The sequence below is a fragment of the Seriola aureovittata genome, chromosome 7, assembly GCF_021018895.1.
Source record: "Seriola aureovittata isolate HTS-2021-v1 ecotype China chromosome 7, ASM2101889v1, whole genome shotgun sequence".
In the NCBI taxonomy this organism is placed as follows: domain Eukaryota; kingdom Metazoa; phylum Chordata; class Actinopteri; order Carangiformes; family Carangidae; genus Seriola; species Seriola aureovittata.
The window spans coordinates 9,834,792-9,974,391 of NC_079370.1; the positions used below are offsets into that span (position 1 = coordinate 9,834,792).

The window sequence follows — 139,600 nt, forward strand, 5'->3', positions numbered from 1 at the left end:
CAACTGTGCGATTCTAACCAACCCCAAAACACAAGCAGCACCCCTGTTCCTAATGTGTCCAACAGTCTTTTTCTAAGGGTGTGATGCACAATCAGAATTTTAAAACTAACCCAGTCCCCAACAATCACTACCAGCATCTCAAACCAAATCACAAATTACACACACGTTGACAAAGGCGGTGAAGAGGCGCGCTGCCTATCATGTCAGCCGCCACTAATGATGTGGTGGCCGGGTTCTTAAACGCTTTTCCTCTGAATGCTTGAACGGCTACAGCTGTGGTGAGGACTCAGGATCATTGTCGCACCAATAGGAGAAACCGGCCGTGGAGTTGGAGGCTCCTCCTCTCTGCTTCGACCAATCCCGTCACGGAGTCCGCGCAGCCTTATTAGCATACAGACAAAACGCACTGTAAGAAGCAGGTGACTGCGCTGCGCTCATTTGGACGTATTTTTTTATGTCATGCTGAAAGTTGAACAAGAAAGAGCTGAACTGATGACACAATTACGGACGATTGCCCCGCTAGAGCAGAACATTAAAAGTATTCGAAAATTCCTGGAGAAATTTTGAATGCGCCTGCTGCTTGGTGCGTGTACTTCACTCTTCACGTTTCAACCTTTACAAAGGACGTTACTTCCAGTTTCATTCATGCTGTTGAGACTCATCCTGACACTGACCTCAGTCACTGCAGGTGTCCCTCAAAAAGCCTTTTGAAGCTGTCACAACTGGCCAAAATAACCTCACAGATTGTTTCAAACCCAGATTTGTCCCCACAACCATAGCAAGACATGTATGCACACATGTACATGTCCTAACAGAAGTTGATCTGCAATAAAGCTATACCACTATATCCCCATATACACTGAAAAAAACGACTTTTTGGTGCAGTAAAATCTATTAGTGTAACTGTCATAATTTCTACATTGTAATTTTAAGATTCAGTGAGAACTAGAAATTTTCAAGTAAAACTATGTATTTTATTCACGTAATGAATGAATTGTGTGGGGAGAGTAAGTTTTATTATGGTTTTCCTCATATTATTTAAATGTTTAATAGTCACTGCACATAAACCTAGATATACTAAGTAAATTTTAATCTAATATTGTATAGTGTGTGTTTGAATCCCGCACATGCGTATTGCGCACCGTTCGTGTCCGCCAAATCACACACACTTGGAGGAGGACGGTTGGAGCTGTTGCACGGCTGAGTCATCTCAAGCGTAAGTTATTGTCTTTCTGTTTAAAATTTGTGATAATATCTGGGTCCGTGTGTATTTTGATAGTTTGACGCGTTACTGTTCATAAGTTAATTTAATGTTAACGTAACGCCATATCGGGCCGGGGCAAGACTGACGGTAAACAGGAGAGCCGCGTTTTTTCGGGACAAAAAGCACTAACGTTATTTTTTGAAGCACTAACGTTACAACGTTTCTCAACTGGTGGTTATATTTAGGTGTTTATGACCTACTTGGAGCAGAACATGGTCGCGTCTGCAAAACTTTTGACAGTAACGTTATAGCCACAGACCGAAGGTGACTGAAGCTGCCCGCTGCGAGCGAGTGAGAGACTGACAGTCTGAGAGATAAGTCTGTAAGGAAAAATAAAAACTTCCTGAAATAGGTTTTAAACACATATTTACGGACTGAATCGTCTCACACAGAGGTTATAAGAGCATCAACCTGCAGATACAAAGAGACAACGCACACGGCTAGCAGCTAACGTTAGTTAGCATGGCTAGCATAGCCATATTATGCTGTGTATAGCCCATAAAGCACATGAATAGGATGTAACCGCGGTGTTTCTGTTTTAACGGCAGCGTGCTGGGCAGGTGAGGAATGCGTTTCCAGCGTTTGTGTACTCTGAAAGATGTCTCATCAGAGTAGTGTGAGTACAGGCAGAGACGTCCTAAGGATTTTGGTACAGGCCAGCGGGGAAGTTGAGAGGGGGGACAAACGGGGTTCGGCATGGTACAGATCAACTGGGCCTAGTGTGAGTGCAGCTTAGCTTTGCTTGCTAATACTACATGCATATTTGGATGAGACCATCTCTAAATGGTAAATGGCCTACATTTGTATAGCGCTTTTCTGTTATTTGCCGAACAGTCCAACATTAGTCTCATTTAGGCAAGTTCAAAACTATGTATGCATGATATGTTATTTTCCCCTGTCGTCACTGTGTAATGTAATATTAAATTGTGGCTGAATGTTTTAGATCATTATTTTAATATCACAAATTGTCTGTTCTTTTTCAGGGTGAGCCAATACAGTGGACAGTTGAGGTCTAGGGAGGACAGATTCACAGGTCAACACTGGTGTCATCAGGGAGAAACAGTAGACCTAGGCCACGAGATGGTGCCAGGATGTGGCAGTACTGCCAAAGCTTGCACGCTGCTTATGGGGCTGATTTATGCCCTGAACCTTGCATACCCCCCAACACTGCGCTACACTTTTGAGGTGTTTCAGAAACTTTTCCTGGAACTGGATGGGAGTAAGCTGTCCCCAAAAGTGCACGCTTTAAAGTTGAAGTTGCTGTCTTAAATGCTATCGCACTGGCAAGGACAATCTCGGCTGCTGGTACACCCCAACTCACATCTCCATCTTTCAAATGACTGCCTACACCCTAATGGAGAAATACTGAGAATTATCACCTTGTTTTAAAGTTCAATTTCATCTTGGCTAATCCGTGTAGGAAGTTGTCTGCCTGAAATATTTTCCATTTTGTGTCAGCTAAGGCATGTGTTAAATGCGGAGAAAGGGTAAAGGAAAAGTAGAAATGTTAATACTTAAAGCTGTTGATCATTTTTAATCGATTCAGTTGATTTGAGTACATTAAGGTTTTAATGGCATACTTAAAGTGCACTAGTTCATTGCTGGCTTGAATGTTGAAATTACACTGTTTCAGAGGGTTGTATGGTCTTAATTGAATATTTGAAAAGCATCTTTCCAGATGATGTTGATTTGTTAAATGTTAGTAAAATAAACATTTAATTGTATGGTATTTTAGTTGTGTGGTTTGTGATAAATATATACTAAATGCATAGAGCAAATTGTTAGACGTATGTAATATTTATCAAAAGAAAATTAGCAACAATTACATAATTATATTGAGTAATTGAATAACATAATACAATCAAATAATTGAAAATGTCAAAGAAAAAATAAAATAAAATTTACGTATTTTCTTCATAACAGTAAATACTACAGATATATAAGATTTACTTACATTTTTTAGGTAAATAATGTTCCTGTCTATGAAAAAATCAAATAAACCTTACTTAAATAGTTTAAATAAATGTAACATAAAAACATTGATGTAATTAAATAAGATTTACTTAATATTTTCACAAATGTAAAGTTTAGTTTTAGGTAAAATTTACTTGATACTGGCAAGTGAGTTTCACTTGATATTGCAGCATTAAAATTTACTTAAAACATTTGAGTGCAAATTGTTACGATATATTTTTTAAGTAAATCTTACGAGTTATTTTTTTCAGTGTAGACTAGAATAGCTTGTAAGAACCTTTATGATATACCTTACCAGTTACCTTTTTGAGACTTATTTTGAAAGCAATATGTGAGGCTACATGGGAGAGTGGTCTCAGACTTTTGGCCACCACTGTATATAAACTAACCCTATACTGAGAGGTGTTCCTAATTTTTTGTCCAAATAGATTCAAACAGTCAGCAAATACTGAACATTATAATTCTCATGAAGGAGGATTTACTGAAAGGCCTGTTCCATTATACTGCATTAGTTTCATCCAGGTTCACCTAATACATATATATGAATTCAAATTAAAAACCAAGGAGACTACAAATGCTAAAACAAATCAGCCCTTTATTTAAAGTTTACCCAATATACAGCAACGCTTAATAAAATGCATTCCTTTGAACAGAATGGTAATGGGGTTAATGGGGCAGAAATAAGTGACTGCAGATTGCCTTAAAAGGTCCGATTCAAAAAACCTCAGAACTTTACGAATTGTGGGCCGTTTACCTGACTTGGAGGCAACGCGGACAAACTCCGTAAAATTAATGTGCCTCTAGCAAGTTGCATTGGCTGCTCTTCCTGCTAAAATCAATATAGGCATGTTTTATTATATCCGCTTGCTCCTAGCGGGCGCAGCTTCTACATTGAACGCAAGGCAAAAGAAAGTGTGATCCGCCCCGCCGGGATACACAGTGTCTTGGATCAACCGCAATGTAAACAAAGGGGGAGTGCAAACTTTCATAACCTTATCTTTGGGTCCCACAGTTTTCACGACCCCAGCTAAACGTTGTGATTTAGGGGATGTCATATACGTGTTGTTTCCAAGAATATGGAGGGTGCTCCCTATAAAATTGCATTAACGATTTACGGTCTGTTAAAAGCAGCAGTGGAAGCAGTACTCAGATCTTCTGTAAAAGTAGTCATGCATTCAAAACGTTAATAAAGTAGCACCAATCTAAGTTTACCAAAAGTGAAAGTATTCATTACACAATAATATAATAACTGGTATATTTCGTATTAATACTTCTTCTTCTTCTTCCTTCATCACTTCATCTGTAAAGGAACTAGTAGGTAATTAAGTAAATTAACTTAATTACATTTCATCCACCGATTAAAAGCCATCAAACTAATATTGATCATCTCCTGATCCCAAAGTTGCCACACAATTACGGTTGCAAGAAACTGCTCACTATAGTTTAGACAGTGAAACAATTAAAAAATAAGCTAAGCTAATTTCATAGCTGCAAGACCAACTAGCTTTTCTAAGAAAAGGAAAAATGTTTACTGTAAAGGGGAAAAAATAACAATCTATAATTTTAAACTGATTCATGGAGCAGAAATTGACTAAATAAATCCCCAATTACTTTTTTTTTTTTTTTTTTTTACCTGAGCCCCCATTCCAAAGTTATCCAGCTAAGAGCTTGTTTCAAAGACATTCCTATCTTTGAAACAAAAAAGCTATTTAATATGTCAGTAATCTTTTGAATCTACTATTATTAGCATTTTTATTCAAGCACATTCTCCTGTTCTCAGTTTCTGGTGATATTCGGTCATCCTTGCTATGGGCCTTCAACACTAGTGCACAGATACTTCAAATAATTTGGCGACTCCCAGTGACTCAACACAGTAGCATTACACACAGTGTCCATGCATTCATCAAATAATTTATTAATTTTTTACAGATAATACAGCATTGATCAGTGGCAAAAAACATCCCATTATCTGCATGTCATATAGAACTCTGCCTTATATCATGTCCTTAAGCGTCTGTTATGATAGTGTCTTAAACAGCCAGTCTAGAGCTACTCTGGAAAAAAAAATCATACAGGACTTGGGATAGTTCTGTAAAAGTTCCATGCAATAACAAACTGTGTGATAATAAGTTAAAACAGTCATCTGAGTCAAGAGGGTTACAGAAAGTTCATATAAATAATTATTTACAAATATGAGTTTTCTCGTCAACACATTCATAAAAAAAAAAATCTAGTAGTACACTGTATACAGCTTCTATAATTACCATATTAGATCAAGACTAGCTTATTTACAATCTTCTCAAAAGAGCTCAGCGACATTTCGCCACGTGACCAGAAAGATGGTGAGAGCGAGCAAACCTGCGGAGACAGTTGGGGCAGGAATATGGCTTCTCCCCTGTGTGAGTTAACATGTGAGTTTTCAAATGGCCTGACAAGCGAAAACTTTTTCCACATTCTTGACATGTGTAGGGACGCAGGTTAGTGTGACTCCTCCTGTGTTTGCCAAGATCGCCAGAGGAAGTGTAACATCGGTGGCAGTCTGGACATTCAAAGGGCTTTTCCCCAGAGTGTATCCGCTTATGCTTCACCAGGTCACCAGATTGAGTGAAACTCTTGTCGCATTCAGTGCATTTGTAGGGTCTTTCACCAGTGTGGGTGCGTTGGTGGTTTCGCAAATGTGCAAGGCGAATGAACCTATTTCCACAGACTGTGCAGTGGTAAGGTCTTTCTCCTGTGTGTGTTCGCAGGTGTATTTTCAAAGCCCCGAGATCTCCGATCTTCAGCCCACAGTCCCCACACTGGTGAGCTTTCTCATTGGTGTGGAGTTTGGTGTGAACCCTCAGATTTCTCTGGGTGTTAAAGTTCTTCCCACACACATTGCAGTGGAAGGGTCTCTCACTAGAATGTGTCCTCAGGTGCAGATCAAGGCTTGACTTGAATCCAAACTCCTTTCCACATTCGGAGCAAGAATATTCCTTCTTGCCAGAGTGTGTCGTTAAGTGGCACTTGAGGTGATGTGATCTTAAAAAGGCTTTCCCGCACACCTGGCATTTGTACGGCTTCTCCCCTGTGTGTATTTTCATGTGTTGCCGCCAACCACTGCGCTCCACGAACCTCCTGCCACAATCTTTGCAGACAAACGGCCGGTCACCTGTGTGTGTGCGCATGTGATCCTCCAAGCTTTGAGGAGTACGCACCTTCTTGCCACATTCTGGACACTGCACACCAGTGTCCAGACAGATTGGCTTATCCTCAGGTTCTGTGTTATCTGGTTCATGACACAAATGTGGCCCTTGACCCCAGGTAGCTTTGAAACTCTTCCCACAGTCAGCACAGCTGAGATGCCCTCCTGTGGTAACCACAGACATGTTGTGCCAGCGCTGACAGTGATTCTTAAGATTCTTCAGGTACTGGAAGCTGCGTGCACAGGTTGGGCAGGGGTGGAGCCTGCGAGGAGGGGCAGAAGGATGGGCTTCATGTACATGGACCCTAAGGTGTACTTTAGAGTTAAAGGTGCTGCTGCAGATAGTGCAAGTGTGTTTAGGAATGAGGTTTAGTGTGCGGCTTGAGAGGCATTTTTTCAGTTTTGCAAGATACTGTTTCTGGTGGACCCACTTGACATGCTTCTCCAAGAAGTCCAAGTCAGTAAAGGAGACAGTGCAGTGAGGACATGGAAAGAACTTGGACGATGACTCTAAGTAGGAGAGAAATACACACACAGAGAGTAGACAAGATTTAAAAAAAGGAAGCAGTTATGATTTTACCCTTCCCTGTTGTATTGTCAAATTAGAATGTACTGACTGACAATTGTGAGAAACAAAGTAAAGCTATTGTAGATGCTAGACATGAACTTTTTTAAGGCTGAGATTTTGCTATTCTCTTACTATCTATCTTACTACTATTCTTAACATATCATCAAACACTGACATGTATTTAAGTAAGAAGGTAAATACAAATGCAAAGTAGCAAATTGTTCAAACATGCCTTTCTTAAGATAAAACATACTAGATTAACCCTTGATTGTTTATCAAATAAACAATTTTGACACTTCCAGTCATGACAAAGTAATTAAAAACTGATGAAAATGCAAAACAATATTCTTTGTATAAATGTTTTTAAGCTGAAATTGGCTACATATGCCAAAGTATTAGTGCAACCAAAAAAGAACATGTAAAAAAAAAAAAAAAAAAAAAAAGGAAAAAATATTATTGTGTATTTTTTCAGAAACCGGCTCCTACCTGTGCAGACCTCCTCTCCCTCCCCATAATCTTCCTGGGTGTCTGCCTCCTCTTCACTGTCTCTATCCTCTTTGATCCACGACTCTGACTCCTCCTTGACAGCAGTTTGAGTGAATTCATATTCTGGCTGATGGCCAGAGTCACACTCATCCTTTATGTGCACCCGTTGATGGTGAACATCTGACCTGGATGTCACATTGTCAGGCTTAGTGTCTGGACAGCTTGATGCGTCTTCATTATACTCCCCGCAGATCTCCTGTGCATGTGGTTCCTCCTTGATGTGGATGCTAAGACCATCTCCGTTAGTGTAAACTTCACGGGAGCCTTCCTCAGCCTCACCATCCAGCTCCAATTCATCTTCAGTTTTAACTGCACCCACATCGTGTTGCCTCTCCCTTCTCTTTGCTTCGTTTAGCAAAGACTTCTTCTTGGCAGATTTCATCTTCATCTCGTCACCATTAGGATTTCGTCTCTTTAGTTTGCTCTGGTTTAGAGTAACACATTAATGAGGTGAATATCTTAGAAGGCAAAGACGTCTATATTAAAGGCAGTTTAAGCAACACTAAAACAGACACAAGCCATAATCGCTATGGAGACATTTCGTTAATCTTTATCTAACGTTAGCATCATAGCTAAGCCATTCTAACGGCGACATTAGCCTAGCAGCAGTACTAGCAACACTGTGGATCATTTAATGCAGTTACTTTGCAGCTAGGCAGCTGTCAGCGTCCTTCAGTTTTTGTCTGCTTTAAAGAAAAGACTTACCGTTTTTTAACGACACGATTCAGCCAGAGCTGCGTTTACATATTTAAGCCATCGTCTACAAACTGGCTGCATTCGTGTGTAGTGATAATAATACAGGAAGAACACCGCACTTCCTCAGATTCTGGCCAACCAGCTCACATCAGTCATGTTCAGGTTACAGCCCACAGTGCAATTAAAGTGACAGGAGCAAAAAGCTTCAGTCAAACCTACGTTACACTGTCAGGCAATCATTCATATTTTAATTCATATCAACATTTAAACGAATCACCCCCAAGATTCTTAGGGCCCGAGATGATTAATATGTCTTGTTTTGTTTGTGCCACAGTCCAAAATCAATTGACTAATACTTTTATATATAATACTTATATAAAATATTTTTCCTCATGTTATTGGGAATAGCGGAATTGAGAGCTGTTTTATTTTTATTTGATTTTAAATTATATGGAAGTGGCTGAGATCTTTCCATAAGCTAGGGTTCCAGTTTCTGTAATGTGAGGATCTGCTGCTTTTCCTTTTTATTATTCTAATAATTGTAATTTATTTCTAGTAATTTTGAGGTTTTGGACTGTTGGTTGGACAAAACAAGCAGTGCAAAGGTGTCACTTTGACATTTACTTATCTATTACTATTTTTATATTGGTTTTATTTCAGTATATTTTTTATCATGTTTATCTATCATATACATCACTGTAATTACACACAAATACACTCTGCAAATACATTTGAGATTTTTCTAAAAATGGTAGTGATATTGTGTTTAAAAACATTTTAATTATCCAATTATCACAAATGAAATGTTAACATTGTGGCAGCATCTTTTGTGTTCACATCCCAGTTGAAAACATCTTGGTAGGTCCCAAGATGATCTTTTCTCCTGTACAAAACACACACACACACACACATCTTGTTCCACAGACTTTATTTCATCCGACTCGGGACAGAGAATCTTAACACAATCTTCTGTACAACACTGTTCCCTTCTTTGAAAACAAACAAACAAACAAAAAACAAACAAACACAATAAATGTTATGTACAAAAATAAAGTATATTAAAAAAAAAAAACATACACAAAGATACAAGACAAACAAAACAGTATTAATGCTTATTTGTGGAGGGCTGCTATAAATAGTGACAATATTCCATTGAGCTTTAGTTTGCTTCACTATGCTGAGTATTCAGTTCAAAACAAAACCTCCCATGATTTTTTTTCATTTGATAAGAAGCCAGTAGCACCACTCTGAGGTCATCCATGACACTATGTGCCATCGGAGGCTGGACGACATCCACTCTTAGTGTTTCACATGAATAATGGGGCTCATTGCCTCCATGCAGTGCAAAAAGGAAAACAAATAGAAAACAAAAATTCTCATGTCAACACCAGCCAGTGAACAAGTCATTCTGTCTCATTATTCTGTCTCATTGCAAATAAAAATGCTGTCAAGTCTTTCCAAAATCTCTCACCAGGAGAACTTTCTAACAACTCTTTCCATTACCATTGTAACATTTTTCATATTGTATTTTTCTTTTTCTTTTTTTTACCACATCCAAAGTTTTTGATCAAATTGTAGCAATGATTGGCCAATACAGTCATCTAAGCAAGCAAGTTGCCTGAAGAAGAGAAAAAAAACAGTCCAGTAAAACTAGCAAAAGACCTACATACATTTCATGTCAAAAAGTAATCAAATGTTTTCATGGACGAGTTTGGTTGTTGTTAAATTAATATAGTGTCAGGAACTCAAAACTAATATTGAAAACATTATCCTTCATATTTTTTTTACAAAAACAATTTGTGAGACAAAATGTAAAATATGTCATTGTTATTATGTCCTTCAGGAGCTACACCACACATTAACACATGTAACAAGTGTAAGCCAGTTGACTCACAGACAAGGCAAGAAGTGAAGGCAGATGAGCAGAAAAACAAATAACAATGTAACATAGCAGGTGAATGAATATGCAAAAACATACCCAGGAGTCTGTTTAACATAAACATAATAGCTTACAAGCCTGCCATGTTTTGAGTTACAATTATAAATCACTCATATCGACTATGATATAAAAAACATCTTGCAAGCAACTTTGACTTTTTTTATCCTGCGCTGAGCTGACAATCAAAATCTTGCACATTATGCTGAACCAATTTAAACAGTCTTTTGTTCTCAATGGCAATTTTGATTGTCACTTTTTGGGGGTATAAAGCACATGTTGGTTCCAAAGTGAGCGGATGTCTTTCTTAACACCTCTGTTGGTCAATGAGAAGACTTTGAACAGTCCAGCTTCAGTCTTTGTATGGGACTGACTGTAGAGTGTGCTCATACCTCTTTAGTGATCACAGACAGGATGCAACACTGTTTTCTTGATACATAAAGCAGTTGTAGTGCATTCTAGAGACAGCTGGCTTGGTCATGTGAAGCACTGAAATACAGTATAGCAATACATAATACAATAAAAGACACTTAATAATTCATTATACAGTGTATGTACAACTCTGTTCAAAATGCTCTTGTTAACTGACTCTGACATAACTCTTTCTTTTGGACTTTGTCTTTGCCTTGCGGCTATGTTTCTTTCAAAAAATTAATTTATTATATATCAAACAATTTACAGACTTAACCCATTTCTTTTATCCCTGTCTTATTTCATTTATATCTTTTGTTTGTTTCCCTACATAGCCATAGTGGTCAGGTGCTGATGCCCTAGCAGCCCCTTCCGCCCTGCTCCCGCCCCTGGGTGCCCCCCTCCACTGCCATGGCCACAGTATTCTTGCAAGTTCTGACGCAAAGTAACCAGTGCAGAGCCCAGACAGGCACGATTTGGAGCCAAGACACCCCCAGGGAGCTGGAAGAGAACAGTGGCCACCCCAGCCATGCCATCATCTGTGGGCTCCAGGGTGATGGGCCCCACCTTAAAGGTGGAATAGGAAAAACCCATGAGCTGAGAGAGGAACGGGTCAGAGCGGCAAAAATGCTGGTAGCCGCTGTATGTGGATGGATGGTGATGATGTGAGGCTGGAGTGCCAGCAGTGGTGCTGGCATAGTGGTGGGTGTTCAGGTAGTGCAGCGGCAGGTGCTGGCCACTATTGCCCCCTCCGCCCAGGGTGAGGTGATGGTGGTGGTGGGCTGTGGGACCGGAACCCGGGTCATGTTTGTAGGAGACAGCTCCTGCCCTGCCCCTCTGGCCCACCACCACTCCTCCTAACTTGCTTGTGCGGGCATGAGCAAGCGATACAGTGCTGCCCCCCACCCCTCCACCAGCTGAGGGCAGGTAGATGAGCTGAGGCTCCTCTGGCTCAAGGTATATAGTGAGTTTAGCAAAGGGTCTTGACGCCATCTTGGTCATCTCCTGAATATGGCGCCGCTGCTCCCGACGAAAGTCCAGGAACTGCTTAACCTTCCACAAGAGGACACAAACAGACAGGAAGAGGAAAAAGCAGGAGAAGAAAACAGAGAAGAAGACAAAAAGATCGATGTGGGCTTGGTCCTGTCGCAGAAACAGCAGACCTTGGGACTCTCCCTGTCTCTCGCCAGTTCCCACACCTCTCAGAGCGATGTAGAAACGGCTGGATTTCAGGGAATGCACCTCATGGGGGAAAGTGATGACTACACGATCTCGAACAGCATGGACAATCAGCACTGTCTGTGGTTTCCACACAGTGATGTAGGTGATGAGTCCCTCAGCCCGCTCCTCCCTAATTTCTCTATCAGCTCCTGGAGGTTTTGCTTGCAGCTGCAGTGGGTTGTGGGAGAGCACGGGGCCCCCAAGACTGGATGAAGCATTGGCAAACACCTTAATAGGGGACGGAGGTGAATCCTTATCTACCCCAGTTGCTGTCCCCCGGGTTACCGATTCCTCCTCAATCTTAATGGTGTGAATCCCCGAGTACCGATCCACATCCACAATGAAGGTGTCATGAGAGTTGGACACATACACCTCCACCTCACCAAAGGTAACATCAATGGTGACCCGAATGTCAACATTGGTGAACTTTGGCTGGGCTGCAAAGAACACTGTGCGCCCCTTGGGCAGGTTGCGAATGGTGGGATGATGGAAGCAGTTGGTCTGGGATGTCGGGTCAAAGCAGCACTCAGTATCCACGTTGAACTGACGGTAGCACTGACGCCCATTCACCGGTGTGCCATTGAAGGAGTCTTTGCACTTGGCACACTAAATGGAAGAGCAAAAGAAATACAATTTGAGCAAAATCCTGTAATGAATAGAACATGGTCACCTGTTTTTTTCTCTGTTTTAATTACTGATTTAATCAACGCAGATAAAGAAAAAAGTAAAAAATATTGTGACATTCTTCTGCTATATAAGAAATCATTTCTAACGTGTGCATACCTGTTGCCTGTAGCAGTCTTTCCGGTCACTCTGAGGGCTGCTCAGACAGGACGAGGTCTCTGTGTTGTTTTGGCAGGGGCAACCTGTGCCATCATGTTCATTACATGTGTCTGCATGGCCATTGCACTGACACCTGCAATGAAGAGGAAAAAGTTCAAACACATGAGTAGAAATCCAAACAGTAAAGAGGAGAACATCCAAATACTACAAAAGGAGAGAATCTGAACATTGAAAAGGAGAAATTGTTACTTGACAAAAGACGCTCTTTTGAAGTTACTTGCCAACTACTTTATGGGCGACGGCCATATTGACTCTTTGGTCAACCCCAAAAACTCGAACACCACAAAACTTCCTGTTTCTGCCTCTCAACACATTATGACATGTACACTCTTATGCAGGCAGCTATTTTGGCAACTGAATAAAATGCAAACAGTGTGGAGATATTAGTTGTACCTATAATTAATATCTGGAACTGAACAAAAATCTAAGTACTTGAAGACGAGAATCTCCAAACAGTAAAGAGGAGAAAGTGTGTTGCTTCTGAAAATATTAAGCATTGATTTTTTTTTATTTATCTAATTTATAGCCATGAGGAGATTTCCATCTCATTACTAGCATATTTTCTGCTGTAAGACAAGACAGAAAAAACTGCCTTTGATGACACGGTAAATTAAAAGAAGAATCGATATTTAGTAGTACAACATGCACTAAGCATTGTATGTTGATGTAGATTAGATCTGATAGGCCTGGTATTGTGTGTACCAAAATAATGGCAATTGTGGACACTGCCAAAACACACAGTATGAAGACCTTTTTAAAAAAAAAAAAAAAAAAAAAAAACATTTTAAAACCTAAGGTTATTATATATAACATGTTTTGTCACAGTATGGGAATCCATTGACACATGAATAGCAAATGTAACTCACTTGTCACACTTCCCCTGCAGCAGGAAGTAGCCACTGAGGCAGCTGTCACATTTGTCCCCCACACTGTTATTCTGGCAGTTCACACACATGGCATTCTCTTCTGTTGGACCCTCAGACACCCAGTCCTGAATCTGATGAAGAGAAAAAGAGATAGACTCTGAAACTTAAAAAGGAGTTAAAATAAAGGCAGTGCTCAAGATAGAAAAAAAAAAACCTACGCATGCTCACTTGTGTATTTGCTGTTACTTAGAATCCAAATAATGGCCATGATTATTTCAGACACTTACTTTGTTGGGGTCCAGAGAGAAGAGCCGAGGGTTTTCAAGGGCCTTCTTATGTTCATCCCGGGACAGGCAGACAGCACTGTTTCCCCTGCAAAACTCTCGACAGGGACGACAAGTGCCGCCCCCCTTGGCAGAGCCCACGAACAGTGGCTTACACTTCTCACAGTGCTTACCCTAGAATTGGGGAAAGGAGAAATTAATACATACAAATGAATATGGAGAAAACTTTGCTCACAGTGTGTGGATGTGTATTACTATAAGCACTTACTATGGTGTTATTGTGGCACTCAAGACAAACATCTGGTTTGTTGACACCAGCACAGTTGCTGTGTTTGTTGCAGCTGCACTGAGAGGAGCAGTTATCCCCAACAAAGCCAAAGTGACACTGACAAACTCCTGGGGACACACATGTCCCATTCACACAGCCTTGTGCACAAACTGGCTCACACTGACCAGAAACACTGAAAAGAACAAAAACAAGAGGCGATTCGGGTAAAGTTGTCCAGTTACAATGAGAAGCCATAAAGTATTTTTTAACTATCCTATCCTATATACTATGTATTCAGGGCTCCTGATCTCACCTGCTGAGTATGTAACCCTGTTTGCAGGTGCAGTGGTATCCCTGGGGTAGGTCGTGGCAGTCCTGGGTGCTGTTGCAGTGGTGATGGCCATTAGCACACTCATCCTCCTCTGGACAGTGGAGAAAAGACCAGCTGCTGTTTCTCAGGGGGCAAACACCCTCACTCACCCCTGGGAGACATAAATGGAGGAAGGTGAGTGAGAATAACATTCAGCGTGAGTGAATCAGCTGAAAAAATATTACTCACCATCCAGTCCTCCTTGCAGGCAGCGTCCAGCTCCATTGCCCCCGCGAGTGGCACACCAGCCACACTGAGGCCTGGCAATGCACTGGGAGCACTGGGTGAGCTGGGAGCACTGGGGAGAGCAAGAGTCCCCCCCAGTAAGCAGACGACCACACTGACCTGCCTCACATCGCAGTGGCACGAAAGATGGGCTCATACACTGCAAGAGGGGGAGAGAGGTTAGCAGCATACGAACATGCTTTAAAAAAAATAACACACAAAATCCTCTGTAAAGATCAAGCACGGCAGTAATACCTGCTGCAGTGCCATGCTCCACACACAATGCTGCCAGCCCCCATCAGAGCCTCTCGAGCCCAGACAGAGGCTGCAGTTCTGGAGACTGTGACAAGGTGGAGGGCACGGCAGAGGGGGAGAAGACTCCACCTGCATGGGTGAGACATTGAGCAGGGCGTAGCTGAAACACGTCCAGTCATAGGTTGGGTTCACACTCAGGATGCGCCTCGTCTCCCCTGGAGAAATCACAACACAGACAACGTGTTTTAGAGCAACACTTCATGAAAATACTCTAAATCTCAGCGGTAACCTAGAGGGATATTTTATTTGAGGAGCACAATTATCTTCAAATTAATAATTAATCCATATCCTACTAGGTTTGGTGATCATGATTACAGAATCTTATCTATTTTCAGCTATGGACTGAAAATTGAAGAAAGCCACTATTGCCTGCACCTGTGCGTTTGAACTGGCGAGTCCACATGCATTTTCCAGAAGCAGTACACTTGGGGCAGTCAGAAGCCTCACAGCTGGTCTCAGTGCAGTTGCTGGACAGAAAGATCTCTCTCTGGTTGATCCGACAGTCATGTTCAGATGTGCAGCTAACAGAGCTGCTGATACAGGCCCCCTCTGGACAGTTTGTGCACCACTTACACTGAAGAGCAGGCTAAAAAAAAACAAACAAAAAAAAGATTTTAGTTGACAGACTGTCTCTATTTGAGCTAGTGATGGTGGTTGCATAGGTGTGTTGTATGTTACCTGTGATGGACTTGAGAACGTCTTAGGGTGTCGGGCCAGGCATTCACTGCAGGTCTTCAGTCTGCGACACTGGTCTGGCTGACGAGGGGTTGGGGAACAGGGAGACTGGCCAGTGAAACACCCCATTCTGATGGAGTGGGACAGAGTGTATAAGGTTGAATGCATTCTTACATTTACATTGCATTTTTGGATGCACATAACTTCAAACTCAAAACAGGGGGCTATTTATCTACTGATTTGCCTTCAGCCAAATAAGTTACCTCTCAGCAGTATCAGAAGAAGCACAGCTTCCCCGACACCATACGCAGCTGCCTGTGGTGGTGTTGCAGGCCTCTGGTGTGGGCAGCAGGGCGCAAGGGTCCGAGGGCACAGTCAGGGTTAGGAGTCTGCCTAGTGTGACACCATTGAAGCCTCCTGACAGGAAGAGACGGCCACCCCAGCTTGTCATGGCAAGAGACACTGAACGATTTACTGGATCGCCTACAGCTGAGACTGAAGGAAAGAGATGAAAGGTGATTACATTATGGTATGGTAAATTATGATTTGACCATAACTGAAGCTGCAGGAAGATGTCAAGATGGTCACCTGGTTGTATCCAGGTGTTACAGTTTATTTGATACAGAGACACTGAGTTACTGTAGTCTTCTGCTTCCGTCCTTCCCCCGACAATGACCATGGTGTCTTTGATCAGAGCTGCAGCATGGAAGAAACGGGACAGGGGCTGCGGAGCAAAGAAATGATACAGCAAGAATAAATAAGTTATCTTTATTCACTGAACTGGACTAGACTGGACGGGACTGGTGATGTGGTCAGTTTCTTACCTTATTACCCTGCGAGGGGACCAGCAGAGACCAGGTGAGGTTGGGGTAGTATAGACTGTAGAGCTCGCCTGAGGGCTCCACTGTCTCCACATGAAAGCGGTAGCCTCCAAAAACATAGATGGCATCAGTCTGCTCATGGTAGACTGCCGAGTGGCCATATAAACCTGATTGAAGAAAAAAAAAAGTCAGTTTGCTATATCTCTGTTTGTGTTGTATATTTTTAGACATTTTCAAAATGTAATCCTGAATTTCTGTGCGAGGTAGACTAATAAATTAACTATTATGTTATGGAGTGAATCAAAAACTATATTACAACCCTTAAAAAACAAAAGGCCTCAAAAACCTGTAGGTGGTGTGCCAGTGTGTGGGGAAATGGTCCAGTTCCCAGAATAAGGGCTGAATTCCAGTAGATGATGGTTGAAGCCATTCTCTGGAGAGTAACCTCCGATCAACAGCACAGAGTCTCGACGTACAGTTAGAGTGTGGCCTGCCACGGCAGGCAGCACTGAGCTCTGTCAGAGGAAGAAGAAAATGTAATTTGTAAGAGGTAGAAAAAGGAGATTTGAGATCTTCCAGATATTTTGTATTTCCACTTTTAATCCAATTCTAACCTTGTGTTCTCTCCAGACTAAACTGCTGAGATTGAGACTCCAGGTATCCATGGCAACACCATTTTGAGTGACACCGCCCACCACCAACATGAAGTTGTGAGTGGCAGCGTGGCCTCCAGTGCCAGACTCATGACTGGTCAGCAGTGCAGAGGCATGGTGATAGCGAGGGCTAGGAGTCGAGCCTTCTTCCACAGAGCTTGTCAACATTTGGGTCCAACGATGCTCCAACACAGAGTATCTAAAATAAGCAGGGATTAAATGCATTATTATACACATAAAGACAGTACATGTCCTATACACATACAGTACAATAAACCTTAAAGGTTTAATGACATTAATGCTACTCAGAATAGTCTCAGGTTACGTGCCCTTACCTGTAGACATTTCCCAGAATGCCCTCTGACAGAGACAGTCCTCCATACATCCAGAGATTGCCCTGTGGTCCAGATACCAGAGAGTGGCCCATCCTGTGGAGGAACCTGTGCGCCTGGTTCTGTGGAGCAACAGTACATATGAATGTGTTTTTGTGGGTGTGAAATTCATGAATTGAGCAACATTAAAACATTTTCTTTTCCCATTTATGTTATGTTGTGCCCCTACCTTTGTCAGTTGTGTGTCCAGCAGTGTTTCCCAGAGTAGACTGTTGGAGTCGCGAGGAACAGAGCAGTCTGAGCCAGCCCAGCTGTCTGAGCACACACACAGCCCCAAAGACTGAGACAAATAAAAAAATGATGGTTAGCAAACAGGAAAATTTGTTCTCTCTCTTTTTTCTTTTTTCAGAATTTTAAAATTCCTGAAGCATAACCTGAATTTTTTGCATTTATAACTGAATATTATTATGACTACATTACAACAATTCAAATGGTAGAGGATATAACTACAAAAAAATATTGTGTTATGGTATTCTAATACTAATCAATAAAATTTTATAATTATACAATACAATTTTCACATTTTATTCATTCATAAACACCTTCTAGTCCCAGAAATAAATTAACCCTGTGCACAAGGAACAACTTGGAAAATAAAAGCAAATGTTAAATCCTTAATATAAATTGTCACAATACTTACTATATTACAAGCTCCTCTTCCTTCTGCTAATCCACAGTCCTGAGGGCACATGGGCCGATCACAGTGGGGTCCCCCATATCCTTGAGGGCACTGACAGAGCCCACTTTGGCACTGGGCTCCACCTGGACATATGGGTGACCCCTCTTCACCCTCATCAGAGCTCTGTTGACACCGCCGCACCCAGAAAGATGCATTAAAGCCTTGAGGTTTGCTTGAAGAGACATTGGCCTCAAAGTAGACTGAGATTACACCTGGTGGAAAAGAGAAAATACAATATTGTCAAAATGACTTAACACGATGTATGTTTTCGTGCCTACTTTAAATCAGTTATAATGAATACATAGATTAGGGTTACACTGTGAATAACGTACTTATTCGTGAATGAGTAGTTTAAGCTGTAAACCAATAATAAGTAATTTAAGTGTTTAAGTTTGAAGGATACCTGAGGTGGCCTCCACTGTGATTGGCTGAGTCCTTGTGGTACCACAAAATGCTCCAATTAGGTTATGATCTGAATGTACAACTCCATTGTTCAGAAAACGAGGAAGGCCATCAAACACATAGACATATGAGCTCTGCAAAATAAAGCATAGGTCATGTTAATGGAGACAGTTAAGGGAATACTGACATTTTATGTTTATGCTACAGCACAACTGACATATTCATTTGTTTGTACTCACTTTACAATGTGTATGGGAGTCTGGGTGTAGAGTGAGGGCTACAGGGGGACATGGTTGTCTGGGAAGACAAGGTGCCAGGTTCTCAGTCACAGACAGGACCCACAGGCAATGAGAAAGTCCTCCTTTCCCCTCTGTGCCACTTCGCCATCCCAGAGAAGAGGAGAGAGGTATGGTGGAAGATGAGGTGGAGGAGAGCAGCACAGAACGGCCCTGGCACTGGCGGTAGCACGTTCCGTTGTTCCTATTGGACAGAGAAAGGCATGATGAAAGAATGTGAAAATACAAAAAGCAACCAAAGCTATTTCTGTTTTCACATTTTGTACTTTTATCAGTATCTTACTATAATCTCCACTCCTTGATTTTGAGTTGTTTTTAATTAGTGTAGACACAAAATAAATAAAAACTGGACATTACCCTCAAAGTAAATGGTGAAGATCTCCTTACCTGGGGTCTCCGTAGTAACCAGGCAAGCAGGATTCACAGTGTGGTCCCTGAGTGTTATGGGTGCAGTAGCATTGGCCTGTCTGGTTGTGACAGTAGCCTCGGAGAGGATCGCCATGACCATTACACTCACAAGGAACACAGCCACCACCACCCGCCAGGGCAGAACCAAAGCTACCTGGACGGCAGTGCTCACAATGAGGCCCTGTGGTCCAATCTGAATGACAGAGGAAGAGGAAGAATGGCAACAAAGGAAATTTCAATCAATGCATTACCAATGCAGTTTCAGTTTTATTAATTGTGAGTAAGATTTCACTTCATAATTGTCCCAATGGGACAGTAAAGAGACCAGTTTTCTTGTCCTGGTTCAGGATTATTTAAAAAAAAAAAAAAAAAATGAATGAGACTCTTCTATTAAGATCTCACCCTGGCATTCGTCACAGATTCCTGGAGCAGTTATACAGGTGGAGTGGAAGTTGCAGCCACAGTCCACATCACATTCAACACCACTCAGAACCAGAGTGGCAGGGTCAGACGTCCAGCCCAGGGAACATTCACATTCAAACCGTGGGCTCCCGCTACATTGACCCTCACGACATTCATTGTAGCACCTATGGGAGGGGGAAATTGTGGTGGGTTTAAAAGATTTAAAAAAGCAATGCTGACGGCTAAATGGGAAAGGTGAAGAATAATTTTAGTTTAAGAGAGATGAAAAATGAATGAGCAGAGAAATACATGAAGACTCTTACGTCTGGTTGCAGTGCAATGTGCCATCCCCTGTGTACCCTCTCTCACAGTGGCACTCATAGGAGGTGGGAGTGTTGATGCAAGTGGCAAAGGGGTGACAGTTGTGGAGCCCTAGCCTGCATTCCTCGACATCGGGGCACGAGGGGTAGGACCAGATCGCATCTTGCTCTTCATCGTCCAAGTGCTCCAGCTCCATTTCCATTTCCAGCGGTCGAGGCGGAGCTGAAGTCTGCGGCTCAGGGCTAGAAGAGCAGGACAGGGAGATGTGAAGTTGGACAGGTAACCTATATCCATCTCTCCAACCATCCATTTTGCTATACCTCTAGGAGGAAGTTTTGGAGTAGTTTGCAGCCTAAAGTTGGTGATCATTCTAAGATACAGGAAGGTTTCAGAAAGCAAAATTCAGCCATCAAATATACTGAAGTATTGTATTGTGAAGACCAAGTTAAGAACCTTTTGCCCTTTCAAGCACTGGACTATGACAAATAAATTCTGAACCTTTGGGAAACACTGAACCCACAATGTTTAGAGTACATCACCTTCATAACAAAAGCCATTGTCTTATAAGAAAGTCATATGCTTACACTTTACTGTCTGTCATGCCATGACACTTTCATAAGAGATAACATACTTGGCAGCCCGTGCTTCAGCCACAGCTACACTGCAGTTATACACTGAGGGATCATCCATTCCTGCCCAGTCTCCCCTTAAACATCTGAAAAGATGGAAAAACCGAATAAGCACAAGGAAATCCCAATAAAAACAATGACTGTTAACATATCAGCAATGTGTAATTCAAATCAGTGGTGTGTTGGCATTATATGTACTTTCTCTGTACAGTCTACTTGTTTAACAATTATTATACATTTGCCATACTTACTTTCCAATTGTGGGATTGTTGTAGTCACCACACCAGCCACACTGGAATGTTCGCAGGCAGTCTGTGCATGTGTTTAAAGCTGAACATTGCTTACACTGGGGAACCGAATGAACGCTGACAGGTAAGAGAATAAATAAATGATAATATTAGATTATTGATCTGTGGTTAATTGCAACTCCCTGACTGATAAAATATGCTAAATTTCTGTCTTGAAACTTCCAATTTTAAGATTTTGTCAGTTCTTTGTCTTGTTTTAGTCTGGTAGTAATGTGAGTGTACTGCTCCAAATGTTCAGGTTGAGTTCTAAAACTAACAGGAAAGCGTATGTGCAACTGCAAATAATGATCAACTCTAAGCTAAAAATACAATAAAAGGAGTTTAGAAAATGTCCTCATTTTACCTGTCGTACCAGTCTCTGCACTCTCCATAGGGATATTTTGTGAGGTAGGCAGCAAAATAGAAGCAGGCCTGGGCTGACTCACACCATGCACACTGGCTGGAGTTAGAAAGGCACTCACCACATGTCTTTCTCCTTTGCAAGACAAAAAGATGACCAGAGAGGGGAGGACAATCAGGGTGACTTGTAGGTTCTTGTGGGAATCCTGTATGTATTGAAATTACCCATGTTAAAAATATAGTTCTTCCAACTCACTGGTTGCAGACTCTAGGGCACCCCTTTGGGTCACGTATGGATCCATCTAGTCTCCCCCGTCGACTGCACTGGTAGTCACCTTTCTTGCTGGAGTTTATCTGCCACTCGCAGTAAGGGTCCTGCAGGCCAAAGTCAGCTTTGTGTGAGTCAGAAATAGAGTAGCTCCAAATTAAGCTATATAATATCAGCAGCAAAGTGACACAAGTCAAAATATAGATAAGATGTTATCTGTGTTGTACCTGAGTACAAGCAGAGCAGTCTCTGTACTCTTCACACAAGGTGCACTGCTGGGGTGCCAACAGCAGATGGCGCTGATCTTCTTCCTTGACTTCACCTTTCTCTCCCTCAGGGCAGGGTTCAAGGTCTGGGCCATCCCGCATCAGGCAGCGGGACAAAGATGGGCACCAGCCACAAGACTGGTCGGACAGACATGCCAGACAGGACATGTACCCTGAGCAAGAACCTGAGCGGTAGGGCTCCAAGAACAGGAAGGAGATTTCCTGGAAGGAGAGCAAGTTATTGGGAAGAGAGGATATGAGGTTAAAAAAAAAAAAAAAAAAAAAAAAAAAAAGCACCAACTTAAAATTTTATTTATTTATTTTTTTTACTTTCACTACTTATGCAGACTAAACATAGTTGCTGTTAGCTGTTGTGGAGAAGCACACTGTGCCAGTACTCACACTCCCTCCAGGCAATGTTCTGTTCCAGATCAGGGCCATCTCGCTGGTCTGTCCTGAACCCGAGTTATTAAGGTATCCTTCAGCCTGCACAAGGTAATGGTTGCCCCTGGTCAGGTTAGAGAACAGTCTACTCCCATCTGCGCGGGCCAGCAGCTTCAACTCTTTCTCCTGCTGGGCTGCCCAACGACCCACCAACTCCTACTCCGATAATTAAAAGATGCATAGAGGATCAGGAAGAAAGAGAAAGTGAGTTAAGCAAAAATGTCCATACTTAATTGCTGCTAATTTAATATACCTCTGTAATTTGATTTAAAATATAACTTGTATTTGTTGAACTGCCCTTTTTGAATTAAATTAGCATTCCGGAGATGTGCATAATGTAATATTCTATTATAAGACAGTGATTTTAAATGAAAATTCATACATGATTCAATCTATTACAATAGTATTCCACAATCCATTACACTATTGGACGTGATTCATTTTTGGGGTCCAACACTTCAGCAGTAAAGTAAGGTAGATATCATTTATAGCATACACAGACCCAATCCAGGATACTGCAGATATACAGGGTGATGATTTGGAAGCCTGCCTTCCAACAGCAACAATGTCATCCCATGTGGGACTAAAATCACTAAACTGTCCAGTGAAAATTATATTATAAGACCTTGTTTACAGAAACAAATCTTATCAATACTTTCCAATTTTAGACAGGCAATTTATTTTTAAAAAAATTATTCAATTAAAAATCACAATTTGAAGTGCTGACGTGCACTTTCCCTCACCAGTTGGCTGGAGTTAGGCCCTGATGCCATTTGAGCCTCAAAGTGGAGCCTCTGGATGCGAGCCCACATGGAGACAGTCTCAGTGGGAGGAGGTGCCGGTGGGGGAGCCCCCCACAACGGGTGGATGAAGCCCCTGAACTGTAGGGCTACATCCATTTCTGTAGTGGGGCTAAGGATGATGTTGGTGCTGCGGAGGATGGAAACCTGGCGAAGGGGTGAGGAGGATGAAGGATAGAGGAGGATGGATGGAAGTGGAAACACATCAACAGAAGCACTATTCTCTACAAACTGTTCCACAAGTTTGACAAACTACTTAAAAAGGGAATCTTCTCTATGAGTGCATTGCAGAACAAACAAAGAGAAGTGAGCACTGGAGTCAACAGGTTAAAAAGCCAAGAGCACAAAGAAGGAATGAACAATAAAAGAGAAACAATTATAATTTCAAGGTGGAGAATTTCAAGTGTCAAAGCAATGTTGGAGGAAGGAAGGAGGGATAAGTATAAGCAGAGAGGGAAGTAGTTACAACCACAACTAGTACAGTTAGCACTTGAGATTCGGACTCCGTACCTTGTCAGGCTGGGAGTCGTTGCGGGGGTGCTGGAAGGTGAGCAGGTGCAGTCCTGGGACATAGTTCTCGGTGCGACAGGAGTGGAGGGAGGTTAGGAAAAGGGTACGCTCCCCCCACCAGCCGTACGCCCCTGAGATCTGGTCCACACGGCACGCACTTCGCTCTGTGAGACCGAGAGGGAGAGGTCAGCACACAAAAAACACATCTGACCTCTTAATATCTCATTATACAGCAGTTTGCTAAAGTGTACTACTGTACTGAAACAGATGTGATCTGTGACTTTTGTGTGACGTGTGTTCAGAAGGAGTAACAGCACATGACCTCACTGCACCAAAGGAAGTACGCGACTGGACAGGCAAGTCAAATCGTGGTCTGAGTAGCTTGTCCAATCTCAACTAGGTGTAGTCAGGTCCCAGTGCTCCATCTCTGAAACACGCCAAACATGAGTCTAGTCCTTCCCATGTCAACTCCCAACATCTTTTTATTTTTTCTCAGTGTGAAGCTTCTCTTCTGCCCTCCTTCCTCCCTCCCTGGGTCTCACCTGACACTGGTAGGCAGGACTCATTCTGAACACACCAGCCAAATTCACCAGGGGCACGAGCCAGAAAAGCTGGAGTGCCACTGAACACTAGACACGACTGGCAGTCAGACAGGAAGCGCGCCAGGCCCAGGCAACCAGTACTCCCACACTGTGAACACAAAACGGGGGTTACATATTGCAGTTGTAATCCTGACAGATGTTCATAAAGACACATGAAAGTGTAAAAATGTTTTGGGTATCTGATTATGTCTGAATGGATATAAATATAACATATATATAACATCATACATTTATATGCATCAGTCTAAAACAAAAGGTGTTTGTTGGTGTGGCTGTGCAGAGGGAAGTGTTACCGGATTAGTGGGTTGGTACTCCCGACAGCGGCCTTCACACCAGCTGCACTCTGGGTTCTTGAGGCACATACTTTCATCCAGTGCCTCAGCACAAACAGCGTCCTGGTAAGGCAACACACACACACAGGTATACACAATGATTTTGTTATCCCTAGTTACTCATGTTCAACACAATTATTTCTCCCCTTTCCATCAGTCTTTATACAGCTTGGGCAAATTTGCCAGTCTTCCCAATAATATGACTTCCTGTTGTCTTGTTTTGTGACATTATGATACCTTGACTCACCCTGTCACCTTGATCACTACTGACAAACAGTGGAACTTTGTAAGCCACCAGGTCTCCACGGGCAACACCACTGTAACCCCCAGCAACCAGCAGCACTCGTCCTTCCATCACTGTAGCAACATGTGAGTAACGCCCACGCACAGCATCCCCACCTTCAAAAGAAAGAAAGTTTTGTAGGTACTGTGTGTGCAGGGGTGCAAGTTATAACCGTTTATAAATGAAAACTGGGCTGTGTGTCTCCACGTGTGAGAGTTGTGACAGAAGATAAAGACTACAAGAACTCACGGATTGACCATCTCTGCCCTGCAGACACCCATTGGTGACAGCCCAGATGGTAAAAGAAGATCTCCTCATCATAGCACTTCTCCTCTTGGTAGTGAATATGTACATTCCCTCCTGAGACAGAAAGGCAGGAAGCGAGGGGGATAAATATACAAAGGCCTGCACTGCATGGATTGTGTCTGCTAATTTTGTCAATGCTCACCATAGACCACCATGTAGTTTCCAATGACAGTGGCTGTGTGGAAAGCTCTCTCTCTGGGGCCCGTTGCTGGGAAACGGGAACGGAAGGATGTCCAAAACCTCCTGTCAACGTGGAACACGTCGGTGTTGTTCACCCTCACACTAAACCTTAGAAAAATATACAGCAAGGTTACTTTTAGTATCTATAAAGATCTTGTATATTTTTTGATTCACTTGTTGAATTATTCTTAAAATGCTCTTTCCACTTATTTTAATATTTAATTAATTTCTACTTTTGCTATTCTTATCTTTTTCTGTAGTGCTTAATTTAACATGATTTTCCACCTTATCTTATCTAATACAATGCGACAGATAGTTTATATTTGACTATATGTGAATAATAATAATAATAATAATAATAAATAACACAAGAAACATTACACAACCGCAGATCCCCAAACAAAAGTAACACACAAAACTAGACAGGAAACTGTTCCACTTCCTCCTTCAAAAACAGAAATAGAAAAGGGAATCTTTTCTATGAGTGCATTGCGGAACAAACTGAGAATAAAGAGAAGTGGGTAATGTTAACACATGTCAGAGGCCTCATTTTCTCTCACTCCTCCTACTTGCTGTGTGTATCACTGTATCCAGCATACTCATACATGAAAGTGTGTCTACCTGGCAGTGGTGGGCCTATGGCCTCCGTAGACCAGCAGTGTCCTGGATGGGCTGTGGAATACCATGGAGTGGCCAGCAGTGGCCGGGGGTTTACCACCAGTAGGCTGAACTGTCTCCCACCGTCCAGAGCCACGCAGGCCGAACCGATACAGAGAAGAGGAAAACATATCCTCCTCAGTGCGACCTGGGAAATAAGAAGATTTATTTCTCAAGAGATAAATTTATGCCAATTCAAAGACAGATTGCAAGGTTACAATGTAATGTGAAACCCACCTCCAAATACATAGAGATAATCATCTACTACAGCTGCAGCGTGATTGGCCAGTTTAGGAGAGCCACGTGTATTTGAAAAGCCAAGTTGTTGCCAGTCATCATGAAGAGGCCGGTACATCCAGACATCACTGGCAAGGGAGCCGTTGGCTAGCTCTCCTCCAAAGATAACCATGTTACCCATCCACTCTACTGCTGTGTGGGAATGACGAGCCACCTGACAGCACAGGAGAGTCAAAGAATGCAGGAAAGAAAGGAATAACATTGCAATGAAAAATAATAAATGGGAGCACTTATATTCATGTTGACTATGTTTACATATACACAATTAGAACAGGTAACTGGGAGAAGTCAGGAAACAGAAGAACACATTTACTTGCACTACAATAACCTGATTACTATAAAACCTGCATCTACACACTTGGTCAGTAACTCCATTTGGCATATTTTAAGTGCATTCATCATATGAAGCTTTAAGCTATGGAGTTTTGTTGCCATGGTATCTGGAAAGACAACACAGCAAGAAGACGTTTTATGAATAATCTACTGTTCAGCTATGGAATCCAACTTTGTGATACTTGTCTATTTCAGCTTGTTTATGCCAGACTTTGTGTTACAGTATTTCTTTTAATACTTGCTACAACTAATTTCGTTTCCTTTCATCCATCTGACAAGAAATAAAGTTTCTCCAGTAGAATTCTAGCTGTGTTGACAGGTTTCAAGCAAAACAGGTTTCTTGTTTAACTGATATTTTAAAGATCGGGTTACTGCAGCAGGCTGATCAGAACCAGGTCACTTGCATGCATTGAAACACAGTAAATGAAATGCAACAGCAAGAGGAGGCTAAAACAGCGTGTGTGTGTGTGTGCGTGTGTTCACAAACCACTTACAGGAGAGTGACCATAAGACCTGCTTTCCCATTGGTTGGATGTGAAATTGTATTTGATCAAGTCCCCGAGAGCTCTGTTCAGATCGAAACCTTCAGGAAAAGAAGTAATATTCAAAGATACACTATTGTCATTAATTATCAACAACACTATCAGATACTAGAGACAAGCAATATCAAAGTTGGTTAAAATCCAAAATAAAATAGAAATATTTCTGAAGTGATCAACATTGTTCCAAGTTAGAATTTAATAAATCTGCTGAAGAATGAAGGAATTAGCTAAATTAACATAATTAAATATTAGCTGTTTTCAGCATACCATTTACCATTCAGTAAAACAACATCAGAAGAAATAAGCAGTGTGTCACTCTCACCTCCAAACAAGTACATGGCTCCAGCAGAGGACAGATACACGCCACCAGAACCTGTCCTGGGAGGCGTGTAGGGGTTTCCCTCACTCACACGCCACCACTGCCCCACCCCGTTGTCATCATGGAGCCCAAGCTGGCAGCTGTGACCCAGGAAGCCTGGGTTACACAGACAGCGCTCTCCTTTCTGAGATAAAACATGGAGAAGAATAGTTAAAGAATAGTTAAAGATCAATAATCAGTTTTACTACTCTGTTCCCTACTCTTACCTTGTCACACTGGCCATTCACAGAACAGTCCTTAGAGCACAGAGGAGTTATACAAGCTGCTCCTCCCCAATCCTGATGGCATTGGCACTTTGATGAGGAGGAATCACAGCGACCATGACCACCACAGGCACCAGGGCACAAAGAGAAGGTGTAGGTTGCATTGAAGCCCAGGAGGTTGTAATTAGCATCACTGAAGAGATGAAGCAGCATCTGGAACAAGGACATTAAATAACAGACATAAAGGGAAGTTATTTGCCATAATTACAATCCTTAAGCTTCTCATTGGTCATGTCTTAATCGATTACCTTGCCAGACTTGGCTTCAATGGGTTGAGGCAGAGTGTTGCCACTCAGACTGGCTAGGAGAGGGCTCTGGTAGGAGTCACCATCATAAACAAACAGGTAATCATAGGTGCACTCTGTGTCCATGAAGGTGAAATTCAAGACAATGCGGTGACTGTTGCTGGGAGCTGGAAGATATAAATCAGGTGGTGAATATCAGCGTGATTTGCTATAAAACTGACTGTCAGTAGATTACACATTTCTCTTCAATAATTTTCCTATGCCTGAGACAATATATTATCTAAGTGATACTACCTTTGATAAGCCACTCGCAGTTCCCGTTGACAGAGTAGTTTCCTGGGCCATCTGTGACATAGCCTGGCGGTCCCCTCAACACCTGCCTGTGGCCCTTGCAGTCCCCTGTCTGGCAGACAGGAGACTTAGCCAACAGCAGAAACACCAGGATATAGGAGACAGGGAGGGGAGAGGCCATCACTGGCACTGCCTGCATGATGGGAGGTAAAATGTGAGAGAGACTTATTTGGTGTGAGTTCTAACAGACACATCTGCACCAAAAATATGCAGCAATTTACATCACAGTTTGGGTCTACCACTTGCTCTACTACACAAGACAGAGGAACAATGCCAGCAGAATATACAGGAATGTTTCTAATGGTAATATGTATGTGGCCTGGTGGTCTCACAAACAACTTCGTGTGGCCTGTTTACATGGCCCATCTCACAAAGAGATTCCAGTTTAAGTCTGCGTAACCCCTCTGTAAACTGCAATGCCATTCACTCTGCACAACTGATTAGGGGTGGCAAAATTACAATGCTTGATGCACAGTGCGAGGCTCAAACACAGCCTCTGGAAAAAATATTCTGCTGGAGATAACGAGTGTTAGCCCTATGTATAGTAGCGTTAGCTCAGTATAACAGTCTCACAGATATAACAGTAACGTCAAACAAACTAAGGTATTCACACGTAGTGGTATGACTATACAAATAACGCTATATGCAAACATAGCCTTTACGAATTTCGTTTCTTACACCCAACCAGTTACATGATAAACCAACTAGTTTCAACAAGGGGCTCTCCGCAGGCTATCATAACAAAGCTATCGTAAGGGGTTGCTAAGCTAAGATAGCTAACCCAATACCGTTAACAGCCTGGGGCCGTTAGTCGTGTTGTTTGCAGATTTGCATTATCACACTCACCAGTTCCCGTCTCTTTAGCCCCATGGTAATTTACATTTTCGGTGACCCGTTTAACGCTAGCTACCACATGAGCCAACTTTTTGTTATCGAGTGCTCAAGACTGACAGCTAGCTAAGTTAGCTTGTAGCGTCTGATATGGAACAACCGCAGCAGGCAGCCGCTGACTGGGGCGATAACACGGTGCTTTGCTAGCTTGTTCGCTAACTAGCGGTAGCAGCTCTGCCAAATCCAGATGCGCAATCGTCAGCGGCTGCAGAATCTACCAGAATAAGTCAGTCTTGAGAGTAATTAATAATTATGTAATTAGTAAATTATGTTTCGAGAACTCATTGCTATGACCCAAGTAGGACATGCTGCTCGCTAACAACGAAGCCCTTTAACAGCATCGACGCGATTCCTGCGGTCCATCTCATGGACAGATGCTCGTTGTTTCTGTGTTTATGGCTGGCGAGCAGTAACCGGTGGTTGCCAACACAAAAGACAGTGGCATGTCCCACACTGCCATCCAGCGGAGATGGAAAACAACATTTAAACATCTGGACATAGACCACACAGAGACAATAATGTATTTATCATAATGCAAAAGAATAACAAATACAATTTGAGTACATGGTCAAAATAAATCAAAGTAACATTCACTCAAAATACTTGGTAACTTATAGTTTGTTGCATCAATGCAATCTAGGCTTGTTTTTTTCCCCATTTACTCGTGTCCCAAGTGCAGCATTTCCTTTAATCAGATTTATTCAAGAATAGTTTTATGTGGGTCTAATTAATGAAACAAAACAAATTTGATTTGAACATAATTTATTGAATAAGTGTTCATTTGGAGACAGTATATTCATTTTTCTGAACGTACAGATTCAGAGCAGTTGCAGTAGTATATCATTTTTCAAAGTGTTGCCTAAACTGTGCCTGCTCAGTATGACTACTTTCTGGTCTCACTGCAGTGAGTGATGAATAGCAACCCAAAACAATTATCATGAAACCAAAAAGAAAAAAACAGCACAGATTATTACAAAATTTGAGGATAATCAAAAAAAGCATATAAAAGTATAAACAATTAATTAAAGCACATATTAACAAATAACTATGACCTGGTATCATGGTCATAGTTATTTGTTAATATGTGTTAATATATACAAAGTTAATATAGCACTATATTCCCACAGACAGGTGTAACAAGAGAAGCAAGCAACTTAAATTATTACTTTCACACTCAGCTTTTTAGTTTTCTGTTTGTCTCTCAGATATTAAGAGCTTGGTCTCACAGAGTTTCCTACAGCTCTATCACAAGTCAATAGAGCATGTTTAATTCACCTTTCATTAGTATTGATCACCAGCATCAGGCACACTGCACATGTCCGTCTCTCCATCATAAAGTGGCAAAAGATCAGTCAACCCAGTTTCTTCAGCTTAGGCAGATCTTTTTAAAAAAAAAAAAAAAAAAAAGGGTCTTCATTCTCCTTTGCTGACCCAGAGAAAGCCAGTCACGTCATTATTCAGAAAGACATTTCTCACCTAACTCATGGGTCATGCAGCTGCAAGGCTTTTATTAACATCAGAGGGTTTATCTATCCTTGCCTTTCTTCACTTGCTGCCTGCATGTTTTTACATATTATCCTCTAGTTACATTTCTGACATACTGTACTGTTGCAACATTTATTTCTGACATTAGTTTCTAATGCCAAATCTTAAAGTCACCCTCACAAAATTAATCTTTTCTTAAAATATTTTGTGAGAAGCTTTTAGCCAATGTACTGTCTTTTCTATTCCTATAGTAGGAATATCTGATTTTAGGATATTTTACATCCCATTTAACATTTTCTATCTTTATCAATTATCTTTCCCCAATTTATTATGGTTCATCTCGTCACTGGAAGATTTTAATATTTTATTTAATGTTCTAATTACAGTTAGAATTCATCCCAGTTTGATTGCTGAGTTTGTCATGCTTTTAAAAAGCTTTTCATTTGGAAAAGGTTATCATTCTTAATTTAAATTCTACAGGTTTAGGTAAACAAGCCATCGCTCTGCAGTATCCTGGCCCATTATGATGTGTGCACAGCCATTTTTCCCTGAGCCAGAATCATAGGTGTGCTATGGAGCCCAGGGCCAAAAATAGGAAAAATCCTTTCATTAAACTCGTGTTTTAAAGTGATCAGGTGCTTTGCTGTTCCACCATCCCAAAATGACACCTCCCCCTTATCCATGTTTAGCTTGATGCGAATTCTTTCTGGACGCTGCTGCACTTGAAGCTCTGAGCGCTCCTGTGTAAGGACAGTGTACACCCCTTTGCTGAGTCCTATGGACCACACACCACGGTTCGTAGAGACTGTGAACTTCTTTTTGCGGGCCACCGACTCTTTGCATACTCCCACAATCCACTTGGGGCTGTCACCAACAATGACATCCCATCTGTGTTTCCCGGAGGTGTAACCTTCAGCACCCAGGACAAAGATGCAGGGATCAAAGCGCTCTGGGTTTTCCGGGGTGGTCAGCAGCTCTGGGCTTTCCTTCACACTGGTCAGGTCAGGACTCAAGGACAGCCATGGAGTGGCTGTGTTTGGGTTCAGCACCACTGGATCTGCACACACAGGAAGAGATGCAACAGTGTCTTACTGCCTCTTAAATGATTTTGACAAAGTCTTTAATGTCTCATACAATGTTTTCAGAGTAACACTGCAGAATGCTGGTATTTTGTGCCAATTTTTTAAATCAGTTTTTCCTAGACTGATGTTTGAAGTATCCAACACAGTTTTAATGGACCCCAGTGAGTCAATAAGAAATACTTTGTTTCCAGTTCTGGTATAGATTCCCAGTTCTTAACACAAGTTACCATTCCCAACTCTCATTGTATAATTTACTCACAATATTTGACGTGGGCCTGCATATTCTCCCAGATTTTGAAGCTCAAAGCACCAACATGCTTGCTCATGTCCAGAAGAGAGTCATTAGGGAGGCAAGGGTCATCATGAGTCCACTGGGCTCTAGAGCAGAGATGGCAATATGTAAAAAGTTAACAAGAGACATCTGTACATCAACGAAATGCAGCACAGTATACGTGATTGCTACAGTGAGTTCTGCAGTTACTTACTGTCTTTTTAAATTCTGGAAATTCTAAAAAAATAAAGAGAGTGATTGAGATTAGTTTAACTAGTTTTTCTTGAAACATCTTGTAAAACACTTAAAACATCAGAGACAAAACAAAAAAAAAATCTTTGAACTGTAGAGTCAAGCTGCCTTCTCTTACCTTCAGGAGGGGTAGATCGTCGTTGCCCATCTCCTTCTTCAGAGTGTCGATGAGCTCTTTCAGAGCGACGATGTCCATGTTCGTGTTGGTAATCAGCTCCTGTATGGCAGCAAGCTTCTCCTCCTCCTCAGTAGCAAGGGCTTTTAGACGCAGAGCTTCTTCTGTGACAAGCACTTCGTGGAGCCTCTGAAACTCTGCTTTGATCAGTGTCTCTGCCTGCCCAGCTTGATTCTGCGTTCAGCCAGAGAGAAAAGCTTACATACATTACCTAAATATTACAGTATATATACACATACTAAATAAGCTTGCACTGCCTCTTTGCTCTGTATAGAAAGTCCTGTTGCTCGAGCACCACCCATATACTGTGAAACTCTGGATCTCAATTAAATGCTCCTCTTCAGCAGGATAGGAAAAAAATATAATAACAGATCCATTGAACTACAATGAACTATTACTGACATGCAGGTGACTAAATTCTACATACTAAGTGTAATATGTAAATCCACAAAAATCCTTTAGATGATTTAATTCCCAGCATTATACAGTTTCTCTCGTCTGTACTTTTGATTTGTAATGTAATCTTGTGTCTTAAAAAAATTATTTTGGTTTTAGTAAAAGACTCTTCAGCAGGGCAGCTGTTCACAGACCGGCGATGTGAACTGGAGGTGTCTGCTTCAGGGGCTGTAGATGTCTTAAATTCAAAGGACCAGTTCTGCAGCTTGTCTAATAATAAACTCATTTAGTTATTATGTTTTTATATGTTTTTTATTAGTTTATTATTTGAGACCACTTTCCTAACAGACTTTTGACCCCACTCTAGATAAATGTAATATGCACACTTTACCTTGATGTAATCCACTGTGTTGCCGAGTTTATGTGTCATATTCTTATACGTTTCCACTTTCTTTTCAAAAATCCGGACTTTGAAGCTGAGCTCCTTCTGTAATGTGAAAGAACAGAGCATTAAATAACAATAAGCAAACAGCCTCATGTACATATGATCAGCTTGTATTCATACCATATTGCTGGTACTGGCTATTTCCTGCTTATCACCATTCACAAGACGTCTAACATTCCAACTCTACATACATAAACGTTGCTGCTAAACATGGACATTATAACACACCTACCAAATTATTATGTTGGAGAGAAATGGCCATGGGGTGAAAAGCGCAGGTGAAATTAACAACAATAACAATGGCTCACTTTGACCTGTTATTGAGCATTTTGACTCATTTACATGGGCTGTGCCATGTGCTGTTAGTAATATTATTAAATGTAATAAACCTAAAGTAACTGTGTAGTAATTCTGCAGTTATTATTATCAAACCCATGATATCAGGGGTCCAAGGTTACTGAAACCTGAGGATGAACCCGGGTCACCCCTGCCCGGGCTGCTGTCTGAATCGGTCTGAGGATACGGGTATATCTCATCTTAGGACTGCAGAGGAAAAGATTCTTGCAGCAGTTGTTAGGAATTACAGGAATGGTGGTGCCGACAAAGAAGAACAAAACGGCTGCAAAACTGGTCAGGGCACTTTACCTTACACTTTGGTGCTCCGTCTTTTAGTGGCAACAGCCTGTGCGTGCTGTGCAGAGTGACGCACTCCACGCACACTGGCTCCTCGTCCTTCTCACAGTACAGCTCCAGCGGCTTCAGGTGCAGGTTACAAGTGTCCTCACTGGGACGTTTATGGCTCGACCGCCAGTTAGTCTGTTTGAGGAAAGTCTCGCAGGCGCTGCTGAGTGCACGGTTGGAGATGGCCTGGCCTTCCTCAAACACCTCCCTGCACACGGGACACTTCTTATTGTACTGTAAACTTCTGTGTTGACACTCCCGACAGAAGCTGTGGCTGCAGGGCAGCAAAACAGGGTCCTGGAAAATGCCCTGACACACGGGGCAGGTCAGGTCCTGCTGGAGAGGCTGAGTGTCCTCCATATCCTCATCCATACTATCAGCCATGGCTTCACGGGCCCTCCTCGAGTTCTTCAAGCACTTTCGTTTTAGAGAAAACTCACAAACCGCACACAGACAAATAAACGCTCACCTGGCTCTGAGTGATATGTTTTCTTACACTAGCAAAAACTGAAAAATGAGTTTCGGGGACAAGCTGGAAAGGTAGAAACCCAACACACAGGACTATCACAGCGCGTACCGACTTCAGGCACACTCCTTTTCCGTGTTTTTGACACAGGCAGCAAACCTGACCAGTGCCTCTAACACTGCCCTCTAGTGGATATGGAGGTTGCAAAATAAATTACTTTGGTCATTTCTTCCCCAGCAAATGTGCATTTCTGCACCTCTCTTTGCACACCTGGCAGAGAGAAAAACACCCTCTCTGTTACAATGACGAAAGAAGATATATATCCAACTACCATTATACTACAACACTACACAAACCCACCATGGCACATATACTGATCAGTTATTTGTGATAATCTTATATTTTATTTACCGTGGACTGTATCTGAATAGACTCATACACGTTTTGAAAATTTCACGATTTGTGTAGATTTCTTAAATCTTTTTTATTTTCATTTTGTCTGATATTTTGTCAGTTTTCATACCCATGTCATTCAGCTGTAATGGGATTGAAACAGTGTATTTTGTGTCTGCACAGGAAAGACCATGCCAGCTTGTATTCCTGTTTGTCACTGATAACACAACAGTCGTTGTATCATTATATTACATCATGAGAGCATCAAGACGAATCTTTATCTTCCCTTTAATGCAGAGCCTTAGTTTATTTTTTGTTTGTTTGTTTTTTGTTTTTTTAATAAGAACTGCCTATTTAGATTTTTTTCTGGACTTTCTTACTTGCAAGTGAAGGAGCCAAAGCTTTCTGTTATCAGTGTCTCACTCCTGTTTGCTGCAGCTGCTGAGAGTTTAGATATTAGGTATCAGAGAGCAGAGTTGGACCCAGTTCTTGACAAGATGGGCTTCTGCTCCTGGTTAGGTATCCACTGTGAAGACTTTGTGCTATGAAACAAACAAACAAACAAACAAACCCTATTGCATAATTTGACACAAATATGAAAGCTACAGTGTGACAGGACCTTTTTTTAATATCCCTTTCGCATGTTTTCAAATTTCATTTCTGTAGCTGTATATCCTCTTTTAAAAAGACTAATTCCTAGTCATCCCATTCAAGTCCACCCATACCACTGAATTAAGATCATACAAAAGTCATTTATTCAAAACGCCATTCTAAGGCTTCATGATGTGAGTATATCCAACAGATGGAGCCACCGTGCCAACATGAGACTGCAATGTGGCTCATGTGATCATCTCTACCACCAAGTTCACCATGGTGTAGGCTTTGTAGGCACTGTTGGCTGTTTGCTTTTTGTCTGTGTATCTGTCCTTTAAAGGATCTTTTGCAACAATTTAAAACAGAAACCAAAACAATGTAGCAGCTTTGCTTGTCCATTAACATTGGCATACGTACATGATAGCGACATAAATCCATTAGAACTCAGACAAAAGGACAGAAAAATATATAATAAATAATATTTGAGTTGGAATGACAGTTGCTTCAGGGGTTTACATATGGGTTTCTATGCCCTTCTCCCATTTACACACACATTTCTTGGTACTCATAGGTTGTCATGCACATTGTATGACTTAGATTTCACTCTGATGGTAAGGTAGGACTCCAATACATAATGTCAGATGTTATAATAAATATCAACTTTATTCCAGTTACAAAGTAGATGAATTTTGCACACTGTCAAATGTGTAAAACAAAACGCACATCTTTGCCACATTGATATTCACAAAAGTGTTCATCGCTTTTTTTGTTGAACTATAGGCCGCACTGCTAAAATATAAAGGGCACAAATATCATTTGTAACAGCTACAAATGTCACAGGAAATCCTCTAGGGGTACTGTGGTTTCTATCTCTTTTACATAATGATTTGCTTACTCTTGAGGACTTGCAGCCGATGTGTTTAGGTTTAAAACTTCAAGGCCTCACTAATCCCAAACTGACACTGACACTGACACTGACACTAATGATGCATCACAACTGAATGAAATGTTCTCTGAGGTTTATCAACCTTCACAGATTTTAAAATGCATACCTGAGGTAACTGTCCCTTAATATGCCTTGATGTATCAGGTCACTGTGCAGTTTCATGTAACTAAAGAGAGGGTCATCTGATGTGATGATGATGTGGGTCACTTATTCACAGTAAAAGAGATCAAGCTGCAACAAACTCATAGAGTCGTCACTAGAACCTAAAGGGAGAAACTCTTATCAACCAAACACATCTTAATATTGTCAGATGGATTTTGTCAGATATTTGGGCTGTGTCCCGTTTTTGTTCTGTTAATCCTGAAATTTGAAACAGCCTTTTGAAGACTCAAACATTTCAGTGCATCTTCTGATACGTAGTCATCACTCCTGCCATCTGTAGGTACGGCCTCCAATGCGAAATGATGTGAGTGTCATACTAACCTCAATGTGGTAAAACAAACCATTTCCAGTCAAAACCAAAAGCTGGTTCACACACTGGGGGGTACACAACAATTTCTACAGATTTGAAAGGCAGTGAAAGGATACTTCTTTCAAGGCGCTTTGATATTTTATCTGTTCATTAAAATTATAAATAATTAATTTAGTTTCCTCATATCTGCATCACCGTAATTAATGTTTCTTACTGCCCTCAGTACAGGAAGTTGAAAATAATGCAGCAAAGAACCATGATTGTAACTGTTGAGTTTGTACACTGCGGACAGCTGGCAGTGTATAATGATTGGTTGCTATTACCTCTTAGCAACAAGACAACCAAAACCATAGTGCATAATTATAGAGATCAAAACTGGCACATGGAATTTATTTTCCTTCGCATTTTTGCTCTTTCAGTTCCTCAAGTGGAATATTTCCATGGTTTCCACAGGGTACACTCACAATCTAACATAACTACTGAAAAACATATTTTTTTTACTTCATCTCTCTTTATCCAAATTATTAACTTGAACATTTCTGAAAGAGATCTGTTAAAAAAAAAGTGGTATTTTATGTGTGTATTATATGTTGGTGAGTCATTTCAACAGAGAGACTGTCTAGTACTTGACAAGGAAGACCAATGAGCACAGTTTAAATCTGCTGTTAAGTGTCCAGCTAAAAGGTGAGAAATAATTATTGTGGATATCAAAATTAAACACAACACCTCGGTGGCTGTGTCTGAAGCCACACTGAAGCTATCAGCATTTATAGTTCTTATTTCTCTTTTGTGCTTTTAAATCATAAATAATCCCTTTCAAAGTGCAAAGTAACAAATCAGGACACACACACAGGCTGTGGTTCGCATGAAGCTCAATTCAGTTTTGTTCTGTCAACATTGTTCATGCATTGACTGACGAGAGGTGTGAGAGGTGTGAAAAAACAGGAAAAAGCTTGAGATGTCAGAGGCTCATGAGCTGTACTGTTGCAGGTGTTGTGTTTGCATGTGGGTGCATATATGAGTCATACCGAGAGAGAGAAAAAAAAGGTGATAAAAATCTTTGGAGGTTTTGGTTTGGAGATAAGTGCATATCTGAAATGGTTTTGAAATTGATTAAAAAAGAGATTTTATGATGTGATATACAGTATATAAATAGCATCAAGAGGAAGAATAATTCTGATAGACTGATAAGGCTTTTAAAATGAAAGTGATCAACCAACAAGAACAAGTTCATTCATTATTTTCATTCTTGTCTTTCATTCATTCTGATTAGACAGTATAGTCTTACAACAACTACATATCAGGGATGTGAGTGTGTGTGTGTGTGTGTGTGTGTGTGTGTGTGTGTGTGTGTGTGTGTGTGTGTGTGTGTGTGTGTGTGTGTGTGTCAGCATATATTGTCCTATACTTATCAACAGGTATGTGAGATGATAAAGGTGAACAGCATGACCACAGTATATCATTTTATTGCTCAGTTGAGCAGTTGTGCAGTTTTCATTGTCTGTCTTCATTCAAGTGAATAGCAACATTAGATAAGCTATAATTATTATTTATTATTTTTGTTTTTAATCATACTGGCATTGTGGTTTTTTGAAAAAAATGCTAAGAAACTATTAAAGTTTAATTTTGTGTGTATTTCCTACTGGTCTTGTTTTTAGGTACACTTACCTCTGTAGTGGCTGTTATATCATCTGCTGTCACCTTGTGTCTTTTCTGTTATTTGTCATTGTGCATGACAACAAATCCTGGGGTCAACTGGTACGAGCACACACACATGAATAACTTGTCAATCACACCAGAGAAAGTGAAACTATAAAGCAGATATCATTCATGCAGAACTTGTGTGAAATTGGTTCACCTCTAATATTGCTCATATAAGGGAATTTGTAGAACATTCCTTTAAAAGACCAAAATGATGCAAAACATTTTGGCAACTTGAAAGTAAAATGTTTTCACTGGTGTTCTGATGACCAGACCAAAGGAAGACGTTCTCCTGAGTTTGTCAGTCACTCAAATGACAATGAATGAACACATAGTCCACACACACATATTTTCTATATAACCAGCTCGATGCGTTTCTTTTAAACACCAATAGATTCTGAAACACAACCTCCACTCCAAATGAAACTTATGTGTTTCATTTCTTTTTACATTCAGTCCGTATTATTTCAAAGAAATGCTTTTCATCAGATTTTCTGGCAAGTGAAACAGCTTACTCACACTGTGACATATAATATATTCTAAGCATATTCATAATGTGATGTGAAAGTGATTTGAGTCTGTAGAGAGGGACTTCTTTCAACCAAACAATCAATCAAATTTCAGCAGCAAAAGAAATTATAAGCCTATATATAATTTTTTAAAGAAATAATAAAAAGTAGCCTAGAAACATTAAAATGAGGTTTGAATGACATTTATCAATACAATAGTAATATTGTAACAGTTTTCTGAACTAAAAGACATCTAAATGTTGTGTGGCTTGAGTTTTTTTTTTCCTGTCTGCTTAACTTCCTTTGTCGCCTACTTAGATTGCTATTGGTAACAGTGGATGATTTAGCTCATTTCTGCGCTGTTGTCAACCTGCCCACTGAGGAGAACACAATGTCAGGCAACTTGGTAGGTTATTAATTACTTATGCTATTTTCTAATTTTTTAGATGCACATACCATCCTTTACTAGAAAAATTTAAATTCATATTCATATGTTATTCTTTATTATTTGAGGATTTTCAATTCACATCTGAAAATCCCATGCATGTAATGTGTTTCAACAGATTCAGTCCTTCCCTGTATACATGTGTATGTTGTCTTTACCTAAGTAGCTAATTATTGATGAAAAGAAACTTAATTTTGATGCAGTCTTTTATCCTATCTATCTGATTGTATTATTTCATTACTTCTTTTGTTTGCCTATTTTTCTACTTGTTCTTTCACCTTGAACTCACAGTGAGGAACAATGTGGTTTGGTGTGCCAATACATTACTGTGCCGTTCACTAAAATGTTGCAGCATTTTGTGAAGGATCAAGCGAGGAAAGAATGATGGAGCATTGCCAACTCCTGTGTGGTAGTCAGCTTGTGAAGCATTTAAAATGAAAGAAGATAATTATGCAACACGTTACAGATGATAATTAATGTTGTGATTCATATTTTAGTTCATCAAAGGGTCTTAACTCGCTGCAAACTATTCATTTATACACCGATCAGCCACAACATGAAACATTAAACCCTACAACCGCTTCTAATGTTGTGAATGATCAGTGTACATGCTTCCTCTTGCACACGTGCATTAATTTCTCTTCCCCATATGCCAGCGGAGAGCAATTTTGTACAAACCCTGACAGTGGTCAAGATCATCTCCAGCTAAAAAGGGAACTGAGATTATTACTCTATAATAACAAGAAATATTACTCCTTTTTCACCTTTGAAAATATTTTTTGTTTGATTTGCTTTAATGAATACTGCCATGAGAGTTTTAAGAATAAAAAAAAAATTGACTTCAGGATTTTTTTTTTTTTTTATTTCTTCAAAAATCATGCAGGATGTGCTTATAAGACAGAGAACAAACAGAACACTCTGGACTTACTCTAGATAGATAGATAGATAGATAGATAGATAGATAGATAGATAGATAGATAGATAGATAGAGAGATAGATAGCACCACCATGTGGTTGAAGCTGACTCAACAGGTCAAATTCTAAAACCAAATTAATGCAGATTTCTTCACCTTTACTTCTTCGTTTTCTGCAGAGTGACCTGTTCAACAAAGGTGCTTCGATTAGTGGAGAAGACTTATGGTGGGAAGATTATACTTATAATGACTCCGGTTACTATGATGCCGATAACTGTTGTGAGGGGGGTGACGTGTGTGACCTGAACGAGGGCATACATTTTGAGGCGGTGTTCATCCCAGTTCTGTACTCTGCTGCGTTTGTTGTGGGCATCCTGGGAAATGGATTGCTCCTGGGAGTTCTGGCTAAGAGCAGGAAGAACTGGAGTGTGACAGACACCTTCATCCTGCACCTGGGCGTGGCTGATGTCCTGCTGCTGCTGACCCTGCCCCTCTGGACTGCGCAGGCCGCTCAAGTTGAAGGCTGGGCATTTGGTACTCCTGTCTGCATGATCACTGGAGCTGTTTTTACGGTAAGAGATGTGCAACAGGAAAGAAGCACTAGAGCTACCTGCATTATAGAAAAGTTCTTGATATCATATATTCAGAGGTTTATATACGGAGGTTTTATTTCATTTCTCGTTTGCTGATTTGTTTGTGCCCTCAGATCAACTTCTACTGTGGGATCTTTCTGCTGGCCTGCATCAGTCTGGACCGCTACCTGTCCATCGTTCATGCTACCCAGATGTACTCCCGTAAGAAGCCTTGGGTGGTTCAGGCCAGCTGTTGTGCCGTCTGGTTCTTCTCCCTGCTCCTCTCTATCCCTGACTGGATGTTTTTGGAAGCTGTGTTGGATGACAGACGAAACAAAACAGAGTGTATTCGCAACTACCTTAAGTTTTCCACTAAGTCAGTAGAAAAGTGGCGCCTGACATCACGCGTGCTCTACCACATGGTGGGCTTCCTGCTTCCTTCAGTTATCTTGATCTTCTGCTACTCCTGCATTCTGTGGCGGCTGCGGTGTGGCACCCAGGGCCTTCAAAAGCAGAAAGCTTTCAGGGTCATCATGGCTGTGGTGGTGGTTTTCTTCCTCTGCTGGACGCCATACAACATCACACTCATGGTGGAAACACGTCATTCCGACAAAAACAGCGACACCTGTGGAGTCAGATCATCTCTGGAGAAAGCTAAGATTGTCACCTCCTCCATTGGTTACCTCCACTGCAGCCTCAATCCCATACTGTATGCTTTTGTGGGTGTGAAGTTCCGGCGTCAGCTCTTCAACATCCTGAGGTCTCTGGGCTGCATGCTGAAGACGAGCGTCAAATTTCAATCAGCTGTCAGCAGCCGGAGAACCTCTATTTGGTCTGAGTCTGCCGACACCTCCAACTCCATGGCTATCTGAGAGAGAGAAATGAACCTATTGACAAGCCGATGGATGAACCTGAAGCTTACAAGCAGACTTTGACTGAAACGACGACAGAGACACGAACCTTATTTCCTGTGTTGTATGACCTGTAACAGGCTATGCTTTCTTTCAGCTTTCTCGTAGTTCATAGCACTTTAGTAGCTGAACATGAACATGACACAGGACAAAAATAATTTTGTTGTTCTGTGACTCAAGGTCATACAGCTGTGCTTTCTGGCAGCAGATTCATTTTTCTTTGATAAGAAAAATAACATTTCCCTATTCTGACTATCAGGCAGCATCGTATCATAGTCAGTACGTCATGCAATACTGCAGTGAGTATTATTAATGTAGCTATCTACTGTCTCACAAACCAACATTGGTATATTTCATAGCATTTTTTACTGTATATTTCATCTTGGCTTTTTTTATATTATGGAATATTCAAATACAAAGTACATTTAATTAAATTTTTTTAATCATAGGCAAGTGTGTTGCCAAGATGACTGTATAGCAACAGAGCCAAAAGACCATGAGATTACCATTCAAAGGCGACAATATCAACACCACCTTCTTGGAAACATATTAAAACAAAAAATACAACAGTAAGCCAACTGAAACACATTAAGCAGCGGATTCAGTCTGTTGATCAAGTGTGCTATTGTCTTTCTGTTTCAATTTTTTCATTGCACAGATGTGTTTGGCTGAATCCACTGTTATACTGCAGGCTGCTCTTTAAAACAATCTTTTTGGCTGCTGGGATTTCCAGCGGCTGTGGATCCCACCCAGGATTTTGACTTTGTATTTCACTTTGTCTTTCACCTAAGTCAAGTAAAAAAAAAAACCTGGAAATCTGTGGCTATGCACATATTATACATTAGAATGGTTATGGCTTATTCAGATATGTTTTAGGCGAAATATCCCAACATATATTGGGTAGAAAAAACACCTGGCAGTGTAGAGAAGGCTTTGGATCAACATATATAGCATGATGTAAATAAACTGAACATAAACTGAACATTGAACATTTAAATGAATAAATAACATGAAATGTTGTGGAAGAAAATGTGAAAACTTTACATATTTTTTTAATTTGTGACTAAGTGAGGGTATGATGTATAGTGACGGGGATTATTACTGTATCTTCTATTTCACAAACAAACTTTTAAATTACATATTTTGTGGAATATTTTTACTGGCTTATCTTGGTTTTGTATATTGAATATTAAAATAGAGAATAAAATTTTACTGTTTGAATCATAAACCAGCGTTTTGCCTACATTACAGTACAGCAACAGAATATAAATCGGCCTGGGATTTTTGACCTGGACTGGTTCACCAAAGCCCATCTCGAGACACCATCACATACTGTACGGCCCATGTCACACTTTACAAGAATCATGTAGGACTGATAGACGATTTATAGAACAGAACATGAAACAGAACAAACTGTACTTCCTTTTTTCGCTCTTTAGGGTAGTAGCTGTAGAGGGTGACCGATTAGAATCCAGACAGGACTGAACAGCAGGAAATAGGCCTACAACTCCAAACATAATTTAATTCTAGTAGTTTTACTCCCTGCTTTGGAACTTTCTGTAATAAAATTAACTAGATCTCAGATAATCACACAGATATTGAGCACTACAACATCATGCTGCTGAATGAACTCAGACTAAATTTTTATTGTGTCTTTTAGTGTAAAATTGGACTTACCTGCTGCTCTGCTCCTCCTGTCTGTTGCCTGCAGATACACAACTGGATTTGAACTTCTTTTCAGGTAAAGCGAGTCAGCAGCAGTCCACCGCCGGCCGCCTGGTCCGGTCAGCCACCTCATGCCTTTGACTTTCCAGTTTAAAGAGGCCTTTGTTTTGCTTGTTGAAACCAGGCCAGGTCCCCACTGTTTAACAATCTCAGTCTTACTGTATGTAGATTCTGCTGCAGGATGGAACCAGTCAATGCCCAAGGATTTATCTCTTGCTTATATTATACTTCTTTTGTAAATATTTGTTTAAGGCTACTGTTTAATCTGAACAGGCACGCACTTTGTTTAAAATATCTTGTGAACTGTAACAACTTGCGTTTTACTTGTGCCATTTTTACTGTGGGTTTTCTAAATTGTAATCTTTTTTATCGAAAATGATTTTTTTTGCATACTTGTTTCTATAAAGCTAGGAGCATGGTTACAGAAGTAGGCCTACACTGTATACAGGTAATGGCTGTTGATGGCAGATAGAGGATAGATAGGTTTGCAGAACAAAGTTAAACAAGTAAATTTAATATATATATTTATAGCAAACTTCACAAAGTGCGTCACAACAAGAGAAAAACCTCCCAACTCAAAGAAGTTAGACTGTGTGAGAATGGTAATATATTATGCGTATGGAACTTTCTATGAAAAAGTCAAGGTTAGGTTAGCACACGTATTGACAAGAAAGCTGCTAACCAAAATGTGGTGGTTTCACTGGAAATATCTTACATCTTTGACACAGGAAATCGAAACAAAGTCACACAAAGGAGCCACACATCCTCATCTGCACACGTGGTTTAAGCAGAAATGAGACAAGAAATCGATGAGCAAGGAGCGCAGAGAAAGACTCGAGGCTTGTGGCAAATGTCTATATTTCAACCAACTTGCATGATGATTATAAAAACCACTATGTGCCATCACACCTTTTCCTTGCAGCATGTCTTACTCATTATTTGCAAGCGAGGCAAATACAATATCTGACTACAGCAGGTTGGTGGTGGTGGTGGTGGTGGTGGTGTAAGAAACATCCTGGCAACAATCAGTGTATGTACAGGTTAAACATCGCAGTCGAGAGGCCCTACCGGTTTCAGTCACTGCGGCTGAGAGCAAAGCAAGTGACAGGTTTGTTTACTGTTCCACAGTTTTTTGGCTTCAGGCCTGTTCATACACATCAAGCTTTGTGTGGTATGTGGTCAACATGCGTCTAGTCATGATCCTGAATTTTTTTTTTTTTAATTTTCGTACTTTAATGAAGCATTGTGCCTTGATTATTTTGGGAGGGATGAATCTGTCGTGTGTAAAACAAGGTTTATCTTAAGGTTTGTTAAGTCCTGATCAGCCGCTTGTCTTAGTGAACAGATAAGCTTTAGCGGAAACAGGAAATGACACTTCAATCTGATGCAATACTCAAAGAGTACTTATAACCAGTATTGCATAAATGTGACATGTTACTGCTGTTACAGTCAAGCAGCATTTTTCAGATCAGAATACACTCTTCACAAGGCTTCAGCTCTAGATGAACTTCGACACCACTCACATAACAGAAAAAGAGGAAGGAAAACACATGGACTGCAGGAAGTGACACAGTTTCATTTCAAGTGAGAAATGACTGTACATCTGAGTTTCTATCAGAATACTCAATGGTGAAAGTACAACTTTATTTCAGGTCATATTTGTAAGTGTTAACATTATTATTTGGCCTTGAGCCCAAAAATCAGGCTTGTCTGGCGGGCTATAACACAGCAGTGTGGTGGTAAAACCGCAGAGCACAGCATGTGTCAAGATCTTTAAAATAAGATTTTTTTCTTCTCTAAATCCTCTTCTTCCCTCCAGCTACATTCTTTTTTTCCCTTTAGTCAGCTGTCCCGACACACAATGCATGCCACAGTTCTCTCTCCATGCAACAGACAAATCTTCAGATGAGTGTACGCAGAGAGCTATGAGCAGGCCGCAGCCCCAGCAGAGAGCGCTTCTTTCTCTTCCGCCTCTGTCTTGCTCTGTCACCTGACTGATGACATCACAATCTGTTTTTGTCATCCAGTGTCCCAAAGACCACACACGTCCATGTTGTAACAGTGAAGTCCAAAAAGAAAAAAAAGCTGTGGGATTTGCCGTGGGAAATTCCCTCACAGCATTATGCCCGTTAATAGAAATCCACACTGTCACTGTGCAATTGTGGAATCCACACAGTCTGTACTGCTTTTAGATAAGCACAAGATAACAAGGACAATGAAAAGTGAAACAGTTTATGATATGTTTTCAGAAATAAAGTTATAAACTGTGTAGGACTGTTAAATACAAGCACACAATAAAACTGGCAAGGATAAGAGCTTATATTCCTTATTATATCACTGATTATGGCATTAGTTATATGATGATTGTTTAACATCTGGAAACTTTTCACTGACACAACAGTTTCTTCATGAAGTATATGATCTAACAGTTTGCTTATTATCAAAATAATAATACACATAATAATACACAGTAAAAAAATATATCCAAAATTGAATTAAAAAACTCATGATTTAGGATGACAAGCTACAGTACCATGTTGCCATGGGTCACCATGATGTGACTCTGAAGCCTTCACATTAAAGTGCAATGTAAGAGTTTTTTTTCTTTAATAAATATCTGTTACTCATCATTGCACAGAATATAGTCCCCCACTCCTTGAATCCATGACAAAAAATCCATTGTTCAGATGATTTTTGAGTCACAGCACTGTGTTGACTGCACCTGCTGATCCTCCACACTTGTCATCTGTTTCAGCTCTCCCTCATGACTCTGGTCAGGCAGGACTTCCTTTCCCACACCCAGCTCCCATAGCGAGCTTATAGATTCATTTGCAGCACATCTCAGCATGGCCAGGGACCGTTTCCTAAAGTTTCCACACAGGCCGAGATAGAGCAGAGGCCTGAGGCAGGAATGAACACAACCCAGACCAGTTGTGACCATCAGAGCTGTATTCAGAGAACCTTCAGGGTTTCCAGATGAACCATCGTGTGGCTTCTTAGAGCTGTTCAGGTAGGTGTCCACAATGAGTGTGATGTTGTATGGCATCCAGCAGAGAAAGAAGACCACCACCAAGGGCAGGATGACCATGATTGCCCTCTGCTTCTGGAGGCTTTCTGATCTGCACTGCAGCCGACGCAGGGCACAGGAGCAGCAGATGATCAGGGTGGCTGTGGGCAGCAGGAAACCCAGTGTGTGGTGGAGCAGGCGTGACAACCGCTTCCAGTTAGTTTCTGACTGAGGGTACTTGGGAACACACATTGCATCTTCCTCTGCCATTAGAAAAATCAAATCAGGGATGGAGAGGAGCAGGGAGATGACCCAGACCAACAGGCAGCTGAGATGACCTAACACAGGTTTCTTGAGGAAGAACAGCGGGGTAGTGTTGGTGATGAACTGGCAGCAATCTAGACAGATGCAAACCAGCAGATAGATTCCACAGTAGAAGTTGATCTGAGAAAAAGAAATAGAAAACTTAAAACTCTGATCTAGGGCTTTCACAATACTCTCACTAAACAATTATTGTGGCCAAAAGAATTCACGATAACAATATTATTGTGAAATCTGAAGAAACTACATTAAAAAAATTATAATAATGCTTTGAGTCAAATTCATCTTTAACTTTTTGTTTGTTAAATTAATTAGATTCAAATAACTATAACTGTACTATACTGTATTAAAACAACAATAACACTTAATGGGAAAGTAAAAAGTTGACCAGAAACAAAAGATCCACAAGGCATAACATCTGCCATCACGATATTAATATATATGTATTATTACCACGATCTCAATATCTCAGTTTTTAAATATCACAGTTATGGTCAATACCCGTTTATAGTGGCAGTGTTACTTTGATTTAGTGTAACACAGAAACAACCCAGCCATCTCTATCAAAGCTTTCACTTCTTTCCTACTCCTCTCGCCTTTTCCCAGAAATGCTGAAATTCCTGGAATGCGGATGTCAATAGGGGAGTACACTTTCTCAAAAACAGTATTAATGACAATGAACCTTTTCTGCCAAGAGTCTTCATTAAGCAAGAAATAATGGCCTTCAGCCAAACACAAACTTTCTCACGGCTTCACTGAAACTATTTCTCTTTCACTTTCACTCCCTGTGTGATCCACACACACCACATGGTACTTACATTAAAAACAGCTCCACTGATCTTGCAGAGGGCATCCCCAAAGGGCCACCCATAACTTTGACCAGCCTGAACAGCCCAGAGGGGCAGTGTCAGCAGCAGCAGGATGTCTGCGACACCCAGGTGGAGGACAAAGGTATCTGATGTACTCCAAGATAGCTTCTTCAGTGCCAGAGCAGCCAGGAGCAGCACATTCCCCAGCAGACCCACAACCAGCACCACGGAGTACAGAGCCGGGATCCACACCGCCTCACTGCCTTTAGGTTCTAAGTCGTCTTTTGTCTCATAGTCAGTGTAATCATAGGTAGTGCTCTGGTTAAGAAATCCATCAAGTATTACTTCCATGTCCTTTACTGTGGAGACAAAAAGGTTAAACACAGAGAAATCAAAAATACTGCAGTGTCTCTGAGGCCAGCTGTCAAAAATATGAGCTTATTCACTCCTCTCTGTCTCTCTCTCTCTCTCTCTCTCTCTCTCTCTCTGTATCATCAGCTGAAATAAATTCTTTAAAATCACCCTTGGGAAGTCCGGCTCAAGCTTTATAAACAGAGTCACACGTAACTCACATGCTGGAGTGATATCACAGGATGAGGCAATAATGGAGTGGGTTTTAACCGAAAACAGTTTCCCTTGGTCAGGCTGACGCTGACACACACACACACACACACACACACACTTCAAACTTAAAAAAACCTATTTTTACGCACAGAGGCGGTTTAACTTTTCGCAACTTTCTTTACTGTTACTGAAGTACAAGTGCAGGACTGCGCCACGAAACGAGAAATGCTCTTATGTGCTAAGATAAGAGATTTGCGTAGATAAATATGCATTAGGGTACAGGCTACCGCAAGCAGCAGTTTCTAAACAGAGACCAAAAAGGAAACAGAAACAGAAAGGCTTCGCTTTATTATTAGTATGGCAATAACTGCTACAACTAAAATGTGCACGAAGTTAATGTAGCCTTTATTATCAAAGACAGAATATTTATAACACGAAAAATCAGACGGTGATAAATTTGCAAATATATTATCTCACTTACCATAAAAGGCTGAGTTAGAGTCAGAGGACAACTGGTCTGTGAATCGATGATGATGATAAAAAAAAAAAAGGAACAAACACAGCAACCTGCACGTACCCCCGTCACACCGCGGTCAACACGTTGTGCTGAACTACCGTCGCTCTTTTTTGGAGGGAGGGCGGAGGAGCTCTTGCCTCTGTCCGGTGCCCGTCAACTCCAGACGCTTTCTGCGTGTCTGCGCGCAAACACGGGACACAAGGAATCACCATTAAACTGATACCAAAGGTCAAACGCCGAATATTTAAATGACCTGAGGATGAAAAAAAGAAAAACTGTGGCGGAAACTGCAAGAGCTGGCGACGCTCAACGGCTGGAAGTTTTAGTAGCTGCAACACGGACGCGCTGCGCGGACATACCGATACCGGGTGTATCTGTTAGGCTACTGGTATTACACGTACATGGGAACGTGCACTTCTATTGCTTTCCCACTGGACTTTTGATTTGCCAACCGTCACCTTTCTCGCATGCTGCAACTTCTGCCAAATCTCCCAACTCACACGAGAAACCGAGTCATCATCAATTGCTTTTCAAAATAAAACCCTTAATCAAATTCACTACAGCGCCTGCATGTAGACATTTTAAAGGAAGAGGCTGACAAATTTACAGGCCTCTTTAGTGTGCATTGAAAAGCACGGAGTATGAAAAAAATGGTACAGTCTCCATGGCCAAAATTATTAGGGTGGAAAACAGGTGCGTAATTTTGAAGGCCAAGTTTCCCAACTTCCGCGTTCTGGCTTTGCCTGACTTGACACAACCACGGAGCGCTGGACACAAAGCAAACAATGCGGCGCACAAAGAGCCGCTTTCCACTAGGTGGAGCTGTTGTGCTTGTGTCTCCAAAGTGTACAATAGATTTGTTTACACAGTGGACAGTGAGGGGATTCTGGTCTGACTCACTCAGTTATACAGAAAGCTCAAAAAAGGTAGTAAGTAAGTAAGTAGGCCTACTATTTTTACTCCAAGCATTTCCATTTTAAGCCAGGCTACTTTAATTCTATTCTATTACCTTTCAGAAGAAAAGATAGATTAAAGGCTACTTGAGCGTTGAGAGCAATCTCTCAAAATTTGAGATTCATTTTGCATTAAAATTAACATGCTAAACACACTAATAAATAATAGGCTTACAAAATACATAGCAATGTTAAAGATTATTGGTTCACCGTCTTTTTGACATGTGATACCTTATAAAAAAAGCAGTGTGTATTTGGAGCCTCTCATCATGTTTCAGATGTATATGAGTTGTTAGTTGTGCAGTTTCCACCAAAGAGACATGTCAGGTAGTTCAATTTAGATAACAGTTTGATGCCCAATGAGGTCAGATTTTCCAATAGCCTATATTCACACACACATGCAAAATAAAAAAAAAATAAAAATTAAGGTCGATGATTAGAGAAAAGAAAATGTAACACAAATTTGTGTATCACTTCGTTTTTTTCGTTTTTTTTCTCCCATTATGACCTTTGGGATTTATGTTGTGATCCTTTGGGGGATCTAAACTCTAGGCTGGGAACCACTGACCTAAAACTGTATATGTTTGTAAACTAGCTCCACCTCCACCAGCTATAACTGTAAATATGTATGCTAGTTATGTCATATAAATGTCAGTCGTAGGGGGTATCATTTACTAATAAGTGTTTTTTTTTTTTTAACATGGCAGTATCACTGCTTTTACTTAAGTATATGATCTGAATACACTTGCTGTGGTCAATAATCTCACATTAAAATGTAACATTTGTTCTGTGAGCAAATAACGTGAACTTCTTCTCTGTCGATGTGTCTCAGAACCAGATGCACAATGCTCTCCAAGACATACTGTCCCATCATCACACATGTTGATGTATAATATACTGTATATGACGCTTTGTTTTTATTCAAAAACATTTATTAAAAACACCTTTGTACCTTACAAAGATGTTGGGTTTTAATGGCACATACAAAACTCAAAAACAGTCATTTCTCACTTCTTCTTTTGTGGCACAGAGTCATTTTACGAAGCACACAGCTGAAAAAAGAGTTGTATAACTACCAGCAGAAAAACAGAACACAAAATGAGTAAAATGAGTGTAAGGATTTGAGACATGACTACTGACGTCACAGGTTACGTTTTAAGTGCTGAACAAGGGTTTCTACAATTATGAAGAAATCAATATGTTTCACAGGATTTGGACTTGGATAGCATCATCATGTGGGGTGGGGAGTTCTGTTTTACTCTGTGCCCCACCCTCACTTCAAAATATTACTACAGTATTTTTTAAAAAAAGAGAGAAACAACAACAGAACAAAGTGTTGTAAGCTGCACCATAACCAGATGGCAAAGGCACCATTGGAAGAAATACATCACAGAAATCTAGATGAGGAGGAGGACATTTTTAACAGTCTAAATCAAACTGTACATATATTCTTTCTCTTAATTTAGTCCAAACCCATCCTCTCACTCAAAACCACATATCTTTCTTCTTGTCTCTCTAACCAGTGTCACACCATGACAGAATAGGAGGTGTTTTCACTTTCTGCAGAACTGAAGGAGCCCGTGGTTCTTCTAGGCCTCCTCTGCCTCCATCCCTCCATCCCCAGCAAGCCTCTCTGTCCCAGCAGCCCCTTACACATTCTTACCAGCTCCCTCCTGAACTTCACCCCAACAAAGCCATACAGCAGAGGGTTCAGGGCACAGTGCGACAGCCCCAAACTTTCAGTGATCAGAGTCCCAATGTCCACAACACGGCCAAACTGGCAACCTCCAGTCACTGTGCCCAACCTGTGCAGAATATCTACCAGCTGGAAGCAGTTGTACGGTGCCCAGCAGACGACAAACACAGAAACCAGGGAGATGATGAGGCGGAGAGACTTGCGCTTCTGGCGGCGAGTGGCATTGCATAGAGACCTGAAGATGCGGATGTAGCAGTAGAGCATGATCAACAGAGGGAGCCCAAAACCCAGAATCACACTAACCAGCTGCAGCCCCACCTGCCACTGTGTGGAGTTCTCAGTGAACCACACCTGACACAGGAGCAGCTTGTGGTCGCCAACTACTACCTGTTTGAAGGTAATATCCACCCCACTCAGGCCCAGGCAGGCCACCCAGATGAAGGCGCATGCAATTTGGGCATGGCATGTGTTGCGCTTCCAGCCAGAGCTGACAGCGTGAACGATGGCCAGGTATCGGTCAAAGCTGATGCAGGCCAAGAAGAGGATGCCACTGTAGCGGTTCAGGGAGAAGAGGGCACCGGAGACCTTACAAGCAGCCAAACCGAACACCCACTGGTGAGCCCACTGCACCGCAAACAGGGGCAGGGTGACGGCCAGCAGGAGGTCTGAAATGGCCAGGTGAAGAAGGAAGGTGTCTGTCAGAGAGAAGGAACAGGCGCCACCACTCTGAGAGTTTCGGTAGCGGTGAATCACACATAGGACCAGCACGTTGCCCACAACAGCCAGGAGGAACACCAGACTGTAAACAACAGGGGAGTACTTCTGTGCAAACGCGTAGATGTCTTCCTGTAAGCATGGGGCTGCATGAGTCCTGCTTGTTTCAAGGGACGAGGTGTAATTTTCTTCATAATCATTCATGTCCTGCAAGAGAGTGACACTGTCAGATACTTATAGGACATGGGTTATTCAAGAAAAGCTTAGTTCATTGAAGGGATTCCACCTGTCTCACCATTTCACAAACAATTTATTAAGTTACTTAATTTTCTTGAGCCTTATTCAGGGCTGCTTTTGGCATGAATGTCAAAAGATTCACATTTTCATATTAGAACTAATCAAAAAGGAAAACTAACAGATGTGTTAGATACTTAATCAACTACGAACTATAATCTAAGAATATCTAGAGCAATATGTTCTCTGCAATGGCAGTTTGCTTGCTCATTTTACAGATAACAGCTTATAGAAATGTCTCAGACAACACTGTCTCCTAATCAATAATGATGCACATAGCCTATTATATTATAGAAATAATCACTCACCCAGTAATCATCTTGGGTTGGTGTGACTTGATCCATATTTGTGGCAAACAAGGAGGCAGCACAACTCCTGAGACCCTCCAAGAATCAGAGAGCACAATGTACTCATAAACACATTTGCTAAACATCCTTTTTTTCTGTCTATTTTTCAGACTGCAGAAAGAAGAAGTCACGGTTTCAGGAACTGAATCCTCACACATTTTAGACAGATGCAAACATAGCTGTAGTTGGAATTGATGACTGTCTCAAGGAAATTATGACATATGTTTTAAAACTTGGCTGCAGGCAGCTCCTTCAGTTCATGACTGGTGCACCCTATGTGGAAAAATATTCTGTTGTCTGGGTTGTGCACCGACAAGCACATCCAATGTATGTTATTTTAACAAATTAAATGCTTAAATAAAGGGAACAAAGTTTGTGGGAATTAAATCTACAATCAACAGAAACTGATTCCAAAAAGCAATCCTCCACAAATGGAGGAGAAGTGAAATTGCTTGGTTGACAGGAATTTCAGATTCTCCACTGTTTTTCTTTATATTCAGCTTGTTTTTTGATGTTGAGCATTACATTATATCATAGTAACTTGGTGATGACCTTTCAGCAGTATTATTTGTTTGTCATGAATATTACAAAGCTCAGATTGTCAAAATACTTTACTAATACTAATAAAGCTGTTTAAGACACAATTTCAAAGATTTCAAAGTACTTTCTGGTTTTGATTATTTTTAATTGCAACACTTTTAACTTTAAACAAAGTGGAAACTAGAACTATCTTATTGCAGTAATTTTTTCCTCAATGAAAACAAATTAATTTATTAAGGTTGACAACATTTACTTACCCTCTGAGACAGGATGCAAACTAAGGAGTTTTGCGGGTCAGAACGCTACAGTTGATTACAGAGCAACAGGTGGTTAAATACAAATAAACTTGGGGGCAAACAGTAACATTATCTTAAAGCATATATAGTATTAGGGATGTTTTGGACTAACTGTAAAATTACATACATTTAAATCTTTATCACACTCTGTAAAGCAACTTGAACAAGTAAAAAATAATGTGATGAAGATTTCACACTTTTCTGCATGAAGGAGTGCAAGATTTCAATGCAGGAGATCTCCACTGAAACAGATTTTCTGTCCACATGACAACTTATTTTTTCACTTCAAGGAGAGGGTTTAGGTGAAGATTTAAAGGAAATTAAATTGAAATTATTCTGTTCATGAGACTATGCGTCTCTATAGGCTGATGACAAACAAGACTCAAATGCTGGTTGAGAGATAAAGTGCAGACATGAGTTACAAAGGCCCTTTTTTGCTACCACCACAAACCAGAGGGAGATGAGATGTAGAGAATAAATGTTAAAGAGAGATAAATGTTTCTCAGTATAACTATACTATATTTCTTAAAAAAAAAAAAAAAAAAAAAGTGTGAAAATGTGAGAGGAACTGAATACACTTGCGGTTCTTTCTGTTTTGACCGTCCAGTCTTCTGGTAAATTATATGATTGTGCAACATCACTGATGTTGTTCTTTCCTCTGCCATAATGGACTTGTTTTATATGATGAATAGTGAAATAAAAACATATTGCTGAAGTTATTTCTGCAAGTAATCTGGTACAGGTGGGACTGGTGACGAGCATTGCTCTCCTGAGAGCCAAAGTGCCTATAAAGAAAAAACAATTGTGTCCGTCTTTGATGCTTTGATGACATTACTGGATTTTTGAGACTGATTCTCATTTTGATATTTGGAAGTTTGAAAATGTGATAAAGATGGTTGACAAAGCGTGTAGTGGAGACAGTATTTCTAAACAACCTCAACCTCATCAACCTAGACAATTTACCAGTTCTAAATCTGTAAGTTATGGTAAACCTGTGTGACATTTCACTTCTTATCAGCAGCCATAATGACATGTTGTTGTGTTCAGAGGTTGTTTTCAAAAGTTGTTTTTGTTTTAGTCAACTGAGGAAAACAGATACAAAAAAAATAATCTTGTTTTATGTCTTTTTTTTGGGATTTGCAGTTTTTTGGATCTAGACCAAGCCCGGATACAACACCTGAGCACTGTGAGAACATTTGAAAAATGCACGTGAGTACATTTGAGATATAAACTGCAAGCTGTTCTTTGAGAGGGATGTGAAATTAGACAGAGCATAACAACAGCTCACTGTTATATGTCCTGTCTTGTGTTGGCAGGTGTAATCTGAGTTTTGTTAATGATACCTTCTGTTCAGATTTCTTTGTGGGATCATGATTTAAGGCCACATTTCAATAAATCTGTGCTAGTCAAAAAAAAGAAAAAAAAAAAAAAAGAGAAAAATTCTTAAATATGAGATCCAATAATGTCCATGATACAACCAAGTGCTGATCATATATATATATATATATATATATATATATATGCACAAGAAAGAGCCCATTTACCTAATGGTTTAATGCTGCTATTAGAGTTCATCCTTATGTTTTGCTGACATTTTCTTTACTTTGACATTGCGTCTCACAAGCTGCACTGCTGTTTGAAAAAATAAACTAATTATAAGTATACATTTTTATTTTCTTGTCTACAAACCTTATTAAAACCCAGTATGTAGAAAAGTATTGAAGTGGCAACCCTTCCTTCTTCCACGAACTGAGCTGGATACCAAATACAGAAATGGCAATAAAGCATTGTTGTAAGGAAAGATTTCATGTTAAATATGTTTTATAGGCTATCCATAAACAAATACATACCATTTGCTTCTAAAAAAGTAATTCACAGTCAAAGAAATGTATATTATCCACATACATTTATGTTTGGGGTCAATAAATAAACAATAAATCGGAAATCTAGGAGGGTAGTCCTGCGTAAAAAGTATTGTCAACACCAGTCACGTATAAAGAGGTTATGAAAATCCATTGTATTCATTCATCTCTGAAACCCCAAACAGAAGTACATCTGAATCATGACATCAATTTTATATTAAATTCAGGAATGGAATAAAATCAGGAAAAGTCTTTGAGTATCAAAGTGTATGTTTTTTAAGCTGTTTAAGAAGGCCAGACAGAACATGAAGATCACGTTCAGTAGCATGGTAAGTTTTATGAATGTTTAAGGGACCAGTTAACTGGACTGGCGTTTAATTTAATTTAATTTAATTTAATTTAATTTAAGATTTATGTACATCTTGTGTTGCTGAAAAAGTGTTATTTGGTGTTGGATATCTGTTTTTAGTTTTGTGTGTATGTGCAGTTATATCATGTTTATATTGTTGACAAAATAAAACTTGTCATTGGTATTTTTATTTTACTTTAATCATTTTTATACTATTTTAATATTGTTTTTCTCTGTGTTTTCTGTCGACTCATGTATACATCTGGGCATACCATACAAATACACATATGCACTGACAAAAAGATGTATTGCAGCACAGACCTTTTTTTACTGTCAAATCATATTTGTGCTTGATGGTCACAGCTCCCATTCAAAGAGCTGGGCCCACAGTGTGTACACATACCACACCTGCACTTAGGCAAAACCTAGTTTATAAATTGATAAAAAAACAAATATGCACTATGTGCCCACTTTGTTCCTCAATTACTGTGTGCTGATAAAAACCACGTCATGTAAAGTGCACCCTTTTGAAAGACGTAATACGCCCCAAAACTAAACATTTGAGTTTTGTCTTCACAAGGTGTTTGCACCAGCTCAAATGGTCATTGTTTGCGCTGTCATATCAGAACAGGAACAGGGCTGAGAAGTATTACTGATTTCACATCAGGTATAAGAGCTGTGGCCATGCCCTCTCCCTCCTGTTTGTGGATTTAGCCCGTGATCATCAACAATGTCAGACCGCACAAATCTTAAGGGGAGAGATCAGGTGAGATTTTGTGAAGCAGTGATTCCTCCAAACTAAAGCTGTCCAGTCCGGCATGGAAGACTTTATTTTCATAGCAATTAATTGCAATAAAAGATTCTATGAATTTAATTTCTCCCTCTCTGGTTTATGATGGACTATTAGTGAAAAAAAAAAAACCTGCAGAAGCCTCAATTGCGCAAGACATGGAGCAGGATATTTTTTTGGTCATGGTTTTGATGTGTGGCATTTTGAATTTTCACTTTTCCTCAAATTCCTTTTCTTCTAATTTCAGCAATGACGTTCCAGTCAAATGTGATCAACTCACAGCCGCAGATGTCAGGAACACAGTACAATGTGTCCTCTGGATCATCAGACTGGAGTTCAAATGTGTGCGATTGCTGTGAAGACTGTGGCATCTGTGTGTGATTTTAGGTACACAGGCAAAAATTAACCAACACTGCGAAATGAATCCCAACATGACAACATGTCTCTCACCTCCAGGTCTTTGCGCAACATTTGTCCCATGTATCCTGGGCTGTAAGGTGGCTCAGGACAACGGAGACAGCTGCTGCCTGCCCTTCCTTCCTGGTGCCATGATTGCTCTAAGGACAAGTATTCGCAGCAGATACCACATTGAAGTAAGTGTGCTAAAGACAACAAAAAAAAATTGTACTGAAAATAGGATGCATGAGATGCAGACCCAGTTCCTGTCAGTAAAATGATTTTACCACAAACAAGATAATGAGGATTGTTTACTCTGCCTGTGCTTTCCCCAGGGCTCAGTGTGTGATGACTGGGTTGTCATGGCCTGCCTGCCTCTGTGTGGACTGTGTCAGATGGCACGGGAGCAGAAGATGAGAGGATAAGAAGAGGTCAAATTGCAAGGAGAGCGCACATGTGGATATTTACATTTCTTGGTCTGGACACCATTTCTGTATTTGAAATTGCAATTTGATATATTGGCATAACCATAATTAAGCACGGTATAGTCAAAACATGTACAGTAGAACAAGGTTTACAGTGTAAGAATAACAGCCAGATAATCACTTTATTATCCTATACTTATATAACATTTTATATTATATCTATAATATACATATTTAAAAAGGCAGAGATGTGGGCAGGCATTCAAAGAATCACAGAGATGGAAGAAAAGACAACAGAGAAATAATTCAGTATTTCAACAGGCCTAAACTTTTACACTCAACTATTGTCTTTCATTATAAGTTAAACAGCGACTCACTGTGTTGAAATTGTCTTTATGCAACCAACTTGGAACGCACGAAGAAGGAAATGCTGAGATTTACAGAAACAATGACTTTCTATAAAACAAATGTATAAAACAAATATTTTATGTATGTTTAATTACAGAGTATATTCAAGCGAAAGTGTTTCAATAAAACCTTGTAGAATTATCATGCTGGCATTTAGGCTTTTTTTTTTTTTCTTTGACATGTAATCAACTGGAACTGGATATGGAAGGAAAAGAATGGGTGTCACCCATCTTCCTCTTTCTGATTAAGTGTTTGTTTAAGATGAGCACATTACAAGGAAGCTTTCTGATAAGGCATGGTCAGGTGAACAACATTCATCTCAACAGGTAAGGCTGTCATGGCAAATAGTGTCATAACGTTTAACTTCAAATATAGTAAGATATTTAGCTATTGCTTTTCTGATGAGTCAAGTATGAGAGTCAAGATTATGTGAAAGATTGTAAGAGCACAACTTCTCTCAGGATATTATTGTTTATTTGGAAGTGCTGTTTCTTGAATATTAGCAAGTTTTTAGACTAAAAATACCTCCTTTAAAGAAGTTGAATCTAAAATGTAGGAGAAATAATGGTACAATGTTTAGGATAGAAAAGGTACAATTCAGAAGTCTCCCTGTCCGTGTTAATGCTGACATTACTCATGAGGATCGACACAAAATGTTGCTATAATCGAGTTGCCTGTTCCTGTACAAGTAAACGCCAAACTATTTGCTGTGCTGCTTAGCCAACAATGACAATCCTTTTATGGCATGTTTTTAACAGTATAATTCGTGAATTTAACAGTATCATGTGAAACAAGCGGGAGGAGGAACGGAAGTGCAGAGTGAAAAGTGATATGAAAGCATTATAAAAAGAGGAACAGAATTATCCTTTTGACTTCACGGTTCAATTTCCTTGGCAAACACCTGAAATCCTCAGGTGAGGATAACAGGGTGCTTGTAATTGAAACTATTATAGGAAACTCTTGAAACTTTTGGTTCTTGTAAGACACACTAACATCAGCAAGAAACTGTTTGATTAAGTGAAGGATATTCACGTCATGAATATACTAAAACATTGTAAAAACAGGGCTAATTTTATTTTGGTGCTCTATGTCAGTTTTATTTTAAAGCATTTATTAGGCTATACTAGACTTTGTTCCTGAAAACATGACTCAATTTACTACTTTTAACTGTGTGAGTGTGTGTGTGTGTGTGTGTGTGTGTATAGATATATATGTATGTTTGTATTTATATCCATGCAAATCCTTTCATGGCATGTTTATAACAGAATCATGTGTGAATTTAACAGTATCGTGTGCCAGGAGGAGGAGGAACGCAAGTGCAGAGTGAACAGGGATATGAAAACATAATAGAGGAACTGAGTTATCCTTGTGACATCAAGGTTCAAATTTCTTGGCAAACACTCAATACAGGTGTAATCTTGAGGTGAGGAGACATCAGACTATGTTTCTGAAAACATGTATGCTGTATCTAATAAATATGTTAACTTACATTTACTTCAGTCACATACAGTATACTGTGTGTGTGTGTGTGTGTGTGTCTGCGTGTATGTATGTATCGACGCAGAAGAAATTTTTATTAGAAATGAATCTATTCTGTTTCCACAAAGTTTTAAAGGTACATTTCAGACTTTTGAAAAGCTTTACAATTCAAATATAAATGTTCACCTGAATACCAAAGACAAAACATTTTGGAGAAGGATGGCAAATTATTTAGCTAATTTTCCATATGTCCTGTAAAGCTAAACAGGACTAACATTGTGATATATACGATATATATATATATTTATATATATAACAGTATAACATATATATATATATATATAATATATATATATATATATATATAAGAACTGTGGTAACAGGTCTGCATTAGTGTTTTTCTGCTTAGAAAGTAAAGAATTTCCATACAAAGGTACAGTAGTTGAAAAGAATTTTGCTCTTAGCCTGATTTAAAAATGTAACTTTCAATTTGCTCGTACAACATAACATATGTGTTGTCCTGCTCTCTGTTCTCAGATTCCCATACCACGTTTAACTAATCAACAACCCAGAGACCTTTTCAACATATTCCAACAGAACAAACCAACAAAGCCACCGATGAAAGTTAAATTTTAAAAGGACCGTTACTCTGGACTACAACAAGATAAGATGGCTGGTCTACTTCATCAGCTGTTGTCAGTTACAGTTGTTCTTGGTGCTGTTCAACTCATAACTGGTTACAGCTTCAAAAACTGCATTGCAGACCCACGCTCAAATGGATCACTCTTCAACTGCATCAGTCGAAAGGAAGAGAAGATGTCTGCTATTTTACATGACCTGCCAACATCTGCCATCCATCTCACCATCTCCAAGACTCATGTGAAGCACATCTGCAACTACAGCTTTGTTCATCTACCAAAGCTTAAATACCTAAGAATAGACGATAACCCCGTGAATACCATCGATCAATCTGCTTTCCAAAACTTGCATCAACTTCAGTCTCTAAATTTATCTGTTAACAACATATCAGAACTGAACCCTTATCTGTTTAAGGAACTTCACAATCTCACCTTTCTGTTGCTGTCAGACAATAAATTAAAGCAGCTCCCTGAGGGCATTTTCTCTGCCACTCTCAATCTAAACACTTTAAACATGAGGCAAAACCTTCTGACAAATTTCTCAGAGATCGCTGAGTCTGTGTCACATCTAATGAATCTGAAAGTATTAGACCTTTGCTATAACAGTTTGACCTCTCTCAGCCACTCAAATGTGTCGCTACCCAAATCCCTCACTACTTTATATATATGTAGAAACAATCTGTTTACATTAGGATGTAAAGATTCATTTCTCACGTTCATCAACATACTAGATTTGTCATATAATTCTAGGCTCCCTACGACAGCTTTTCAAGGAGTGGATTTGAGACGTATAAACTATCTGCGTTTGCGTTCAACAAATGTCAGCGTAGTGGAGTTTTTAAACATCAGCAACGTCAAAGTAAGTCAGGTTGATTTCTCTGGCCTGGGTCTAAAAAATGACAGCCTGCTCATGGAGCTATGCAAATTGTTAATGAGAAAGGTTAAATGGATTAAAAATCTGAACCTGAGTGATAATGGGATTGGGAGTCTAACAAACTACACACTGTACTACTGTCCTAACATCACAGGGGATCTGGATCTATCCCGCAACAAACTGAAAAGCACAAATTGTCTTAGCTTTCTCAGAAGACAGGCGCAGATAAAAAGCTTCAACGCAGAGCATAACCATCTCACCTCCCTCCCATCCTGTAACAAACAAACCAAGGTTTGTTTAAAAAGTCTGGAAGAGCTGAGCTATCGTTACAACCGCATTCTCTCAGTGAATTCCTTTGCTTTCTTTCATACGCCAAATATCAAGACGCTACAACTTAACATAAACACAATTGCTTTTCTCGATCGTAAAGCTCTCAAAGGGCTGAAAAAGCTTGTGAAACTCCGTTTGGACAATAACCTCTTAACTGATTTGTTCAATGAGACTTTTGAAGACAATAACAAACTACAAGTCCTTAACTTACGCAACAATCGTATTTCTGTCATTTTCAATGGGACCTTCCTCATGCTTCGGAATCTGACAACATTGGACCTGGGAGGTAATAAGATCACTCATTTTCAGCCATCAGGTTTTGATGGACTAAAAAGTCTGTCCAATCTCTATCTAGATGGAAACAACCTCAAACACATTGACACCTCCATCTATCGTGTATTTCAAGATACACTCACAGTGCTGGATTTACAAAGTAATAAGATTCGCTTCCTCACTGAAAATAACAGCTCACCATTTATGAATCTTAGCAAACTCAGTGATTTGAAATTGGATGGGCAGCGGCCTTATGGCATGACCGTTTTGCCCCACACTTTTTTTCGTGGCCTCTACTCACTAAAATCTCTGTATCTCACCAACAATAACATCTTTCATCTGCCTCCTGATGTATTTGATGATCTGACAAGCTTACAGTTCCTCACACTGGATAAGTGCTGTGTTGGGGTGACACAACTAGTACCAGGAGTCTTTAAAAATCTAAGAAATTTGACCAAATTGACTGTAGAAAGTATGGGCATTCAGAACTTCTCTAAGGAGGTTTTTGGGAATCTTATACAGTTAAGCTCACTGCAGCTCAACCGCAATGTGATGCAGAGCATTCATGTAGATGCACTACAGAGTCTACCAAAACTCCGCTACCTTGACATACGTAACATTCCTTTAAGCTGCACCTGCAAGAACAGCTTGCTGCAAAACTGGACAATATATAACAAAAATGTCCAGGTTGTATATCTCTATAATCTACAGTGCCAAAATGATGCAAATTACAAATTCCACAACTTCAAAACTAACGTTTGTTACATAGATCTAGGAGAGTACCTGTTCTTTAGCACAGCGGTGGTGATCTTCCTGTTCACAGTCACTCCTTTACTTTATGTCAAACTCTACTGGAAAATGAAGTACAGCTACTATGTGTTCCGTTCATGGTTTAGTGATCAGTGGCGCAGGCTTAGGGAGGAGGAGGAAAACTGCAAATATGATGCATTTATTTCCTATAATTCCTCTGATGACCAATGGGTCATGGACCAGTTGCTGCCTAACCTGGAGGGAAATGGATCATCTTTTAAACTTTGCCTACATCACAGGGACTTTGAACTGGGCCGCGATATTGTGGACAACATTGTCTCTGCTGTATACAGCAGCCGTAAAACTATTTGTGTGGTGAGCAGGAATTTCCTACAAAGTGAGTGGTGTTCACTAGAAATCCAGCTTGCCAGCTACCGACTCTTTGATGAGCACCGAGATGTTCTTCTGCTCGTGTTCTTGGAGCCAATCTCTGAGAGGCAGCTGTCAGCCTATCACCGCATGCGGAAAGTCATGTTAAAAAAGACTTATTTGCAGTGGCCTGACTCAGACTGCACTAACCCAATGCAGGCCCAAGAACTGTTTTGGAATCAGCTGCGTAGGGCAATGAGAATGGGGAGCAGACTCAAAATGGAAGAAAATATCAACAACGAAGGTTGTGTTAATGCTGAAAGTGAAGAAACTGAACCTTTTGAGACATCAGATGAAGAATATTACTTGCTACCTTAAAACGATTTGAGGATTTTACTTTATTTTATTTTATTTGTGATTTAGTCGGGATAAAACCTTCAGTATGTTAAATGAATGATTCAAGTCTCTGCTGCGGGGAGAGGGTCATGAAAATATCTGTGAATAAACAGTGTGATACATTGTAAGACTAACAATAACATCATTTATTCAAGCATGAATCAGCAGTGTCATTTAATATCTTGTGATCAGTTTCGTTTTATATTTAGTAATGCTTGATGCTTACCATTCTTCCATTGTACAATTGCACAAATGTGTTTTCTTGCATGTACCCCCCCCCCACACACACATACATAAAAGTCAAATAGCCTTCACAATAGCACACTCCTAGCTAAAATGAATCATCTGTACAGAATTTCCCATTATAGCACCTGTGTTAATGAAGATGTGTTAATATACAGTTCTGCATATTAAAAAAATTCTCTAAAGATGCAAACAATACATAATTGTGTTTCTTTATCTATTTAAATGGCAAAAAAAGAATAAAAGGTGTAACTCTTAAGGTGACAGCTATTGCTATTACATTTAATAAAACATGCACACAACACATATTTTCACTGACTGTGAACAAAAAACCTTGGTATGATTTAAGAGAGCATTGGCTCTATGCAGAGTTTAACTACACATTAGTACAGTTTCATAGGAGGAAAGGACCAGTGCTCAGGGCTTGGTAAAGAAGAAAGGGGAAGGGCTGGGCCTCTTTCAAGCACGTGAGATGGGGGGTAATGCATCATGTCAATGTTGTGGGACCTGAAGGGTGGACACGTTGAAGGGTGACTGAATTGGCTAAAAGGCTGGAAATGGTTGCTCTGATTAGGATGGTGAATTTGAGTGGAGAAGGAGGGAGCCAAAGAATATCTATCAGTTTCAAATGGGTCTTGCTCCTGGGGAAAGTGCATTGGCTCTGCTGAACGTCTATCTGGCAGCTGTGTTTGGTAAAGAAAGAAGGGCTGGATGTTGCTATCATTGTAGTGAGGCCCACGGCTCCTTTCTGTAACTGCTGTGGTTTGGTTCATAAAGCGGTTTTCAAAGGAATCAAAAATAACAGACTCCTTGCTCCTTGGCCTGTTGAAACTGTCTGCCCAGTGCTGAGATGCTGAGGCTCTCTCTCCCCAGTATGAGGTGGGACAGGGCGCAAACAAATGATCGCTTGCTGAAGTTCCAGAGGACTCAATGTCCATACAGAACTGAGGAGAGCATCTTAGTCTGGGGATATCATCCAAAAGACTGGCAGATGTATTCACAGGGCTTCTGAGCCATTCAGCAGTCTTCACATGAAACACCAGAAAGCATTTTATTCCAGAGAATTTTAAATTATCTGATGATCATCAAAGGAAGGATGACAGCTGGGCCACATGTGAAATTAACTTAAATAAGACAGTGGCAGTATAAACTTTAGGTCTTACCTCTTCAAGGCTCTGGTGTCGCTGTAGACTGGACTTCCAGTTAAAATGACTACTTCCCATTATTTTGAAGGATTTGGTTTTCTTGGTGTCAAAACATGGCCGACCAGCAGCGTTGGCTTGAAATACTGATGCATCTAAAAAGGAAGGAGACACAACTGAAAAACTGGCCAGCAACTTTGTGTTCAGGGCTTCCCACTTAACGAATTTACAGCATGGATTCCACTCATTGAACTCCTGACAAAGGTCACTTTTAAGGATAAGCCTGTGTTAAAGCTGGAGTACAGGACTTTTACATATAAATGAACGTCCATTACATTCAAGCTCCTGCCAAACGAGTTCACATAATGCAGATAAGGCTTATCATTGCCAGGTAAATCTCTCTGTGTTTCATAGTATACAAGAGTTTTAAATCTAGTGTATATGGCGACATTCCTGTGCTGGCCCACCAGTAGTGATGTGTTTGACATCAACCAGCAATGTTTGGTTTACCAACGTTTTGACCATTTACTGTCATTGCCAGAAGGTGGAGCCAGAAGTTCTGCTAAGCAGGGTTACAAACAATAAAGAGGAGATGAAAGATACATTCCTGCTATTCTATAATAGCTGCAGCTGGCATAAAGGGCAAGGAAACATAATAATGTGCTAACAAAGGCAAAAGAAGAAGACTTCAAACTAGTAAATATGAATATACACAATGCAAACAAAAATTAGGTTTGCAAAGGTTTTATAAAGGAAAGAACTCAACACATTTATCAGGCCTCAAAGATAGTCAGTGTGTTAAGGTAAATAAAACTGAATGTAAACATAACTTTCTTTACAAAAAAACTCCACAGGGCAGCATTGAAGATTGGTAATACTGACAATCATCACAGTACAATCTCTATATTAATATGGTATTATCAATGTTGAGGTAAAGATGCTATTGATATGAATACTAATGAGTTCAATATCACAGTAAAAGTTTCAGGTTTTTACCATGTGAACATGACACCTTCAGTAATTTTGGTAAGCTTAAACTTGTTTCTCATTTCAAGATTAGAAGTGTGAAACACAATATGACAACAAAAGAATTGTGTGACTATACAGAGAGATAGCAACCGAGTTCTCATTTAAAAATAATAATAATCTAAACAAATCACCATATTTTCTTTTTACTAAGAGAATTCCAGAGCTGTCAAGTATTTCAGTGCCTACATGTACGCAAGAGCTCACCTTCATCTATCATGGCTGGCTCCTGATTGTGATCCTGGACTTCATTTGTGAGATCGGTACAAAAACTGAGGCGTCGCTGCTCCTTGAGAAGGTTCTCCTGAAGCCGGGGTCCATGCCTCTCCCGCAGAGCCTTCAATAGCACCTCCCTGCTCTCTGCCACCAGGTTTCTCCTTCTCAGAAGTGGGAACTGCAAACAGTCACACAAACGTGCTGCCATTGCACTGACAGACGTAGATACACATCTGGGACCTGGTCTTCTGTGTTGTATGTCAAAGCTATCAGCAGTGAGTGAGCTGGAGAGCTGAAGTGGGCTTGGGCTGAGGCCATGACCTTGTGTCTGGTATTCAGGAGGCTCTTGGTTCTTTGGGGTGGACTCAAAAGTAGAAATTATGTGTGTCTTGACCTTCTTTTTCCATGCCTTCACACTTTTTCTATCAGCAGTTGAAGTCAGTGGAGATGCTTTGTCCTTTTCAGGCATGACAGAGTTGGCCATTTTGCTCTTGATTATTACTACATCAAGGGAGCTGTGGTTAGATGAGAAAATGCATTTATTGCTTTGAGGTGAAAGATCAAGTTGTTGCTGTGGTCTCTGCCCAGGTGTAACATCTAATCCATGACTTATTTTCTTCTCCTTTTCCCTGCTGTCATCACAGATGTTTGTAGCAGGGTCTGCTTTCTTTTCAAATGGCACAACCGCATCAGTATCAGCACACAGCAAATCCTTACTGGACAATGGAGGAGGAATGTGAGTAGTTGAAGATGGATGTGAAATGGCATGGTTCTTTTTTTGTGTTTTCTGTCCACTTTTCTCCAGCTTCCCCTGCTCACTTAACAGGCGTTCAATGTCAATAGACTTCACCTCATGGTTGAATAGACCATGGTGTCCTATCAGTCGGCTGTCTGTGATGATACTGGGCTCATGTGAAGCAGGAATGACATTTGGAAATAGTGAAGGACAATGACAACTACTATGACAACAGTGATTGGCATGTGCCATGTCTGTACTGCTTTGGTGACGGCAGTGATGGTGATGTAATTTCTTCTTTGAGGCCTCTTTCCCACCAGCTCTCATCTGACTCCTCTCCTTGCGGCTCTTCAGTCGTTTCATTTTGTGCTGCCCATCTGCAGTGAATCTGTTCACTGAGCAGCAGTTTTTATCTGTTGCTCTTGATTGCTTGTTCAAAAAATTTAGGATCTTTTTGTTGTCTGATAAAGCCCTGCCACTCATGTGGCTCATGCTGCACCCGATTCTGTGAAAAGATAACTGCAGTTAGTCATTTCTAAGGAAATATGATGTAGGTAGGAAATAGAGATAAGAGAGCTAGGTTAACTGCTACAGGATGTTGTTGCACCTCAATGAGCTCAACACTTCTTCTAGATTTGAGCAAAATGTATTAAAGATAGTTGCTGAATTCAATGTCAAACCTATTATCTGAAAAACTGATAACTACAAAAACAAGTGAGTGATCAAGAACATATTTCTAGGTTACAATTTCTTACTGTTAGGATACAAATGTAACCCTACTGTTCCTCGAAATTAAAAAAGGTTTAAAAAAAAAAAAAAAAAAAAGGTTAACCATCCAAACATTAAGTACTTAAAAACTTGACACATCCAAATATTGTCAATCTTTCACTTACCTTCTAAAGTAAAAGTGAACATTAATTGCAACAACTTATACTAGTGTGACAACATCCATGCAATCGCGCCCCCTGCGATATCAGACACCTAACATTTGCCTTCAACCTGCTAGTGTAGCCTAACTGATAGCTAGCTAACAGGTGATAATATCGTCAACCACCAAGTGCAATTTAACTTTAAACACACCTGCATGAAATTACAGTATTCAGCTGCTAATAAACAGAGTAACTAATCTTAAATCCACGCATGTCATGCGAGACAAATACTACATCTAAAAATTTTATGCAAACGTAAAACTAAAATAACGCTGCTTACCGAACTTGTCCGCAGTCGTTTTTGCCGAATGTAAATCTGTCGTTGCTTAGCAACATGCCGATGACAGTGTTGCCAGATTTGACGGACAAAAAGTAGCAGTCTGAGCCTAGAATCAATTAATCTATCTATCTATGCAATTTGGAAAATTAATTAATTGTGTGTTTGCCCGCCAAACAACCTCTCACTGGATGTTATTTGTTTGTTTGTTTTTTTACACCATTTTGAGTAAACTCTAGAGGCAGTTGTGAGTAAAAATCTCAAAAGATGAGTAGTTTCAGAAATACCCCAACAATCATACCATAGTCAAAGTCACGAAGATGTATTTTTTTCTGATTCTGATGTGTTGTATGAACATTAAATGACGCTCCTAACTTGTATCTGCATTTTTGTATGCACTGCGCTGCAGCCACATGATAGGCTGATTGCATAATTTTATAAATAAGCGTGTACAGGTGTTCCTAATAAAGTGCTCAGTGAGTGTTCCAGTTTACCATTTATTACACCTGCATGCACCTGTTCCTTTCACCTCACATGGTAACATCACCTCAGCTCCCTCCCTTCTCAAATAATACAGGCAAACTTCTCCTAGGCGTAAACACAAAAAGGTGCCCAAATTATAACCCACCCAATTAAAAAAAATAGCTAAATCACGCGGAAAACCGTCCAAAATGGCTACACTCGACGCAGACTTCTTTACGCAGCACTAACTCCCATGAACACAAACGAGCAGGGCGAATCCATTTACAGAGACGAGGAGGTAAAATCGTTTCATCTTTTTTATTCCTCTTCACACGAGAAATTCTTTACTTATCATTTATTCGTATCGTATGCTCTAAAACTCATTACAAAACACATAGTAATAATCAAGTGTCCCATTATACTAAAATACATGAAAACATAAATGTCATTGCCCATGGAGGATAATGGTACATGCAACTGTAGTGAAAATTTACTTCCTGAAACTGAACTGGGGGTTGACGATATTTTGATTTAGTGGTAGCCTATGTTCAGTAATATAAATGTAACTGTTGTGTAAAGCGCTACCTTCTCCCCTTTTGCACAATACAGGCTTGCATGATTTAACTTTAATACCAACCAGGGTGTGACCGTTATATCTCTGCTAAACTACATCTGTCTTGTGTTTCCAGCAAGTAGGCTAGCTATTGTGGCTAATTCTACCAACCTCCATAGCTTTAGCAAGGAATTATAGCTATAGGATATAGATTTATCGGTTTGTTTCCGTTCTAAAAAGTACCAAAGCCCCTGCGTGACTGCTTTCCAACACAGACAGAGTCAAGTCATGAGTGCTGAAGACCCAAATCCAGCCGCCACACCCACTCCCTGTGTGGACAACCAGGGAGATGGACGATGGATGTCTCTGGTGTGTGAAATTATCATTATTGTTATGAGTTTTCTACTATTTCTTCCTTGGACTTTACATAGCTACAACGTAACACAGCCATGATTTGTCAGGTTTCCCAGCCTGCATTGTCGCTAATGATTAGTTTTATGAGATGTGAGCTTAAGGGAGCTAGCATAGTTGAAAATTGTCCAAGTCTGACAATTTATAGCATGTTGCTAATATGATAACAGCATTTTTCTCAAAACAGTAGTCAGAAACAAAAAAGATAAATAATTACAGTTGATTTATTTTTATGAGACATAACTGTAGAGTAGTAGAGCTGGAATGATCTTATAATAATCTGAAACTATTTTGATTATTGATTTATGGTGTCAGACATTTTTCAAGCAAGACTGGTTAAAAAATGTCAAACATTTTCTTATTCCAGCTTCTGCAGCTTTTCTTTGACATATATCACATTAAAATTAATATCTTTGGCTTTTAAACAGTTGGTATGACAAATCAAGACATTTGCATATGTCACTTTCGACTCTGCAAACCTGTGAGAGGCATCTTTCGCATTATTTGATGTTCCATAGATGAATCTATGTTTCAATTACCCCCACTATATAATATCTTCCAATTTCCATATCTGAATATATACAATAATATACCAAATACAAAAGACATTTTTTGTATGTGTGTCTCCATTTCTCATGAACCATTTCAAAAGTATCGTTTTAGGACTGCAATTAATGGTTATTTCCATTATCAATTAATCTATTGATTATTTTCTTGATTAAGCACTTGTTCTTAAAACATAAGAAAATTGTGAAAAATGCACGTTATACTTTCCCAAGGCCCAAAGAGATGTACTCAAATTGCTCATATAACCAAAAGTCCAGAATCCAAAGTTATTCAGTTCGTTATTTATCATATATGACACATTTCAGAAGATGGAGCTAGCAAATATTTGGATAAAAAATAGTATTAATCAATTATGAAAATAGTTGCTGATTATTTTTTTGTTGATTGACCCCTCCATTGACTGACATGCTTCACCTTTAAGAGTTGCCTTTGATGCTGCATATCGGGTGATGTTTGATATTGGAAATTGAAAAATCTTCACATTTGTTTTTCCTTTTTTCCCCTATGTAGCACAACCGCTTTGTGTCTGACAGCAAGGATAAAGAACCTGATGTCCTGTTTGTTGGAGACTCTCTTATTCAGCTCATGCACCAGTTTGGGGTAAAACATAGATCACATTCCTATATGGGTCTGCTCTGTACACAGTGTTTGACACACTGTGTACACCTTCAAATTGTGTTCAACATGTGGACATATTGTGGTTTCTCTGCAGATATGGAGGCAACTGTTCTCTCCTCTCCATGCCCTTAATTTTGGGGTGGGTGGTGATGCAACACAACATGTGCTTTGGAGACTGAGCAACGGTGAACTGGATAACATCAGCCCAAAGGTACAAAACACTGCCAAAAATAGAGAACATGATCATGCTTGTTTGTTCACACAGTAGACTCATTGTGCTCAACTTTGTGCTGAGATCCTAATTCCAGGTACATTGGCCGGGAACTATCAATGACATCTGCTCAGTCCTATAATCTTTCCTCTTTTGTTGTTGTAGGTTGTAGTGCTGTGGGTTGGCACCAACAATCATGGGCACACAGCAGAACAGATCTGTGGAGGCATCATGGCTATCATCCAAGTCATCAAGAACAAGCTCCCTCATGCCCGCACGCTTGTACTTGTAGGTTTTCTCTGATACATTCCAGATACATCCGGAAGTGTTAATTTACTAATCTGCATGTCTGTTGAAAATGCTGCAGTAGAAGGACAGTAAGAAAAATCACTGTAGCTATTTAAGATACTTGCATGATTTCTTTAACTCACACTGTTGAAACCTCATATTAACTTCAGAGTGTACTTCTGCTCAGAACAAGGATTGTTGATTATGTCCACATCTCTTATTATACATTGGAAGAACATTAGAAATGGATCTTTTAATGGCCAGAATGAACGAGAGGAATGATTACCACAAGAAAACCCTGTTTCATTGCTCATGGATGCACCTGACTAATACAGACTTAAAAGAATTTGGAACCAGTGTTTTTTAAAAACACTTAAATTATATGTTTGGATGTGAGCAATACTTTACATACAAAAATAAAAAAAGCAGCATTTGTTTGGGAGAGGGTTACAAACTTCAGTGGAGTTTGGAGTGCATCTAATTTCCATTTTGGGAAACATTTGTTTAGTTTTTATATTGGTACTTCTTATTGTAAAAATATTACAAAAATGCATGAGAGTTTTCCCTCTTTTTAACAATAGCATACATTCATTTATTTTCCAGGGATTACTGCCCAGAGGTAAATTGCCAAACCCTCTGCGGGAGCGAAATGCCAATGTGAACATGCTGGTCCAGGAGGCCGTATCGTCCCTCCCCCACGCCTCTTTCCTCAGTGTGGACCCTGGCTTTGTCCACTCCAATGGTAGCATCTCCCACCAGGACATGTACGACTACCTCCACCTGACTCCCCAGGGCTACCAGGCTGTGTGTGAACCCCTGCACGCTCATCTCAAGTCCATGTTAGATAAACCTGCAGAGAACTGAGCAACCAGGGCACAAACTTACACTACCGCAGTGGTCCTCGCCCCTGTTTCCAGAGAGCATCGCACTCATCTTTTTAAGACCTTGAATGATGGATAGAATCAATTAGTAAGGTCTAAGGGCTGCTCAAACTATTTGTGCAAGTCCTCTCCATGGCCAGGGTTGGTGACCACTGTTACAGGTAATGGAACCGTAAAGTTTTTGGTGTTTATGATGCAGTCAGAAATTAAATGTGCTGTACTATAGAGAGACAAAGTCCTCCTTCAATTCCCACATAAACATCTGTTCCACTAGCTTTCGCCTCTAAAAGATTTTTTCAACCGAAGGATTATTTCATTTGTACGCCACTTGATACAAGGGTTGAATATGATAAGGGGAGCTCTGTGCGTCAACAGTCAGGACAATGAAGGGATGATATCTGTAATATGTAAATAAATCCAGATGTCCAGTGGTTATGAATAAAGCTTTTAAAAAGATGCAGTAACTTTTTACTCTAACAAAGACATGCTGTAGGTTAAAACATTAGTTGCTGCACTTTATTTAAACCTTTATTTATAACTGTGTGCTGTGCAGCTACAGCTCTTGTGAGTCTATCAAAGCAGCTTGATTGACCTTAGAATATGGACAGACACCTGCTTTTTAGAACAAACCTTCTATGGCAAAATATACTGTCCGACTGAGGCTACTGGAACAGGATTTATCTGGTAAAGGGTGCGAGACTGTGGCTCTTCACATGCCAGGACATGACTGATTAGAAAAAAAAAAATTAAATAAATAAATAACAAGATACAAGAATTGCCCTGACAGAGAAATTCCTGTAATTTGTCATTTTGGTTTCTCAGTTTCACTAAGTTCCGTTTATTTGTCAATAGCTTTATTTACTCTTTTGTGATGTCTTATGTCTTTTGTACATTTTACTTTGAATGACCAAATGTGTCATTGACCATTACTGTCTACTTGCTTATCATGTCACATGTTACTTCATTATTGTCCTTGTACCTTTTTGCTTCACCCAATGTAATAGCAACAGATTTTTGATGTGAGAGGCCGTGTTTAGTTAAACATGGGTATGTTTGAGCAGGTTGTAAAGTCATATTGATACATCTACAGTTGCTTGTGCTTCAGGTTCAATCTTGTGTGTGACATAATGGCCCATTAGGCTAAATCTAAAACATTTTACTTCACACTAATATTCCTCTGAATTATGTTTCAGGGTGTCTGATTGTGTAAGTGATGAAAGAATGCATTAAACACAAAGACAAAATGGTTTCAGTATCCCTTGACTGATTGATCAGATGTGCGTGCTGATGATGATTTAATATCACTGAAACAGTGCTACATTTTTATTCGTCAAAGACTACTAGGTTCATCTAGAGTACATATACACAGATGATGTCCACAAAAGATTAATTGCGTTTGGTTGACTGTTTTTTTTCCACTATTAGACAATGGCTAAAGGCAGAGAGCTGCATTTCTGAAACTAGAGAAGGGGCAACAAGTCTAGCTTTGCTTTCCGCTAAATCCAGTTTCAACAATGTTAGTACAAGACTGTCACCTCGACCAACAGTTATTAGGCATAGTACAATACCTCATACCTACAATTCTGGCTGTTGCCTGAATAATAACAAACATTATCTTACATAACGGTTAGGGGCATATCAGTTACAGTGGTTTCAGCAGGGCTGAAAATAATTGTGATTGATCTTGAAAGCATGAAGTGCTTTCACCATGGAAAATATTTTGTACATAACCACAGACAGATCAACATAAATATCCTTTTTACTTCTCACTTTCCTCGCATGTTGTTTAAAGAGGTTGTTTAAAGAATGGAACAGATAATTTGATCTCAGCTGGGATCAGTAAGAAAAAAGCACAGAACTTGTGTGTGTATAGAAATGTGTGTGTGACACATTTAACCATATGCTACTCATATAATAACAAGACCCTGTAGGAAAAGTTGCACTCAAGGGTCTGATGTGGGTCTGTTCACCTTCTCACGATTACTCAAAGGCTTATTGGCAAAGGTCCATCTTTCCTTTTATTCAAAACAACCCATTGAAAAGGTGCTGGTTGTGCAAGACATGCTTCACATAACACGCAGATGACAAATGAGCCAGAACGACACCAACCTTTATAAAGAGCCACGACAACAATCATTTCATTCCCTCACTGGGGCTGAAGTTAGTGCACACACAGAACTTCTTTGACTGGACATACTATATTGTACAGGCTTTACTCCAGCATCATGGGATCAAGAATGCTTCTGCTGTTGGTTCTTATGCTGCTAATGTTCACTGAACACAGCCAAGGTATTGAATACTTGATCAGAATAATATTTTATGTGAGTTGTAAAAGTAACTTTCTTTGCATTTAGTGGATTTTATACTGTGATTTTTTTCCCCAAAGGTGTTCCTGAGACACACAAACAATCTTTGACTGTCAGTGCATTCACCGATGGTATGTGAGATTAATGTTCAAAACATATTTTTTTACAAACACCATTGATATTTATTGTATTATTGCATTTGATTATTTAATTATTACTATTAATCTCATTTTCAATGAATTTTAAGTTTAATATCAATTTTGTTGCAGCCTCCACTGTTGGAAAACCACTGACAACTGTTCATCCAGTCAACACTCCAAGACAGCACAACAGGCTGTGCAACTGCAAAGGTGAAATAAGTGTTATCACCCAGGGCATAAAGTGAATAATACACTGTACTACACATGTAGTTGGTATCTCATCAGTTAATATGTAATCAGAGCCTCAGTATTTGTGGATTGCATTTTCCTAACTCTTTTGTCCTTGTATATCTGGGTCACCCAGGAAAGAGAAGAGATGCGGCAGCTATGGGTTGCCATTGTCAGCAGTTTGCCAGACAGAGTGGCAAACATAGAAAATGTGAGTTACTTATAGTTTTTGCGGTTTATAAAATAATTAAGTCTAAGAGCCAGTAATAAGGGAGATCATGGATAAGAAAAGATTTGCATTCAGTATTTTCTCCTCACTAAATTGAGAGGTGATTAAAAATGTATAAATTAAAATTTACTTCAAAAGTGTTAATTGCTGATTTTAAAACATTTTGGACAGTGAACTTAACCTGTTTTCTGCTTTATCTGTAGGGAAATTATCTAAATCACAATTTGAAACATTGTGCAAGAGGGAAAAAAATAAGAATCTGAAGAAGTGCAGGCAGTTTTCCAGAGAGAAGAAACGTGGTAAGACCATGAAGTTCAGTCCCAGTGTCCCCATATGAACAACACTAAGAAGCCCTTCTTATATACTGTCTATCCTTATATATATCTTTATATATCAATGTTTTTGGTAATGATCACTGCCATGCATATTTCTTTGTATACAAGTTCTGCTTTTTTTTTAAACAGCTCAAGTGTTTATTTGTAACTTTTTAATCACTACAAACACTTACTGTATCCTCCACAATAAAATACCTACAAAAGATTGAATATGTTCATTTTTTTTATTGATTAATAAATAAATACAGTGAATCAAAGTGTGATAAAGCATACATTTTCCTACAGTTTTAATATTATCACATATAACATAAAAAGGTACAGTTGTTCAGATTGAAGAATAACAACTTGTATCTACGAGAATGGAGGTGTATTAGAAGAAGATGCTTGTTTGTTAAACTATGTAAGTGTATTGAAGAATTTGAAAAACTACACCAACCAAGCTATTTTTCCTTGCTAATAATGATAACATTTAACATAAAAAAAACCAAAGCAGACATTGCTATAATAAGATAATTTGCCCTTACAGTGTCAGTGTGAATATTACATTAATAATATTGAATATATTCCCATTTGTTTAACAGTAAGATTGTTTGATAAAGACTGTAGGGGGCGCAAGAGGCCTTTCCCTCTGGACTCAGTTGAACATCATAGGGACAAACAAAGCAAACGCACCCATCAACATCAGCCCGCCTTGGGGTGGGAAGTGGTTGGCAGAGGCGTGATCTGAGAGGCAGAGAGGGAAGGACATAGTGAGAAACAAAGAGAAATGTATGTCGTAGTTGTAATTCTGCAGTTGAACCAACAAAAGGACTTTTGTCCCTTTTGCACTTTTGCGACAGTGTAAAAACGACATCAAAAATAAGGAGAGAAGATGTAAGACTCACTGAGAGTAAAGGCTCTAGTCTTGTACATTGTGATGTTGGTCACAGGGTTCATCGCTTTACATGTGTAGTTCCCCTCATTCTCTATTGTTGCAGGGAAAGTAATAACAGAGCCAGTCCTTATAACCACTGATGACATATTATCGAAGAACCAGTAGAAGTCACACTCTGGTCGAGAATCAGCCGTGCAGGACAGGGACACACTGTCACCTGGTTTTACTGAATCTGGACCAGTGATATCCACACGCAGAGGGCCATCTACAAACACACAGAGAGAGCTGGTCAGAATCATGTTCAGAAACATGATGAATATTATATATTATAACATTCACATTTACAAGTATAAACCCATCAATATTCTGAGCAGCAGATTTCCAAAACTCATCCCAGTCAAAACCATGCATCATAATTATTACTATGGTAAATATTACACATTCATTCACTTTTATCACAGAATTATTCACAATTATTTCTATATTTGCATTGTGGAAAATATTTTTAAATCGAATATTTTAAAAGCCTTAAAAGCTGTGACATTTAAATAGGTTATAGTTTTACAGGTTGTGTTTATGCTTTTAAGTACAAAGCTATAAAATAATGTGTTTTTTACGACTTGTTTTTCTGTACTTCTTGCCTTTTACGTGTAGATGCCCAGAAATATTTTCTGGTACCCTAAATGTTACTGGTATTTACACAGTAATTAAAGGATAACTTTAAATCATTGCTTTTATTTAAACCAGCCACAACAAAATGAGTTTGGTTTTGTTGTCACAAAACTATTTCCATTGTTTCCTACAATACTCACACATCACCAGGAGCATGTATTGGGGGCTTGAATGTACAGCAGCCCTATTGACGGCGGAACAGTGATACGTCCCCTCACTGTGCAGTGTCACTGGAGTGAAGTGCAGCATGTTGTTTTCAATGTGGTAGCGCATGTGTGAATACATGTCTGGGTAAGAGGTGTTCATGTTGAGGAGCATGTTGTCCTTCTTCCAGTAGATCATGTCATACGGCCCAACGACTTCACAGATGAGAGTGAAGTTTTCAGAGTTTATTGGAACTGTGTAGTTTTTGATCATCACTGACTTTATGGCCTCTGTAGACACAAAACAATGAGTCAAATAGGTAAGGTCAGTTACACAGTCACATGACTAGTGTTAAAATTTGCTAACGTCTCAGCTTAATCCTCCCCATACTTCAGTTTTCTTACCAACAACTGTGAGCATCTTGGAATTAGTGCTGTTCTTTCCTGTCTCATTATTGTATGCCATACAGGTGTATTCTCCGCTCATGTTTAAAGTCAAAAGGCCAGTTGTAAACACTGAAGTATTGGCCACCTTGGTGCCATTGAACCACCAGCTGAAATGACTGGGAGGATATGACATGGCAGAACAGTGGAAGGTCACGGATTTGCCTGTCTCAGCAAACTGTGGTCCATCAATGTCAGGGGTTTCTGGTCCAACTGCAACAGCAAAGGAAATATTAGGCTCTTATTGCATTGTACATCAGCAACTTAAATTCTTGGCCTTTAAATAACTCAGTATGATGCACTCCACTACAATATGTAAAACTGTCAGTTATGGAAATGGTCACCTACAGTAACACAAATCCTTTAAATGTTATACTCACAGTTCACAAGGAGCTGGTAAGGAGCGCTGGTCATGTTTCCAACAGCATTCATAGCCTTACAGCTGTAGTTTCCAGTATCATAGCGTTTAAGTGGGTGGAATGTGACTGTCTTGTTGTGCATAGAGAAAACAGTTGTGTTGTCTTCCTGCAGTTTCATATCATTCTTCATCCAGTAAATATGCTCAGCAAGTCCGGTCATGTTGCAATGTAGCATATATTGATGACCTTCTATGGGAGTTTTCATTGGTGCTTCTACACGGACATCTTTTATTGGGTCTGAAACAAAACAAAAATGATGTAAGTCCTCTCCTGAGCCACCTTTCCTCCCTGTAAGTAGGACATTTTTCTTTTTTTTCTTTTCTTTTTTTACAAAAACAAAAAAAATAGCCACTCAAGTCTCACCAACAACAGTAAGCATCGTGTATGCAGTCTTGTTTTGTCCAGTGACGTTGTTGTAGGCTTTGCAGGTGTATGTCCCACTCATATTTTTGGTAAGAGGAGGTGTTACATACTCAGATGTATTGGCCACTACGTAATGATTGAAGTACCATCTGTAGTGACTGGGAGGGTGTGATGATGCGTAGCAGCTGAATGTGACGCTGTATCCTGTCTTCACCACAGTTGGTCCTGTGATAGTTGGCATCTTTGGTCCATCTAAACACAATGGATATTACCTTAAATCACCTTCACTGAAAACATGTTCACATGACTGTTTTTCCCAATGGATAATCTGACACCAACAAGCAAATATTTATGTCACTTCAGCAGGTATTAGATGTGGCCACATTTGCTGTCTCATCTAATCCATCCTTAGTAAGTGATGATGACAGAAAATAAAATACTTACAGTTCACTTCAACATTGTAGGGGCTGCTGGTCATGTTGCTCACAGCATTAAAAGCCTGACACTGGTAATCTCCGTTATCTGATTGTTGGACTGGGTTGAAAATCAGTGTCCTGTTATTCATGTCAAAGACTATTGTGTCGTTAGGGGAAATAAGATGCCCATTCCTCCACCATTGAATTCTGTAAACAGATCCATTCACTGCACAATGCAGAGCGAACGGCTGATCAAGTATCGCTGGTCCACCGGTATGATTCACCTCGACTGTCTCGAGTGGATCTAGGGGCGGAGAAGGGAATAGAGTAATTTAAATTCACACATGTTTTGTATGTGGGCTCAGTCAATATGACATATGCCACTGGAAAATCTGAAGGAAGGGTTTGACATTTTGGGATTTATGCTTAATTCCCGTGTTGCAGATGGTTAGATGAGAAGACTGATACCATTCTCATATCTGTCCATTAAATAAAAGGTGACATCCACAAGCAACAGCTGGTTATCTTAGCTTGGCATAAAGTCTGAGCCAGCCTGTCAAGATAACAAACTCCACCTACCAGCACCTCTTTACTTCACCCATTACCACATATTATCTCCTCTGTTTATTACCTACAAAGAAGAACAAGTCTCTGCTGGATTCATGGACGTAAACCACAATTCTTTGCTTATCCCTACAATTTTTGCATGGATTAAACAAATCAGATACCACATGCTACTGAGAGATTTATAGGTGCTGGTTGGCAGATTTTCTCATCTTCCAACTCCATAGTGACAGGACAAATATGAGAGTGGTATCAATCCTCTAATCTAACTTCCAGCAAAAAAGCAAAAATCCTGAACCCTAAAATACCAAACTTTTTCATTAAAAGAATGTGTTTTTGCTTTAAAAAAAAAAAGAGGTACCCCCTGAAATATAACAAATCCAAACTTACCTAAAATCCACAGCATTGTACTTGCGCTGCTGAACCTGGATGTGACTGTGTTGTGAAGCACACACTTGTAATTTCCCGAGTTGCTCTCTGTAACGTTCACCAGCTGAATGTGTGAGCCATATTCATTCATGTACACCCCATTAACCATCCACTTGATCATCGCTGGAGGGCTGGACATCGCTGAGCATGACAGTGTGATATTCGACCCTGTTCTGTAGATGTAGTGCGATACCATGGGCACGATCATCATCGTTGTGTTACTTGGACCATCTGATGATACGACGAGAGGGAAATTGTTATAGGGGTTAATGTTTTTGGGCCTACATATATATATATACAGTATATATATATAATGTAATCTTTCTTTAGTTAAAACTCACAGCTGATGTTCAGATATACAGGAGGGCTGATATCATAGCTGACACCATTGGACACATTGCACTTGAATGGCCCCTCGTCATAGCGGGTCACGTTGAGTATGGTGAGAGTGGCGTTTCCATTGCTGAGCTCTACTTCCCCACCGGCTGTGAGCACATCGTGACCCTTCATCCAAACATAAGACAGGGACGAGCCACTGGACACAGAGCACATGAAAACTGCTGTGTCGTTGAACTCCACCAGTGAGGTTGCTTTTGCCCTCAGGGTGACGTTTGAAATAGGCACTGCAGAGAGGGAAATAGCAAGCTCTTTGTTAGGTTTTATTGCAATGTGGGATTGCAGCGCACATTAATATCTCCCTAAGGATATATTTTAATCATTTTGATAGCTTAAGATTCAATCTAGTGCCGTCAACAGGAAAAAACTATAATTTGTCCAACATTTTATTTATGACAAAACACCTAAAGACATTCTGATCAGCCTCGGCTTTACTTTGTGTCTAGTGCTGTCTGAGCTTGTTAGCATGCTTACATTAGCACTGAGCTTAAAAAACTGCTGCACCTAAACAGCTTTAGACAGCTACTAGCTGTAAACTCATTTTAAAGCTTATGTGTTGTTCAAGTGAGTAAAACTTGATTTGGACTTTGAGAACTTTCTGCGACAGTAATTACTTATTTATTTGGGTTTGATTTATGATTGGTATTTTTATGAAAATGAGTAGAATAAAGGTTTTATCATATTGAATATTTTCAGTCAAAATATCCAATTTGAGACCTGAGAGCTACTTGAGATCCTAGCTATCCATCTGTGTCTGTAATAGCTACAGACTCCCACACTGCTCTATTCTTTTGTCTTGCAAATCAACACTTTGCCAACGTAGAAGTACACACTGGAATATTTTATCTGCTTTTTGTTATATTTTGCATGTTAACAGTTTTTTGTTTAGATTGCATTTTATTTTAAAAAAGCATTTGTAGAATGTATATGAGGTAGTAAAAATGAGAAGTGATAAACTGGTCCTCACCTTGGACTGACAGTGTTAGCTGAGCATAAAAAGCATTCACTGCCTGTAATGCGTACTCGCCAGAGTCTCCCAGCTGTAGTGACTTTATAGTCAATGATAAACTGGTTGAATTGAATGTAACTCTGTCACGCCAAGCATTACTTATGATAACATTTCCTTGGATTATCAGCACAATGATGTTGTTGTTGAACAGCCATGCTCCTGTAATGTTGGTGGCCTGGCTATATAGTGTGACACTGCTGCCCACGGGTACGGGGTTCTCTGAGGCACTTAGACTCTGGCTGCACACATAATCTAGAAACAGAAAAGCAAGGAACAGAAAATGTATTCAGTCATCCTGAAATGTAGTTATAACCCACACACAAATATTCATAAAAGTACTGATAAAAACACTGTTTGAGGCTCTCAATATCTGAACTGAGATTAGATCTAATAAAAAAAAAGTAAAATGAATTCAAGTTTAATATAATTCAGCCTTACCTGGTGCAAAGGCTACCGTGACCAGGATCAGTAGAAACGCCACTAGATGCCCCATTCTGTTCTTCTTTTCACTGTTTTTTCTTCTTGGTTAGAAATGTCCTCCTCAGCTAAATGGACTTCTCTCTGGCTAAATTCAAGTCTTGAGATGTTGTATAGTCACAGCCGCCTTCTGATCTGCAAATATTTGCTCTGCATCTCTCCAGATTTCTGTTCGCCAGGTGCAAATGCAAATGCTTGCTTACCCCTACTTTACCATCACCATGTCACCTCACACACCTTTTCCTGGCCACACCTTGTTTTGCCCTGGTCCACTCTGAGGTTTTACTGGTACACACCTAGGAGTGTCCATTTACTGTAAACCGCTGTTGTTCTGCAACGTCTAACCGACCAGTGTAAGGCACAGGGATATTTTGTAAGTGGACTGCATGACTTGCAGGTTCCACAGATCAAAAACCTATTCTGTGGAATCACCCACACTTGACAAATGATGCTGAGCTTGTGTTCTTGTGTTCTCTGAAGCAAAAGGTACTGTGAGCTTCAATAAAATAAACATCGGGAAACTGAGAAAAACAGTAAAAGTAAATCAGGCATAACATGAAATTAAACTCCTTTTGAATATGTCTTTGGCTTTCCATCAGACAATTTTGCTGTTAGAGTTATTTGGTAATGAGCTGCACCCATAATCTCAACACTGACATGATTTAATAGGGGTCAATAGACCATCTGTCCCTTTACTGAGTGTTTCTCTATCTCTCTCTCTGTTTACATGTAACCATAGACCCAAACAATGAATATTTTATTTGTTCACGAACAAAGAGATTGGAAGGTTTTTATTATGGTCCAGAGGATGAGCATTAAAACCTTTACATATGCCAAATAGCTCTAATGATTATAGCAAAACTGTCTTTTCAATAGACAGTAGTTTTTTTCTTTTTTGGAGGCATCAGATATTGAAAGATTTTCATGTTTCTTTGGAGCTCAGTCACAAAAACAAACATTTCCTTTTTTTTTTTTTAACACTGCCTTTGCTAGGTGAAGGGGATTTCTCTCAGCTTTGGTCTGAACAACTTATCTTACTTAAATAATGAGAGTATATCATGAGTGCTATGCAGTAGACGGATGGTCAACAAAGACCTGAAGGTATAACTCTGCTTTCAGTTCACTGTGCAAAGAATTTGTGCAGTGGCATTTTAATTAAGTATGAAAGGAAGTTGTGTTTTTTGGCAGGGAAGTACAGTCAATCTGTGTTTGAGGTGCGTGATTATGGCCGTGCAAAACATTTTCTGCTCACCACCCTGTAGTTCCTTATCAACCATTATTTGATTAGTTAACATATTACAACATGCAATGGCAAAGGCCAAAATATTTGACATCAGTAATGCTAATTGAATTTGCTTACAGTATATATGAATTTATTTCGCTTTATAGGGAAAAAAATCAGGGGCACGAACACACATACACACACACACACACACACACATACGTTCTCTGTTTAGGGCCCAAACCTGGAATCATACTCAATGTTTGAGAGTAAACACAGTGGAGTTTAGATTTTACTTTCTTTTTCTTGCTAAACCAACACATGTAGAAGTGGCTCTGAACGCTTTATTGGACAATCCACAAACATTCACTTTGTCCAGGTTATTTCACTTCATCGTCATCCATGGACTGAATGAGCCACAAACATCTGTGAAAGAGAAGCAGTTATTTAAGTTATTAGTCATGGTATATAACTAATAACTAATATGTATATATATATATATATATCAGTCAATACCATTGATGTCAAAAATATTCATCCATTTTCTTTTGTCTCTAAAAGTATGCCTGAATGTCTAATTCTTCATACTCAACTCATTCATTCCTTTTCCCTCAAAATGTATTTGGAAAAACAAATGACTGGTGTTTAAACATAATAAGAAGACAGTGTATAAAATGGGGCTGTGTTTTGTATTGGAATTGATTCATTTAATAATCGTTGAAACCTTTTTCCAATCAAAAAGTTTTTCAAATGAAAACTTTTGCTAACACAACAAGCTATCTGATTCTTTCAGCCTATGATTAAGGAAATTATGATGTGATATTTGTCTCTATTTTGCAGACTAAACAAATAGTTGGGAAAACAATCTTCATATTAATCAATAATGAAATAGTGATTACATCAGTTATGTCACAACAGGAAGCTGATATGACCTTATATCTGCTCCCTGCTGCATATCTAAATATATATATATATATATATATATATATATATATATATATATTATATATATATATATATATATATATACATATCATGTTAAAGACCACAACTACTCTGAAATGTCACTATTTCAAAGGGATAATGCTGTTTTTTTTATTTTCTGAGAGAAAAATGTAAAGGATTCTATGGATAATTTAATATAAATCCTAAAACATTTTTGGAGATTATGAATAACAAAAAATATAATGTATTTACAAGAAGTTATTTGACTACTTGCCTAGCCATGAGAAGAAGAATCCCACCAATAGCAGCAGAGGAAAAGGCCGGCCACTGACTGCCTGCTGCTCAGATCCTGAGAAGGGAGACTCTGTAGAGACAAACCAAAGGAAGGGTGAAGCAGGGAACAAATGGAGACATATGGAAGTTGATATCACTATACTAACAAACTCACTTGCTATGATGATGTGTGAGGTGATATTGCTGTTCATGTTGGTGTGACTGTTGAAGGCCAGACAGGAATATGGACCGCTTTGATGCTCGGTGACGTTGTACAACTCCAACAACGGACCTGTCGTGTTGACAAACTCTCCTCTGAAAGCCCACTGAAGCTGAGCTGGAGGACCGGACTGTGCTGAACAGAACATGGTCAGATTGGATCCAACTAAGAGGGAAGTCATGTTCTGATCGTTCACTGTGAGAGCCATGTTGTCTGGGCCATCTGACAGAGAGAGAGAGAGAGAGAGAGAGAGAGAGAGAGAGAGAGAGTGTCAGACAGAAGAAGAGAGGCAAATAAGAGCTCTGTAGTGGAACTGGTTGATTACACATCCTGAGTTATGATTAAATTCAGTTTATCCTACTCACAGCTGATGGTAAAATTTACTGGAGCACTGGTGCCATTACTGACGGCATTGAACACATGACACCTGAATGGTCCCTGGTCATAGCGGGTCACACTGACTATAGTGAGAGTGGAGTTTCCATCCGTGAGCTGAACTCTGTCACTGGCTGTAACCTCAGAGCTGCCGTTCAGCCAGAGGAAAGAGAGGGAGGATCCAGAGGAGACGGAGCATGTAGCGACTGCTGAGCTGTTGAACTCCATGAGGTCAGCTTGATTTGCCTTTAGAGTTATATTTGAAATGGGTTCTGTGGAAGACAAGAAGGTGAGAAAAAGATGGAGACGTGACATGATTTGGGGAAACAATGGAGGAGCAGTATCCAAAAAAGTATGTTAAAGTTAATGTTCCATAGGACTATTCTGTGGCCACTTTGTACACCTTTACAATCTAATGCAGTCCATTTACAAGTAAATACGGGAGGAATCAGAATATGAGAAACAGCTCTCAGAATAATACACCATCACTATATGACCTCAATGCTAAAACCCCACTGCCTCCTCATGATTCCTGTATCTGTGCACCGGCTGGTACTAGCAAAATATATAGGATGGTATATTTATATACGAAGCATATAGTTGTAGATTTAATAATATAGTCAATTTAACCTCTTTTAGATTTTATTTTGTATGGCTAAGCAGTGATGTGTTGTGAGCTACTGACCCAGCAGAGATAGGTTCTGTGAAACCGAGGGAACAAAAGGAACAAAAGGGAAAAACAAGATGGAGGTGGGTGTTGAGAGACACAGATACAGACAGAAACTAACCAGCGGGCATGTGAGCGAAAGGGCATCAAAACCAAAACACATGCAGGCTGTTACAGGAAATAGTGAGGGGTGTAATTTTTCTAGTTGTCAGTCCAAATATCACAAGACACAAACAGAAATTTCTCTCAGTCCTGTCTGAATCCATGTTTTTCATCACACCAGGAACCTGTTTCAGTGAAAAGGGTGGAGTAAACAATTCATCAGCAAATTCTTCTCTCCCTCTCCCTCTCTACTTGTCTAGCTGTGCTTGTTCGTGTTTGCTGCCTCTGTCTACGTCACTTATTTTATGATGTTGCCTCTAAAATAGATTTAGTTGTTGACTGTACATCTTTGTACATATTCCTTATTTTTATGCTGGTCATAAATATTATAAAAATGTATTGGTTTTTAGTGTGAAAGAACCTTGTCAGAAACTGCTTTTTTCAAGCAGGTCAGATGCTGGAAATACACCCCCATGGAGTTTATTTACTCAACAATGTCTGCGGTTAAGAAGGCCTTGTTCAGAGCTCCAACCCGATTTAAACCGAGCAATAAGGTTAAATATAATGCAATGGTGAATAAGGATTTAAGTCATTCTGACAGAAAGCATTCACCTGCTGAAATATCCTTGAAAAAGTTATTAAAATTTCACCAAATAATACTGCTAATATGAAAGAAATATAAAAAGAAATATGTATAGGCTTTTGTAGAGAAAATTCCAAAATATCATACTTGAAGAGAGGCATGAGAGCCACTAGAACTATACCTACTACTATACCAGAGCTATTTTAACTGTCTAAAACTTATCACTTGATTTGATTCAACATTGTTGGATGTGATCTTTTCCATAGGCAGAGGGAACAGTGTTGTTGCTATACTAACCAAACCTTCACCTTGGATTACACTTCTAATGCAATGTTTTATAGCAGCTATCGTGTTTCTAATGGATAAACCTCTGAAATCAGTTACTTGAATATCAGCCATGTGTGTTAGTCTTACCCAGAACAGTGATGGAAGCGCTGGCCCTAAGCTGGGGGTCACTGCTCTGCACCACGTAGACTCCTGAGTCGGCCACGGTGACGGAGCTCAGAGTGAGCGCTCCAGTGAGGATGTTGACCAAAGCCCTGCCGTTGTGACTGGGGAAGACAGCCTGCTGTTCCCCCAGCCAGGTGAGGATGAGGGACTCCCCCAGTGCCCAGCTTCCACTCTTCAGAGATGCCGGAGGAGACAGAAACAGTGTCACTGTGTCCCCGACTACAGCAGGGTTGATGGAGGGCTGGACCTCCACAGCACCAGAGGCCAGAAAACCTGAGGAAGAGAGCAGCATCTGTTAGTTACCGTAATATAAATGTCACAAAAGACACTTTTAAACTTACATTTGTAACCAGCACTATTAAGTTATCACCACAAATTCATCAGCCGTAACAGAGCCACCTTGTATTAAAGCCAGCAATATAATAGCCAAGGTTCCTTCACTCTTCTTCTCCATTTTGTATTGATGGTTTGAGGATATCTTCACTGTTTCTGCTCTATTATAAATGTCCATTATATGTCCAGCCCCCTACCCATAAATACCTGTTGTAGCAACCCAAGTTCTTATCAACAGGTGTCAAACTTACAAAAGGTGCACAACAGTTTCTGTTTGCCATCTTGGGAGATGTTCTGTAGATGGTTTATCAGCAAAATGACAAATTATGACACAAGGTATGTGAGGCTGGAGACTGGAGAGTGGGGGGGTTGTGGTTGTGGTTGTGTGGTGTTAATCTTTTTTTATTGTTAGAAAAGGATCCTGTACTGGTCATTTCTTCCATGTTGGATAAGGGTTAGATTTTAGGATGTTTTTATCTTTCCACCCCTATACCTGAACGTTTCGGTGTACAGAGCTGATATATGACACAAGTCAGTGTGTGTGTGTGTGTGTGTGTGTGTGTGTGTGTGTGTGTGTGCGTGTGTGTGCGTGTGTGTGCGTGTGTGTGCGCGTGTGTGTGTGTGTGTGTGTGTGTGTGTGTGTCTGTGTGTGTGTGTGTCAAAGACAAAGATTTCATATCGATACTGCACATGTTTTCAGGAGCTTTACACTCAAAATGAAAACACCTGCACCTGCAGCAGCTTTGTGTAGCAGCCTACACTTTAACTGAGGGCATCAATCTCTCAGTGTGCTGAATCTTGCAAGGAGTGATATAACAACCATCTAGTTTTCATCTCTGAGACAGGCAGGACAAGATATGCAACATTATATGTTAGGTCAAATTATTAATGGTCCAGATATTAAGCAATACAATCTTTTCTAGCATTAATGGGCAAACCACTGTACCTTTCACAATACCACTGAGTAAACATTGGTGGCATTATTTGAACTGCGGTGGTGCAAAGTTCAGTATCTGAGCACACCTGTGTTATATGTACCTGACACACTGCACATTAAGTGAGACTGATGACCGGGCCAGGGTATTTTTAGAGCATACAATGCACCGTAAGTGTGAGAAGGAGTAGCAGCATGACAGAACAGATGTTCCAATAATGTTGAAGTTGGTAAATGTAGGGCTAATTTAATACTTTATATAGGCCTGCTGATGGGCATCTTAAGCTATTACATTATATCATATATATTATATTTTCTATTAATAATCTGAATTTGTCAAGTAACCACTAACAAAGGTTTTCAAATAACTGTAGTTGAGTGAAAAGTACAATATTTGAAAACAGTGCATTTATTCAAGTACAATACTTACTATTACTTACTGTAAATGTACTTACTTACATTGCACCACTGGTTATGAATAAAGTTTGGAGAGTAATCCAAACTACCCAAAGCTCCACACATCCAAATTAATAGTTTAAATAATTCAAAAGATATGGTAAAAGTCTTTTGTCACTGTGTGAGGTAGAGCAAATATTTGTTTGTAGAACAAGTCCATGATGTAGAAAGTCTTGATATCATTGTTTTGGTTTAAATTAAAACTTGCCACTCAGGTCACATGCAAAATATAGTTGCAAATTTGTATTCAAATGTATTTAAGAAAACAAACAAAGCACAATGGATACAAGTCATGAAAAAGTGACAAGGTCAAGGTATGACTTTTGGAAATATGGAAATTCAATGTATTTCTAATGGAATGATTTTATTCATTATGACGTTGGTATTTAAGGACAACAACTGAAACAAGACTCTTAAACCTAAGACTTTATTACACTTAGACTTAATTGTAACATTATTATCCTGAAGAACAAACTAAACTAAATTAAACTAAACTAATATATATTCAGTTTTATAATAGTAAGAAATAACATCCAGAAAAACACACAAAGAGGATTGGTAATATTGAAGTATCAAACAAGGCAAATCTAAACACAAAACAAACCAGAGGCCTCTGTCTCCCTCATCTGTTTGCTGTGTGTGATTCTCTTATCTATCTCATTTGTTCAGTTTCAGAAAGGTAAGAGCGAGGTCGGGGTGTCACTAACCACAGGTGCTTTAAAAACACATCCGTCTTAAATGAGTCAGGGTTCACACATTTTATTTTCTAGACTGAAGGTGATGTCACAAAAACCTCTTTTCAGCATGCGAGTGAATCACTACCACGCTGAGGTCAGAGGTCACCCTCAAGCCAAACAAAGTGACGATGCTAGATCCACCTTGTGAGGGGTGAGGAGGAAACACCAGTGGGCCTCATTATCAGACCATAAAAGACCTTAGTTATACATTGAATTATACTAGATAGAATTTAACACAGAATTTCAGCAACGTCTCGTGATTAAAGCTGATTGTTGAAACACTGGACTCTCAATAGCAGTCATGAATATGTCACAATATCTTAATAATAACTGTGTGTATGCAGTGGGCGATAAGCTGTGAATGGTCTTATTCTAGTGCTGTGAAAATACTGCCGCTCTAGTGGTGTACCTTCATGTCATGTTAAAACAACACCATAAATTTGCATAGAAATAATGTAAAAGGACCACCAGGTTTATTGTCAAATGGAAGTTAACTCTGACTCACAAAATGTTATAACACATATTATCTTACACAATAACTGGAACTTATAAAATTTTATTGTTATTGTTATTGTTATTGTTATTGTTATTGTTATTGTATTATTGTTCCATTTGCTTTGCAGATTTTGGTGAACACAGGTTTATCAGTGTATAAAGTTTACGTTTACTTTTTCCTGTCATAAAAGGTATAATAGAAATAAAGTACAAGGAAAAATACGCGTACTAAAGCTTAAAGAATAAAACAGCAAACAGCTTTATGAATTAAAAAGGAGCAGCAGCCCCAGGATCAGGATCACTGAAAAAAGTCCATGGAGCTGCACTGCCTCAGAGCCAGAGAGAGGAATGTCTGTATGAGGATGAAGATAACAAACAGGGCAGAACAATTCATTAGACTGGATTTGAATCACAGTTTGTCAGTCATGTGACAATAGACACAAGAGCGTTCAGAACATTTAACTTCTACCATTATGGTGGCCTTGGCAGAGAGTCCAGCAGCTGGATTTTCTGCAATGCAGGTGCAGACTTATGCAAACTTCATTTGCATGGACTGAAAAATAGATTGCCATGGGGCATTTAACAGTACATTCCACATTTAAGGTACATGTTGTCAAGCAGGTGAACAGAGTCAGTCTGCTAGGAAACGCAACGCCAGGTCCACTGATGCTGATGTTCCATGGATCAACAACAACTACAAATACAAATTCTTTGCTTAGACTATTCCTCTGTCTTTAAATAATTAAAGGTGAGTAAATCGCACACGCTAGAAACGTTTGTTATATAGAGGTGTCACACTGTGTTAATGGGCACCAGAGGGCAGCAGTGAGTTAAGGTGAAGGATGAGGTTGTTTTGCAGCAGCCGCATATTTTCATGCAGGATCTATTTCTGTCCATCTTTGTGCCAGACCAGGTCGTGGGGGTCACCTGATGTCATCATGGCAGAGCAGATCCAGTGCCTGGTTGAGAGATGGGACAGTGTTAAGTCACAAAGGATATGTGATAGACAGGATTTCCAAATCATGAAGGAAAGAAGGAGCACACACATCAGAGATAAAACATCTACACTATGTGTAACTCATACGTGATTCCTGTGACTAACATTTTTTTTTATCACACATGACATTATTAAATTGTTAGTACTGATGCATGAGTGTGACAGTCACTTGAGGTTGAGCTAGTTTTAACTACTTTATCTTGTGCTGAATGATTGTTTGTTATATGAAATATTGACTTCTTTAATTGAAACAATCTGAAAAGTTGAGGGGGGTGATCACTCTTTTGCTAACAACTCATCAGAAACATGACAAGGAACCCAACCAGACACTGTGTTTTTGTAAGGGCTCACAAGCCAAAAAAGGTGGGAACCACCGGTTTGATCATTAACATTGTGTCAGATTTTTCAAACTTATCATGTTTAGCTTTGGCTTTTTAAGTAAAATCTTAACCTGAAAAGTAACTAATAACTAGTACCTTAAAAAGTATCGTAAATGTGTAAAAGTACTCAGTTAGTTTTAATCACTGTGCAACTGGTATAGAAATAGAAACTGCTAGAGAGTCCTGTTTCTGGGCTGAGGACAGCGCACTGCAGTTTCACTGTATGATATCCAGGTTAACCCGCTCTCATTCACCGTGTGGCCCTTAAAGGACTATTTAGTCTTTGTCTGCCTATAATGGACACAGTGTTTTCTTTTTATCGTTTGGTTCCTACCAAAACATAATGAATGAAAGTTGTCGGGTTAACAGTGCCTTCCAATGAAGCATCTATCATTTCCCCTACAGACTCTTTTCTCCTGTGTTTTCTAGACAAAATCCTTAACATTTGGACACATTTTAGAGAAGCAACCCCTCTCTTGTCATATTTTAACGTCTTTAGTTCTGTGTCTTTTTGCATCACTGCTGGTTTTGTAGAGAGCTGTTGTGGGATAAGGTTGTGTAATACATCTCTGTGTGAACACTAATGTCAGAGGTTTTTTGCTCAGTGTGTATGTGAATCAGCAAGATGTGCTTAGCTTTAAGGAGTTATATCTAACTTCATAACTACTTTCAGCGTGTTGCCCCTGAAAATATATACTGTATATTTTATCTTGTAGAGGTGCCGCTGCTGTATTTGTGCCACATCTTAGCTGTGTTGTCAGCTTATCTCTGATAACTTTGCAGACCTTTGTCAAACAGTACCACCAGCAAAACACAGTTCTTCCAGCAGGTGTCGTGGTAATGTCTCCGATGTCTGACTCCACTATCGGTTTAAGCTAGATCTACAGTACTTCCTTTTTTACATTATTTGTTTCACAACCAAATTTTCCAACTTCATCCTGTTTAACAACACAGTTTACCTCATGATGAACTTATAGGTTCGTTTTTGTGAGTTTTGCAAGTTGTGGGGTGATTGACACAATGTTTGTTTTAATTCTGTGAATATGGATTATTTCAAATCAGGGAAAACAGTGACAAGTCAAGAAGATACAGCTGTGCTGAAATTACACTGTTCTGGACAGTTTTGAAAGACAGTTTTGGAGCTAGATGTCACTGTCTTATAGCAGTTTCTCAATAGATGTCGGCCACTCCTCCTCTAGATAGCCTCTATATAAAGCAGGATAAACAGTGAATGACCTGAATTGTTTTATCAGTACAGCAGCCTATCAACAGGCCTTGAAACTGGTATTGATATAGTAATAAAGCAGTCTAGCATTTTCTTATATCTTACTAAACCATTATATTTTCCTTCTTTTTCCTTTTTCCTACTCTCATTTCTGCTGACATTGTCAGGCCTCAGAGGTGTGACGCTTGTACGCCTAATAAAATGTCCTATTATAGCAACATTTCTTTTGGGAATGATGAGTTTTTATTACACTGAAAGCTCATTATCCCTTGTGATTGTTGAGTCATCCTCTTCCTGGGCATCACTCACTAAGACAAGTCAATAAATACTGTGTCCAAACAGGTGGGGCCTCTCTGGTAAAAGATTGAACAAGGGCAAACAGTAAAGGTTGATGGGTGAAAACCTCTGATCTGTCTTTTAGGAGGAAGACATTAACATCTTACTCTGAGTAAGACATTAAAGAGCACAAAGTAAGAAAACCATAGTCAATGATATGTGGCATTCATTCATCAATGCAGTGCTTTCATTGCACTTTTATTGCACAGTACTTTCATTAAATTTGAATATGTTGTATATATTTACCCCTAACGACCTTTGAATTTATTGCTGTACTCTAGATGCAGTGTCATTCCTGGAATTGGATGTCATTTTGCATACTGTACAGCTTCTTCTTTCTCTTTCTCTTTCTTCCTGTATTTTCTTTTCTTAAGCATGAGAGCCAATTGTTTGCATGGACCAATACACAACAATTTAAAACAGACAGTAAAACAAGGATCTTCTTACTTCTTCTTTTTTTATTAGCATTTTAAAGACACACAACAAACGATGTGATGATTATTACTCATAAACACTGACTATACCCTAGCAGATAGAGGTAGGACCACTGCCTTGTTGCGGAAGACACATCTATATACTGCAGCATTTATAGTTCATTATTTACTGTAGGTATCTTAAAAACAGACACCCACAAACTATTGGTCCATCTGACTCTTCGCATGCTCAATGTGTGCACGAAATGTACCATGAACTTTGCAAATATAAAAACAAGCACCCCCAGCAAGCTACTGTAGAACCATCTGCAGTGCCCTCCATGCACAAGAGAAAGAGACTACTGTGCTGTGTGTGGAAATGCAAATGCACAAAAAACCAGTGAAGTGGAACACAATGGAGCTGCACAATTCAGTAACTGAAAAAATAGTTTATTCTTCTGAATAAGTGATCAAATCATTACAAATTCGACACCTGCAACCTGAGGAATACATTCACTGCTTTCTTTCTTTGGCTAAAAGGCAAACCGGTCAAACATTTATCACACATTCTTCAGCTGTGTGAATCACTCGCAGGGAGTTTGATCTTTAGTAATGAGTAACTAATGGCGGATGGAAAACCTGGACGCTCAGGTTCGAGAGCTGGAGCTGGTAGACAGCCTTTTCTGAGTCTCATGTGTTCTGGGCTAAAAGCAAATCATTATTTTATACAGAGAGTCAACAATAACCCAAACAGAAATAGTGTATACAGTCTGCTTCAATACAGCGCCGGACTAAACCATGATCTTTGTGGATAGAATTTATCAGCAGTAGATTACTACATTGCTAGTCAAACAACACAGTCAAACAAAGCAGGAGGCACTGATCTGATGGGGTTAATGTGGAGCCTGGCTGCAGACACATGACTTTCTGCCTTTAACTGAAGCCTCGTTCTTAACATACACCTGTCTGCATGTTCCCTGATATTACCTGTACAACTGAAAAGGTGCACACCAGTCTGACCTGTATTTGGTTAGAGTGGTGGAATTTATTAATTCCATCTATATCCATCTATTTAATTATATATTTTTTGACATCTACACCCACATCAACACCTGCTAGGATACAATACTGCCAGTCAGCAAATGATTTATTTTGGAAATGGTACGACACATAGCATTGCAAACAGTATCTGGCTCCATTTATTGAAATCAAAATTTGAATTTAAACTAAACCCAAATGCATTTTTGTTGCATTAAATAGCTGTCTCATCATAAGTTGTCCTTTCTTAATGAATGAAATCTTTTTTTTAAATGACAGTGCAAACATACTGTATTGAATTCCTTAGAAATACAGTGTAGTTCAATTTGTATAATAATTACAATACAACAATTGTATGTGCTATGTAAACTAGCTGCTCTTTTCTACTCGCACATTAGTTCCCTGTTGTTTTGTGGCCTTTAGATAAACTGACCGAGAAAGAAGCTTATCATTTTATCACGTCAACTTTTACTGACACTTACAGTAAACTTGTCCTGAAGCAGGACACAGTTTCCGCATGCCTGCTCGACAGACTTTAAACATCAAGGCGTATATTGCTCCTGAAATATCCATAAAAATAACCAATGGACGTCTCTTGGAGATCCTTTTAACTTTGGTTATAAACCATTGTTTCTTCTCTGAGTGCAGAGATATACCTTGCTATTGCTTATTTTTGCATGGTAGTGTTTTGGATTATTGTGCCTGTAGAGCCTCTGTTGGTGGGATAATGATAAAGATAATAAATAAAGTTTAACTTAAGTTTAACTATCATTATGGAATTAAATTAGTCTGTAATAATTACTTAAATGTTAATAACAAAAATCTTTCTGAACGACAAATTAACAAACTCCATCGATGTCAAGGATTATCCATGTCCTGACCGATATTACCTAAATGTACTCTATATTATTACATTCATTGGTTTAACTGCATTTAAAATAAAACAAAAAAAACAGCATTTTTTGAGATGTTAAATAAATATAAGAATTCGTTCATAACCGACAAGATGCAAACTGGAATCTCATCTGCAATCACACAGTATACATGTGGAGTCAAATATTACAGCAGACCAGTGTCAAACATTATTCTCAACAAAAACTGAATCAAATGAACAAAATTAATATTTTCACATAACTGATGTTTGCATCGACTGTACACACAATGCTGAAAAAAAGGAAATGAAGGCTATTATATGTTGTAAAGTGCAAACGAATGGGGCAACATTGTTCCTTCTGACCTCAGTCATGGCAATAACTGTCAGAGGTGGTTGATTATTAACTAACTCAAGTCCTTTGCCTTGGTAAACTCAAGTCCAGATTAGTCCTCCATAAACAACTGAGAGGGAGGTGAAGGTTACTCTGACAACACGTTAGCTACGTCTGGCCTCGTCTAACGTGACTGGCTGATCCATTGCATCCAGTGTGATCAGTTCTTGTGGACCTGGGCATAAGTTTCTGCAGCATTAGCACGACACTAAGGAGCAGGAGCTGTCCTTCGCTGCATGTGGGCATCATAGGTAGGAGGGGAGGATACTGCAGGAAGCCCGTTGTTCACTCTGACCTCAGCGTATTCTGATGTGTTATTCTGTAACCCCAGATTGACTGTCCCACCATTCTTGTTCTGGAAAAACCTGATGTCTGCATAGTTCAGCTCCTGGAAAAGAAATAAAGACGGTGGTGATTCTAGAGTCTGTTGGGGCCCTAGGCAAAAAAATGGCAAGGGGCCCCTTCAAATTAGCGTTCATCACAATTATGTAATAAATAATCAGACTAAATGTATGATATCTAAACATTTTTTTTATTCCAAATGTTCAATTCATGTTAGTAAAATTTTCAAAATATAAATATTAAGAACATAAAAATTTAAAAACATAAAAACTCAAATATAGGTACAAAAACCAATAAAAAAGATAAATAACTAAATAACTGCAAAGCTGTCACTTTGTTAATAACCTATACTTTATAAAGCCAGATAAGGCCATTTTTTAAAAAGTTTAATCGTCTTTAGAAAAAAATCTTGTATGTGCAGCCTTTACTGAAAATAATTGGCAACACTGCTTCTGACATGTTACAAATTGTGCATTGGTTGTTTAAGTGGGAGGGAGCCGCATTGTGAGACACTGTGGAGTAAAGTTTGTCAGCCCTTGGGGGCCCCCCAACAGCCTGGGGCCCAGGGCCTTGCCTGTTCACAAGCTGAGCTGCTGAAGAAAGAGGGAAAAGCTGTGTGGTTTAAAATTCAGAGAATCCCATCGTCTCAGTTTGAAATTCTATAAAATCTAACTTCTATTTACAGCTACAATATCAAACAGGTAGTTGGTTGGTACTGCCAAAAACAAGCAAACATATCAACATGAAAAGCTCTCTTAGAGCCCACCTGTTTTAAACCTAATTTGCTTACATATGTAAACCTAGTCATACACTAGCTCTGTTAACAGCATCATCATAGAATTTCATACACTAGTTTATCCACTGTTACTGCTGTTAATGTCAATAATAGAGGTTTGTGTGAACTGCAGAATTGTAACTTTCACAACCATATGCTACTAAAAGGGAACAAAGATTTAGTTACTGATTCCCACAGATCATTATGTGTGATAAAACCATCTAATTATAAACTTAGATCATCAAATATTTACTGATGAGGTACTGATTTATTCCTGTACTCCACTTGTCTTCCACATGTATTCAAATGCAGATACACATGTAATCACAGCTATACTGCAATTAGTTTGAACAGTTTTGTTGGCGCACAGACTGAGAATCATGAAAGTACTTAGTTTGGCATGTAAACATGATTTATGATTATCTGTGTAAGGTTACTTGAGTGCATGCAAACCCACTGATGGCTTTTACCTGACTTCCTGAGTACGCTGCGTTGTTCTGGCCTTCACCTGCTTTAAAACATGAGGAATAAACAGTGTTTAGAAGAATTCATGCAAACAAGTAAATAATATAGTATAAATACACACATAAAACACAGACTTGTAATTAACTTACCTGTTCTGGTGCCGGTGTCTCTATTAGGGGATTTTTTCTTTCTGTTTAAGAAGGTAACAAGTCATTGCTATTATAGCTACTTTAGACATGCATTATATGACTTTTGGCAGCATAATAATAAGAGCATGGATACTCAGTAACTTTGTGTAAGATTAATCTGATTAGATGAAATCAGTTGTTCTGATTATGTTTGTTGATTGTCATAAATGTAAAACAACATCAAAAGCTGAAAAAATTAAGCTTGACATCAGCACAACTCCTTTTAGTGCTTGACAAAAAGAAAGTAAATAAATAATATGAAGAAAACATATACACTATATCCATGTATTCATTGATAATATAGTTCTTTCTCAAATAGAGCTGCGACTTTGCATTTTGTCACAATCATGAGTCCCCTTCATTGAATATCAACCTTTTGTTGATGTTTGAGTTTTATCACTACTCTCAAAATTGCGTTTTACTGTAGGCCTAATTGTAATTTATTATTAATTATGTATGTAATTAATATAATTAATATAGTGTTCACAAAAGAAAAAATGGCTATCTGGTTGTATTTTTTCTACTTACTTTTTTATATAAAGAAGAACCAGAAGAATACAAACTACAATCACGACACAACAAGCGATTACTATTCCAACGATGCAACCAGTTGAACAACTTGGGTGGACTACAATAAAAAAGGGGATAAGAACATGATTTTACCACATTTTGTAAACAGACAGTGTCCCATCTCAAAACTGTCTAATAATTCCTCCCTTTATGTGACATCATATTTGGCTAGATACCAATACCTACAGTATTTACTTCACACCTATTTTGGCTGGATATTATTTCTGTTTGGCAAACTGGTCAATGCACTGTGTTGCTTAAGCAAAAATACTTTGAATGTTTTGCTAAAGGGCAGTTAAATGGAGTTTTGCTTTTCAAGGCAATGTTGTCTGATACGAATAAATCTGCCCCGTGTAGCTGGTAGAAAAGATCTGTAAGGTAAATCTTCAGGAAGCCTGCTACTCTTCAAACAGAGGTATAATAATGTAAGCTAAGTGCGATATGCAAGAGTATTAACAATATGTGCAGTCAACACTGTCTGGTACCTGTCTGGTACTGTGTTACAGTCAGTCCATGTACTGCAGATGATGTTTTCTCAGTTATTCTATTCATCGCTTCACAGGTGTACTCTCCGCTGTCAGAAAGATCAGTGATGTGTTTAGTCAACACGGCAGAATTGTTGAGTATCTTCGTCTCATTCAGTTTCCAGCTGAAATTAGCAGTTGGTGTGGACTCAGCAGAGCAGGTTAATGTTAAGTTCTCGTTCAAACTTATTGTACTTGGACCTTTGATTTGAACATTTTCTGGTCCATCTGAAAGAGAGAGAGAGATTAGTGGTGATATTACAGTAGCACAAACCATGTTATTTCCCTCAGTGCCCTCAGCATTTTACCACCATATGTCTGAAAAGTAAATGGACATTGTACAGCATCTTACTTACAGTTAACAACCATGATGTATTCAGCTTCAACACTGCTGACAGGGTTGCTGATGTTACAGGAATATTTCCCACTGTCTGTTTTCTTTAGAGACTGAAAAGACAGCACTCTGCCAGTCTGGATCAGATCTGCACCATCCTTCATCCACTTTCTGGCAAAGACCGAGCCAGCAGCCTCACAGGTTAACTTGACAGAGTTTCCCTCAACTGGCTGGTTTGGTGATGATGTGACAGAGGCATTCACTATTGGCTCTGTTGGACAAAAGATAAAGGATTTTGTGAGAGAAATATGAAAGCAGGAACAAAACTAGCCGAGTCACTGAGAGTTGACTGAGTAAATAGATATAAAGGAACTTGAGAACAGTTCATCTTTGCAAGGGGCATAACCCATGAGTCCAAATTCATGGGTTATTCTACCATTTAACATTTTTAACAACCTATACTCCAGCCATATCATTGATATGAGTGGAATACATGACACTGACTTTATACTCCAAGGTCAGAATATAACAGATTGTCAATTCACGTACAAAATAATGGGATAAAAGTGTTTTATCAAAACAACAAGATTCTCAAGTTGCCACCTTTACCAATATAACTTTTTTCCATTTAGTCTAATGTCATTGTTTCAAAGTTTTGAGCACAAATATTAATGGAGTGTAATGCAACGTGTTTTCCTTTTAGTAGATTTTTTGGCCACTTGGAGGCAGGGAACAAACTGTAAACGCAACACCGACACATAATCACTGTTTAAGTTCATAAGTCAGTTCAGGTTACTCGTCCAGGACATACAAAGCAACATTTGGAGTCATGGTTCTGCCCATATCTTAAGGATAAGTCCAATATTCACTCTCTTTTTAGCTCTGTATTTGGTCTTCACCAACTCTTTAGCTGCTAAATGCTTCACTATGTTCACCAGCTAGTCGCTAACTTTGTCTGTCGTTCTTTGGTGGTGAGCAGGTTGTGTGGTTGCTGTGACAGTGAACCAAAACGAGCCTAAAGACCCTAGAAAGGTCCACAGCTCTGGACAACTGCACTGACAGGTGTTAACTCCCTGATGGTTTATCACTATGAATGAGCCATTCCACATACAAGAAGTCATATAATCCACTGTTAATATTAGAATATTGATTATAGCCACTTTATAATATTGGCCAGAATAAGTATACCATGGAAGTGGAGTTATGTTTTCACATGACATTTTCTAATCACAGCTGTGCCTGCAAGGTCAAGCAAGCACAAAACACTGAGGCATAGAGTACACATTTTTTCAATGCAGATTATGCAGGTGGACAGATGAGTGCCATCTCTCAGACGCATATCAATACTATATTCACAAAACCTCTTAAAATTCAACTTACCCAGCACAGAGACAACTGAGGGCTGGGATGTTTGATTACTCAGAGTTTTGTTGTTAAAAGCCTGACAGCTGTAGTTCCCACTCTGACTTTCCTGAATGTTTATAAGTCTGAGCTCTGGTCCAGTATCAGACAGCGGGACTCTATTCAGAAACCAGTTAAACAGTGCAGCGGGTCTGGAGACAGCTGAGCACATCAGACTGATGTCTGACCCTTCCACATAGTATTCTTGTGATGGACACAGTGTCAGGTTAATGTTTTCTGGGCCATCTGCGGGGTGCAGCATATGGGGAGTAAAAACCAACAAGAAAAAAAAGAAAAAGCACAAAAAAGTGATGTTAGCAGCTAGAAGGTGTTAAAATACATGTACCTAAGCTTATTGTGAAGCCTCAGTATAAAGTTGCAGCTTTAAAGTGGCTTGGATAAAGAGTATGCACATGTAGGTTATTAACTCACAGCTTATGGAAAGGTTTATTGGAGCACTGGTGTCATTACTGAAGGGGTTGAACACATGACACCTGAATGGTCCCTGGTCATAGCGAGTCACACTGACTATAGTGAGAGTGGAGTTTCCATCAGTGAGCTGAACTCTGTCACTGGCTGTAACCTCAGAGCTGCCGTTCAGCCAGAGGAAAGAGAGGGAGGATCCAGAGGAGGAGCAGAACAGACTGACAGAGCTGAACTCCACCAAGTCTGTGCTGCTGGCAGTTACTATTACATTGGAGACTCGCGCTGTGGGTGATAAACACAGTGGTTTTACACTTGCCGCTGCTCACAACAGGGAACATGTTTCAGTCGAGGGAAGCAATGTAGGGTTTTTAATTTCTTGGCTCTGAGTCTTATATTTTTATTTCAGTTAACTTACTGTAATTACTGAAATAAATTGTCAGTTATTATGTGTTAGTTTGATGTTCACAGTCAATTTAGTTTGTTTCAACAAAAGTTTTTATGCTCTTGGCCGCATTAGAGAGTGATTTGGAATGACCTTAATTATTTTTTATTGTGATACCTCCCAGTTACATCTGTGCGAGTAAAATGGCGACTAAAAAGTGCATTCACTGTTTCTTATTGTTCCAGAAATGTTTCGTACAACATTTTTATATTTAGGAAAGATTTATATGGTACTATCACAGCTACATGTCTAAATCCCATTTTTAATCAATATCTTTATGTATAAAACCTTTTACTCAAACTTACTTAGGACAGAGATGACGGAAGGTTGAGATGTTTCATTTCTCATAGTTTTGTTGTTAAAGGCCTGACAACTGTAGTTCCCACTCTGATCCTCCTTAATGTTTATAAGTCTGAGCTCTCGTCCAGTATCAGACAGCGGGACTCTATTCAGGAACCAGTTAAACAGTGCAGCGGGTCTGGAGACAGCTGAGCACATCAGGCTGATGTCTGACCCTTCCACATAGTAATCCTGAGACGGGGATTTTGTTAAATGGATATTTTCTGGGCCGACTGAATGTAGGTAAAAAGAAAAAAAACAACAGAAGACTCACTAGATGTAATGTTAGTTGCATGAAAAATAGAAAGGCATATGGTATGCACTGTGACTCATACTGAGGTCATATTAGTTTGCACAGCAGCATTATTATACAAGTACCAGAAAAAACAAACCTGTGCAAAGCAATGCAATAGAACAGAAGTTTCTCAATGAAACTGACTGTACAATGATTAAACTGACACTGTGATGTTTGTGGTGGTTTTGTACTGGAGTCAATTAAGCTGAAAATGTGTGTCTATGTTACATACAGATGTTGTCAGATAAAAGACTGAGCATGCAGGTTAGTAACTCACAGCTGATGGAGAGGTTTATTGGAGCACTGGTGTCATTACTGACAGCATTGAACACGTGACACCTGAATGGTCCCTGGTCATAGCGAGTCACACTGACTATAGTGAGAGTGGTGTTTCCATCAGTGAGCTGAACTCTGTCACTGGCTGTAACCTCAGAGCTGCCGTTCAGCCAGAGGAAAGAGAGGGAGGATCCAGAGGAGGAGCAGGACAGACTGACAGAGCTGAACTCCACCAGGTCTGTGCTGCTGGCAGTTACTGTTACATTGGAGACTCGCTCTGTGATTGAAAAACACAATGTTTTTTTTTTCTACTCTAGTTGCAATCATGAAATAAAGAGGCAGACAATAACGAATAATATCACTACAATAATGAAGAATTAATTCCATCTAAATAATGCCATGATGAGCAGTCATGGCTGATGTTTAAGGTTTCTATTTGCTCCTGCTGTGCCTAAAAAAAAAAAGAAAGAAAAAAAAGAGAGCAGCAATAACAAACCTATTGTTTGATCCCACTATGCACAAACACAATGACATAACAGAAAGGGAAATCCTCAAATCAACAACAGTGGTCAAAACAATGTTAACCTTAAATTATTTCACTGTCATCAGCTCAAAGCTCATAAGATCAAACACCTTCTGCAATATCATTAAGCTATATACTGTATGGGAAGTGTGTAAAATACACTTCCAATTTACTTTCCATTGTTTTCACACTGTGTCCCAGAGACATTCATTGAACTATATGGTATCCTCAGTCAGTTCTTGATGGTGGTGTTCTATGTCACCTTCAAACACTATAAACACAGTATGTAGATTATGTTAGTGACCTACCCAGTATGACCAGAGAGGTGGTGCCCTCCTTGTTGCCAGCTGGGAAGGTAAAAATTGAGCAGATGTAGTTCCCGTCATCAGTCATCCTAACATCACTAATCTGGATGGAAGAGCTGTCCAAGTTTGGGGGACTGGGTGAGAAGCTGACCCTGCCCTTCACAGGTGAGTCGGGGTAGTGAGGATCAAAGTTGAGCTGAAACACAGCGATGTTGATCATGTTCCCTTCCTTCGACTCGTAGCTCCATGTGACCTGTGGTGGAGGAGGCACAGGGTCAGTGGTTAGGATGTGTACAGTGACTGAGAAAAACAACAGGCCTCATTCATCATGATGTTGATAAGTGACACTAGAGAGTGTTTTGAGACATCCACATTTTGCTGTAAACTCTACAGGGCAGCGTACACAGCATTACAATCAAATATGTGGGGCATGAATATAGATGTGAGTTTTTCTAGACTCTCTCTATATATATAAACAAGGCAAATGGACCTGTATTATCATTTAATGTGTATTTTGAATGCATGAATTGCTCTTTCATTCACCTGCAGAATCAGATTGATGCATAATTGACAAATACTTTATTTTACAGGAAAATACCATTTTTTTAAGTCACATATTACATTTATATTCACTTAATGACCAATCTCTGTTCACTTCAGACATAAAAGTAAATTGTAGTCCCAAGCTATTTCACTGATTCATATTGTGTCACTTCAGCACAATGAGCGAAATTTCAGGATGTAACACTTTTCTTATAATTTCAAATCACAAAGTATGAGTATGGTGGTATAAAGAAGTTATCAAATCCTAACTGATGAGAGATTAATCCCAGTGCCATCAGTGAAGGCACAGCGTAGGTTGACTGTCTGGCCAGGATACGAAAACACCTCTGGCTCCACCTCCACTTGCTGACCAGTCGCTCCTAGAAGAAAGAGAAAGAGGAAAAACTCTGTTGTTTCCTTTTTTCTAAAGTAGGAAAGGAGACAAGGAAAGGAAGCAGAGAAACAGTATCTGTATAAAGCCTGCTGATGATAAATGAGGACTGTGGAATTGCCAGAGGACAGGTTTTCTCCTCCAGACAAACCTGGAGGAGGCAATTACAGTCTTCATTAAGAAAGACTGTAATGAATAATTCGTAATATTGCCCAATGGTTACTATAGCATTGTTGAGAGAGTCTACATGCAAAATATAAACTACTTAAAACACAAAAAATGACTGTGGATTATGGAAAGTTTGTCATCAGCCACAGGCTGTATGCTCCCATTGGTTTCAAGAAGACTTGAGACATTTTCCAGTTGTACCCAACCTTTCTAGATTATTAGATTGTCATGAAAACTGCTAAACAGCTGAAGCAGTTTGGTGATTGTTTCAGTTATAGTGGTTCTAAGGTTTGGACTGGTGGCATGTAGAGCACACTGCCTGTTGGCTACTCATGGTTTTGTGAGTTTAGTTCAATCTCAATCATTAGCCAAACTCCTTGGCCATCAACCGAAGGATAGTGTGAGTTTTCTTAAAGAACAAACAACAAATTTTGACAAACAAGGACTACTGAACATGTCAAAGCTCTTAAATTTGAGATTCTTACCTGTAAAGGCCACAGAGACAATGTACAGTAAAATTAATATATCCATTGGTCACTCTCCCTGAGACGTGCAGGTGAGAAAAACGCCATCAGACTGAGACTGTCCTAATAAATGACTCATGAACCTTTACCTACGTGTTGCAGTGTAAACTGTTTGCATGATGAGAGCAACCCACTGAATCTACCCCCCCTTCAGGGCTATGGTCAAACCTGCAAGATGTCTCCCTCTTGTGGTGAAAGTGAGTTTGTGCAAGTGATCTGATGAAAGGAAGCATGATGTTAAATTACCAAGACAAAACCTGGGAGTGACATTGTTTTAATTAACAGCATATTTTACTGATTAGCCACTGAATGTTTAGTGAGTCAAAAGATGATCTCAGGTGCTGATATGACATGTTGACATGACAATAACATAATTTAATTACCAATGAAACCTTTCAATTGTTGCTGAAAGATTTTGAAAAAAAATGCTCAGCTTGTAGGTAATAGTCAGTGATCACATCAGATCAGATCAGTAAAGTGTGCACAGCAGTGCAAAGTACAATGATAGGACAACCCCCATTACAGGTCACTTCCTCATACTGCCTTCATATCCTGAAATCCTCATACTGAAATAATCAAAGCTAAGGATTGAAGACTAATCATTATACTTGATACTTCAGATGAAATGGCAGAAGCTGTGTTATATGCCATCATCCTGGGAGCCATCTCAGGTAAGCTCTCACAGAAAATAAATTTTTTTCACTTGCTCGAAAAAATATACTGAATAATATAATAGTACAGTGTAGCACAGTATATAGTATAGTTATTTTGTGAACAGCAGTGTGAGAACATGAATGTAATTAGAATATATGAAAGCACTACATACAGTATACTAGTTAGCTAGAAAGTTAATGCACATGTTGCAGTTAAATTGTTAAAGGTATTTTTAACCCATAACAATGTAACTGCACGATGTCACTTACTTTAATGAAATACATGATATTCTGTTAATTAATTATTCAAATCAATTGCGAGTTTCCTGGGCAGCAAGGAGCTGAGGCAAGGTAAGTTGAACAAGTATTACAAATAACTAATACAGACCCCTCTGAACAAACCCATGACCACTTTGTCATGCCATGTTTTGACTACATAAAAACAAATCTCTTAACAGATGCATTTGAGTCTTTTTTTTACTCTTTAAAAAGTTGATGTTGCTCATAGTGTTTGTTGTTAATGATCAACAAAGGTGCGTGACGATTCATGTAGGAACCTGTCAGTGAAAATCACCCATGACTTCCTCATCCTCCCTGAACATAGTGAATTCAGCACTAACTTACGAACATCAGCGAAGGGAAAGTTAAAGAGCGCAAGGACAAATCATTCTTTTGTGTTATACTTCATGATAATTCAGATGACATGGAAACAGCTGTGATATATGTCATCATCCTGGGAGTCATCTCAGGTGAGCTATCACCATTCGATACACCAGAAGCAAGACAGTGTATTTTATGCCTCTGTTTCCAACAGCTGTGGACTGAAACATTATGTTTTTGGGGTTGTCCCATTCTTGAGGACAAGATAACTCAGTAAGGCCTTGAGGAAAATTTGATAAAGAAACACTATTAGATTTTGGTGCTCAAAGGTCAAAGGTCACAGTTTGACACACATTTTAGGCCATAACTTTTAAATTCATGTGCTGATTATAATGTCTAATAGGATAAAATTATGACATTTTATATCTAAAAGGTCATTTTCTGCAAAAACACTTCTGGTCATTATTCAACAGCATCATTCAGCAGAAGAGGAAACTGACCATACTTCACATTTGGTTGGATACTGAACTAGTGAAACTAATCTTGGGTGCCCACCTTCTAGCTGGGGTAATTGTACAGATCGTTTGTGCTGTTGGGTTGAAGATGTGTTGGAAACATACACTATATTGCCAAAAGTATTGGCTCACCTGCCTTGACATCCCATTCTTAATCCATAGGGTTTAATATGACGTCAGTCCACCCTTTGCAGCTATAACAGCTTCAACTCCTCTGAGAAGGCTTTCCACAAGCTTTAGTGCATTTGTGAGGTCACACACTGATGTTGGACGAGAAGTCCTGGCTCTCAGTCTCCGCTCTAATTCATCCCAAAGGTGTTCTATCAGGTTGAGGTCAGGACTCTGTGTAGGCCAGTCAAGTTCATCCACACCAAACTCTCTCATCCATGTCTTTAAGGACCTTGCTTTGTGCACAGTCATGTTGGAACAGGAAGGGGCCATCCCCAAACTGTTCCCACAAAGTTGGGAGCATGGAATTGTCCAAAATCTCTTGGTATGCTGAAGCATTCAGATTTCCTTTCACTGGAACTAAGGGGCCAAGCCCAGCTCCTGAAAAATCATTTTACATGGCCTACCACCTGTGGCTGAGTTGCTGTCGTTCCCAATCGTTTCCACTTTGTTATAATACCACTGACAGTTGACTGTGGAATATTTAGGAGCGAGGAAATTTCACAACTGGACTTGTTGCACAGGTGGCATCCTATCACAGTACCACGCTGGACTTCACTGAGCTCCTGAGAGCGACCCATTCTTTCACAAATGTTTGTAGAAACAGTCTGCATGCCTTGGTGCTTGATTTTATACACCTGTGGCCATGGAAGTGATTGGAACACCTGATTTCAATTATTTGGATGGGTGAGTGAATACTTTTGGCAACATAGTGTATGTGAGTCTGGACAAACATGCACATAAACTACAACTGGAGTGGTTGGTGGAGGAATACAACCGTGAGACGGTAATTGTAGTTTCACTTGATCCAGGAAACATTTTCAAACATCATCTCTGTATCAGAATTGTACTATTAGGTTGATAGTTGAAGTTGCTGTGTGATGATTATGTTAACATAATAATCATACATTATTAGAATATTGTATTCTTTCCCTGGTTTGCTTTCTCTGTGTTTGTTTATTTCTTTAAGTGAAGTTAAAATGTTAATTGTTATGTTAAATGGTTAAATGGATAGTTTATGTGTTTTCACATAAGATGGCACAGATTTCTCACCGGTCATGCAACTTGTTAGACTCTTTCTTTCTGAGTGGATATGAGTTCAAGACGTTCTCATGGAATGTGCTAAAACATGCAGAGTCACCACAGTGTGTCCTCATTGTCCTGTAATCTGTATGTTGCCAGAAGACTCTCCGAATGCAGCTGTTTTTTTGTGTTTTAAGTAGTTTATACATTTGATGCAGGCTTTCTTATGGATTGTGATCAATAATATAAAAAGCAGTGGCTCATATTAGGCTAAAACATCTTCATTAGAATCCATCTTAAACTATAAGTTCCTCCAGTTTTTGTCTGAAGGAAACATACCTGGAGGAGACTGTCTTGTGTGTAACATTCATTTCCCTGGGGCTGTATAGAGTCTCATAAGACCAGCCTGTCTGTCGTCTGAGCCCTCGCAGGAGTTTCCTGTGCTGGCTCTCCTCTTATTGCCTCAGAGACAGACAATAGGTCTGATTCTGCCTCATGAGTAATTACATTTTCACAGGGACCCGGATTACACACACACACGCACACGCACGCACACGCACGCACACACACACACACACGGACAGATTGTCGTTCTAAAGCTCCCTCGCTCTTTCTGTTTTGCGCACACCCACTGACACAACACACAGGAATGTGTCGGCACAACAAATGGCAGGCTATAGAAAAGCATAACCCAGAGAGAACAAGCTTTCCTCTTTTTTTCCCAGCCAACATCCCTTTTTTTTTTTTTCAGCCACTTCATCCACACACGCACAGTCATGGAGACACACCAGACTCTTGGCCTACTTGTCTGGGTTCACTAATGTTGTCCTGTCTTGTACCAGACTCTTCCATGCTGACCTCATTTATCATCAGCAGGCTTGGTATCGATACTATTTATCTGCTCCCTTTCTTTATCTCCTCTCCTGGTTTGGAAAAGAAGGAAACAACAAACAATGCTTCTCTTTCTTTGTTTCTTCTAGCAGCAACTGGTCAGCAAGTGGATGTGGAGCCACATGTGTTTTCTTTCTTGAAACCAATGGGAGCATACAGCCTGTGGCTGCTTACAAACTTTCCACAATCCACAGTCATTTTTTGTGTTTTAAGTAGTTTATATTTTACATGTAGACTCTCTCAACAATGATACAGATACTGTTTCTCTGCTTCCTCTCCTTGTCTCCTTTCCTACTTTAAAAAAAAGGAAACAACAAACATTTTTCCTCTTTCTCTTTCTTCTAGGAGCGACTGGTCAGCAAGTGGAGGTGGAGCCAGAGGTGTTTTCGTATCCTGGCCAGACAGTCAACCTACGCTGTGCCCTCATTAATTCCGCTGGGAATGAGCTCACACAGGTCAGATCCACAGAGACATGATAGTTTTTTTTCTCAGTTAGGATTTGATAACTTCTTTATACCACCATACTCATACTTTGTGATTTGAAATGATAAGAAAAGTGTCTGTTACATCCTGAAATTTCGCTCATTGTGCTGACTTGACACAACATAAATCATTGAGATAGCTTGGGACTACAATTTACTTTCACATCTGAAGTGAACAGAGATTGGTCATTAAGTGAATATAAATGTAATATGTGACTAAAGAAATGGGTATATTCCTTTTAAAATAAAGTATTTATCAATTATGCTTCAATCTGATTCTGCAGGTGCGTGAAACCTGTGAAACAGCTGGATAAGAGCAATTCATGCATTCAAAATACACATTAAATGATAATACAGGTCCATGTGCCTTGTTTATTTGGCACATTCATTTAACAAATCATAGCCCAGAGAAATAATCCTGAGGTTTGTAATAGAAATAAAAACAAAACACTTTTTAGTCTCATCTCAATGAAGTAGGAAGTGCACAATTCTGTTTGGTTCCATGAAGAGCAGGAGAGGGAGAGAGAGAGGGAGAGAGAGAGAGAGATAGAGAGAGGGAGAGAGAGAGATAGGGAGAGATAGAGGGAGAGAGAGAGATGCATCATACCTGTGCCACTTATTTGATTGTAATGCTGTGTACGCTGCCCTGTGGACTTTACAGCAAAATGTAGGTGTCTCAAAACACTCTCTAGTGTCACTTATCAACATCATGATGAATGAGGCCTGTTGTTTTTCTCAGTCACTGTACACATCCTAACCACTGACCCTGTGCCTCCTCCACCACAGGTCACATGGAGCTACGAGTCGAAAGAAGGGAACAGGATCAACATCGCTGTGTTTCACCTCAACTTTGATCCCAGTTACCCCGACTCACCTGTGAAGGGCAGGGTCAGCTTCTCACCCAGTCCCCCAAACCTGAACAGCCCTTCCATCCAGATTCGTGATGTTAGGGTGACTGATGAGGGGAACTACATCTGCTCAATTTTTACCTTCCCAGCTGGCAACAGGCAGGGCACCACCTCTCTGGTCATACTGGGTAGGTCACTAACATAATCTACATACTGTGTTTATAGTGTTTAAAGGTGACATAGGCCACCACCATCAAGAACCAACTGAGGATACCATATAGTTCAATGAATGTCTCTGAGACACACATGCCTTACTATACATTGTATAGCATAATGAAATTGCAGCAAGGTGATTGTTGTGTACAACTGATAAATCAGAAGTATGGTATATAGTATGAGTATATTCTGTTTAGATTACTGTTCTTCAAACAAAAACTTTGAGTAGATATTTTATATCATGGCAGTGAAATAATTTAAAGTTAACATGTTTTGACCAGTGTTGTTACTTTAAGGATTTTCATTACTGTTACTGTCTGTGCATTATTGCGATCAAACAATCAGCCATGACTGCTCATCATGGCGTGGTTTAGATGGAATTCATTCTTCATCGTTATAGTGATATTATTTGTTATTGCCTCTTTACTTCAAGATAGCAACTACAGTAAAAAAAAAACAAACAAAAAAAAACATTGTGTTTTTCAACCACAGAGGAAGTTGGCAAAGTAACAGTAACTGCCAGCAGCACAGACCTGGTGGAGTTCAGTTCTGTCAGTCTGTTCTGCTCCTCCTCTGGATCCTCCCTCTCTTTCCTCTGGCTGAACGGCAGCTCTGAGGTTACAGCCAGTGACAGAGTTCAGCTCACTGATGGAAACACCACTCTCACTATAGTCAGTGTGACCCGCTATGACCAGGGACCATTCAGGTGTCACGTGTTCAATGCCGTCAGTAATGGCACCAGTGCTCCAGTAAACCTCTCCATCAGCTGTGAGTTACTATCCTGCATGCTCAGTCTTTTATCTGACAACATCTGTATGTAACATATAAACACATTTTCAGCTTAATTGACTCCAGTACAAAACCACCACAAACAGCATGGTGCCAATTAAGTCATTGTACAGTCAGTTTCATTGAGAAACTTCTGTTCTATTGCTTTGCACAGTTTTGTTTTTCTATCATGCTTGATGTATAACAATGTCACTGTGCATACTAATCACTTATAAGACCTCAGTATGAGTCACAGTGCATGCTGTATGCCTTTCTATTTTTCATGCAACTAACATTACATCTCGTGATTCTTCTGTTGTTCTTCTTTTTACCTACATTCAGTCGGCCCAGAAAATATCCATTTAACAAAATCCCCATCTCAGGATTACTATGTGGAAGGGTCAGACATCATCCTAATGTGCTCAGCTGTCTCCAGACCCACTGCACTGTTTAACTGGTTCCTGAATAGAGTCCCGCTGTCTGATACTGGACGAGAGCTCAGACTTATAAACATTAAGGAGGATCAGAGTGGGAACTACAGTTGTCAGGCCTTCAACAACAAAACTATGAGAAATGAAACATCTCAACCTTCCGTCATCTCTGTCCTAAGTAAGTTTGAGTAAAAGGTTTTCTACATATAAATATTGATAAAAATGGGATTTAGACATGTAGCTGTGATAGTACCATATAAAACTTTCTTAAATATAAAAATTTTGTTCAAAACATTTGTGGAACAATAAGAAACGGTGCATGCATTCACTCGCAATCAAACTACTTCAATATACTTTAAGGTCATTAGATAAATGAACAGTTATCTAGTTTATATTGTCACCCTCATCCCATATAATATGCAATGATTGGTAATGCGACTGTTACTCAGTGAGAATATCAAGCTAACACATAATAACGGACAAATTATTTCAGTAATTGGAGTAAATTAACTGAAATTAAAATATATGACACCAAGTCAATCAATCAAAAAACCTACATTGCTTCCCTCGACTGAAACATGTTCCCTGTTGTGACCAGTGGCAAGTGTAAAACCACTTTGTTTATCACCCACAGCGCGAGTCTCCAATGTAATAATAACTGCCAGCAGCACAGACCTGGTGGAGTTCAGCTCTGTCAGTCTGTTCTGCTCCTCCTCTGGATCCTCCCTCTCTTTCCTCTGGCTGAACGGCAGCTCTGAGGTTACAGCCAGTGACAGAGTTCAGCTCACTGATGGAAACACCACTCTCACTATAGTCAGTGTGACCCGCTATGACCAGGGACCATTCAGGTGTCATGTGTTCAATGCCGTCAGTAATGACACCAGTGCTCCAGTAAACCTCTCCATCAGCTGTGAGTTACTAACCTGCATGCTCAGTCTTTTATCTGACAACATCTGTATGTAACATAGAAACACATTTTCAACTTAATTGACTCCAGTACAAAACCACCACAAACAGCATGGTGCCAATTAAATCATTGTACAGTCAGTTTCATTGAGAAACTTCTGCTCTATTGCATTGCTTTGCACAGTTTTTGTTTTTCTATCGTGTTTGATATATAACAATGTCGCTGTGCAAACTTATCACTTATAAGACCTCAGTATGAGTCACAGTGCATGCTGTATGCCTTTCTATTTTTCATGCAACTAACATTACATCTCGTGATTCTTTTGTTGTTTTTTTTCTTTTTACCTACATTCAGTTGGACCAGAAAATATCCATTTAACAAAATCCCCGTCTCAGGATTACTATGTGGAAGGGTCAGACATCAGCCTGATGTGCTCAGCTGTCTCCAGACCCGCTGCACTATTTAACTGGTTCCTGAATAGAGTCCCGCTGTCTGATACTGGACGAGAGCTCAGACTTATAAACATTAAGGAGGATCAGAGTGGGAACTACAGTTGTCAGGCCTTCAACAACAAAACTATGAGAAATGAAACATCTCAACCTTCCGTCATCTCTGTCCTAAGTAAGTTTTAGTAAAAGGTTTTCTACATATAGATATTGATAAAAATTGGATTTAGACACGTAGGTGTGATAGTACCATATAAAACTTTCCTAAATATAAAAATGTTGTATGACGCATTTGTGGAACAAAAAGTGCATGCATTCACTGGCAATCAAGATACTTAACTATACTTTAAGGTCATACCAAACACTCCCTAACGCGGCCAAGAGCTTAGGAATTTTTGTTAAAACAGATAATTAACAACAGTTATCAGTTAACAGCAGTGGCGATTGCTCTAAGACTGCAAGGGAAGCTCAGCTTCCTCTGAAATGTCAACAAAATAATTGGTCAAATATGTACTGTTGTATGTACATTTCATTGACTAAATATGCGCTAGAACACGTTCATCTTTCGTTCAGAATCAGCTACTTATCACAGGTAACCGACACGACTTCTTCTCATTCATCCCCGCAGCGCCACAGAGCTTTACACAGTGTAGACGCCGAGCGTCTACTGACTTCAACGGGGAAGCATCGAGTGGGTTGTTCCACTGCAGCGAAACTAGACGGTCATTGGATAAATGCTGGGCTTTGTCCCGCCCATCGGACGCTCAGCGTCTCTGGGGGTCTATGGGACAGTGGTCTGGCCCGGACGCTCGGCTTCTGCATGATGATTGGATGATCTGTCTGAGGCTGAGTCCCTTTTTGATTGACAGTGAAATGAGCAAATCAGCGATCTTGAAGTATAAGCATCCACCGGAGCAGTTTTCAAGTGTTTCATTCCGTTGTTCGGGGTTGATCTGGAGACGGTACTGATCCTCAGCGACTTTGTCTTTGTTAAAAACGACTAGCGTTGTGTTTGGCGACTCTCTTTTGTAACTCTGCGAATTTACATATAAATAAACGGACACATTTTATGATGTAGGCCGAAAATGAGCTTCCCCTCCTTATAAGACCAGCAGCCGCCACTGGTTAACAGTTATCTAGTCTATATTGCCACCCTCATTCCATATAATATGCAATGATTGGTAATGTGACTGTTACTCACTGAGAATATCAGGCTATCACATAATAATAACCGACAATTTATTTCAGTAATTGGAGTAAATTAACTGAAATAAAAATATAAGACACCGAGCCAATCAACCAAAAACCCTACATTGCTTCCCTCCACTGAAACATGTTCCCTGTTGTGAGCAGTGGAAAGTGTAAAACCACTGTGTTTATCACCCACAGCGCGAGTCTCCAATGTAACAGTAACTGCCAGCAGCACAGACTTGGTGGAGTTCAGCTCTGTCAGTCTGTTCTGCTCCTCCTCTGGATCCTCCCTCTCTTTCCTCTGGCTGAACGGCAGCTCTGAGGTTACAGCCAGTGACAGAGTTCAGCTCACTGATGGAAACACCACTCTCACTATAGTCAGTGTGACCCGCTATGACCAGGGACCATTCAGGTCCACTCTCTCCTGCACTATATACACGCACGACTGTGCTCAGCTGTTTCCAGACCTGCTGCCCTTTTTCAGTGGTTTTTTAATGGATACCTGTTGTTTGATGCAGAATCAAGGCTCAGGAGTCAGAGTACCTGCTCATCACCAAAGACAGAGACAAAGTTAGCAATTAGCAGGAGAATAAAGTGAAACATTTAGCAGGTAAAGAACCAGATGTTTCCCTCAGGAGTTGGTGGAGTAACCTGAATACACAACAAGTTGGTATATCAACAGTGATTATGTGTTAATGTCATGTTTACAGTTTTTTTTCCCTGCCTCCAGGTGGCAAAAAATCTACTAAATAAAAACATATTGCATTACGTTCCATTAATACTTGTGTTGAAACACGTTTCATTGGTGAAGGTGGCAACTGTTTGAGAATCTTGTTGTTTTGATAAAACACTTTTCTCCATTATTTTGTACGTGAATTGACAATCTGTTATATTCTGACCTTGGAGTAAAGTCAGTGTCATGTATTCCACTCACGTCAATGATATGGCTGGATTATAGGTTGTTAAGAACGTTAAATGTTAGAATAACCCATGAATGTGGACAATCAAACACATTTGGCACGTTATCCAATTTGGAGAAGTAGTTTGCCCCTTGCCAGGATGAACTGTTCTCAAGTTCCTTTAAATCTGTTTACTCGGTCAACTCTCAGTGACTCGGCTAGTTTTGTTCCTGTTTTCATATTTCTCTCACAAAATTCTTTATCTTTTGTCCAACAGAGCCAATAGTGAATGCCTCTGTCACATCATCAACAAACCAGCCAGTTGAGGGAAACGCTGTCAACTTAACCTGTGAGGCTGCTGGCTCGTTCTTTGCCAGAAAGTGGATGAAGGATGGTGCAGATCTGATCCAGACTGGCAGAGTGCTGTCTTTTCAGTCTCTAAAGAAAACAGACAGTGGAAATTATTCCTGTAACATCAGCAACCCTCTCAGCAGTGTTGCAGCTGAATACATCATGGTTGTTAACTGTAAGTAAGATGCTGTACAATGTCCATTTACTTTTCAGACATATGGTGGTAAAATGCAGAGGGCACTGAGGGAAATAACATGGTTTGTGCTACTGTAATATCACCACTAATCTCTCTCTCTCTTTCAGATGGACCAGAAAATGTTCAAATCAAAGGTCCAAGTACAATAAGTTTGAACCAGACCTTAACATTAACCTGCTCTGCTGAGTCCACACCAACTGCTAATTACACCTGGAAACTGAATGAGACGAAGATACTCAACAATTCTGCCGTGTTGACTAAACACATCACTGATCTTTCTGACAGCGGAGAGTACACCTGTGAAGCGATGAATAGAATAACTGAGAAAACATCATCTGCAGTACATGGACTGACTGTAACACAGTACCTGCCAGGTACCAGACAGTGTTGACTGCACATATTGTTAATACTTGTGGATACAGTGAGGCGTTTTTTTTGTTTTTGTTTTTTTTTGTTTTGGCTTGACAGCAGATGAGGGAAATTTTGCATTGCAGATGACAGAGTATTGATACTTTTGGATATCTCTGTGAAGAGTGGTTGGCTTTCTGACTATATCTCACCTTTGCTGATCTATAACAACAAGGTGTGATTGACTAGTTTTAAAATGCTTAGAAGAGATTGTATATTTATCCAATTGTCCCTTTCCATTCCATTGTTATTTATTTTTGCACCATGCTCTTGTGCTTGATTTGTTTTGGACACTTGGACACTTATCAGCTGTTCTTGTGCGTTTCCAAACGGGCTAATGCTGCCGGGTTTCTTGTGTTTCATTTTACACATACCAGGGAAACAACATGGATGTCTTTCAGCTGGTGCCATTGCTGCCATAGTAATAACCATATGTTTCATAGCTGCTGGTGGAGCTGCTGGAGGGTACTGTATCTACAAAAAGAAGTGAGTGAATAATGTCCTTCATAATATTACCCATTTCTCTTATTTGTAACATTAACATTGACCTAACCCTGATGTTATACATTAAACATATTATATATTCACAGTTTCATATAGTAATTTTGCATTTTAATATGACATCATATTCTGTTAATTGGGTTAACATAATTGGCATTAATAATTTGGTATTACCATGTTTAAAAAACACCTGATGGATGCAAGTATTTCATTACCTTGTTGCTGTGTTTTTTATTTTGTATTATTGGCATATTAACTTCTATCAGTAAAGAATTTTATTATAAAGTTTGTTTGTTTTTCATTTAAGTTTTTTTTTGGCATTTCTGCTTTCTTTTACAGCGACAGGAGAGACATACAGGAAAGTCAGGAAGGGAATGACATGCAGCAAAGGTAAGTGCTCAGCCTTAGCACGTGGTACACACCCCTCCTGGTGAGCTACAGGGGAACCTAGGAATCTTTTTTCATTAAATTACAGAAAACATATTGGTTATTGTTTGAGTTTTGACTCGCATCTAACTGGCCAAATTTTAACAATGTTCTATGCTAATATTTAGAAATAAGAAAGATCCCCTGCCACATAACACAGGTAAGTAGTCATCTGATCTGACTTCACCCTACACTTAAACTATCATATGAATAAATTACAATCATAGATAATCAGCTGCACTGTAAAAAAAACTTTTTTTTTTTGCATAGAACTAGAGGAACATACTTATGAGAACACTTCAGTGGTATATGAGAACATAAAATAAACTCAGTGATCTTTCTTTTTTAAGATAATGTTTTAATGTCATAATCCTGATTTAATGAAAAAGGTAAAAGTAATTATTCTTGGTTTAAATCTGTTAAATTTACTATAGACCAACAATAACTGAGGACTCACAGTTAATCAAAACAGCGACTCTTTAACCATTTGTTTACTTTTTTGTCCTGCAGATGATCAAGAAATCAACACTTGTTAAGTCTTCACCTGCACCAAGAAAAGAAGATCCCCCACTGCTGTTTTTTTAATTTATTATTATTCCTTTATATTTTTTTTCTTGTAAATTAGTAAATCACAATGCAATGACACTTTGAGGCCACTAGGTGGAAGAAGAGCACCACAACTGGATTACAGCTTTAGCAGCCTTGGTATATTATTACTGTGCCTTATTAAGTTTCATGCATAATGTGTTGGCAAACATTTGCCATTTAGACATTCAGACAGAGCAACAGTAGCATTTCTGCTGCATTTCTTGCCCAACACTGTCTCTCCGTTTAGCTCTGGTTTGATCAGAGCCATCAGCTCTTTCTCTATTAGCTCTTAAACCTGGAATAACTCATAATTAGCAACTTGGGGACAATGGAAATAAGTTGTAAATACAGAACTGACATATTATCACTTTTTAAGTGGATCTGGTAAAATTATCACTCATTTTGAGTATATATACCTGGCAAAAAAAAGACCAATATGCACTCTCCATTGGGTCTCCACCAAAGGGAAATATTTCCCTCTGCAGCTAAATGCTCTACTATGTCCACCAGATGGTTGTCCTTTCCCATAACCCTAACATTTTCCTAAAAACAACAGCCGAAAACAAGGTTAATGAGAGAGCACTGAGTGTGAATCAAAACGGTGCAGTTGCAGGCCGTAAAACCAATGATGGAATGAACTGAAAAATGCTACAAAGCTCTCTAGTTGAGGAGAACTACAGCGAACTACTGATGATAATTCAGTGTTGACCTCTTTCACAGAGTAGTCATGTGATCCATTTTAAATGTTAAGCTTGGTGTTTCACCATGTTCATCAAATGACTTGTATGTTTTTTTTTAAATTTTGTACACTTATGCATACTTAACAATTTATACATACAGTGCATATCTAATGCTTGTTCTTATGTGTGTGACCACAACTTTGTAAATACACACCAGGTTTGGAAAAGACACAATTCAATTTTTAACAATATTTTTGTCTTTGATATTTAATGCTTATATGTCAGCTAATAATATTTGCTGTATTTGTTGGTAATATAATTGAATATGTACCAGTCTTTCAAATATGCGGAACTGTGAAAATGAAAGTGTCAGATGTTTTATAAATTAATATTTTTTTAATTATTTATTAATTCAAAATGTAGCAGACTCAACACCCGATTTGTCACCTTTTTCCATTAAGCTTAGAGGATAATTACATTTTATCAAAGTTGTATTCTTGAATTGACACCTTTGACTTTTCTTCATGCCAAAAACAATAAATATAAACACCACAGACTTTAGGATCAGCTCTCCATAACTTTGCGCCTCCAGATTTCCCTCTTAATCAATGGCTAAACTTCATAGACAACAACTTACCTATGTCTTTGTCCAAGTAAATGAAAATCTTCCCACGTTTTCTCGTAAAAACTGGATAACATAAAGTAAATCCTTTGAATCTACCGAACAATTTCACTCCAAAAGCCGCAGTATGCTTCCCCCCTGTGGTGTCAGTGAGGTTGTGCTGTCTTGTGGATAATGAGCCATTCCACATACAAGAAGTCATATAATCCACTGTTAATATTAGAATATTGATTATAGCCACTTTATAATATTGGCCAGAATAAGTATACCATGGAAGTGGAGTTATGTTTTCACATGACATTTTCTAATCACAGCTGTGCCTGCAAGGTCAAGCAAGCACAAAACACTGAGGCATAGAGTACACATTTTTTCAATGCAGATTATGCAGGTGGACAGATGAGTGCCATCTCTCAGACGCATATCAATACTATATTCACAAAACCTCTTAAATTCAACTTACCCAGCACAGAGACAACTGAGGGCTGGGATGTTTGATTACTCAGAGTTTTGTTGTTAAAAGCCTGACAGCTGTAGTTCCCACTCTGACTTTCCTGAATGTTTACAAGCCTGAGCTCTGATTCTGTATCAGACAACAGGCCTCCATCCAGAAACCACTGAAACAGGGCAGAAGGTCTGGAGACAGCTGAGCACATCAGACTGATGTCTGACCCTTCCACATAGTATTCTTGTGATGGACACAGTGTCAGGTTAATGTTTTCTGGGCCATCTGCGGGGTGCAGCATATGGGGAGTAAAAACCAACAAGAAAAAAAAGAAAAAGCACAAAAAAGTGATGTTAGCAGCTAGAAGGTGTTAAAATACATGTACCTAAGCTTATTGTGAAGCCTCAGTATAAAGTTGCAGCTTTAAAGTGGCTTGGATAAAGAGTATGCACATGTAGGTTATTAACTCACAGCTTATGGAAAGGTTTATTGGAGCACTGGTGCCATTACTGACGGCATTGAACACATGACACCTGAATGGTCCCTGGTCATAGCGGGTCACACTGAAGGAAGAATCACGAGATATAATGTTAGTTGCATGAAAAATAGAAAGGCATACAGCATGCAGTGTGACTCATACTGAGGTCGTATGCACAGCATTATTATACAAGTACCAGAAAAAACAAACCTGTGCAAAGCAATGCAATAGAACAGAAGTTTCTAAATGAAACCGACTGTACAATGATTTAACTGACACTTTGATGTTTGCAGTGGTTTTGTACTGGAGTCAATTAAGCTGAAAATGTGTGTCTATGTTACATACAGATGTTGTCAGATAAAAGACTGAGCATGCAGGTTAGTAACTCACAGCTGATGGAGAGGTTTATTGGAGCACTGGTGTCATTACTGACGGCATTGAACACATGACACATGAATGGTCCCTGGTCATAGCGGGTCACACTGACTATAGTGAGAGTGGTGTTTCCATCAGTGAGCTGAACTCTGTCACTGGCTGTAACCTCAGAGCTGCCGTTCAGCCAGAGGAAAGAGAGGGAGGATCCAGAGGAGGAGCAGAACAGACTGACAGAGCTGAACTCCACCAGGTCTGTGCTGCTGGCAGTTACTGTTACATTGGAGACTCGTGCTGTGGTTGAAAAACACAATGTTTTTTTTTTCTACTCTAGTTGCCATCATGAAATAAAGAGGCAGACAATAACGAATAATATCACTACAATGATGAAGAATTAATTCCATCTAAACCATGCCATGATGAGCAGTCATGGCTGATGTTTAAGGTTTCTATTTTTCTCCTGCTGTGCCTAAAAATAAATAAATAAATAAAAAAGAGAGCAGCAATAACAAACCTATTGTTTGATCCCACTATGCACAAACACAATGACATAACAGAAAGGGAAATCTTCAAATCAACAACAGTGCTCAAAACAATGTTAACCTTAAATTATTTCACTGTCATCAGCTCAAAGCTCATAAGATCAAACACCTTCTGCAATATCATTAAAATACACTTCCAATTTACTTTCCATTGTTTTCACACTGTGTCCCAGAGACATTCATTGAACTATATATATACTATATATAACTACTTAGCATGACCAGAGAGGTGATGCCCTCCATGGTGCCAGCTGGGAAGGTAAAAATTGAGCAGATGTAGTTCCCCTCATCAGTCATCCTAACATCACTAATCTGGATGAAAGGGCTGTCCAGGTTTGGGGGACTGGGTGAGAAGCTGACCCTGCCCTTCACAGGTGAGTCGGGGTAGTGGGGATCATTGTTGGGGCGAAACACTGCTATGTTGGTCCTGTTCCTGTAATGGGTGAGGTTTGGACCCAAAAGCAGCACCGACTAGGACCGATGATTGGTAATGACTTTTATTGTTATTAGATGCAGGTAAATAAACACAGTTCAATTCAAAAGGGGAATGGCAGTCTTTGAGGGGCTTGGGGAAAATCCGAGGGCCCAGAATAAAGCTGTGGATGAGGCAGCCGTACCTGGCAGAGGGTAGGTCGGAACCAGGCAGAGGACCGAAAAACCAGCAGGTGAGTAACCCAGGAACACTCACGATGGTCGAGATGAGGACTCTGTCCCAGCGATGATCAATGGGGAAACGAGGAGAACTCACACGCTGCAGCAGTGGAGGTGGAGGACTCAGAGCAGCCCCGAGAACAGGCAGACGAAGACCAGGAAGAGGCAAGGCAGAATCGTGGTCCAAAACAGAAGGGCTGAAGTAATTACCAGGGCAGAGACGAGGCGGGTAGGTCGGGAGCAGGCAGGGTCGGAACCGGGAGATCAGATGAAGAGTAAACGCTGGAAAGTCTTTCATGGGAACAAAGAACAATCTGGCAGTGAGTGTGGAGGAGAGTGGAGCTTTTAACCAGGCTTGATTGCTGAAGAGCTGCAGCTGAGTGAACAGGTGAATGAAGTGACTGACGAGGTGGGTGTGGCTGGCAGATGGGGTGAGCAAGGGAGTGATGAGTGGAAAACAACTGAAGGCAGGTATGTATGGAGAACAAACCATGACAGAACCCCCCCCTCAAGGGACGGCTCCCGACGTCCCAAAAATGCACCAAGCCGGGTGGGAGGAGGGGGCCAGGAGGAGGGACTAAAACTCCTCGGAGCCAGACCAGTCCATCACAGCAGCCGGGTGGGTGGAGGGGGTCTGGAGGAGGGCACCCTCGTTATCCGAGGATGAGTCCTCCTCGGAGGAAGAGACCCCCTCCCCCTCCAAGTCAACAGGCATGGGAGGGACGGATGGCCCCCGATGTGTAGCCCCAGCGGAGGAGGTCGACCTGGAGGGTTGTTCAGGGTGTTGCCGATGAAAATCGGTGATGAGGCGAGGGTCAAGAATGTGACCAGCAGGGACCCACGACCTCTCCTCTGGACCATAGCCATCCCAGTCGACCAGGTATTGAAGCCCACGACCACGACGGCGGGAGCGCAGCAGGCGACGAACAGCGTAGGCCGGACCCCCATCGATAAGGCGAGGAGGCGGTGGAGGAGGAGTGGGGGGCACCAGCGGGCTCTCCAAAACAGGCTTGACGCGAGAGACATGGAAGGTGGGGTGGATGCGCATGGACCGGGGGAGCTGAAGCCTCACTGCCGCCGGGTTGATGACCTTCAGTATGGGAAAAGGACCGATGAATCTGGGAGCCAACTTCCTGGATTCCACCCGAGAGGGAGGTCCCGGGTGGAGAGCCAAACCTTTTGGCCCACTTGGTAAGTCGGAGCTTGAGTGCGACGCCGGTTGGCCGATGAGGAGTAGCGATCAGAGGCTCGGAGAAGGGCTGCTCGAGCTTGGATCCAGGTGCGGCGACAACGACGGATGAAGGCCTGGACAGAGGGGCAGGTGGCCTCTCCCTCAAGGGCCGGGAAGAGTGGAGGTTGATACCCGTAACAGCATTGAAAGGGGGAGAGGCCAGTGGCCGAGCTGGTGAGGGAGTTGTGGGCGTATTCGACCCACAGGAGCTGCTGGGACCAAGAGGAGGGGTTCCGTGACACCATACAACGTAGTGTTGTCTCCATCTCTTGGTTCATGCGTTCTGCTTGGCCATTGGATTGGGGTGGAAACCGGAGGACAAACTAACGGAGGCCCCAAGCTGAGCGCAGAACTCCCGCCAGAAGATGGAGGTGAACTGCGGGCCCCGGTCTGAGACCACATCAGTGGGAAGGCCATGGAGGCGGAAGATATGGAGCAGGACCAGCTGAGCAGTCTCTTGGCAGAGGGGATCTTGGAGAGAGGAATGAAATGTGCCATCTTGCTAAACCGGTCAACCACTGTGAGAATGACTGTGTTCCCACCAGAAGAGGGAAGACCAGTGACGAAGTCCAAGGAGATGTGGGACCATGGGCGCCGAGGCACCGGAAGGGGATGCAAAAACCCAGCAGGGGACTGATGAGAAGGCTTGTGTTGACTGCAGACAGGACAGGCATTGATGTACTCACGAGTGTCCTCCTCCAGCGTGGCCCACCAGAAGCGCTGCTTTAATACATCACAAGTCCTCCGTATTCCAGGATGACAGGTAAGTCTGGAGGAGTGAGCCCACTGGAGTACGTCAGACCTCAGAGCCGAAGGAACAAAGAGACGGTTTGGGGGACAGGCGCTAGGACCTGGTTGATTCTCCATAGCAGCTTTCACCCTCTCCTCCACCTCCCAGGTCAGGGAAGCAATAACACAGGGATACGGGAGGATGGAGTCGGCCTCTTCCCTTGCCTCCCCCTCCCCCTTGAATTGTCGCGACAAGGCATCTGGCTTGATGTTGCGGGATCCAGGTCGATAGGAGAGGGAGAAGTTGAATCGTGTGAAGAAGAGGGACCAGCGGGCTTGGCGGGAGTTCAGTCTCTTGGCAGTCCGGATGTATTCTAGGTTCTTATGATCAGTCCAAACCAGGAATGGCAGTCTGGTCCCCTCCAGCCAATGGCGCCACACCTCTAGGGCCAGCTTGACGGCTAACAGCTCCCGGTTGCCGATGTCATAGTTCCTCTCAGCAGGGGACAGTCGACGAGAGAAGAAGGCACAGGGATGGAGCTTTTGATCTGACGCAGCCCGCTGAGACAGGACGGCTCCCACGCCAACATCGGAGGCATCAACCTCCACAACGAACTGGCGGTCTGGGTCGGGAACCTGAAGGATGGGCGCTGATGTAAAACACGCCTTGAGAGTCTGGAAGGCCTCATCAGCCGCAGAGGTCCAGTGGAAAGGCACCTTGGTGGATGTGAGAGCTGTGAGGGGGGCGGCGACAGTGCTGTAGTTGCGGATGAATCGGCGGTAAAAGTTGGCGAACCCCAGGAAACGTTGCAGGTGCTTGCGGGAGTCAGGGATGGGCCAGGACGTGACTGCTGAGACCTTGGACGGGTCCATCTGCAGACTTCCTGGAGCCACAATGTAGCCCAAGAAGGAAACAGAAGAGGCATGAAACTCACACTTCTCGGCTTTGACGAAGAGAGAGTTCTCGAGGAGGCGCTTGAGAACTGCCTGAACATGACTGACGTGCTCCTCCCGGGTCTTGGAGAAGATCAGGATGTCATCCAAGTACACGAACACAAAGCGGTTGAGCATGTCTCGGAGCACGTCATTAACCAGGGCCTGGAAGACAGCGGGGGCGTTGGTGAGACCGAAGGGCATCACCAGGTATTCGTAGTGACCGGAGGGGGTGTTGAAGGCAGTCTTCCACTCATCACCCTCCCGGATGCGGACTAGATGGTAGGCGTTGCGAAGATCTAACTTTGTGAATATGGTGGCCCCCTGGAGAAGCTCAAACGCTGAGGAGATGAGAGGGAGTGGATAGCGATTCTTGATGGTGATGTCGTTGAGGCCCCGATAATCGATGCATGGCCTCAGTGTCTTGTCTTTCTTTTCGACAAAGAAGAACCCTGCCCCCGCAGGAGAAGAAGAGGGTCGGATGATTCCTGCTGCCAGAGAGTCATTGATGTAGGCTTCCATAGCCTCTCTTTCTGGGCCGGACAAAGAGTAGAGACGGCCCTTGGGTGGAGTGGTGCCGGGCTGCAGGTCAATGGCGCAGTCATATGGGCGATGAGGAGGCAGGGATGTGGCCTTGGCCTTGCTGAACACCTCTCGAAAGTCATGGTATTCGGGGGGAACCCCGGACAAGGTAGGCATGACGCTGGAACAGGCTGAGTGCTGGGGAACGCTGGCGTGTCTCAGACAGATCTGGTGGCAGGAAGGGCTCCACCCCAGGATGGTCCCTGCAGCCCAGTCAATGTGGGGGTTATGACGGAGGAGCCAGGGATACCCCAGAATCAGAGGGATGCAAGGGGATGGTAGGACATGAAATTGGACAGTCTCATGGTGGTTACCTGAAAGTAACATGGGTACCGGGATGGTCTGATGAGAGACAGTTCCCAGGAGGTGTCCATCGAGGGCCCTGGCAGGGATCGGATGAGGCAGGGGAATGCGGTCTATCCCCAACTGCAGTGCTAGATCCTCATCAATGATGTTGGCGTCGGCCCCGGAGTCGATGAATGTAGCTAAGGCATGGGAACCGTCCGGGAGGAGGAGCCTGGCGTGAAACACAGGTCTTTGATTGGGGAAGGCTTTGGGTGAAGCTTGGCTCAACAGTATATCCCCGCCTACTGATGAGCCCTGGCTTTTGCTGGACAGCGAGAGACGAAATGGCCGGCCTGACCACAGTATAAACACAGATTGGCCTGACGACGTCGCTCCTTCTCCTTTGGGGAGAGACTGGTGCGACCCAGTTGCATTGGCTCGGACGCCTCTGCCGGGGGGCCGGAAAAGGAGGCGGCACCAGGATCTGAGGCGGTCTCCCGAAGTCGTGAGGGAGGGTTCCCACTGGCTGTTCCCCGTCTCCTCTCACGGCGTCGGGCCTGAATACGGAGGTCCACTCGGATGGCCAGCTCGATCATCCCGTCCAGAGTTGATGGGAGGTCGTGAGACACCAATTCATCCTTGATGTAGTCGGCCAGACTGTGGAGGAAGAAGTCACGGAGGGCCGACTCATTCCAGCTGCTCTGGCGGGCTCGAGTGCGGAAGTCAATCGAGAAGTCAGCCACCGTCTGATTCCCCTGTCGAAGACTCAGCAGGTCACGAGCTGCGTCCGACCCAGAAACTCCCATTCCAAAAACCTTGCGGAGCTCCTCTGAGAATGCCTGGAAGGAGGCGCAAGCAGGAGTCTGCTTCTCCCACTCCGCAGTTCCCCAGAGACGGGCGCGGCCCGTGAGGTGGTTGATGGTGAAGGCCACCCGGGCTGCCTCAGTGGAAAACGTGAGGGGCTGGAGTGCAAACAAAATGGAACAGTTCGTGATGAACGGGTTGCAGCCGTCAGGATCCCCAGCGTAACGCTCGGGTGCGCCGACCCGAGGTTCGGTGATGGCTCCAGAAGGAGGCGGCGGTGGAGGTGGTGGTGTTGGGGGTTCAGGAGACCTCGACGTAGCAACTGCCTGAGCAAGGGTGGATGACAGCTGCTGGATCTGGGTGAGGGCGGCCGCCATCATACTTTCATGCCGCTGGAGAACGTCCTCTATTCTCTCAAAGCGGTTCTGTGGAGACGGGGGGCGCGCTGGGTCCATGACTGGCCAGATTGTACTGTAATGGGTGAGGTTTGGACCCAAAAGCAGCACCGACTAGGACCGATGATTGGTAATGACTTTTATTGTTATTAGATGCAGGTAAATAAACACAGTTCAATTCAAAAGGGGAATGGCAGTCTTTGAGGGGCTTGGGGAAAATCCGAGGGCCCAGAATAAAGCTGTGGATGAGGCAGCCGTACCTGGCAGAGGGTAGGTCGGAACCAGGCAGAGGACCGAAAAACCAGCAGGTGAGTAACCCAGGAACACTCACGATGGTCGAGATGAGGACTCTGTCCCAGCGATGATCAATGGGGAAACGAGGAGAACTCACACGCTGCAGCAGTGGAGGTGGAGGACTCAGAGCAGCCCCGAGAACAGGCAGACGAAGACCAGGAAGAGGCAAGGCAGAATCGTGGTCCAAAACAGAAGGGCTGAAGTAATTACCAGGGCAGAGACGAGGCGGGTAGGTCGGGAGCAGGCAGGGTCGGAACCGGGAGATCAGATGAAGAGTAAACGCTGGAAAGTCTTTCATGGGAACAAAGAACAATCTGGCAGTGAGTGTGGAGGAGAGTGGAGCTTTTAACCAGGCTTGATTGCTGAAGAGCTGCAGCTGAGTGAACAGGTGAATGAAGTGACTGACGAGGTGGGTGTGGCTGGCAGATGGGGTGAGCAAGGGAGTGATGAGTGGAAAACAACTGAAGGCAGGTATGTATGGAGAACAAACCATGACAGTTCCCTTCCTTCGGCTCGTAGGTCCATGCGAACTGTGGTGGAGGAGGCACAGGGTCAGTGGTTAGGATGTGTACAGTGACTGAGAAAAACAACAGGCCTCATTCATCATGGTGTTGATAAGTGACACTGGAGAGTGTTTTGAGACATCCACATTTTTGCTGTAAACTCTACAGGGCAGCGTACACAGCATTACAATCAAATAAGTGGCACAGGTATGAATATGTTTTTCAGCAGTAGTACTCTCTAACGCTCTCTCTCTCTCTCTCAGCTGCTCTTCATGGAACCAAAAATAGGAACAGAATTGTGCACTTCCTACTTCACTGAGATGAGACGAAGAAGTGTTCCCATCATCGTATTCAATCCCGTAAAGAAAAAATGTAGCTTAGCATTGTTTGTTTGGAGTAATAAAACATTAAGTCTAAATGTGATAAAAACTATTACAAACCTCAGGATTATTTCTCTGGGCTATGATTTGTTAAATGAATGTGCCAAATAAACAAGGCACATGGACCTGTATTATCATTTAATGTGTATTTTGAATGCATGAATTGCTCTTATCCAGCTGTTTCACAGGTTTCACGCACCTGCAGAATCAGATTGATGCATAATTGACAAATACTTTATTTTAAAAGGAATATACCCATTTGTTTAGTCAAATATTACAATGTATATTCACTTAATGACCAATCTCTGTTCACTTCAGATGTGAAAGTAAATTGTAGTCCCAAGCTATCTCAATGATTTCAGCACAATGAGTGAAATTTCAGGATGTAACAGACACTTTTCATAGAATTTCAAATCACAAAGTATGAGTATGGTGGTATAAAGAAGCAATCAAATCCTAACTGAGAAAAAGAAAAAAAGAACTGCAGCTGTGTGTATCTGACCTGTGTGAGCTCATTCCCAGCGGCATTAATGAGGGCACAGCGTAGATGAACTGTCTGGCCAGGATACGAAAACACCTCTGGCTCAACATCCACTTGCTGACCAGTCGCTCCTAGAAGAAAGAGAAAGAGGAAAATGTTTGTTGTTTCCTTTTTTCTAAAGTAGGAAAGGAGAAAAGGAAAGGAAGCAGAGAAACAATATCTGTATATAGCCTGCTGATGATAAATGAGGACTGTGGAATTGCCAGAGGACAGGTTTTCTCCTCCAGACAAACCTGGAGGAGGCAATTACAGTCTTCATTAAGAAAGACTGTAATGAATAATTCGTAATATTGGCCAATGGTTACTATATCATTTTTGAGAGAGTCTACATGTAAAATATAAACTACTTAAAACACAAAAAATGACTGTGGATTATGGAAAGTTTGTCATCAGCCACAGGCTGTATGCTCCCATTGGTTTCAAGAAGACTTGAGACATTTTCCAGTTGTACCCAACCTTTCTAGATTATTAGATTGTCATGAAAACTGCTAAACAGCTGAAGCAGTTTTGTGATTGTTTCAGTTATAGTGGTTCTAAGGTTTGGACTGGTGACATGTAGAGCACACTGCCTGTTGGCTACTCATGGTTTTGTGAGTTTAGTTCAGTCTCAATCATTAGCCAAAATCCTAGGATATGGTGAGTTTTTTTAAAGAACAAACAACAAATTTTGACAAACAAGGACTACTGAACATGTCAAAGCTCTTAAATTTGAGATTCTTACCTGTAAAGGCCACAGAGACAATGTACAGTAAAATTAATATATCCATTGGTCACTCTCCCTGAGACGTGCAGGTGAGAAAAACGGCATCAGACTGAGACTGTCCTAATAAATGACTCATGAACCTTTACCTACGTGTTGCAGTGTAAACTGTTTGCATGATGAGAGCAACCCACTGAATCTACACCCCTTCAGGGCTATGGTCAAACCTGCAAGATGTCTCCCTCTTGTGGTGAAAGTGAGTTTGTGCAAGTGATCTGATGAAAGGAAGCATGATGTTAAATTACCAAGACAAAACCTGGGAGTGACATTGATTTAATTAACAGCATATTTTACTGATTAGCCACAGTATGAATAAACCACTGAATGTTTAGTGAGTCAAAAGATGATCTCAGGTGCTGATATGACATGTTGACATGACAATAACATAATTTAATTACCAATGAAACCTTTCAATTGTTGCTGAAAGATTTTATAAAAAAAATGCTCAGCTTGTAGGTAATAGTCGGTGATCACATCAGATCAGATAAGATCAGTAAAGTGTGCACAGCAGTGCAAAGTACAATGATAGGACAACCCCCATTACAGGTCACTTCCTCATACTGCCTTCATATCCTGAAATCCTCATACTGAAATAATCAAAGCTAAGGATTGAAGACTAATCATTATACTTGATGATACTTCAGATGAAATGGCAGAAGCTGTGTTATATGCCATCATCCTGGGAGCCATCTCAGGTAAGCTCTCACAGAAAATAACATTTTTTCACTTGTTCGAAAAAATATACTGAATAATATAATAGTACAGTGTAGCACAGTATATAGTATAGTTATTTTGTGAACAGCAGTGTGAGAACATGAATGTAATTAGAATATATGAAAGCACTACATACAATATATTAGTTAACAAGGAAGTTAATGCACATGTTGCAGTTAAATTGTTACAGGTATTTTTAACCCATAACGATGTAGCTGCACGATGTCACTTAACTTTAATGAAATACATGATATTCTGTCAATTAATTATTCAAATCAATTGCGAGTTTCCTGGGCAGCAAGGAGCTGAGGAAAGGTAGGTTGAACAAGTATTACAAAGCAGGAAATTCAGTACCTGCTTCAGTTATGTTGTCACCTCACTACAAAATAACTAATACAGACCCCTCTGAACAAACGCATGACTATGGTTTTGACTACATAAAAACAAATCTCTTAACAGATGCATTTAAAGTCTTATCTATTTTATGGCTCTGTTTCCAACAGCTGTGGACTGAAACATTATGTTTTTGGGGTTGTCCCATTCTCGAGGACAAGATAACTCAGTAAGGCCTTGAGGAAAATTTGGTAAAGAAACACTATTAGATTTTGGTGCTCAAAGGTCAAAGGTCACAGTTTGACACACATTTTGGGCCATAACTCTTAAATTCATGTGCTGATTATAATGTCTAATAGGATAAAATGATGACATTTTATATCTAAAAGGTCATTTTCTGCAAAAACACTTCTGGTCATTATTCAACAGCATCATTCAGCAGAAGAGGAAACTGACCATACTTCACATTTGGTTGGATACTGAACTAGTGAAACTAATCTTGGGTGCCCACCTTCTAGCTGGGGTAATTGTACAGATCGTTTGTGCTGTTGGGTTGAAGATGTGTTGGAAACATACACTATATTGCCAAAAGTATTGGCTCACCTGCCTTGACATCCCATTCTTAATCCATAGGGTTTAATATGACGTCAGTCCACCCTTTGCAGCTATAACAGCTTCAACTCCTCTGAGAAGGCTTTCCACAAGCTTTAGTGCATTTGTGAGGTCACACACTGATGTTGGACAAGAAGTCCTGGCTCTCAGTCTCCGCTCTAATTCATCCCAAAGGTGTTCTATCGGGTTGAGGTCAGGACTCTGTGTAGGCCAGTCAAGTTCATCCACACCAAACTCTCTCATCCATGTCTTTAAGGACCTTGCTTTGTGCACAGTCATGTTGGAACAGGAAGGGGCCATCCCCAAACTGTTCCCACAAAGTTGGGAGCATGGAATTGTCCAAAATCTCTTGGTATGCTGAAGCATTCAGATTTCCTTTCACTGGAACTAAGGGGCCAAGCCCAGCTCCTGAAAAATCATTTTACATGGCCTACCACCTGTGGCTGAGTTGCTGTCGTTCCCAATCGTTTCCACTTTGTTATAATACCACTGACAGTTGTCTTTGGAATATTTAGGAGCGAGGAAATTTCACGACTGGACTTGTTGCACAGGTGGCATCCTATCACAGTACCACACTGGAATTCACTGAGCTCCTGAGAGCGACCCATTCTTTCACAAATGTTTGTAGAAACAGTCTGCATGCCTTGGTGCTTGATTTTATACACCTGTGGCCATGGAAGTGATTGGAACACCTGATTTCAATTATTTGGATGGGTGAGTGAATACTTTTGGCAATATAGTGTATGTGAGTCTGGACAAACATGCACATAAACTACAACTGGAGTGGTTGGTGGAGGAATACAACCGTGAGACGGTAATTGTAGTTTCACTTGATCCAGGAAACATTTTCAAACATCATCTCTGTATCAGAATTGTACTATTAGGTTGATAGTTGAAGTTGCTGTGTGATGATTATGTTAACATAATAATCATACATTATTAGAATATTGTATTCTTTCCCTGGTTTGCTTTCTCTGTGTTTGTTTATTTCTTTAAGTGAAGTTAAAATGTTAATTGTTATGTTAAATGGTTAAATGGATAGTTTATGTGTTTTCACATAAGATGGCACAGATTTCTCACCGGTCGTGCAACTTGTTAGACTCTTTCTTTCTGAGTGGATATGAGTTCAAGACGTTCTCATGGAATGTGCTAAAACATGCAGAGTCACCACAGTGTGTCCTCATTGTCCTGTAATCTGTATGTTGCCAGAAGACTCTCCGAATGCAGCTGTTGGTAAAATCCAAAGTTTTTTTGTGTTTTAAGTAGTTTATACGTTGGATGCAGGCTTTCTTATGGATTGTGATCAATAATATAAAAAGCAGTGGCTCATATTAGGCTAAAACATCTTCATTAGAATCCATCTTAAACTATAAGTTCCTCCAGTTTTTGTCTGAAGGAAACATACCTGGAGGAGACTGTCTTGTGTGTAACATTCATTTCCCTGGGGCTGTATAGAGTCTCATAAGACCAGCCTGTCTGTCGTCTGAGCCCTCGCAGGAGTTTCCTGTGCTGGCTCTCCTCTTATTGCCTCAGAGACAGACAATAGGTCTGATTCTGCCTCATGAGTAATTACATTTTCACAGGGACCTGGATTACACACACACACGCACACGCACGCACACGCACGCACACACACACACACACGGACAGATTGTCGTTCTAAAGCTCCCTCGCTCTTTCTGTTTTGCACACAACCACTGACACAACACACCAAGAAAAGCATATTTATTTTGACTCTTAGCTGTTGCACAGGAATGTGTCGGAACAGCAAATGGCAAGCTATAGAAAAGCATAACCCAAAGAGAACTAGCTTTCCTCTTTTTTTCCCAGCACACATCCCTTTTTTTTTTTTCGGCCACTTCATCCACACAAGCACAGTCATGGAGAGACACCAGACTCTTGGCCTACTTGTCTGGGTTCACTAATGTCCTCTGTTGTACCAGACTCTTCCATGCTGACCTCATTTATCGTCAGCAGGCTTGGTACCGATACTGTTTATCTGCTCCCTTTCTTTATCTCCTCTCCTGGTTTGGAAAAAAGAAGGAAACAACAAACAATGTTTCTCTTTCTTTGTTTCTTCTAGTAGCGACTGGTCAGCAAGTGGATGTGGAGCCAGAGGTGTTTTCGTATCCTGGCCAAACAGTCAACCTACGCTGTGCCTTCACTGATGCCACTGGGATTCAGCTCTCACAGGTCAGATACACACAAACATGATGCTGTTGTTTTTCTTCAATTTATTACTTTTTTATACCACCACACTCATACCAACTCAAAACCAGATTTGATTTGAAATTCTAATGAAAATGTCTGTTACATCCTGAAATTTAGCTCATTGTGCTGAAGTGACATGATATAAATCGTTGAGATTTCTTGGGACGACAATTTGCTTTCACATCTAAAGTGAACGGTGTAATATTTGACTAAAAAAATGGGTATTTTCCTGTAAAATAAAGAACTGTCAATTATGCATCAACCCGATTCTACAGGTATGTGAAACCTGTGAAACAGGTGGATAAGAGCAGTTCATTTAAATCAAAATGAACATAAAATGTTAATACAGGTCCATGTGTCCTGTTTATTTGGCACATTAAATCTTAATCTAACAAATCATGGACCACAGAAATAATCCTGAGGCTAGTAATTTTTAGAGAGAGAGACAGAGAGAGACAGAGAGACAGAGTGAGAGAGAAAGAAAACTGCATCTATATTCATACCTGTGCCACTTATTTGATTGTAATGCTGTGTACGCTGCCCTGTGGACTTTACAGCAAAATGTGGATGTCTCAAAACACTCTCTAGTGTCACTTATCAACATCATGATGAATGAAGCCTGTTGTTTTTCTCAGTCACTGTACACATCCTAACCACTGACCCTGTGCCTCCTCCACCACAGGTCACATGGACCTACGAGTCAAAGGAAGGGAACAGGATCAACATCGCTGTGTTTCAGCCCAACTTGGATCCCCACTACCCCGACTCACCTGTGAAGGGCAGGGTCAGCTTCTCACCCAGTCCCCCAAACCTGGACAGCTCTTCCATCCAGATTAGTGATGTTAGGATGACTGATGAGGGGAACTACATCTGCTCAATTTCTACCTTCCCAGCTGGCACCATGCAGGGCACCACCTCTCTGGTCATACTGGGTAGGTCACTAACATAATCTACATACTGTGTTTATAGTGTTTAAAGGTGACATAGGCCACCACCATCAAGAACCAACTGAGGATACCATATAGTTCAATGAATGTCTCTGAGACACACATGCCTTACTATACATTGTATAGCATAATGCAATTGCAGCAAGGTGATTGTTGTGTACAACTGATAAATCAGAAGTATGGTATATAGTATGAGTATATTCTGTTTAGATTACTGTTCTTCAAACAAAAACTTTGAGTAGATATTTTATATCATGGCAGTGAAATAATTTAAAGTTAACATGTTTTGACCAGTGTTGTTACTTTAAGGATTTTCAGTACTGTTACTGTCTGTGCTCAATCAGCCATGACTGCTCATCATGGCATGGTTTAGATGGAATTCATTCTTCATCGTTATAGTGATATTATTTGTTATTGCCTCTTTACTTCAAGATAGCAACTACAGTAAAAAAAAACAAAACAAAAAAACATTGTGTTTTTCAACCACAGAGCGAGTCTCCAAAGTAACAGTAACTGCCAGCAGCACAGACCTGGTGGAGTTCAGCTCTGTCAGTCTGTTCTGCTCCTCCTCTGGATCCTCCCTCTCTTTCCTCTGGCTGAACGGCAGCTCTGAGGTTACAGCCAGTGACAGAGTTCAGCTCACTGATGGAAACACCACTCTCACTATAGTCAGTGTGACCCGCTATGACCAGGGACCATTCAGGTGTCATGTGTTCAATGCAGTCAGTAATGGCACCAGTGCTCCAGTAAACTTCTCCATCAGCTGTGAGTTACTATCCTGCATGCTCAGTCTTTTATCTGACAACATCTGTATGTAACATATAAACACATTTTCAGTTAATTGACTTCAGTACAAAACCACCACAAACAGCATGGTGCAAATTAAATCATTGTACAGTCAGTTTCATTGAGAAACTTCTGCTCTATTGCTTTACACAGTTTTGTTTTTCTATTGTGCTTGATGTATAACAATGTCGCTGTGCATACTAATCACTTATAAGACCTCAGTATGAGTCACAGTGCATGCTGTATGCCTTTCTATTTTTCATGCAACTAACATTACAGCTTTGCAATTCTTCTGTTGTTTTTTTCTTTTTACTTACATTCAGTCGGCCCAGAAAATATCAATTTAACAAAATCCCCGTCACAGGATTACTATGTGGAAGGGTCAGGCATCAGCCTGATGTGCTCAGCTGTCTCCAGACCCGCTGCACTGTTTAACTGGTTCCTGAATAGAGTCCCGCTGTCTGATACTGGACGAGAGCTCAGACTTATGAACATTAAGGAGGATCAGAGTGGGAACTACAGTTGTCAGGCCTTTAACAACAAAACTATGAGAAATGAAACATGTCAACCTTCTGTCATCTCTGTCCTAAGTAAGTTTGAGTAAAAGGTTTTGTTCAAAGAAATATTGATTTTAAAAAAAAAAAAAAAAAGGGATTTAGACATGTAGCTGTGATAGTACCATATAAAACTTTCTTAAATATTAAAATTTTGTTCAAAACATTTGTGGAACAATAAGAAATGGTGCATGCATTCACTAGCAATCAAGCTACTTCAATATACTTTAAGGTCATTAGATAAATTAACAGTTATCTAGTTTATATTGCCACCCTCATCCCATATGATATGCAGTGATTGGTTATGCAACTGTTACTCAGTGAGAATATCAAGCTAACACATAATAACTGACAAATTATTTCAGTAATTGGAGTAAATTAACTGAAATAAAAATATATGACACCAAGTCAATCAATCAAAAAACCTACATTGCTTCCCTCCACTGAAACATGTTCCCTGTTGTGACCAGTGGCAAGTGTAAAACCACTTTGTTTATCACCCACAGAGCGAGTCTCCAATGTAACAGTAACTGCCAGCAGCACAGACCCGGTGGAGTTCAGCTCTGTCAGTCTGTTCTGCTCCTCCTCTGGATCCTCCCTCTCTTTCCTCTGGCTGAACGGCAGCTCTGAGGTTACAGCCAGTGACAGAGTTCAGCTCACTGATGGAAACCCCACTCTCACTATAGTCAGTGTGACCCGCTATGACCAGGGACCATTCAGGTGTCATGTGTTCAATCCCTTCAGTAATGGCACCAGTGCTCCAGTAAACCTCTCCATCAGCTGTGAGTTACTAACCTGCATGCTCAGTCTTTTATCTGACAACATCTGTATGTAACATAGAAACACATTTTCAGCTTAATTGACTCCAGTACAAAACCACCACAAACAGCATGGTGCCAATTAAATCATTGTACAGTCAGTTTCATTGAGAAACTTCTGCTCAATTGCTTTGCTTTGCACAGTTTTGTTTTTCTATCATGCTTGATGTATAACAATGTCGCTGTGCATACTAATCACTTATAAGACCTCAGTATGAGTCACAGTGCATGCTGTATGCCTTTCTATTTTTCATGCAACTAACATTACAGCTTTGCAATTCATCTGTTGTTTTTTTCTTTTTACCTACATTCAGTCGGCCCAGAAAATATGAATTTAACAAAATCCCCGTCACAGGATTACTATGTGGAAGGGACAAACATCAGCCTGATGTGCTCAGCTGTCTCCAGACCCGCTGCACTGTTTAACTGGTTCCTGAATAGAGTCTCGCTGTCTGATACTGGACGAGAGCTCAGACTTATAAACATTAAGGAGGATCAGAGTGGGAACTACAGTTGTCAGGCCTTTAACAACAAAACTATGAGAAATGAAACATCTCAACCTTCCGTCATCTCTGTCCTAAGTAAGTTTGAGTAAAAAGTTTTCTACATATAAATATTGATAAAAATGGGATTTAAACACGTAGCTGTGATAGTACCATATAAGAACTTCTTAAATATAAAAATGTTGTATGAAGCATTTGTGGAACAAAAAGTGCATGCATTCACTGGCAATCAAGATACTTAACTATACTTGAAGGTCATACCAAACACTCCCTAACGCGGCCAAGAGCTTAGGAATTTTTGTTAAAGCAGATAATTAACAACAGTTATCAGTTAACAGTTATCTAGCCTATATTGCCACCCTCATCCCATATAATATGCAATGATTGGTAATGTGACTGTTACTCACTGAGAATATCAGGCATATCATCACATAATAATAACCGACAATTTATTTCAGTAATTAGAGTAAATTAACCGAAATAAAAATATAAGACACCGAGCCAATCAACCAAAAACCCTACATTGCTTCCCTCCACTGAAACATATTCCCTGTTGTGAGCAGTGGAAAGTGTAAAACCACTGTGTTTATCACCCACAGCGTGAGTCTCCAATGTAACAGTAACTGCCAGCAGCACAGACTTGGTGGAGTTCAGCTCTGTCAGTCTGTTCTGCTCCTCCTCTGGATCCTCCCTCTCTTTCCTCTGGCTGAACGGCAGCTCTGAGGTTACAGCCAGTAACAGAGTTCAGCTCACGGATGGAAACTCCACTCTCACTATAGTCAGTGTGACCCGCTATGACCAGGGACCATTCAGGTCCACTCTCTCCTGCACTATGTACACGCACGACTGTGCTCAGCTGTTTCCAGACCTGCTGCCCTTTTTCAGTGGTTTTTTAATGGATACCTGTTGTTTGATGCAGAATCAAAGCTCAGCTTTATAAACAGCAGAGTCAGAGTAGCTGCTCATCAGCAAAGACAGAGACAAAGTTAGCAATTAGCAGGTGAATAAAGTGAAACATTTAGCAGGTAAAAAACCACATGTTTCCCTCAGGAGTTGGTGGAGTAACCTGAATACACAACAAGTTGGTATATCAACAGTGATTATGTGTTAATGTCATGTTTACAGTTTTTTTTCCCTGCCTCCAGGTGGCAAAAAATCCACTGAATAAAAACATATTGCATTACGTTCCATTAAAAGGTGAAGGTGGCAACTGTTTGAGAATCTTGTTGTTTTGATAAAACACTTTTCTCCAATATTCTGTACGTGAATTGACTATCTGTTATATTCTGACCTTGGAGTAAAGTCAGTGTCATGTATTCCACTCATGTCAATGATATGGCTGGATTATAGGTTGTTAAGAACGTTAAATGTTAGAATAACCCATGAATGTGGACATCAAACACATTTGGCACGTTATCCGATTTGGAGCAGTAGTTTGCCCCTCGCAAGGATGAACTGTTCTCAAGTTCCTTTATATCTATTTACTCAGTCAACTCTCAGTAACTCGGCTAGTTTTTTTCCTTTTTTCATATTTCTCTCACAAAATTCTTTTGTCCAACAGAGCCAGTAGTGAATGCCTCTGTCACATCATCAACAAACCAGCCAGTTGAGGGAAACACTTTCAACTTAACCTGTGAGGCTGCTGGCTCGGTCTTTGCCAGAAAGTGGATGAAGGATGGTGCAGATCTGATCCAGACTGAAAACATGATATTTTACAATGAGAACCGAGTGCTGTCTTTTCAGTTGCTAGAGAAAACAGACAATGGAAATTATTCCTGTAACATCAGCAACCCTCTCAGCAGTGTTGCAGCTGAATACATCATGGTTGTTAACTGTAAGTAACATGCATGGATTGACTGTAATGTATATACCAGGTACAAGACAGTGTTGATAACAGATATTGCTGATACTCTAGGATACAGTGGGGGGTCTGTTTTGTTTATTTTTTGCCTGACAGCAGATGAGGGAGGAAAAATTGCAGATGACAGAGTATTGATACTTTTGGATATCTCTGTGAAGAGTGGTTGGCTTTCTGAATATATCTCACCTTTGCTGATCTATAACAACAAGGTGTGATAGACTAGTTTTAAAATGCTTAGAGGAGAGGGTATATTAATCCAATTGTTCCTTTCCATTCCATTGTCATTTATTTTGGCACCATGCTTTTGTACTTGACTTGTTTTCTTAAATAACATTCACCGTATGTAATCGTTGCTGCTACATGATACCTAATGGACACTTATCAGCTGTTCTTGTGCATTTCCAAACGGGCTAATGCTGTCGGGTTTCTTGTGTTTCATTTTACACATACCAGGGAAACATGGATGTCTTTCAGCTGGTGCCATTGCTGCCATAGTAATAACCATATGTTTCATAGCTGCTGGTGGAGCTGCTGGAGGGTACTATATCTACAAAAACAAGTGAGTGAATAATGTCCTTCATAATATTATCCATTTCTCTTATTTGTAACATTAACATTGACCTAACCCTGATGTTATACATTAAACATACTATATATTCATAGTTTCATGCTAAGGTAAGGACTCAGCCTTAGCACGTGGTACACACCCCCCCTGGTGAGCTACAGGGGAACCTAGGAATCTTTTTTTCATTAAATTACAGAAAACATATTGGTTATTGTTTGAGTTTTGACTCACATCTAACTGGCCAAATTTTAACAATGTTCTATGCTAATATTTAGAAATAAGAAAGATCCCCCGCCACATAACACAGGTAAGTAGTCATCTGATCTGACTTCACCCTACACTTAAACTATCATATAAATAAATTACAATCATAGATAATCAGCTGCACTGTAACAAAACTTCTTTTTTTTACATAGAACTAGAGGAACATACTTATGAGAACACTTCAGTGGTATATGAGGACATAAAATAAACTCGGTGATCTTTCTTTTTTAAGGTATGTTTTAATGTCATAATCCTGATTTAATGAAAAAGGTAAAAGTAATTATTCTTGGTTTAAATCTGTTAAATCTACTATAGACCAACAATGACTGAGGACTCACAGTTAATCAAAACAGCGACTCTTTAACCATTTGTTTACTTTTTTGTCCTGCAGATGATCAAGAAATCAACACTTGTTAAGTCTTCACCTGCACCAAGAAAAGAAGATCCCCCACTGCTGTTTTTTTATTTATTGTTATTCCTTTATATTTTTTTTCTTATAAATTAGTAAATCATAATGCAGTGACACTTTGAGGCCACTAGGTGGAAGAAGAGCACCACAACTGGATTACAGCTTTAGCAGCCTTGGTATATTATTACTGTGCCTTATTAAGTTTCATGCATAATGTGTTGGCAAACATTTGCCATTTAGACATTCAGACAGAGCAACAGTAGCATTTCTGCTGCATTTCTTGCCCAACACTGTCTCTCCGTTTAGCTCTGGTTTGATCAGAGCCATCAGCTCTTTCTCTATTAGCTCTTAAACCTGGAATAACTCATAATTAGCAACTTGGGGACAATGGAAATAAGTTGTAAATACAGAACTGACATATTATCACTTTTTAAGTGGATGTGGCAAAATTATCACTCATTTGGAGTATATATACCTGGCAAAAAAAAAGACCAGTATGCACTCTCCATTGGGTCAGAGTCTGATGATAATTCAGTGTTGACCTCTTTCACAGAGAAGTAGTCATGTGATCCATTTTAAATGTAAAGCTTGGTGTTTCACCATTTTCATCAAAGGACTTGTATGTTTTTGCTACTTTTTGTAAACTTATGCATACTTAACAATTTATACATACAGTGCATATCTAATGCTTGTTCTTATGTGTGTGACCACAACTTTGTAAATACACACCAGGTTTGGAAAAGACACAATTCAGTTTTTAACAATATTTTTGTCTTTGATATTTAATGCTTATATGTCAGCTAATAATATTTGCTGTATTTGTTGGTAACATAATTGAATATGTACCAGTCTTTCAAATATGTGGAAACTTTGGAACTGTGAAAATGAAAGTGTCAGATGTTTTTAAATTAATATTTTTTAAATTATTTATTAATTCAAAATGTAGCAGACTCAACACCCGATTTGTCACCTTTTTCCATTAAGTTTAGAGGATAATTCAATTTTATCAATGGCTAAACTTCATAGACAACAACTTACGTATGTCTTTGTCCAAGTAAATGAAAATCTTCCCACATGTTTTCTTGTAAAAACTGGATAACATAAAGTAAATCCTTTGAATCTACCGAACAATTTCACTCCAAAAGCCGCAGTATGCTTCCCCCCTGTTGTGTCAGTGAGGTTGTGCTGTCTTGTGGATAAAGGACAGTGAGCAACGTGGTATAGATGTGATTTACCGAGCATCCTCCTGGATATTTAGTTCCCCCGGAGGCTTGCACAGAGAGTGAGCAGCAGTTCAAGAGACAATCAAATGTTTTAACTTGAGTTTAACAAGCATTTTTATTATTTAATATTTACAGGAGTGCAGCATAATTTGGTTTAGTTTACAGTAAATGTTTAATTGTTAGATTTGACTTGGACCAATCTTGTTGTTGCTGACATTCAATATTAAAGGTATAAATACACTATATGCAAAACTCAGCATGATTTTTTTTTTTATTAATGTATGACATATCATAAGTTCACTTGAATCAAGTAGGGAGTGACTGACTTCATACACAAAAAAACATAATACCCTGTTGGATAAATCTTGAATTTGAAATCTCTACTTTAATTTCAAATTCTCTAAATAGATCAAGAAATTTGGACGGCAACAGGATGGAGGTGGGATAAGCAAATGACTTGCTTTGGTTTCAGTATTCATCTGTTATCATTTAGTATTATATTTACTTGCCAGATTTTATTTGCAGATCGTGTTTTAATCCGGCTCCAACCATGTAAAGTACTTTGTTTTGAAAAAAGCTGTACAAATTAAGTTTATTATTATTATTATAAACATTATCACTGTGAGTATGATAGCATATTGATGTTGATGCAAAGCACTGCTGTGCCTGAATACTTACATCCCAGTAATCTGCTAGCATGGCTGTAGGCA

General features: G+C 40.2%; 15 protein-coding genes and 1 long non-coding RNA gene across 22 annotated transcripts in view; 7 read left to right on the plus strand and 9 right to left on the minus strand.

Annotated features, from left to right (window-relative positions):
* The first annotated feature begins 857 nt into the window (after positions 1-857).
* LOC130172483 (uncharacterized) lies at positions 858-2,988 on the plus strand. Its single transcript, XR_008828269.1, has 2 exons — positions 858-1,216; positions 2,248-2,988. It is a non-coding gene; the product is annotated as an uncharacterized LOC130172483 (long non-coding RNA).
* Positions 2,989-5,129: 2,141 nt separating this feature from the next.
* LOC130171623 (gastrula zinc finger protein XlCGF57.1) lies at positions 5,130-8,367 on the minus strand. The gene is made up of 3 exons (XM_056379685.1): positions 8,242-8,367; positions 7,477-7,960; positions 5,130-6,932 (listed from the first exon to the last, which is right to left on the minus strand). The coding sequence occupies exons 2-3, from the start codon at positions 7,922-7,924 to the stop codon at positions 5,548-5,550; spliced, it is 1,833 nt and encodes a 610-aa protein (XP_056235660.1). The 5' UTR covers positions 7,925-7,960; positions 8,242-8,367; the 3' UTR covers positions 5,130-5,547.
* A 776-nt stretch (positions 8,368-9,143) lies between these two features.
* megf8 (multiple EGF-like-domains 8) lies at positions 9,144-29,631 on the minus strand. The gene is made up of 44 exons (XM_056380793.1): positions 29,201-29,631; positions 28,298-28,487; positions 28,007-28,170; positions 27,702-27,911; positions 27,439-27,619; positions 27,069-27,157; positions 26,182-26,395; positions 25,909-26,092; positions 25,250-25,395; positions 25,051-25,161; positions 24,766-24,917; positions 24,480-24,581; positions 24,127-24,274; positions 23,585-23,748; positions 23,018-23,221; positions 22,233-22,430; positions 21,792-22,052; positions 21,553-21,671; positions 21,301-21,432; positions 20,901-21,014; positions 20,652-20,735; positions 20,023-20,262; positions 19,700-19,884; positions 19,277-19,490; positions 18,833-19,073; positions 18,595-18,727; positions 18,153-18,403; positions 17,682-17,792; positions 17,456-17,574; positions 17,082-17,319; positions 16,814-16,982; positions 16,471-16,634; positions 16,235-16,370; positions 15,910-16,141; positions 15,650-15,776; positions 15,347-15,557; positions 14,912-15,126; positions 14,621-14,816; positions 14,375-14,543; positions 14,062-14,254; positions 13,797-13,967; positions 13,510-13,640; positions 12,584-12,716; positions 9,144-12,406 (listed from the first exon to the last, which is right to left on the minus strand). The coding sequence occupies exons 1-44, from the start codon at positions 29,222-29,224 to the stop codon at positions 10,907-10,909; spliced, it is 8,670 nt and encodes a 2,889-aa protein (XP_056236768.1). The 5' UTR covers positions 29,225-29,631; the 3' UTR covers positions 9,144-10,906.
* A 359-nt stretch (positions 29,632-29,990) lies between these two features.
* Positions 29,991-34,655, minus strand: trim35-28 (tripartite motif containing 35-28). Its single transcript, XM_056381779.1, has 6 exons — positions 33,997-34,655; positions 33,298-33,393; positions 32,454-32,684; positions 32,298-32,320; positions 32,072-32,190; positions 29,991-31,787 (listed from the first exon to the last, which is right to left on the minus strand). The coding sequence occupies exons 1-6, from the start codon at positions 34,414-34,416 to the stop codon at positions 31,252-31,254; spliced, it is 1,425 nt and encodes a 474-aa protein (XP_056237754.1). The 5' UTR covers positions 34,417-34,655; the 3' UTR covers positions 29,991-31,251.
* Positions 34,656-39,459: 4,804 nt separating this feature from the next.
* On the plus strand, positions 39,460-43,199 carry cxcr3.1 (chemokine (C-X-C motif) receptor 3, tandem duplicate 1). The gene is made up of 3 exons (XM_056379727.1): positions 39,460-39,519; positions 40,652-41,044; positions 41,179-43,199. Exons 1-3 carry the CDS (start codon positions 39,505-39,507, stop codon positions 41,914-41,916), a joined length of 1,146 nt encoding a protein of 381 aa, XP_056235702.1. The 5' UTR covers positions 39,460-39,504; the 3' UTR covers positions 41,917-43,199.
* Positions 43,200-45,303: 2,104 nt separating this feature from the next.
* LOC130172892 (C-X-C chemokine receptor type 3-like) lies at positions 45,304-49,650 on the minus strand. Its single transcript, XM_056381860.1, has 3 exons — positions 48,863-49,650; positions 47,827-48,176; positions 45,304-47,131 (listed from the first exon to the last, which is right to left on the minus strand). Exons 2-3 carry the CDS (start codon positions 48,166-48,168, stop codon positions 46,364-46,366), a joined length of 1,110 nt encoding a protein of 369 aa, XP_056237835.1. The 5' UTR covers positions 48,169-48,176; positions 48,863-49,650; the 3' UTR covers positions 45,304-46,363.
* A 1,096-nt stretch (positions 49,651-50,746) lies between these two features.
* cxcr3.2 (chemokine (C-X-C motif) receptor 3, tandem duplicate 2) lies at positions 50,747-52,999 on the minus strand. Its single transcript, XM_056379701.1, has 2 exons — positions 52,864-52,999; positions 50,747-52,468 (listed from the first exon to the last, which is right to left on the minus strand). The coding sequence occupies exons 1-2, from the start codon at positions 52,897-52,899 to the stop codon at positions 51,377-51,379; spliced, it is 1,128 nt and encodes a 375-aa protein (XP_056235676.1). The 5' UTR covers positions 52,900-52,999; the 3' UTR covers positions 50,747-51,376.
* A 3,555-nt stretch (positions 53,000-56,554) lies between these two features.
* Positions 56,555-58,112, plus strand: cnfn (cornifelin). The gene is made up of 4 exons (XM_056381763.1): positions 56,555-56,715; positions 56,987-57,112; positions 57,196-57,332; positions 57,471-58,112. The coding sequence occupies exons 2-4, from the start codon at positions 56,989-56,991 to the stop codon at positions 57,558-57,560; spliced, it is 351 nt and encodes a 116-aa protein (XP_056237738.1). The 5' UTR covers positions 56,555-56,715; positions 56,987-56,988; the 3' UTR covers positions 57,561-58,112.
* Positions 58,113-58,189: 77 nt separating this feature from the next.
* On the plus strand, positions 58,190-63,078 carry tlr21 (toll-like receptor 21). Of its 2 annotated transcripts, XM_056381759.1 has the most exons (3): positions 58,211-58,294; positions 59,255-59,391; positions 59,985-63,078. In XM_056381759.1, exon 3 carries the CDS (start codon positions 60,117-60,119, stop codon positions 63,057-63,059), a length of 2,943 nt encoding a protein of 980 aa, XP_056237734.1. In that variant the 5' UTR covers positions 58,211-58,294; positions 59,255-59,391; positions 59,985-60,116; the 3' UTR covers positions 63,060-63,078. The 2 variants fall into 2 exon arrangements, with proteins under 2 accessions (XP_056237735.1, XP_056237734.1); XM_056381760.1 differs by lacking the exon at positions 59,255-59,391 and having other exon boundaries at positions 58,190-58,294.
* A 625-nt stretch (positions 63,079-63,703) lies between these two features.
* Positions 63,704-68,333, minus strand: si:dkey-250k15.4 (uncharacterized). The gene is made up of 4 exons (XM_056381761.1): positions 67,650-68,333; positions 65,696-66,945; positions 64,484-64,617; positions 63,704-64,345 (listed from the first exon to the last, which is right to left on the minus strand). Exons 1-4 carry the CDS (start codon positions 67,703-67,705, stop codon positions 63,704-63,706), a joined length of 2,082 nt encoding a protein of 693 aa, XP_056237736.1. The 5' UTR covers positions 67,706-68,333.
* Positions 68,334-68,593: 260 nt separating this feature from the next.
* On the plus strand, positions 68,594-72,884 carry pafah1b3 (platelet-activating factor acetylhydrolase, isoform Ib, gamma subunit). Its single transcript, XM_056381787.1, has 5 exons — positions 68,594-69,030; positions 70,150-70,239; positions 70,352-70,468; positions 70,634-70,756; positions 71,360-72,884. Exons 1-5 carry the CDS (start codon positions 68,950-68,952, stop codon positions 71,618-71,620), a joined length of 672 nt encoding a protein of 223 aa, XP_056237762.1. The 5' UTR covers positions 68,594-68,949; the 3' UTR covers positions 71,621-72,884.
* Positions 72,885-75,085: 2,201 nt separating this feature from the next.
* Positions 75,086-81,296, minus strand: ceacam1 (CEA cell adhesion molecule 1). Its single transcript, XM_056379718.1, has 11 exons — positions 81,043-81,296; positions 80,563-80,856; positions 79,541-79,822; positions 79,161-79,430; positions 78,235-78,510; positions 77,791-78,042; positions 77,389-77,664; positions 76,970-77,221; positions 76,562-76,855; positions 75,760-76,014; positions 75,086-75,598 (listed from the first exon to the last, which is right to left on the minus strand). Exons 1-11 carry the CDS (start codon positions 81,095-81,097, stop codon positions 75,510-75,512), a joined length of 2,595 nt encoding a protein of 864 aa, XP_056235693.1. The 5' UTR covers positions 81,098-81,296; the 3' UTR covers positions 75,086-75,509.
* Positions 81,297-83,514: 2,218 nt separating this feature from the next.
* Positions 83,515-86,372, minus strand: LOC130172085 (carcinoembryonic antigen-related cell adhesion molecule 1-like). Its single transcript, XM_056380502.1, has 5 exons — positions 86,318-86,372; positions 85,883-86,191; positions 84,107-84,388; positions 83,697-83,963; positions 83,515-83,612 (listed from the first exon to the last, which is right to left on the minus strand). The coding sequence occupies exons 1-5, from the start codon at positions 86,370-86,372 to the stop codon at positions 83,515-83,517; spliced, it is 1,011 nt and encodes a 336-aa protein (XP_056236477.1).
* A 6,286-nt stretch (positions 86,373-92,658) lies between these two features.
* Positions 92,659-103,456, minus strand: LOC130172213 (carcinoembryonic antigen-related cell adhesion molecule 5-like). Of its 3 annotated transcripts, none has more exons than XM_056380750.1 (13): positions 103,320-103,456; positions 102,546-102,655; positions 101,736-101,985; positions 100,906-101,181; positions 100,300-100,566; positions 99,559-99,834; positions 99,106-99,372; positions 97,748-97,996; positions 97,353-97,619; positions 96,826-96,925; positions 96,259-96,299; positions 96,115-96,152; positions 92,659-94,915 (listed from the first exon to the last, which is right to left on the minus strand). In XM_056380750.1, exons 1-13 carry the CDS (start codon positions 103,363-103,365, stop codon positions 94,736-94,738), a joined length of 2,367 nt encoding a protein of 788 aa, XP_056236725.1. In that variant the 5' UTR covers positions 103,366-103,456; the 3' UTR covers positions 92,659-94,735. The 3 variants fall into 3 exon arrangements, with proteins under 3 accessions (XP_056236725.1, XP_056236724.1, XP_056236726.1); XM_056380749.1 differs by having other exon boundaries at positions 96,115-96,155; XM_056380751.1 differs by lacking the exons at positions 99,106-99,372; positions 99,559-99,834 and having other exon boundaries at positions 96,115-96,155.
* Positions 103,457-103,697: 241 nt separating this feature from the next.
* LOC130172214 (carcinoembryonic antigen-related cell adhesion molecule 1-like) lies at positions 103,698-117,102 on the plus strand. 4 transcript variants are annotated; one of them, XM_056380752.1, is made up of 13 exons: positions 103,892-104,029; positions 107,554-107,663; positions 108,477-108,726; positions 109,247-109,522; positions 109,865-110,131; positions 110,588-110,863; positions 111,215-111,481; positions 113,674-113,922; positions 114,051-114,317; positions 114,729-114,837; positions 115,192-115,242; positions 115,407-115,438; positions 115,789-117,102. In XM_056380752.1, exons 1-13 carry the CDS (start codon positions 103,984-103,986, stop codon positions 115,812-115,814), a joined length of 2,226 nt encoding a protein of 741 aa, XP_056236727.1. In that variant the 5' UTR covers positions 103,892-103,983; the 3' UTR covers positions 115,815-117,102. The 4 variants fall into 4 exon arrangements, with proteins under 4 accessions (XP_056236730.1, XP_056236727.1, XP_056236729.1 ...); XM_056380753.1 differs by lacking the exon at positions 103,892-104,029 and adding an exon at positions 104,637-104,760; XM_056380754.1 differs by lacking the exon at positions 115,407-115,438.
* Positions 117,103-127,663: 10,561 nt separating this feature from the next.
* The window catches only part of LOC130172086 (carcinoembryonic antigen-related cell adhesion molecule 5-like), a 14,124-nt gene continuing 2,187 nt past the window's right edge, over positions 127,664-139,600 (plus strand). Inside the window, exons 1-10 of the mRNA XM_056380503.1 lie at positions 127,664-127,785; positions 130,833-130,942; positions 131,643-131,892; positions 132,397-132,672; positions 133,017-133,283; positions 133,754-134,029; positions 134,380-134,646; positions 136,130-136,402; positions 136,883-136,988; positions 137,270-137,301. Coding sequence (XP_056236478.1) covers positions 127,740-127,785; positions 130,833-130,942; positions 131,643-131,892; positions 132,397-132,672; positions 133,017-133,283; positions 133,754-134,029; positions 134,380-134,646; positions 136,130-136,402; positions 136,883-136,988; positions 137,270-137,301 — 1,903 coding nt within the window. The 5' untranslated portion in view covers positions 127,664-127,739. The remainder of the gene's footprint in view (positions 127,786-130,832; positions 130,943-131,642; positions 131,893-132,396; positions 132,673-133,016; positions 133,284-133,753; positions 134,030-134,379; positions 134,647-136,129; positions 136,403-136,882; positions 136,989-137,269; positions 137,302-139,600) is intronic.

Excerpts from the sequence above, each read along its gene's own strand:
- LOC130171623 (XM_056379685.1), bottom strand. The coding sequence starts at position 7,924 with ATGAAGATGAAATCTGCCAAGAAGAAGTCTTTGCTAAACGAAGCAAAG. Across the intron at positions 6,933-7,476 it reads GGGAGAGGAGGTCTGCACAG|AGTCATCGTCCAAGTTCTTT; the intron begins GTAGGAGCCGGT and ends TCTCCTACTTAG.
- megf8 (XM_056380793.1), bottom strand. The coding sequence starts at position 29,224 with ATGGGGCTAAAGAGACGGGAACTG. Across the intron at positions 19,491-19,699 it reads AATCTGTGACGAATGCCAGG|ATTGGACCACAGGGCCTCAT; the intron begins GTGAGATCTTAA and ends TCTGTCATTCAG. Across the intron at positions 17,575-17,681 it reads TGGACACACAACTGACAAAG|AACCAGGCGCACAGGTTCCT; the intron begins GTAGGGGCACAA and ends GTTGCTCCACAG.
- trim35-28 (XM_056381779.1), bottom strand. The coding sequence starts at position 34,416 with ATGGCTGATAGTATGGATGAGGATATGGAGGACACTCAGCCTCTCCAG. Across the intron at positions 33,394-33,996 it reads ACGGAGCACCAAAGTGTAAG|AAGGAGCTCAGCTTCAAAGT; the intron begins GTAAAGTGCCCT and ends TTCACATTACAG. Across the intron at positions 32,685-33,297 it reads ACACAGTGGATTACATCAAG|AATCAAGCTGGGCAGGCAGA; the intron begins GTAAAGTGTGCA and ends GGCTGAACGCAG.
- cxcr3.1 (XM_056379727.1), top strand. Across the intron at positions 41,045-41,178 it reads TCACTGGAGCTGTTTTTACG|ATCAACTTCTACTGTGGGAT; the intron begins GTAAGAGATGTG and ends TTGTGCCCTCAG.
- LOC130172892 (XM_056381860.1), bottom strand. The coding sequence starts at position 48,168 with ATGGAAGTAATACTTGATGGATTTCTTAACCAGAGCACTACCTATGAT. Across the intron at positions 47,132-47,826 it reads TCAGTGGAGCTGTTTTTAAT|ATCAACTTCTACTGTGGAAT; the intron begins GTAAGTACCATG and ends TCTTTTTCTCAG.
- cxcr3.2 (XM_056379701.1), bottom strand. The coding sequence starts at position 52,899 with ATGGATCAAGTCACACCAACCCAAGATGATTACTGG. Across the intron at positions 52,469-52,863 it reads CAACCCAAGATGATTACTGG|GACATGAATGATTATGAAGA; the intron begins GTGAGTGATTAT and ends ACTCTCTTGCAG.
- cnfn (XM_056381763.1), top strand. The coding sequence starts at position 56,989 with ATGACGTTCCAGTCAAATGTGATCAACTCACAGCCGCAGATGTCAGGA. Across the intron at positions 57,113-57,195 it reads CTGTGAAGACTGTGGCATCT|GTCTTTGCGCAACATTTGTC; the intron begins GTGTGTGATTTT and ends TCTCACCTCCAG. Across the intron at positions 57,333-57,470 it reads GCAGCAGATACCACATTGAA|GGCTCAGTGTGTGATGACTG; the intron begins GTAAGTGTGCTA and ends TGCTTTCCCCAG.
- tlr21 (XM_056381760.1), top strand. The coding sequence starts at position 60,117 with ATGGCTGGTCTACTTCATCAGCTGTTGTCAGTTACAGTTGTTCTTGGT.
- si:dkey-250k15.4 (XM_056381761.1), bottom strand. The coding sequence starts at position 67,705 with ATGTTGCTAAGCAACGACAGATTTACATTCGGCAAAAACGACTGCGGA. Across the intron at positions 66,946-67,649 it reads AACGACTGCGGACAAGTTCG|AATCGGGTGCAGCATGAGCC; the intron begins GTAAGCAGCGTT and ends ATCTTTTCACAG. Across the intron at positions 64,618-65,695 it reads GCCAGCCATGATAGATGAAG|ATGCATCAGTATTTCAAGCC; the intron begins GTGAGCTCTTGC and ends CTTCCTTTTTAG.
- pafah1b3 (XM_056381787.1), top strand. The coding sequence starts at position 68,950 with ATGAGTGCTGAAGACCCAAATCCAGCCGCCACACCCACTCCCTGTGTG. Across the intron at positions 69,031-70,149 it reads ATGGACGATGGATGTCTCTG|CACAACCGCTTTGTGTCTGA; the intron begins GTGTGTGAAATT and ends TCCCCTATGTAG. Across the intron at positions 70,240-70,351 it reads AGCTCATGCACCAGTTTGGG|ATATGGAGGCAACTGTTCTC; the intron begins GTAAAACATAGA and ends GTTTCTCTGCAG.
- ceacam1 (XM_056379718.1), bottom strand. The coding sequence starts at position 81,097 with ATGGGGCATCTAGTGGCGTTTCTACTGATCCTGGTCACGGTAGCCTTT. Across the intron at positions 79,823-80,562 it reads GCTAACACTGTCAGTCCAAG|TGCCTATTTCAAACGTCACC; the intron begins GTGAGGACCAGT and ends CCCTCTCTGCAG. Across the intron at positions 76,015-76,561 it reads ATACATGCTCCTGGTGATGT|ATGGCCCTCTGCGTGTGGAT; the intron begins GTGAGTATTGTA and ends GTGTGTTTGTAG.
- LOC130172085 (XM_056380502.1), bottom strand. The coding sequence starts at position 86,372 with ATGGAGAAGAAGAGTGAAGGAACCTTGGCTATTATATTGCTGGCTTTA. Across the intron at positions 84,389-85,882 it reads CGCTTCCATCACTGTTCTGG|AACCCATTTCAAATATAACT; the intron begins GTAAGACTAACA and ends TGTCTTCCACAG. Across the intron at positions 83,613-83,696 it reads CTCACACATCATCATAGCAA|AGTCTCCCTTCTCAGGATCT; the intron begins GTGAGTTTGTTA and ends TTGTCTCTACAG.
- LOC130172213 (XM_056380749.1), bottom strand. The coding sequence starts at position 103,365 with ATGGATATATTAATTTTACTGTACATTGTCTCTGTGGCCTTTACAG. Across the intron at positions 102,656-103,319 it reads TGTCTCTGTGGCCTTTACAG|GAGCGACTGGTCAGCAAGTG; the intron begins GTAAGAATCTCA and ends TCTTTCTTCTAG. Across the intron at positions 99,373-99,558 it reads AATAAACCTTTCCATAAGCT|ATGGCCCAGAAAACATTAAC; the intron begins GTGAGTTAATAA and ends TGCACCCCGCAG.
- LOC130172214 (XM_056380752.1), top strand. The coding sequence starts at position 103,984 with ATGGCAGAAGCTGTGTTATATGCCATCATCCTGGGAGCCATCTCAG. Across the intron at positions 110,132-110,587 it reads TTCCGTCATCTCTGTCCTAA|CGCGAGTCTCCAATGTAATA; the intron begins GTAAGTTTGAGT and ends TATCACCCACAG. Across the intron at positions 114,318-114,728 it reads TGTAACACAGTACCTGCCAG|GGAAACAACATGGATGTCTT; the intron begins GTACCAGACAGT and ends TACACATACCAG.